The 121,229-nt window shown below is 33.1% G+C and overlaps 3 protein-coding genes and 2 long non-coding RNA genes across 5 annotated transcripts; all 5 read right to left on the bottom strand.

Annotated features, from left to right (window-relative positions):
- Positions 1-9,988: 9,988 nt before the first annotated feature.
- On the bottom strand, positions 9,989-24,459 carry LOC128219969 (uncharacterized). The gene is made up of 10 exons (XM_052928183.1): positions 24,338-24,459; positions 20,331-20,528; positions 19,401-19,504; positions 18,204-18,339; positions 17,749-17,892; positions 15,733-15,930; positions 13,994-14,104; positions 11,761-11,793; positions 10,713-10,803; positions 9,989-10,119 (listed from the first exon to the last, which is right to left on the bottom strand). The coding sequence occupies exons 1-10, from the start codon at positions 24,396-24,398 to the stop codon at positions 10,110-10,112; spliced, it is 1,086 nt and encodes a 361-aa protein (XP_052784143.1). The 5' UTR covers positions 24,399-24,459; the 3' UTR covers positions 9,989-10,109.
- Positions 24,460-33,230: 8,771 nt separating this feature from the next.
- On the bottom strand, positions 33,231-98,571 carry LOC128219458 (uncharacterized). The gene is made up of 10 exons (XM_052927269.1): positions 98,561-98,571; positions 92,609-92,745; positions 92,163-92,306; positions 90,817-90,849; positions 89,942-90,136; positions 80,694-80,807; positions 76,380-76,469; positions 73,919-74,050; positions 34,297-34,381; positions 33,231-33,477 (listed from the first exon to the last, which is right to left on the bottom strand). Exons 1-10 carry the CDS (start codon positions 98,569-98,571, stop codon positions 33,231-33,233), a joined length of 1,188 nt encoding a protein of 395 aa, XP_052783229.1.
- On the bottom strand, positions 39,741-42,345 carry LOC128219975 (uncharacterized). The gene is made up of 3 exons (XR_008258695.1): positions 42,160-42,345; positions 41,342-41,478; positions 39,741-40,994 (listed from the first exon to the last, which is right to left on the bottom strand). It is a non-coding gene; the product is annotated as an uncharacterized LOC128219975 (long non-coding RNA).
- LOC128219974 (uncharacterized) lies at positions 55,877-70,468 on the bottom strand. Its single transcript, XR_008258694.1, has 3 exons — positions 70,158-70,468; positions 59,457-59,563; positions 55,877-58,605 (listed from the first exon to the last, which is right to left on the bottom strand). It is a non-coding gene; the product is annotated as an uncharacterized LOC128219974 (long non-coding RNA).
- An 11,592-nt stretch (positions 98,572-110,163) lies between the features above and the next one.
- LOC128219457 (17-beta-hydroxysteroid dehydrogenase 14-like) lies at positions 110,164-120,415 on the bottom strand. The gene is made up of 6 exons (XM_052927268.1): positions 120,265-120,415; positions 117,951-117,989; positions 111,419-111,510; positions 111,116-111,220; positions 110,693-110,760; positions 110,164-110,278 (listed from the first exon to the last, which is right to left on the bottom strand). The coding sequence occupies exons 1-6, from the start codon at positions 120,413-120,415 to the stop codon at positions 110,164-110,166; spliced, it is 570 nt and encodes a 189-aa protein (XP_052783228.1).
- Between the last annotated feature and the right edge of the window lie 814 nt (positions 120,416-121,229).

The following is a 121,229-nucleotide window of genomic DNA, read 5'->3' as shown; positions in this document are numbered from 1 at the left end:
GTAAACAGCTGCTAAGGAAGTAAATGGTTGCTAAGGAAGTTATATGGCTAAAGAAGTAATTGGTTGCTTTGTTTAAAGGTAGTTGCTAAGAGTAAAAGGTAACAAAATATCTAGTTACTCAAGAGGTCATTGGTTCCTATCAATATTATTATTTGTACGTAAGTCATTGGTTGCCATGACATTGGTTGTTTATAGCTAAGACCAAATCAAGTTGATCAGTTGTTGTAAGGACTTTGCCAGAAAAAAATAAGGGCCAGCAAACGAATATATATATATATATATATAAAATTGAAGGCAATTCAGAGGCGAGCGAAAGCGTAAAACAACAAAAATATGTATATTTCTTGCCAATTTTATTAGGCGATTATGTCAAGAAATGCGTTTTAATTGCAAAAACAATTCTCAGTTATAAATGAAAAAGTTTTGATTGTGTAACATGAACATCTGACTCAATATTAAACAAATAGCCATACGATTCAGTGCCTTACTATTAAGTTTCATTGCCAAAGAAATAACAACACGGATATATTGTAAAGACGGTATTCCTAATTGTAAAGTCAAGTAATTCGAAGACCGAAAAGAACAAGTATTGTATTCATGCCACACTTATCTAACTATATTAATAAGCATTATAAGGATGTTAAGACTAATAAAAGTAATTCATCATTTCAGCTTTTCAAATATTGGGTAGGATCTAAATTTGAACCGCTTAAAGCCCATAACTTTGACTTGACAAAAGATGGAAAATGTTAATAAAAAAGGAGACATGATGGATTCGAGTGTGGGACAATACAACTGAAACAATATTAAACAGATTCGCAAATGTGACACCAGTCATTATATTAAGTGCGGTTGGTGGAACAATGTTGTTTCCGTTTCATCGCCTTGACAAAGAATAACATGACAGCCGCCATTGCTTCAATACCCGTATACAGACCACTTGACTACTAACCGATCAGTGTTTTTTTCTTTTTTTTTTTCAAGTAAGGAAGAAAGTGCAATAAAACCAAAAATTGGGGAAATTAAATACTGTCATTTAACTTATAAAAAGTTTAATTTTCTACCTTTACTGATATTTTAATATATTTTATATCTGTAAATACAGACTTTTTCTAAAACATTTACAATATTGTTCTACTATTTTTTCTATTTATAACACATGAGAATATGAATACTGATTAGATTTAAAAATAAAAACACACGAAAACATGCTTAGAATGGTTGTTACTCGTGTGTCCGTGTATTTTAAGATAAGTTTGGACTCAAGATCTAATTAAGTAATGATTTAGCACTTAATTTTGAGTACAAAACATTGAGATAGTTAAATCACGCATTAATAATGATTTCAATCGACGCTGTGAAACTGCTGTTGTTTACTGAAGGCCATAATACATTGACTACGAGACTAATTTTCACGTAAAACGTGTATTTTAAATTACGAAAAATAAAAGTAAACTGAATAGTAATACTAGAAAAAGAAGAACAATGGTGCGTCTGAAAAAAAGGATATTGTCCGTACACGAGGATTGATATTAAAGTTTGCTCGCAAAGAATGTTCGGAATGGAAATAAGTTCAATAAAAGTACAAAATCGACTTTGCAGATTTAAATTCTATGCGAAAGGGATTAAGGAAATAGGGGACATCTGAGATAAACAAAATAATTTCAGCGGAAACGAACAATATGTGCGGGAGATTTTTTCCGTTTTTCGATTTTTAGGTGCGCGAAATCCGACAAATGATCAATTTGTTGTGGCCTTAGGAAGTCACTGGTTGCTAAGAAAGTCATAGCTTGCTATGGATGTAGGTAGTTGCGGAGGAAGTTAATGGTTGCTAAGGATGTCAATGGGTTTTAATAAGATTGTTGGGTACAAAATAAGTAAGGGGATGCTTAGTAAGTCAATGTATGTCAAGGAGATTATTGAAAACTAACGATGTAAGTGGTTACGAAGGAAGTCATTGGTTGCACAGGGGTTCATTTGTTGCTAAGGAAGAAAAAAGTACGATATTAGTATATAGAAAATCATGGACCCCCGGGGCTTGGGCAGCTTTGACCAAAGGGACATAATTTTGAACCATCTTGTTTACCCACATCATAAAGCAACACACCAAATGTCAAGGGGCTCGGCCATACGGTTTCAGAGAAGAAGACTTAACTATATAATTATGTATATAGAACACCTGGAACATCCGGGGCATGGCCAGCTTTGACCCAAGGGACATAATATAAGCAATATATATCGATGACAACTACATTAGTCTACAAACCAAATAGCAAGGCTTTGTGCCATGCGGTTTCAGACAAGAAGATTTAAAAATCAACTAAAGAGGTATAAAGGAAATCTGGAACACCCTGGGCAAGCAAAATTCTTGGTCTTGCGGGTTCAGACAAGAATATTTCAAATGTGTATCTATAAATATATTGAAAACCATGGACCCCTTGGTCGGGGTCATTTTGGCTGAAGAGATATAATTAGAACAATCTCGGTAAAGAATCACTTTATGTGGCTGGACACAAAATATAAAGGGTCTGAGTCGACCGGTGTCAGAGAAGAAGATCAAGATTTAACTTAAACAAGTCGATAGGAAACTTGTTATCCCTGTGGCAGAACCACTTTTGACCCAAGTGACATAATTTAATCAAAAAGGTGAATGACTACTACATGAGGCTGTATACCTAAGATCAAGGGTCTGGGACTTGTATATTCAGAGGAGAAGATTTTCAAAGATGTTACTTTAAAAGTATATTGAAAACTGGTGATCACCGGTACGGCACAACTATTAACCCTAGAGACATAATTTGATCAAACTTGGTAAAGTAGTACTACATGAGGCTGCATACGAAATATCATTGGACAGGGCCACGCGGTTTTAGTGAATAATATTTTCCACTTTGCTTATATTATTCTATTTATGTCTATAGAAAACCATGGACCCCTGACTCGGGGCAATTTTTTACCCAAGGATATAATTGAAACAATCTTGGCAAAGAACCACTTCAGTTTTTTAAATGTTCACAGCGGACGTCGGACAAAGGGCATTCTAAAGAACTCGCCTTCAGCACTTCGTTAAGATGCATAATTCATGGGCCAAATCTCATTTTGACGGAGTGTTAATATTTTGTTTTTATAAACGGACCCACGGGCAAATATAAAACAAGTACTCGTATGGAACTCTTTTTAAAAGTCATCACACTGTTATTAACTCCCTTGTGAAAACTGTTGTCTGTAGCATCATAGAAACCTTGACTTGTGGCAATATTTAGAATGCTAATTTATTATTTCTCGCTTCAAATGTCATAAAAAAGTTTTACGCATCGTTCAAAAACTATTTCTTCACTCTTCTTATAACTATTTAAAGACATATTTGACTACTAACATAATCTGAATCACTGCGCGCATAGCCAGGACAACCACGAGATATCGCATATTCATACGCATTTATTTTCACTAAGCACAAAAGGTACTTATTGTTGTCACAATAAGTAAACCTCGTTTCCGCAAAACACCCTACGCTCGGATCGGGATGAACCTATCTTACACTCTCGGTCATGGAAAATACTTATAATCTTATCTCATGGTAGACTATCTTTGCCGGAAGTTTGCTTCCGAATGTGAAGAATGTTCGATAAATCTTGCCGATTATGTTTATCAGTCGAAATAGTCTGATTGAATAACTCTGAGCTAAGAGGTATGGAACAATCAATTTTATTTTAACTTTCAGCATTTTGTTGACCTAGCCGGCCAATGCTTATTTAATCTAGACTGCGTCTTTTACCACAGTATTTACAATACCTTTTAACTAATTTCGACGTCAATTTTGTATGAAACTTTAGGACATAACTATTTAATTAATAACATTATTTTGACAAACAACTCATTATCCATGTGTATGATACTCTTCGAGTAATTCCGTTCACATTTAGAAACTCACTAAGCGACATAGTTTGAAATATTACAGACGACTCATATAAATACATGTATGTACCATATTTAGGAATTTTATGTTTCAATGCAGTTCTGTTGTATGCCGTCATATCTAAATATTTGTAGGACATTATAGGCCGTAAGGTCAATCTTGATATAGACTTATAGCTTACGAGGTTCTAACATTGAGAACGAGTTTGTAATTAAGAGACTAAGTCATAATTCGTAAACGGTGTTTACGCTTTATACAATTGTTAAAGTTTAAAAAGTTAAATATGTGAATAAATATATCCTTACAAATTGAACTGTTATTATATTGAAATAGCACAATACCTTTGCAAATTATTCCCAAACAATACAAAGTTGTCACAATAACACAACTCAATGGATGCATTTTGTGTTACTTTATATCACTTAAAACTTCCTTAAGGACAACCTGATAACGCGATCTCAGGTAAAAGCTATATTTTATTATTAAAACTTCCGTGTTGTATAAAAACGTTAAACGCTACAGTAGTCATGTAGTTTACATTGAAGATACCTCGAGGGTTTAAAGCGAGTGTTTATCTGTTTAGTATTTAGTGGGATCTTTGCATTCAATTTCGATATTTCACTGCATTTTTATTTATTATAGCACAGTATTTTAGTGGCAATTTAAGGTCTTTCCAGTTAAAAAGTTAGTTTGAAGGACCAAAACATAACAGTTAATTTTTGTTTTAAATTTCGTCATGAGGTTGAACTTTCACAAGCATTATACTACACCCATTGCAACATGAGCAACTTTTATGAAAAAAAAAGATTCTATCAGTTTTTCAAATCAAAAAAACATTTTGTTTTTTACTAAAATGTCTTTAAACAAAATAAATATGTTTTTCTTGTCGAAATATCGAAGACTACCCGATGCCTTGTGGCTTTATAGTGATCAGCTAATAAAATAAAATGCATTTTTGTAAGCAGGAAATTAATTTAATCCACTTTTTTGCATTAATATAATTGGTATATTTCTTATTGAAACTATATCATCAAGAAATCGGAAGACAGATTACGCTCATTAAAGCAAATGTTTCAGGCGTTGAGCATTTAGTCAGATTAACGTTAAGAAAACAAAAAGATGCTAAAATAGCTCTACCTAAAATTTTGCAGCAAAGCACACATGACAAGGCATATTATGCAGTAAATGTTTTCCGGTGATAAATAAAATTTTCTAATAAAATGAAAATGATATTTCAATTTTTGATGATTTCAGTGTTTCGAACAGTGAAATAACATTTTGTTATTATTCACATGTTTTGACCCTGTTCTCACTTCCAAATTTAAAGTTTGCGCGCACTGAGCTTGGACACAATTTTAACGACGTCATTTCAGAAAATATTTTTCATTCCAACGACGTCATTTAGGAATGATGTTACATTCGCATACAATTTAGCGCGCTTTTCTGAAACTACAAATATCCATCTCTGTGCCAATGGCCTATTTTGGACCTATTTTTGAATACAAGGTTGAGTGCAATGGGGGGTACTGTGGGCCTCTTTAGGTTGGGTCATTAGACGGCAAGAATAACCATGATTTTATATACGTTGTTTATCGTCCGTTACGTTATATCCGACTGCGCTGAACCGCGTTAAGACTCAAAAAAGATTATTGTGACTAGTGTTGTGCCGATGATCGATTACAATCGACAATTGATCGGAAAGGCCTACGTCGGCGACAATCGATAGTGAAATTTGAACAATCGATTACAGAAACAAGGAACGTAACCGTTACCGACTAACTTTCTTTTTCTGGTTAATGCTAGTTTATGTTGAAATGTTAAGGTGTTACTATGTTAAGTTATCTAGTCATATTTTTATCAAGTCAGTATGTCACTACAGTACTTTATTACAATTTTTCTTTGTACTTAAACTGCTAAAGGATTGGTTCTCAACTCTTGGTTGTGGTATTAAAGTGATTTTAAATCAAGTTACCGTTTACTCATTACCATGTAAAAAGTTAGTTTTCTCAGTGGTCTGAAAGAAAATGTTATTGTAAAACATACAAAATATTCACCTGTTTGTTGTACTTGTTACTGACTGATCTTACACATGTATACAATACTAAATGTAAGACAAAAAATAGAGCCTGTGGTCTCATGTTTTGTAATAATAACTTGTGAACACTAAAAGAATGGTGCGTTCTAAATAAATAATGTAATTTATACAAAGAAATGTACAAACAATATTGTAAGGGAACACTGGTGCATATACTGTAATTTCATACCTTAAATATGCTGACCAAAGATAAATAAATCGATTAATAATTGATCATTGATCTGTTTCATAAACCGAATATCGAAAGTAAGTTTTCTGTCCGATTCCCAACACTAATTGTGACATTATGACGTTCACTTATTATCATATTAATAAGGTTTATATAAAAAAAAACTACAGAAACAAGCTCAGAAGCCAAAAGTTGAAACATAATTCAATTAATCAATTATATAGCTTTTGGTTCTCACTCCGGGAAATATATTACGATCTTACACTGAGACAAACAATTATGCTATATAAATTCCTTGTATTGTTTTTGAATGAAAATGCCTATTACAAGGACAAGCCCAAAAGAACAGAAATAACGAAGAGCCAGCCTCAGGGCAAAACATACTTATGCAGGTAGTATGGTTTGACTGGTTTTAATTTAAAGTATTCCTTTGTTTTGTCCGAACTGAAATCAAAATCTTGTAAAATCACTGTGGTAATGGTTTCTGGCTATCTGCCATGACCTCTGTTAAGGACGTTAATAAAGTATTTTGATTTTGAGACATCTGTTGAGATCTTAAAGACCAATGCTTAACAAGTCTATGAGAACAATGTTAAAATAACATCGTTTTACATAGTAACAAAACTCTTTGCAAGTCTCGTTATTATCAAATGATGGAATAGTCGTAGTTTGAATCTTTCCAAGTACTGTCTGAATTATATGAAACATCACAACAAAACGGGGCAAAACATCAAAAGCTGAACAGGCTCACCATTGCGGGAGACTTGCTTTACTCTTCTTTGTATTTCTTTATCTTTTTGTACTTTGTCAGGGGCGTAGGTGCTGGGGCTGCAGGAGCCGCGGCCACGACCCCAATATTCTGGCGAGTAACGACAATGGGGCCGCGAATATTTGATACTGATTTTCTTAATAATCGTATTTTAAATAAACCTACGAGCATATAGATCAATACCAGACTGACATGTTATTGAATATACGGATCACCATGTCATTGGCGTGAAAACAGTCGGCGGATTATTAAAGACGGGTGAGTGGAAAAAGAGGCAATAAGACAATAACTATTTGTATCGTTTTTGATGTTTCAAAAACTGTAGTTGATTGTGATAATTGCAAGTACTCGTTAAAATAGAATTGTCATTAAATAGCCAGCAATATGTATTATTTCAAACTGGTCACATTAAAGTTTGACGTTAAAATGGACGTTCTGTGCATTTTTCGGCAAGTTCTAAATGATAGTGTTTTGATTGTTCGACAAAGTGTGCATATTAATGTTTTAAATGTGTTTGAATTACTGTGATATTTTATAACTGTATTTGGTACAGAAAAAGAAAATATGAAATAAATGCAATAGTGAATAAATGTTACTAAACGATAATATCAACTATTTTAACCGTTAAAGGTTTAGATAAAATCATTAAAAATAAAACCTGAACTCACTGGAAATCGAGTCTTTCAATGCTTAAAATTGAAAAAATATCGACGGGATGGGAAAACCCTTCCCAGCCCACCCCTTCCGCGGCCCCAAATGTCAAATCCCTTCCTACGCGCCTGTTTGTATATGATTTAACATATTTTTCAGATACAATATGCAGATGTGCTGCAACTTCCATAGAGATAGCTTTCAAAATATTCCACTGATTGGCAAAAACAAGACGAATGTTGGCATCCACTAGCGGTGCTCTTTGGGTGTTTAAACATCTTTTCTGCAATTACATTTGTAATATTGCATATTTCTTCATGTTGTGACACAAGTTTCGATTAAATTACATGCATTGGTAGCTACAACTTGAAAATCACATTGCCTTAAAATATGGCTAATAAACAATCTGATCTGACAAGTATGGTTCGTATGTGCATGCATCAGTGACCGCATGTATTTGTACCGTAAACAATTATTTTTGGTTTAAGTATGTTATGATATATGCATGTAGGGCAATCTATACAAATCAGAGTGTGCTTACCACCACTTATATTTAAAGGAAATAATATATGTTCATACAATTACTAAAATGCATTATCATATTTCTAATCTGTGATTAGTACTTATTAATCAAGCAGCAATGTCCGACAAATGATAATTCCCTTTTTGCCATTTTCACAAGAGATTGGTATATCTAATTTATAAATAAACCCTGTTAAGAGGCACAACAAAGAAAGGGCCTAAAAGACAATGAACTAGCCACTCAAACGTATTTATGTACAAACAGCACATACACAAATGCAAACACCACACACGGGGAAAAAACTAGTTTGTATGGCCACAATACCCATGTTACGATATATAGCAACATTTTACAATATAAAAGCGTGCTCACATATTAAGCAAAAGCCCTCAGGCATCTGTTCTTCCCACTGGAGGCATTTTTGAACCAAAAGCCATAATCAACCATGTATAAGTCAATAATTAAAATATATGACTTATACCCTCATCAGAGCCAGCAGCAACTTGAAAATGAATAATGAAGTAAATAATAACAAATACACTGATGACGGATTTTCAATACCCCCCCCCCCGTCTTGCCGCTGTCCATCTATTTATTCCTCACCCCGATACGAATAAGCAAGTTACAATCCTGGACCCCGATTCAATAAAGGTCAAAAGTTTTTAGATGGCAAATCTTCAGACGTAACCCCGTTTTGGGCGTAAACTGCGTTTCAATAAAATATTTATCGGATATATTCTACCCGTATGTTTACAGGTGTCCCAAAGTTATCGTAAGCAGCGTTAGGGTTATGATTAAGGTATCTTATTGAAGCAGAGCCCAGACTCTCGACGTTGAAAATCACCAATTGTAACATTTACGGCCTGTTAATCAACTTTAAACCTCGGCGATTTAACGTATTATTTTACATATAACGTGGAAATTACAGCTGAAGAAGCGGGCTTATAACCACATAAATCACCCATATATGAACAGCTTTCACTTCAGACGAACAGTAAAATCGTAGATTTACATAACGCTGACAAGAACTGAGCAAAAATAAACGAAACTTATTAACGAAACTTACAGACCGAAGCTGCCATTAAGGTGATAAAAATTGACTGTCTCCTTGATAAAAAAACGGCATAACGATTATATATTTTGATTGATGAGCATTTTTGTTTAGTGTTTTACAATGGTAACATATTGGGCTATTTTACAAGAAAAATGTGATTAATTGGAAACATATGTAATGGGTAAGATAACAATAATTGCATGCAACATCGATGTTTTTCATATTTCATGGATTTTGATTAATTTTCATGATAAAATCATGTAAGTAAATATCCTTTAACTGGCACATTATTCTACCATTTCTTTTTTATCACGGCATAATCAGCTTGCTGATCTTTCGCATCCATGTTCCTGCTAGGTTTTAGAGCACTGGAAGTATCATATCAACCATCTCCATCTGTTTCTGCCTTTCCATAAATGTTATCTGTGCCAGAGCTCTTCGATTCATGTATGTTCATATGGTTATATGTATCACTGTCCTTATCGAAATTAGTATTGCGTTTGCCGTCGATGAGGTTTTTCGATATATCGTATTGATTTTCAGTTTGACCGTCCGACTTTTGCGGCCTTCCATTAATATGATCGTACTCATTAGTTTGATGTAAAGTGACTTTGTTATAAGTGTTATTTGGCTTAGACAATTCAGACTTGGCTGAGCTCATTTTGCTATCGGCTGTGTCGTAATCTTTATCAGTATCTTTTTGCGACTTTTCGGTCATATCATAATGGTCAGCATCGGTCGTATCTGGCTCTGCGTAGTGTTCAGTCTCCTCTTTGGTTTCTTCATCAAACGTTTTTTCAAGCACAAAATAAAAATGATTTGTGGCTGTTAAATCATTCATTGTGTTTGTAGTAGATTCAAGTATCGGTGTTGATATGCATGCTATTTCTGTTGCTGTGTCTTCGGTATGGTTGTTTTGTTCACCATTTTGTTCATAGTCCCCTGTAAAGTAAAACAAACGTGGCATTTGTTTATCATTAACCCTAGTATAAAGTAATAGTCGGATACATTAATTCATATGGACCTTTGCAAAACCTCCGAAGACTTTAACTCTTCTTGAGTTATGACGCAGGTTAACGACGAAAACCTGAGCCGCGGACGATGACATCAAAGATACCAGTGTGTGTATGCCACGTGATACATAACGTCATATATGCTACGTCGGAAGGCAACATTTTGATTGAAATGATGACTTAAAACAAAGATATATCATGGTCATATATACACGCTCAACAATGAAATTAAGTTCAACATACAAGTTCATTACGTCATGTTTTAAATTGGTTCATTCATTAATAACTGTGTCCCAACTAAGAGAAAGCTTTTAAAGTTCATTGAAGAGCAACATTTAGAATAATGCAGTGGATGTGGACCTTTTTAACTTATACGCAACAAATAAGGACATGCCGCTTAAACTGAAATTGGCCTTGAAGAGAGAATTGAAGCTATTGTCCGTAGTTTTATCAAAACAACATTTTGAACGTTAGCGTATTTATTCATTTGGACAATTATATATAAAAACAATCTAAACCGACCTTCTTTTTAAGAACACCAGCACAATGATCGTCACAATGATAAGCACTACCAGGGAAACGGACAAACCAGCAGCGAGACCTGCCGTTGATCCTGTGAAATATAAAATAGCATTTGGGTGTTTGTGTAGTCACAATCAAATAAACAAGTTCTATTCAATGTTTTTATAATGTGAACATAAAGCTTGATTTGCGTTTTAGTAAATAAACATTCGATTCAGACCAAAATACGAAGAATGTTTCATATGTAATATTATTAGACTAAAAATATGCGGACTGTTCATATTTAGTATTCCATTTTTTGGTTGTTTCACTCTTCTACATAATTTGTTTTAAATATATTAATATACTCATTCGTGAACTCAGATTTTGATATTCCAAACACTCACTAGAAATGACCAAATTCAATTTTTTTTCTGACGCGCTAAGAGTTTTAGATAAAATAAAATAAAATTTAAAACATTTAAAAAGTTCACACAGGTCGGAGGTCTGTTTTACAAGGGTTTATCGCACCCCTTATTCAATGTTGTAGTCAGTGTTTCTCAAAGGACAATTGTTCGAAACGTTTGAAAGTACCCATGCAAAGCAGACATATGTGTATTGTCTCTCATTGCTGGACACGTTGCTAGGTATTTTCATGACGTGTATTTCGGGTAGATATATTTAAGTACACACTGAACCATTGCTTTTTGAACGGCTGCGGTAAGTAAAGTGATCGAAAGTAAAGCTCAAAAGTGTTTTAAAACTTGGCATTCGGAAACTTTTTAAATAAAAATAAAAATAAATGTTTCGTAAGAATGTGTTATATTTTAATTATTTCTTTTAGTATGTCTACATTGATGATGTTTGTGTAATTGAAATTTCATCTGTAAATTCCTGGGTGTCCAGTATACTCATATAAAATATACATTAACAAATATACTGCATTTTGTTTCAATTAGGTGTAGACGTTTACAAAGTGAAATGGCATCTTTACTTTTGATTTTGTATCAAACTTTCGAAGATCTTGGGTACTTTATGTGTTATACTGTGTAAAATTTAAAGTAATAACCTTTCGTTCTTGCGGATTCTGTCGATGTGCCATCTGAAAATTATAGAAAAAAACCATAAACGTAAAGTCATAAAAACTTGGCTTGGATCCGTGTGCCTTTAAAACACATCTTGGTAAAAGTTAGGATAGGGGCTTGTTCCTGTGGTCTCTATTATATTGTTACCTCTTATCAGCTTTGTAATCACAGATTAGATTAGAAGGGACGTTGTTGTTTTTAAATGTATAACATGGTGTTTCTTGTATGAAACTGTCTCAAACTTCCATAAACATGGGCTACTAGCGATACATCCTAGACAAAATACAACCCTGAAGGATTCCGTCGAGAACTTGATAAGTTAATTAAATGTAAGTGACGATGATATTATAGTTCTGGTTTTACCTGTTTGGGCAAATGAAAGGGAAACCTCGTCGAAAGTTAAAGTAGTGGTTTTGATATAAACATCATAAGTTAAAAGTATGTTCAATGAATAATTTAGCATTCGTATACACTAACCAAACCATGACATGAAACCATATAAAAAATAATCTTCTTCGGAAAAAAATTAAAAGGTGTTAACCAGAAACTCGAACATCAAAATGAAACAAAATTGTTGATCACAGTATTTCCAAAAGTAATTAAAGCTGCACTCTCACAGATTTACCATTTTTACAACTTTTTTATTTTTTGTCATGGAAAGAGCAATTTTTTGCGTAAATCTCTGAGAACCATTGATATAAGATTGCTGACAAAAGATCAGATCGCATATTTTCATATTTCCGTTCGAAAATTAATGTACTAACGGTTTAAGAAAAATGCATAAAACATCAATCTTTGAACTTAAATATAAAAATCTGCGATCTAATACTTGTCAGCAGTCTTATATAACTGTTTGCCATGGATTTAAGCAAAAATTGGCTCGTTCCAAGACAAAAAATAAAAAAAAAGTTGTAAAAACGTCAATCTGTGAGAGTGCAGCTTTAAGTAAGGCGCACGATATAGGTTGATGCCATTTTTTAAAAACATGATCATGTTTTACTCATTTGACTTTAATGATCAAAACAAAAAAAACGTATGATTTAGCTTCAGATAAAAATATAATATAAGCCGTATTTTGGTGTTCTTTTTTGGGGAATTTGTGGCCACGTAGCTTTTGTTTTCTTAAAAAATGCTAACATTTATTTATCTGTACCTAAACCATATGCTTTTCTATCATTAAAGACAAATTAGGTTAACATGATGATATATTAAAATTAGACAAATGCGTTAACCTACTTTTTGCGCCTAAAAAAGATGTATGACGTAGAGTATCATCTGATTCATCATTACGCAGAGTATCAAGCATATACGCACTACTTTAGGCCGATTGTCTGGATTTGATTCCCAGTCTATAAAACTGTATATTATGTATGGAAGGGTATTGAATAAAAACTAGCATCTTGCGTTCTGATATGTTCATTTTGCTGTCTGACATTTACATCGTGCTTTCTGACTTGTTCATCTTGCCTTATTGCATCCTTAATTCGTTATCTTAGCAACAGTATATCATACAAGTTATATTGGTCATCTTGCTTAATGCTATTTTTCATTATGTTCATTTTCAAAGTTAATTCCTTAGTGTAGATAATCTGTGACAAATCTTTAACAAACCGAACAGAACTAGAACCATAACGGTACAAGATAACAAACATAACTATACATATATTGACATTGATAAACATGTTGGGGGTAACCGGCTTTGCATGGTTGGTAAAACAAAGTAAGATACCAATAGGGTTGTTGGTATACACGTTGGTTTAACCGCATTGGCACGGTATCACTGAAAGATCATACTAGGGCGTTGATATATATGTTAGTGTAACCGCCTTGGCACGGTCAGTGAACATCAAGCAAGAACTCACTAGGGCGTAAGTAAGTACACAAAGTAAGATCTCATTGGAGTCGGTAATATACATATTACAGATCTCACTGGGGGCGTTGATATACATGTTGGGGTGACTGCCTTTGCACGGTCAGTAGAAAAAGTAAGTTCTCACTTGGGCGTTAATAAACATGTTGGGGTGACTGCCTTTGCACGGTCAGTAGAAAAAGTAAGTTCTCACTGGGGCGTTGATAAACATGTTGGTGTAACCGCCTTTGCACGATCAGTAGAAAAAAACTAAGATTTCAGGGAATTAAACCGTTTAAGAAAGCTCAGCTTACATTTCCCCAACATTTGTCATTTACAAATGATAATCCTGCTAAATTTGTATTTACCTCCTGCGCACAAACTTTTTCTTAACTCTTTTTTCTGGGCAAACTTGACGTAAAAAATCTGGTTGATCTGCTCCACATACGCATACGTCACTGGCGGATAGATGCTATCATCTGTAAGGTAATAATGGATCATTAAATGTTAAACGACGTATGGTCCAATCTTATAATTTTGCATTATATATATACAATACTTAGACTTTCCTACGTTTCTATATTTCAAAAATTTACATTGTACCAAACATGATGTCCCCCTTTCAACGCGAATAAGTACATTGTTAAAGAATATATTTGAATAGGTAAATATGATAAAATTTCTGCAGAACAAGAACTTTCAACATTTCTTTCAACAAAGCAATACATACAAGTATAAATGATGTCTCTCATTCAACGCATTTGAAACAAATAGTATTTGATTTATAAATATTTGGCAACAAAAACACAAAAATTGTTCGTCTTGCAATTTGCCAAAGTTCACATTCCAATCTATATATTATTCAATTTTCATGGCCCATCCTTTCTATTATAATTGTAACTAGTAATGCAAAATTTATAATGCACTAATAAAGGTAACTAACATGAACGCAACAGTGTCAACGGGTGAAATATACTTGTACTCTCAGACCAAGATTATAAGTTGATAACCCGATATGGGATGTACGGGGCAACGGAAATCATATGGAATATAGTTCTGCGCCCCGTACATTCCACGTCGGGTCACCTACTAACTCGTAATGTATATATCATTTCGACTGACTGTTAAGATTTATCAATACGACAACACCATCTGGGAAATGTTTCGTTTAATAATCGGAAACGGGATATAGACGCCATTTTGGAAAACTGTTTGACCATCGCGTTTCCAATCCTGGACCAATGCTGTTGCGTCATTTATGTTGGAGGCGTGATATATTTATTTATTAATCAACTGTTACGATTTCGTACCGGGACGATAATAATATTTATTCTTGACAACTGACGATAATATATGCCAAAACTCGCCCAATATTGACCAATGTCAGCCAATATGAGTTTCTGCCGTTTTAATTCGCTACTAAACTCGCAAAATACGGGATAAGAGGAATGGACCATTTTAATTGGATGTCGAAACTCGCCCCAATATGAAAATGCTGTAAATGAGTCTAAAAGGCTGCCATTTTTTTCTTTTTTACCGACTGGTTTTAAAAGTGAAGGGCCTTGTTTTAAACATACTTGGAACAACTTACAAATATAGTACTTCAATCACTCTGTACGCTTTAATATTACAGTTGTTTGTAACCTGTTTGGTTGAATTTTGTGATAAATATGATTTTGGAAAACCGACAAAGAGGACGACGAAGGAGAAAACAATCGCGAGAACAATTTTGAACTTTTGGTAACGGTTAACAAACACATATGTTTCCTTAGACTGTACAATGCAATCGGCTTTATCCATAAGTGTATGCAATGTCATTGTAGGGGATGCATGACAAAATCAGCAAAGACCAGTCTAGATAAGATCTGCGGTCTCGATAATAATAATACAACACTCGGGTTGAAATGACCGTGCACGCATTTATTTGTCAAATGTAAAACATATTATGTCGATCTGCCGATGTTAGATTCTGATTTACGGTAATAAAAGTCTGAATACCTAGCGGCCTACTGCCTAAACACAAATAGCTGCATCCGTCCTTAAGTTCAAATCGTCGTAACTGTATGAACCTATTATTGGGTTAACCCAGATAGAATTATGTACATACCAAGCATATCGTTTAAGGATATGATGGACTCTTTTTTAGTTATTCCTGTCCAGTGGTTCTGGTCTTCCTGGTCTGTAAAATTCGCATTTCTTATACTTTGTATCGATGCAGGGAATTTTCCTCCAACGATGCAGTTTTCAACAGCCTGAGCCCAATTCCCATAACTTTGAGTCTGTATTTTCGCCTTCGGTTTACGATCTGTACATAGAATAGTGCATGTATCATGGTAACAAACACGTCAATCTTGAGTAAGCATGGAAATGTTCGATTTGGTAATACGTACCTACCTGAAGACTTGTAAAGGTAGATGACGACAACACATTTACGTTCATCAATTAATGTATTCTTTAACAACAACAATCACATGGGCATACAATGTACATTTTTTCTACTCAAATTCTTCGTGCACACATCATTGGCTAGGCCCTTCCTTGTCTATAGAGATATTGATTTTGCGCAAAGAATGTTTTTCTAAATGTAATAAGTTTTAAATAATATCACGCCATATATAATTGCAATTTTAGATATCTATTACCTTTCAAATACTTTCTTTCAAACTAAAGAATGAATAAAGGCATTATCTCCTAATCGCCTTTTTGCCTCAGTCGTAGCCGTAGATCCACATCTGTTCACAAGAAACGTGACAATATATGTTTGTTGCAGGAGCGTAAAACCATACCATTTGAATATACAATGCTTAAAAAATTCCCAAATTCATCAAGCTAAGGGCCAAGTGCAATAAACGGCTTGTGGAGGCTCTTGAGACCTCGGATGAGTTAAAAAATGTCAAAAGATACAATTTCAAGTCCTACCTTGTTAAATCTGCCAGCTTGTTGCAATACTCATGGGTTGAAAAAATACGCAAGAAAATAGAATAGTTCATTATCTTTATTATGTAACACTTGTTGCTGAATGTCGTGTGGTAAGCAAGTACCAATGTAAAAGTTAATGTATTAAATTAGCATTTCAAAGCCTTTATATGCCTTTCATTTTGCAAACATACCCATCAGTCTGTTTACCTCAATAGCTTGTTTTAAGCCCCAAGTGATTCGATTCTACTTGGTAAACATTACATCATTAAAGTATAAAATTCGGCAACGTTGAGAATATCAGTGCGCATCTGATACTAGAACAGCGGCGGGAAAACATGGGATGCTTGACGATTAACTTTTATTTGTTGTTTATTAATTAGCCATGTGATAACTATATGCAAGTTACAAACGTGAGCACATTACGGATTTCTTTATGCGGAGTGTTGACAGACGAGTATTTGGTCAATTTGGTTAATATTCAGCGTGCATCGTGTACAATCGCACTACGAAAATATTGACGATCAATCATATCAAAAGATAAAATTGATCGGTGTTAAAAAAACGACTAGGAAGTATCAGTGACAACGAAGGAAATGGTAAAAACAAAAACGATAGCGCCACTAACGTTAAACGGCCATTGTCCTCGAAGCAATGATTGAAGAACAACTAAAAGGGACGGGATAAGTACTAAGTAAACGTCGACATAAGTTGTGTCAGCGATAAAAGAGTTAACCCAGGGATATTAACAACGGCAACGGTGAACTTAACAATGAAGCAGACGGGCAATATGCAATTTCAATAGTCTTAGCAAAGGCATTAAAATCATAAGCATCCTTTCATATTCAACATGTATTCTAGTCACAAATATGTTATTCCCTAACTTCATATCAAGGGCCTTTTTAAAGGCAAGCAACTCTAACACGAACTATCCGTTGCTCACAAAAAGTGTTTTTCTCACTTCATAACAACAGTGTTTGCTAACATTCGAAACAATCCTACTAAACAAAGAAGCTGTTTCGCTCAATACATCGTATACCGTTAAAATGTTCATCAAAAGGTAAAGGGTATACAACTCCACGACATTGGTGGATAGTTTACTGATTAAAACCCCAACATTTCTTGAGTGGGCGCTATAATATTGTCAGGCTACGAAACTTGTTTCATCTTGTTGCATATCAGGTGGCATAGAAAAAGAAATAATTACCAAAATAATTTTTGTTGCTGCATAAAAGCTTTGGGTAGGTATCTAAAGTGCATGACTCCCAATGGTAGTCATTTCCAGGTCTGTACTTAAAGGAGAACTGAAGGCAGTTGTTGTGAATGTCTTGTGAATTATTGCTAGGAGGAACTGAAATATAACAGTTGACGTATAAGCGACGTAAAGAGTACATCATGTGCAATCTTTTTTTTTTAAATTAAATATGAAGTTATATTTAAAAGATAACTTTATAAACCCTTTATCGTTTGTGCCTCTGGAAGGAAAAGAACCCGTCTATCAGCATGAATTAACGTTATCAGTAAACTCGCAATCTTTTCCGGCCTGATTTCCGATAAAGATTGTTTTTTCATGTAAGAATACATTTTTTAATCATGTATTCAATATCAATCGTTTGTAAGTTTTACCTTGAGATAAACATAATAAAACAATGTAACTGGTACCATTTTCTACAGTGTAAAATGAGAATATATTGGTGTCGACTGTGTCACCACATGGATATTGATCCGGTTCGTCACATTTTTCTTCGCAAGATTTTTTCTGCTTAGGGACTTTACTGGCACATTTACATCGCAAGCCCTGAAAAAGTGTTCATTCTTAAAGACCTACTTCCGTCGGCATAATGTCATGCAACTAGTGCCCTACCAGTCAGTTACAAAAATAAGACATAAGCGTCAAAAATGCCATTCTTTTTATAAAAAAAAACACTCGTTGAAAAAAAACACATTTTAATTTCATGTTTTGACACTATTTCATAAAAAGCAAATTATACATGCAATTTGGTATTTCAGCAACGGATTTAAACTTGAATGTTAAATATTTAATCTGTTTCAAAGTTGTTCTTTAAAGGTACATGTAAGATTATGTGTATTACTATTGCAACTGATGCTGAACTAAACAGTAAGTAATTATCAAGAATGATACTTTTTAAAACATTTCAGAAAGGTTTTATATGTATTATGTTAATCATATTCATAGAATATGAATTTTCACCTAAAAGGGTAAGACATGAAACAAAGTTATGTCGTCCTAATCCAAAACATATCATACCTAAAAAATAATTGCTGTACTCCTTGCAAGTGATTTAAAAGAAAAGCCGCATTGCAATGACATAGGCACAAGTGTGACATAGTGTTTTCAGGACAAAGACTAACAGTCAAAACGGGCACCCTTAAATCACCTTGATTTAATGAAATCCCTTGAAAAAAGCTAATACAATATCACTGTTTTCACATTCCATACAAAGTATTGTCAGGAAAATTAAATGTTAGCCACATGTGTAAATAATTTGTGTTATAATTCTTTTTTAGACAACATTTTTTTCTCAGCTATTCCGCTGACCAATTTTGTTTGTTACTTTATACAAAAGAAGAAATGACTTGGAAGGTTGTGAGTGTAAACATTCGTTTCGCATGGTTACTCATATGTTCTATTTTAGATATTTAACTGTTATTAGATTTCAATACTTTACATTTTTTGACAATGCGGTAGTCCTTGGATGACTATAAATATCAAAACGCAGAAATTATTATTAACTTATCATTATCCCATCAATGTTCTTAACCGTTTCCGTCACTTTTCCCATTTTCCTGTAAATTTCCCAGTTTGGATACTTGATAACTTGCAACGGAATTACTCACCACTTTTGATTTTTGTATACCGAACTTATGACATCCTGTTGTACGTCTGCATTCGCTCAGAGTTGAAACAAAATAATCGGTTCCATCGTTCAATTGGCCACATCCTTCAAAACAAAGACATTTGATTACGGAAGCAAGTTACTGACAAATCAAACCAACCACGGTGAATATACCATTTAGTATTACTCCTAAGTTAAGAGTTTTATTACCCAAAATATAGCGCACGAAGATGTAAGCTAGAAGGTGATATTTATCTGGTGGTTGAGTATTTTTAGTCAATTTATGAACTGATTTGATGTTTGTGATTTCTAACAATCAATAATTTACAATTACCTATATATTAACCATATGATATAAACCCTTAATATACTCAGGCGAGCTATGTCGAATAGCTGTGTTACCATACCTTTGAATTCATGTCTCTGTTGTCTGTTACTTGTATCAGAAATTACTGTAAGTTTTTAGTCCTGAGTTTAACAAGGCGAGAATGTGTTTGAATGACCTAACGTACATTTCACGAGATATCGCTGTTGTTTCGACTGGATACATTTGTTTGTTTGTGGAATTTGTATCTTATATGTGAAGCAACTGTATCGGTTTTTATTATTTGTTACATTTTATTCTTCAGTGTCATGCTAGTTGACGCTAGCTTTGATTTTGATTATCTTTTTAATTTTGAAAGTAATGGTAAATGTTGAGACTAAATTGAGTTTGCGTTTAAAACTCTCTTTAACCCTTGTGATCTCGTGTTTCAGTGACTGTTCAAAAGCGGTAACTCAAAAATTAAAAATTCATCAAATATATCAATAATAATGTATTGATTTTTCAACCGTATTAAAATAATTTTATTTGTTAAATAAAGATTAACTAATTAGTTCTGACTTGTTTTGATTATTTTAGTATATTCACAAAGAACATGCATTTACCCACCAACATAAGCATAACTAATCCATGTTTTGGCATATCCAATCCAAAATCCATTGTCTTGACCGTCTGCTTTTGTAAAAAAATCCAAACCATTTTCAACAATGCATGAGCCATTATCCTTGCAGGTTACACTTGGTACTGCCAAGGTGCATCTAGACTCGTTCCATTTCGTTTCATGTTGTGAAACAAAAACTCCCTGACCTGAAAATTCCCAAGATTAATCAAATGCTGGTCTATATATTATATAATTAGTGTCTTATTCATTTAAAACATTTTAAATAGCTTAATTAGTTTTTTGCAAGAGAGCACGTTGATATAATACCTTTGTATAGCACGATAGTAACAAATTGACGAAGAAAAAATGTTTATCGATAAGTTTTAACGATGTCTGTGCAAATCCGCTCGACAATTAACCAAACTTCAGTACATTCAACTAAACAATTGAACCTGTTTAATTAAAACAAAAAGGAGTTTGGTTTACTTTACTTACAGAGTAAATAATTGCCGTACTAACTGATTCTGTGGTTTCATACAAAATTAACTTAAACATATAACTAACGTGAAGAAAACAAGAATCAAACTTGTCATCCTAATCTAAGAAATTATCCTATATTGAATTGTTGTACTATGTTCCTTTACAATATTTTAAAACTTAATTTAATGAACAACCACCTTTCCTTCATATTAACGCGTTATGTTTGTGTCTGTAATTTAATTTCACTTTAGATTGTTAGTTGGTTATAAATAGAGATATGAAATGCATTCGATCCGTTTTTGACTCTTATAAATTAAGTTTCCTATAACATGTACAAGATCATAATCCTAAAACACGTTTATTAGGTCACGCATTATACTTTCCTTACTCTGCATTTTATTTGTATACAGTTCAAACTACAAGGACAAACCAAGTTGTTGAACAATCAAGAAACAAGCGTTCACCAGATTTAAATGACCAACAAATAAGTGTTTATTAAGGATGGTACTTCTTGCTAAGAACTTAAGTAGTTGCCGAGGAATTTGATGGCTGATAACGACGTTGGTTAGGGAAGTAAAGACATTTTCAGGTGGTTGTTCAAAACGGCAATGGATGTGATGGCAATAGAAATTCGATTGCTGCTATTGAATTCAATAGTGTCTTAATAATACATTTTTTGATACTGATAAATGTTGTTGCTACGGAAGAGGTGGTTGGTAGGAAAATCATTGGTATAGAAGGAAGTCATTAGTAGTTAAGGTAGGTAGTGGTTGCTAAGGTAGTAATTGGTTGCTAAGTTAGATAATGGCGGCTAAGGAAGTCATTGGTTGAAAAGGAAGTCATTGGTTGCTATGTAATAAAGAAGCTTTTGAGGTAGTCAGTGGTTGCTGAAAAAAATCACTGGTCGCTAAGGAAGTCATTAGCTTAAGATAGTCATAGGTTGCTTAGGAAGTTTGTGGTTGCTAAGAAAGTAAATGTTTGCAAAGAAAGTCAATGGTTGAAAGGGAAGTAATCAGTTGCTTAAGAACTCATGGGTTGCTTTGTATAAAGGTAGTTGCTTAGAAGTGAGTAGTTGCAAAGAAAGTCATTCGTTGCTAAGGAAGTCATTGATTACTAAGGAATAAAGTAAATACTAGAAAATACTTAAGCTACTGAAGTAGGCATTGGTTGCTATCAAAATCATTTGACGCTAAGGAAGTCACTGGTTGTTATGACTTTGGGTAATTGCTAATATTGTCGTCTCTAGCTTAGTCAGTGGTTGCTAAAAATGTCACAGATTGCTATGGATTTAGGTAGTTGCTCAGGAAACTAACGGTTACTAAGGAAGTCATTGGTTGCTAATAAGGTCGTAGGTTACAAACAAGTTGTAAGTGGATACTTAGTAAGGCATTTGATGCAAAGGAAGTAATATATTACTAAGGAAGTCATTAGTTTCTAGAAGGGTAAATTTCTGCTTAGGAAGAAAACTGTACAAGTATATATAAAACGGCGTCAGCTATGACCAAAGGCAAAGGGGCAGAAATTAAAAACACTTTTGTAATCGACCACAACCTGAAGCTGCAAACCAAACATCAATGAACTCGAAAGTGCGGTTTCCGAGAGAAATATATTTCAAAGACTTTACGTATATGTTTAAATAGAAAACCTTGAACCCCCGTGGCATGGCCAGCTTTGGTCTAAGGGACATAGTTTAAACAATCTTTGTAAAGGACCTCTACATATAGCTGCATACCAAATAGTAAGGGTCCGTGCCACCCGGTTTCAGAGAATAATATTTCAAAATAACTGTAAAAGTATATATATAAACCTAGATTGGGGCCATTCTTGACCCCCCAGTGAATCAGAACGATCTTGGCAATGATCATATCATGAGGCTAAATACAAAATATAAATTGGCTGGGCCTACCGGTTTCATTTGACCGTTCCAAGGCGGTACCTAACAATTCTTGATTAACATACCAATTATATATATATATATATATATATAGTATTTATGCACTGTGCTGTTTGTAGAGTTTTGTGCTGTTCTATATTTCTTGTTTGTGATATTTCTGTAGCTTTTTGCATATATATTCATAGGAGAAGAATTTCAAAGATTTTTCTTAAATAAATATATGGGAAACTTGTTTCACATGAGGCAGAGCCACTTTTGACCAAAGTGACATAATTTAAAAAAAGAGAGTTAAGGACAACTACATGATACTCTATATTACATATCAAGGGTCTAGGACTTACATTACATGTTCAGAGGAGAAAAAAATACTATATAGGAATGTAGAAAACTCGTGATCACCAGGATGGGGCAACTTTTGACGACATAGACATAATTGTATCAAACTTGGTAAAGTACCACTCCATGAGGCATACGAAGTATCATTTGTCTGGGCTATGCGGCTTTAGAAAATAATAATTCAAACTTTGTCTATATAAGTCTATATAAGACTATAGACAACCATGGACCCCTGAAGAAAGGCCATTTTAGATCCAAGGTCATGATTAGAACAATCTAGGTCAGGGACCACTTCAATGTTGACGGCGGACCACGGACGCCGTACATATGGCTTAAACAATCGACGACGTTCAGCACTTCGTTCTCTAAAAAACATATTTAGAGGCATCATTTCAGGGCCAAGATTAATGTCGACGGGGAATACTCGTTAATACTATGCTTTTTTTAACAGTACTAATATCATGGATAAAATGATAAACGCTTAAATGTATCTTTGTTCTACTAGTCAATGATGTTACTTTGTACAATAATATGTTTCGTATACTCAACGCACGAAACGTTGTGGGACAAAATGAAATACGAGAATGCGCCATAAAGAATGTTTCAAGGTCATTACACTAGCCAAACTATGCTATAAATCTCCTTGATCTACCTATCTCACCCTTTAATAGACTTTTGTCGAAAGTCTGTTACCGAATTTCAGGAATGTACAATAAATCTTGAAATGAATCAACCTAGAGCGTGTTTTCACAGTATTTACAATACTTTTAACTAAGTTTGAAGTCACTTTTGCATGAAACTTTAGAACACCACTTTTTAATTAATAACATAATTTTGAAAAAGAACTCATTTTTCATGAAAACGATACTTCTCGAGTAATTCCGTTCACATTTAGAAACACATTTAGCGACATAGTTATTTATAATATTACAAGACTAGAGTTACGCTCTCGATATGCGTAATTTGAATATCCCAGGTAGTGGTAGCAATAACTATTCTTTACATTTTAAACATTGCCTTGTGCTTTCATTTGAAACAATTTCCTGTTTCAGTGCTGTGCTTATGAATGCTTTCATATTCTAATACGCATAGCACATTTAAAGCCGTAACGGTAACCTTAATGTAAACGTAAAGCTATTGAGCTTACTACATTGGACATGATTTTTGGTTAACAGACACAATCAGAAAACAATGTTCATCCTAAATTCTATTGTTTATGTTTAAATATTTAAATTACATGAATAGATATATCTTTACAAATTGATATTTTAGATGAACGGTTGTTATATTAAAATATCACAGTACCTTTGCAAATCTCTCCAAACCAATACAAAATGGTCACAATTACACATTTCAATGGATTCATTTTGTGTTACATTTTATCACTTTAAAACTTCCTTAAGGAAAATCTGGTCACGCGATCTTTTATTATTAAAACTTCCGTGTTGTATGAAAATGTTAAACACTAGAGTAGTCATTTAATAAACATTGAAGTGCCTCGAGTTTCCTGCGTTTCTATCTATGATAGCACAGTGTTTTAGCGGCAATTTAAGGTCTTTCCACAATGAAAAAGTTGGTTTGAAGGACCAAAACATAACAATTATTTCTTGTTTCAAGTTTCGTATTGAAGTTGAATTATAGCAAGCATACTATAACACCCATTGCAACATGCATTTTTTTTTTCTAAAATGTCTTTAGACAAAATAGATATTTTTTTTCTTGTCGTAATATTAAAGAATATTCGATGCCTTGTGGCTTTGTAGTGATCAGGTTATAAAATAATATGCATTTTTGTAAGCAGGGAATTAAATTAATCCACTATTTTGCATTATTATAATTGATATCTTTCTTATTTGAAACTATATCATCAAGAAATCGCAAGAATACGTTCATTAAAGCGAATGTTTCAGGAGTTGAGCATTTGGTCAAATTAACGTTAAGAAAACTAATTGATGCTTAAATAGCTTTATCTGAAATTTTGCAGCAAAGCACACATGAGAAACAATATGATGTGGTATAGTTGTTCCGGTGATAAATAAAAAATTCTCAGTGAAATGAAAATGATATTTCAATTTTTGATGATTTCCGTGTTTCAAACAGTGAAATAACATTTTTTTATTATTCACTGTTTTGACCACGTTCTCACTTCCAAATTTAACGTTTGCGCGCACTGAGGTTTAAACACAATTCCTTTGGGTGTTTTAATATCTTTACTGCAATAAAATTTGTAATATTGCATAGTTCTTCCTGTTTGTAACACAAGTTTCGATGTAGTCACATGCATTTGACAAGCACATTGCATTAATATATGGCTAATACACAAGTTGATATCAGTCAAGTATGGTCTGTGTAGAATTGATAAACTTATGAAAGTGTGCTGAGTACAACTTGTATGCATTTAAAGCAGATGATATATGTTTATACAATCACTCAAATGCGTTAAGATATTTCTTATCTGTGATTACCAAACAAGCAATGCCCGACAAATGAACATTACCTTTTTCAAGAGATGTATATATATAATGTGCACTAAACGTCTTAAACTGTATGAATATCATCGCCCATTTAGACAGAATAGACATCTTCAATGCCCTAACATTAAACATATACAGATGAAATATCAGTTTGATGTTGCTTTTTTAGACTTTAAGCAAGTAATTAAACGTATCACTTTGAATTGGGTCATTTTAATAAGTTGATATATTAATACAATATAATACTTTCATGTTAAATGTCACACAGAAACCTTATTTTATTGGCTTCAGTGTTGTTTGCAGACTTATAAATATTTAACGAAAATCATGTATTTCATTTTTAGTATCATGTTTGTTCAAGTTAGACAGGAGATGTTTAAGTCACCTTGGTTACATGACAGACATTAAGAGATCATGTTGTCTGGCTCCTTCGAGGCGTATATCTCGATCAAGGAAAATAAACAGCACAACCAGATCGCAATATTCACTCCAGAGCTACGACCCTTGTATTATCAATGTACGACTTTATTCACAGTTTATACCAAGGGTTTAAATTATTGTTGAAGCTTTATCTTTTAAGAAGGTGAAGCCCAAAGCATGCATCATCTATAATTTGAGCATGTGTAGTCTGATAACTTTTATAGTATTGGTGTATGTGTACACAATAATAGCCAAGAATAACATTTCGTTTTTTTCCATATACCTAACTTCAATCTTGCATAAGTAAGGATATAAAAAGTAGTTATATCGAAGACGAGAGACGATGAACGAACTTATGTTTATGCATATGACAAGATAAATCTGCAGACGGATAACGTATATACAGTCGGAATCTACGGTTAACTAGAGGTGACTGGGCTGATGAAACCAGATTGTAGCGCCGTGGAAAAGACGGGCGCGTATTGGTCTGGACAGGATGTACACCACTACTCCAATTGGTCCTATCCAAGGTATTTTAGTTTGATATCAGAACGACATTATTCAACCTGTATTGAAACGGCACGTTCAATTTGCTTTTGGCATGATTGTGTTGCACGACAATGCGTCTTGTAATGTTGAACGGGGAATCCACACTATGATGTCAACAAACAACATTCGTGTTGTAGATTTCCTTGATTTTCTTTTATCCGATAGAACTTGTGTGGGACTTATTACAGAGGAAAGTTAGGTCTTTGCACAAACAAGAGCATGCTGAAGAACTCGTGCTATTCGTCAGATGTGGGACTTTTTCCAACACAATTACATGCACCGATATGTGGTATCAAAAAGGTCAAGGTGTCATGCAGTCATCGCTGCAAATGGTGGACATACAAGCTACTAAATTTAGTTCTTTTTTGTGTCTTTTAATTTTATGGGTAACCAACTTTAACTTTGTTATTTCAAACTATTCTAATGAAATGAAATTTTATAAAAATGATTGCAATAAAAGGCTTAAAATGTGTGTAATAAACTAGTTTGGGACTTGTTTTAATTCATTCTCAAATTTAAACCAAACACCTAGTGGACGTTTATCTTTTGTTCAGTGTATGTATTAAGTTTATTTCAAGCTGAACACATTGTTTTCTGTATTTTTTCGGAAAATAGCTTAGTGAGCTTAGGTAATTGTTATCATGTACCCATCTCTTAATAGAGAATACTGTGTATTTTAGTTTGTACAGTTTATTTTATCATTTACCTGTAATTGGTGACATGACGTGAGTATGTGGTGTGTATTCGTTGTTCTGTGTCTTTCAGGCCCTCGCCTTGTGCGTCTTAACATATTGTTTCTGAATTTACGACTATGTGGCTTACCTCTGTCGTTGCAATTGTATTATTACAGGTTTTCTTGTGGAACCACCAAAATTATTTAAATCACATTGTAAACCATGGTGTTTGATGTGTTTTCTGTGAGAGGCAAAATTTAGCACCCTTCGCTGGTGTTTTTTGGTGCGAAATGCACTGTTTATGAACTGCGGGCTTTTCATCTTCGATTTTTGTGTGAGACATAAGAATGGCTCATAATTTCCCAAGGGTTAACCTAGTTTGCTTCTATTTATCTGTAACCCGTTTCAATAAAAAATATAAGTTAATTTGCTCTATATTTCAGTGATTGAACTTTAAGTAATACAAATGAACACAAAAGTCAGGAACAGAATCATTGCTTTGCCATACGAGATGTTTATAATATATATTTATTGAAACACCTCCCTGTTGAAATAGACCAATAGATACACTTTTACAATCCACTGTATATGAAGCTGCAGCAGAGCAAGTATCATCCAAATAAACAATTAAGTGTGTCGGTGAATAGAATACTTAATGTTAAGCTTCATAAACCCAAGGTTTCACATTTAAAATTGTCATAATTTCCAGTTTTACAGAGACTGTGATCGGTAGTTTTTGGTTTATATAATCTTAGCCATGTTGAAGACCTTTTTTATACAAAGGTTGTAGTACATTTTTCTAATCACTCAGTTTTTATTTCATTCACGTAATTTATATTACTGAATTATTAATCACTCATGAATTTTAGACCGCATTTAATATGCCAGGATCCTTCACTCGAATTTATCTCTGGTAGTTCTTAATATAGCTTTTTGGCAATGTTCTGCAACGTTTCTATAAACGAGGTGGCTATACTAACAAATAATTATGAATACAGTACCTAAATATATAAACCAAAAACCTTTGACTAGGAGGCAGGCATCGTTATCTTTTAATCAACATCATTTCCCTGAACTGTTTAAAAAGACACCTATAGTAAATATTCCTAGATTGAATTTACATCTAGCTAATACTTGTCAAGTTAGTTTATAACACAGATTCAAATAATAAACTGTTCTCAAATAATTTAAGAGTGGTAGTCTCCCCATTAAAACTTCCAATAGTGCAAAAGTTACGATGGGGCTTGTTTCCTAAAATTTCTTCGTGCAATTCTTGGAAGTGTATCTGTTGTTCTTTTCTTCGAAATAGCTCTAATATTACCTCGTCCATAAATAAAAGGAAGTTTAATTGTTTTCTTAAGGAGAATGTCTCTTGAAATCATCTAATATTCTTTATGTTTTAACTTGAAATGTAGATACTTGTGGAATACAGTATGTAGGACAGACAGGGAGGCCATGAAAGCCCGATTACATAAACATGTTTATAAAATCAAAAAGTATAATAACTCCTTAAATTTTCTATATCAACATTTTTACAAGACCGGACATAGCTTAGATAAATTAACCATTGTATCGTTAATGGATATACTAAACATTATCTTCATCCCAATATTGAAAATGTTGATACTAGCAAAAGATATCGCAATAAACTTTCTTTTAGCAACAAGGGTATAGATCTTCTTAATCTAAATATTTTATTTAAGAATAAAAATGTGGAAAAATGTTTTCCACAATACTTAAAGAATAAAGAAATACCAATAATATGTTACAAATACAAAAAGCCTATTAGAAATTTCATATTTAATTATAATAAAGTAGTATCAGAAGATGACATTTCCGCAAATACACCTTCATGAGATTGTACTGACTCAATGTACCGCTACGACCCTGTTGGGCATATTGTTACAGGAGATATTTCTTTTATTAAAAATAATCCTCTTAGAATACTGCTTAATAAAGGTCCTAAATACCGGATTGCATCTGAAATTAATGTCCATACATGTAAATTAGAATTGACAGACACCTTATCCAAATATAGTAAAAGCTGGTGCAAAAGAGAAGGGGTTGAACCAAATGCCGTATTACCGTGGATGAATAAAATATTGTACCTAATAGATAAGAAAATAGAGTTTTTCAACAATAATCCGTTGGCAAAGTCTATTTCGATAACTCCAAAGTTGATAATGGATATCAAATCCCTACATAAAAAACTTGTATTTGTACCAGCTGATAAAGCAGCTAATAATGTAATCATAGTTTCACGTTTATATTATGTAAATACTATTATTGGAGAGATAAAATCTTCCAGAACTTACAATTCTAGCCAACTCGATGAAGAAAGTGTTATTAAAAATCATATTGATTATAATGCTAAATTTCAAGTTCTTTTGAATGATGATCATAATAGCATTCCTACAATACACTGGTTGCTTAAGATGCATAAAAATCCGTATAAATCACGATTTATTGTTAACTCTATTTCTTGCTCTACTAAACAAGTTTCAATTTTACTTACATCCTGCTTAACTGCTATAAAGTTTCATGTGAAAAAATACTGTAGTAAAGTTTATAAGAATTCTGGAATTAATCTCTTTTGGTCTATCAATAATTCTTTAGATTTAGTTAATGATTTTGAAAATATACGATATAAAGTCTCAGTACTTAATACTTATGACATTTCAACGATCTATACATCTATTCCACAGTCTTTAGTTACAAATAAATTGACTCCTCTTATCGAAAAAACTTTTGCTATGGAGAAAACTACTTACATGGTAGTTAATGTTAAAAAGGCTTTTTTTACTAATGATCGCTCAGATAAATATATCTATTGGTCATGCACAGATGTCATTGAAGTTGTAAATTTTGTACTCAATAATTATTTCTTAAATTTGGTAAATGTTTATATAAGCAAACTATTGGAATTCCAATGGGAGCAAATTATGCACCTTTACTTGCAAACCTCTTTTTATACTGCTATGAAAGTGAATATATATTAAAATTATTTAAGTCTGGAGATCTAGCATTTGTTGATAAATTCAATAGCACGTTTAGATATATTGATGATATTCTATGTTTAGATAATCCTGTGTTTACAGATAACATTCATTCGATATACCCTTCACAATTGCCACTTAATAAATCTAATACATCCGTTTTAAAAACATTCTATTTGGATTTGCAACTAGAAGTAAAGGAAGGTATATTGAGCATCAATCTTTATGATAAACGTGATGATTTTAATTTTAAAATAATTAATTACCCTTCTTTAGATGGTGATGTTCCTATTTCATCATCATGTGGTATTTTATTGCACAGTTAATACGATTTGCTAGAATATGTACAGATGTCAAAAATTTGAGCTCTCGCAGTAAACTTATGACGCAAAAACTTCTAAAACAGGGTTTCCGATATTTTAAATTAAGAAAAACTTTCTCAAAATTTGTAAATGGTCATTATAATCTCATATCAAAGTACAATAGTAGTCTTAAATCACTCATTGCTGAAAGTATTGCTCATCCCGATTTTTATGGTGATGTTTTAAAGAAAATTCGTAAAATTAAAATGTTTCCAGCAGGTAGTTGGGCAGACAGACTTAATGAATTACTTGGATTTTATTTAAACCGTTCATATAAAGGCAATATTTTGAAGAGCACTTGCCTTCTTGATTTTGAAGATGAATACCTGAAACAAAATATTGGGTTGAATATAGCATCCTTTCATAACTAAACTTTCAGTGCTTTGATTTTTATGAAGAATTTGCTAATTCATGTTATCTTTAAAACCGTTTTTGGCGGACACGTGTTGACTGACTCTGAGTGTGTTGGCTGTGTCTTAATTTTTTTCAAATATTTTACGTTTTCAAATCATTTGGAGGGAGAGAATAGCATACAAGTCGCTTTTATTTTTGATAATGTTTTTCTTTTTATTTGTTCCCAGTTTAAGTACAATGATGCTTTTTATTATGAAACTCTATGATCACATAGTTTTAAACCTTTTATTCTATAAGGCAGACTGTGTGTGATGTTTTTGGTTTCTAACGATGACTGCATCGTATCTTTGGAAAGTATTTGCATTAGGTGCTCTGAATTGTTTCCCTCCGTCTGCAGATAGAGTTGGGATCTCTATCATTGAAGTACTTGGGGTTTACCTTTTCGTTTTTTATTATTATTTGTTTTATTGATATGTTTCCTCAAGTTAATGCATACTTTGATAAGATTTACCTTTTGCATATTATCTTTATTAAGAATTGTTGGGATAAGAGTGAGGTTTGTGCACATAAACTGGTTTAAACCCGCAGTAAATTGTAAACCAAACTGATTTTTCAACGTTTGTAACGAAACAAAAGGTGACACAATATCAGAATCTTTAAAAGTTCTGTCACAGTCTTTTTTCTTAACACAACCACCATCAAACAACATCACGATTATAATTATATTTAACCCTCAAAAGTTGACCATAGCTCTGAGATAAATTCAAAACATTTCGGTGCAGAAATCAAAACAAAACGTAAAACTATAAAACAGCACAACAGTTCCTTTACTGAAAATCCAATGAACGTCATAATGATTAGGTAAGTGCCAATATAATGGGCTCATTGACTTTGTTTAACATTGAAAGACAATGATTTCCTTTTAAAATAATCAAAGTCTAATACCAAGTCATTAACCATGAAAGACGATGATTTCCTTTCAAAATAATCAAAGTCTAATATCAATTAATCGAATGAAATTAAATCATATCTATATGTTTACTTTGCGAAAACATAGAATAAGGCGATTCTTGTTTAGTAGATTGACAAGATTGATGTGTTGTCACAATGCTTGTTTGGTAATAATTCATTGACATTCGTTCTCGAAAATAAGAAAATAATGGTGGTTATCGGGTCTGTTGCTCGGCACTAATCTAAAAATGTCCATTCTGTCCACATTTGTCCGTTGCTATTCTATCTGGAAACTAAAAGTGAGCTCGTCCAGCTCGTCCAGCCCCACATTGCATCGGCTACAACCTGTTCACATCGGGTGCCCGTAGACTTCGCAATGGCAAGAGTACATTTGTAAGGATGAAAAACAATGGAAGGTTTAGAAGAGCTAAAAGTTCTTCCGCCTGACAAAGAATTATTTAAGTCTTCAAAATAAGACTAAAACAAAACAATATATTCGTTGACTGCTAACCCGCCCCCGGAGGAATCCAAGGCGAATATTATGGTACTTATGTGCTTAAATGGCAAACTTTAGTTGTCGAAGCACCCTCTGAGATGTCAAATCCATGCATTTTTATGTTTTCCTGCAAATCTGTATTGAAAAGAATTGTATTTTGTAAGACAGTTTCTTTAATTTAATTTTGTTCGATTTGAAGCTGGAACCAAACCATTTTAAAGTATTTTCACTCTGAAATCGACTACGCTCAAAATAATGATATCACACTTATACAGATGAATCCCACGGCAATTTTCCTGTATCATGTGCAGAAACATAATCACCTTCGCATTTATCTGATAATCCATTTACCAAATCTGCCTGTGAAACATGCATCGAATGAAGAATTATTATGCACTGTGGCTTGAATACTAAACGCGAAGATGCACACGGCATAGACCACTGATCAGCAAGTTTGAGTCTAAAATGTGTTCAGACCTTTTATGAACATTTCAGTTGATTTATTCAAATCAGAATAATGAAGAAAAGTTTAATTCACTTGTAATCGCAGAAAATCGCGTCTTTGCTAATCGTAAAAATGTTGCTCTCTGTGACCACTCGGTGAGATTAATTTATATCCGAAATCGAACTTTAACAAATATGATATTTACGTTTATTGATGATACTGTAAAAACAAAAGGAACCAGTTTTGCGTTCTATGTAGTGTGTGTACTGTATTGAACCCGATAAGAACAAATTGAAATTATCTACTACAAATGTATGTATGATAATATGCATGTCGAATCATGAAAAAAAAATAATATTGTACAATTTTATAAAAAACGCACACTATCATTGGAATTGATTAGAAATGCAGTTAAAACGAAGAAAAAACATCAACAAATGCTAATATTCTCTTTGCATTATGTGTGCCTCTTTGCCTTCATGTGTTTTGATAGTCGTGCTCGACCGCGTTTATTTCTTGGAGTGAGATATAGTTGTCAACACCCTTAGTCATGTTAAGTTTTTCGTAAGTATTTCCCTCTGCAGTGTTTCTGTGACCTTCATTATTTGCAGTGTTAACATATTCAACTCGTTGGTGTTTGTCCACAGCAGTAGACACCCCTGTGGATGGCTGTCCTGGAGTATTTGCTGTCGAGGCGTTATTAAAGCAAGCCCTGGCCATGTACCTGAAAAATATCATAAGTACACCGTTTTATTCGCGTGCAACGTAAACTTGAATGTTAATCTGTATATTTAGAATTGTATGTATAGCATCTGCAAAATAGTCCCTTTTCCTGCATTCCGATCAATTTATTTGTTTGTTTCAGTAAATGCACATTGGATTGAATGGAAGTCAGTTTATGTTTCTGTATGTTCTCTTACATGCTCTTGAATTTTATCATTTGACAGCTCAGTATGTTCTTTTTTATTTAATTCAATGGGATTTATTTAAATTTTGACTATGATTTTCTTCGATTGTAATGACAATGCTTTAAATGTATTTATTTTGCATTATTAGTTCCAGTAAATCAAATTCAAGCACTTGCCTGTTTTTTGTATGTAAACATTAATATGAAAATATTTGCAAACGTTTAGAATGGGTAGAAACAAATTGAATATTAAAAGGCATCTGCATTTCGATTATCATTGATTTAATTTGATAAGAAAACTATTGCTTAGATATGCCGAAGATGAGCTGTTTTCACCTTTTGAAAAATACCTAGATTGGTGAAATTAACCAAAACATGTAGAAAAAAACAAGAAAATAACAATCACTACAAATCTTTATCGGGGAGAAAACAGCCAATGATGTTGAGATGTATCTTTCACGTTGTTTCAGCAAAATCGTCAACATATAAATCATTTTATATTAAAATTAGTTTTAATTAAGTCACTGTTTTATATTTATTAGCGAATACATAAAAACGATTATCAAATACTGTAACAAATAAAAGCAGTGCAAAACTATAACGACATTATAATAAAAAATATCATTGATGACTTACCTTCTCTTAATCAAAACTACAAGTACTGCAGCAATAACTAATGTCACAGCAATTACCACACCGACCACTATTGCAGTTGATGAGCCTGTAATTAAAGAAAAACGGCGATTCATTTGCAAATATATTGAAATTCCGTTAGTCTGTCCGGTTAGCACAGTGGATAGCAAACTCGGTTTTCATGTTTGATTCCCGGCCAGGTGTGGTATTCAAAAATGGTCTCAATTGGGTCTAAGAAGGATGTAGTTAATCGGATTGATTGATATAAATAACGGACCTAAATAGTGAATGAGGTTAATACTTTGATTCGATTTACCTTTTGAGTTTTATCTTTATTTAGGATTGTTGGGATAAGAGTGAGGTTTGTGCACTTAAACTGGTTTAAACCCCAGGGCCCCGACTAACGGACTTACGTAAGCGTAACTCCAATATTTCCGTAAGTTTGTGCGTACTCACAAATTTTTAGCGTAACTGCGTTTTACTAAATAGTTCGTACGTACGTATGCCAGTAATTCTCAATTAGCAGGTGCAAATCAATGGGGCAAATAACTAAATTTCAAGTATGTTCTTATAATTTTATTATATCAAGAATTTATAACTTTGAACCTATGTCAACAAAAACACTAACAATAAACACACCAAGACAACATTGTGTTACATCAATTTAAAGATCGGAAACAAGTGACCATGATAATCAATATTTCATTATAGAATGTTCGTTACATGACACTCTCTTTTTTAAAATATGTTTAAATTTGATTTGTTACGGTTAAATACAAGCTAAAACATAGTCTTTAAGCAGATAATGCCTTGAGTGTATGTTTGACATAAAAAGTAATTGAAATAACGCATTATTTTCATAAATTGGAAGCCTCAAACTTGCAGCTAAAAACAACGCCGTTTCTGTTGTAAAATGTGAAAAGGATTTTAATTATCTAAATGTTGAAATTCCAAACTTGAACTCTATATATCTCACTATATTCGCGAGAAAAAAAATACAAATGTAATATAAATGAATGGTTGGCATGTAACGGTGAAACCAATGGTTCAAAGTTTGGTTTATAAAGCTTTTTAACATAAGGCAAAAAGTAACGAACATTTCGTAAAATGTGTTAATTGAACATTGCGGAAAACAATTAAACAACACTTATGCAACGGGAAAACAACATATTTAAATACATTTGGTTAGTTCACAAATCTTTAAAACCATGATTTTGAATTACTTCATTAGTTGATATACTTTGCAATTTCGAACATCCAACATAAATGCTTCTATCTTCTATAACAGTCCCTATTTCTGTATATATTGAAGACTATTCAAACATGAGAGGATATATTAAAACAGCCTACGGTCCCTACCAGAAAAACAACATTAAACTAACTTAGCTGATAACTTATTTAAATCAAATACGTCATATATGACATAATATGGTTCCAACTATACATTGATATGTCCGTTACCGTTTCCATGGTAATATGCAATATGTAATTCATGCAAACCAACACTATATACAGTGTTCCTTAGAGTATTGCTCAAACATTGTACTTGCCTGTAATTGTTATTAAAGGCAAACTGTTCAAGTAAACAATTATAAATGATTTCATAGCACATAGTCACATCGTCGTAACGAACATTTCCGTTCAGTAACACATGTTCAGTTTTACTTTTCACTTTGTTCATTAAAAAGTTGTTCAACATCCATTTTTTCAGTTTTTGTGAAAAAACTACGTTTAAAAAAAGGCATCCGTAAGTTTGTTCCACATAGCGTAAATATGGCCGACGGAAGAAATCTCCGACGTTGCCAGCCGCGTAGATAGAGTTGATTTGTTAAATATTTTGAATGATAATGAAGTAAAATTGAAGTACAGACTATCCAGGCAGCAAAATTGATTTGCACGACCTCATTGAGGACGACATAAAACCAAGAACAATGCGAAGTCATGCCATTCAAGCGATGACAAAGGTAAAAAATGTTTATATTTGACGAGGTAATAGTTGATAGAAAACTTCTCGTTTCTATTGCTCGTTTCAATAGACTACAGTATGTTCTTTCACGATAGCCTCCCTTTCTCAGATCTGACCTTCACCTTGGATGTGTCAACGCTTGAAACTGTTGTTTTACAAACTTTCACATAACTTGCTTTTCCAACTGATTTGAAAACAAAGGCATCGGAGGAGCACATCGTAGATATTAAATCATGGTTTAAACTAGTCCAAATAATTGTACGTTGACGGATTTTTTTTAGATTTTTGATATGGCAAATCCTTCACGTACAAATTGTTTAGTATCAAAAGTGGGTAGTTGTTCCGATCAGGATTCCGGGTTAAAGCATATAGCGTCTATAAAATATCATAAAAACAAGATATATTACCAGATAATGTTATTTTATATTAGTTCCGTATACAATTTTTTTTATCCAACTTATAATTATGAGTTTGGCGGCTTTTCTTCATTTCATTCTGTCAAACATAACGATATATACATGACCGAGTTGTTACGATTGTATAACGAGGTCTATCTCGAAGCTTTGTCGGAGGAGGCCGAGTTATTTCGATTGTATCGAGTTGTTCCCCTCCGCATAATTGTTATCTGTGTCAGTCAACTTTCGTTTTATTGGAAAGGTAAACAACTTGTTTTAATGCATTAAATGCTTGTTTTGTGCAAAATAACATTTCACGTACATGGTAAAATATGAATGTAACTCTTTATGATCAATTTCAACCATAAAATACTTCACTTAAAACAATTTCAATATTTTTAAAACACCCCCGTTTTTTGCACATTCCCGTTTAGACGTTAGGGATTGGAAGAATCCGGTACAACACGTCTATTATTTTAGACTAGGGTTAAACGTGTTTAGAAAGACTGTGGTAGTGTGGATTGTTTGTATCAAAGTAATGTGAAATTAAATTTTTTATCAGAATATTCTCTCTATCCGGATGGAAGGAAACGAGTGTCTGAGATTTAAAAAAGAAGTTGTTTGTAATAGTGTTTGTGCTTTATTTCTTTTGGGTGGTATTTAATCCCCAATATGTGATATTGCATGACATTCATTTATTTGCAACTTCTTATCAACAAACTGAAATGTGCTGTGTACTGGAAATATTGTAGTCTCGGCTCTTGCCGCAATGACACATAGGTAAGCATCATTTCAACGGTAATTGATACAAATGGAGTCACTCGGGTAGGGTTTTCGCTTATTATTGCGCTTTTCTTCCAAAAACTTTGTTGCTACACAACTGTTGTTGCCTTGATTACTTCCAACCTCTTCTGTAATCAACCTCATATTCTCCTTTCATTCCAAAATCAATAAGCATAAAACTTGTTGTTTTTTCAGTGTAAGATTGCAATATAAATCATCTTGTGACAACAAAAAGTAAATATTACTCTTGTAGCAAGCCACTCTTGAAACATTTCTTTTGGTGTTGACTCGGTGGAACTTATTGAATGTCTTTAACTGAAACAAACAATACTGTATGTCTTGTTCAAAATTTTGATTTATACATAAATTATTACCTTCATTTTATATATGTATGTTTCAAAAAGAAGTGCAATATTATATCAAATTCTTTGGTTCTTTGTTGTACCGGTAGATCCTCATAACACTGCAGTTCTTGTCGAAAGGGTAATTCTAAAGTGAGGGTGGACTTGTTCATGGCGTCTCCAGAAGCTCTGTATGTGTATGATACTATCTGTTTGGCAAGTAAGTAAAACTTCATGTTGATCATTTAATGATTTCAATTAATTTATTTGGTGTTGCATGAAAATGAAATTTTAAAGATGTATCAAACCTTTTTTTAACAGACATTTAAAATATATATAAATTAATTTAATATGTGATATGGGATCTTGAAAAATCCTATACTTTTCCCTACTAATTATGTTCTTTCTCATCAAGAACAGATAGGCTCTAAGCATGGGCAGTGTATGTTGTTCATAAATATTTCATAGAAAATAATAATTTAAGTTAATATAAATAGCCTGAATGGGTTTTACTTTGAAGTTGTGGATACTGTTTTGTGAGCAACAATGACAATGTTAATGTGCACATTCCAGTGTCTTCTTTCAGTAATGTATTCAACTTTATGACAGGCTTACTGAAGATTTTTTATACCTATAAAAGCAAAGCCAATTTAGAAAATTAGGAACATTCTTATTCATGAAATGAATTAAATAACTCTTTTCAATTAAGAATTGACATACAGTCTTTCAATGAATTACATTAAAACTTGTGGAATAGTCAAGAAGGCTATTTTTATGTTCAACAGGTTTTTTTTATAAACCATTGCTGTTCAATGTAACTTAATCATAATGGAAAGCTAGTTATCAAGTCTGTTGAATAATACAATTTTACTGCTCCCTTGAAATTTTGTACCAATAGTTTTAATTCTTATGTTATGTAGTGGAATTGTGTTATAAACATCCAGATAGTAAAATATCCTATAAAAATGTATTTCTCTGATAAATTCTTTAGTTCACATGGAAGCATATTATAGAAAGCCATAAGGCATTTCATCTGCTATATGTTATTTTCCAATGAACATTTTTTCTATATTTAAACAACATAATTTATTTTGAAACAGATGCCTTCATAAAACAGGAAGATTTCTGCAGATCACTCCAAAGAAGTTTGCTGCACAACATGATTGTGCATTGATGGAGGGGTGCAGTTTGATTGACAGATTCAAGTTGCACCAGGAAATGCACCACCATACTTGTGGCCAGTTGACCCCAATGCCGAGAGGGAAAGAGCAGCCCTCATTGCCAGATTTCAATATAAATACCCTGGATGTGTTAGTGAGTCATCCAAAACATTTATTGTTATGTTTGTCTTCACAAGTGTCAAAATGCTTACCATTCCATTTTTAATGAACTTTTGGTTATTAAATTTATAACATTGAACTGTTATTTTCTCTTTTATAAATATTTTGAACAATTTCAACTGTTTAATTTGTAATGAATAGACATTTGAGGTACTTTTTTTAACTTAAAAAATACTTTGATTTTGTAATCTGTTGAATGATGTTTCTCTTACGATATTTATGTAATGTGATTTTTGTTCTGATTTCTTGTCCACTTGTGAATTTATTAATTTGATATGTATATATACAGTAAAGTACTTATGGACATAATGTTTATGTTTGGTTTATAAACTGTCTTGTTTCCCAAGTCAACATCACTGAGTGTTAATGTGGAAAATTACAAAATTAGTTTAGGATTGAATCCAAGATCTCATAGTTTGTAGGCAGGTGATGTTCCTTTGTATATGGTAAACACCAAAAACTCAATACTGTCAAGGGTAGTGGTTGCACTTAGTTTCTTTTTGCATTGATGATGGCACCATTTTTGCAGTATGTATTGAAGTAAAAGCAATCAAGAGGAATAAAATGTCATCCTAGGGATTTTATTAACTATTCAATACAAAATAGAAAGTGTACATCTCAATATCTCGATAACATGAAGTGTTTGTGCTAATATTTGAATTCCATAGATGTATCATTATTATCATTTCAACAAAGTGAAAAAGACAAAGGTAAAACATATATCTGTGAAATAAGTGAAAACTTAATTTGTTTGAATTTAAAATTGACATTTTACATAAAGTTCAACTTGAAAAACAACAACACAATAGTAGCAATCATTATCAGAAAGGTACTGTTAATAGATTATTAATTTTCAAATTGTTGAAATTTAATTATTTTACTAACTTTTATGAAGAAAGACCAAAAAGCAACTGCTATAATCATATAAAGAACATTTTAATAGTAAATCTAAGCCTAAAATGATTTAATTTTTAATAGCCTGACTTTGGCAAAATAAAGCATTTTATGCCATATTTTCAAAGCTTATTTGAACTTTTGTAGTGTTTTATCATTGCTACAAGCATTTTGTTCACATTTCATACGAAATAAAAAAATCAATGTCTAACCCTATAAAACATGAACGAGTCCCTTTAAAAATGATTATGAATTAATTTGATGCTGTATCATTTTGATAATCACTGACATTACTTATGGAGAAGATGATTATAACAATAAACAAAACAGTACATGAAGGCTGACACTCATAAATATGTTAAAATAGTGTTGACAGTACAAATAACAATTTAAAAACACATTTACAAAACAAATAAATTAACATATTATCTCTCTAAACAATAATCAATTTACACATTAAGCTATTGGTAAAAAATACCATATCATAAAATGTATGATTATGAGCCCTTTTTTGGTGATTACAATGTTTGATAGATGTCACTTTAAATGAAAGTGCTTTTCCATATGTATTTTAATATTAGATTACTTGAATATGAATAGGTTGACTGGTAAATAAAGATTTATGAAATGCAATAGTGAATAAAATATGCAAAGCTTTAAGTGTCAGCAATATTTAAGTGGATTGTGAGTTTTTTAAGTAGATAAAATAATCAAAGACTTCCAGGCATATGATTCTACTATAAGACTTCAAAGGTTTATGTAAGAATGTTTGTTGATTTAAAACAGTTGCTGAGTCACATTTTATTGAAGTTATCATTTATGAAATAAGTTGTAATAAAGGAGAGTCTGTCTGTCAATTGTCAGTTTTTGTTGATGTAATATTTGCTCATAGAGCTAACTCTGGCATTTAAAAAGTCTTTTGAAGTTGCTTGTAGATGGAATCTTGGAAACTCTTGTCACTTTTGCTGCAGTTGGTGTTGTACTGAAATATAAAAATACACACATTTATATGTACTTTTTAAAAGTCTTACTTAGTCTTTAAAAAGAATTTCAAATGTAAAACTATTTAGACAGAAGGGTACTGTCTGACCTATAATTTTATGCATAAATATCTTAATAGCATGTAGAAAAATATGAGTACTTGCTCCAGTGACCCCTTTGGTGTGGCTTAAAGTTTCATTTTAATACATATTTTTCACAGTTTTGGGGTTTTGATAGTAACTGTTTAACCTTTTGTATCCATTGCATGACTCTTTTGGCATGAAGACACTGCCATAACACAGTCTGTCTCAAGTGTGTATGTTTACTTAGTCATATTTTGTGTTCTACCTTTTTGGAATCATAGCAGCCCCCTTTCATTGCAGGGGACACTATGTTGGAGGTAAATTGACATAACTCCCCTGCAAGCGATGCACATGTAGCTGTTTTGGCAGCATGGTGCTGCACCAAAGATGATTGACTTGTTTCTGCAGTAAAATATATACACATATAATTACATTAGTGTTATTTAAAATAAAAAAGGTACATATAAATTCAAATTTAATAACACCTATAATAAATAAAATATTGACAGATCCATCCATGATATTCATTTGAGGCAGGTAAGAAATCTTACTATTTTAAGCAGCCCCAGAAATTTTTTATGGCTTAATCACTAATCAGCTGAATCATCTGTAAAACAATTTTACCAAATTTACAAAAAAAGCATCTTGTAATGAAATTTTAAAGCCGCACTCTCACAGATTTACCACAGATTTACCATTTTGCAACTTTTTTTTATTTTTTGTCTTGGAAAGGGCATTATTTTTGCATAGATATATGTAAACCAATGCTATAAGATTGCTGACAAAAAAATCAGATCGTAGATTTTCATTTTTCCGACATCAATTTTGGAACTTAATTATAAAAATCTGCGATCTAATATTTTGTCAGCTGTCTTACATAACTGGTTTCTAAGGATTTTCGCAAAAATTGGCTCGTTTCAAGAAAAATAAATAAAAGAGTTGGGTCAAAATGCTCAATCTGTGAGAGCGCAGTTTTAAATATGTATTAACAAAACAATAATTTTAACGAGATTTAAAATATAATTGTACAATTCCTGAAATATTTAAAGATGAAAGATAAGTTGCAAATAAGTAATAATTTACCTTCTCGTCCTGCTCATTGAACTTTGGAGGAGTCACCCCGTAGATATATGCCAGAAGTGGCCCTTCTAAGTATCAGAACAGATACAGAGTCACACCACCTGTCAGCGCTGCCATCTGACTCCTCCTCTTCACGTCCATCTTGATGTTGGTTAATTTCTTATTAAACTCATCAGTTCTAATGCAGACACCCTGGGCATTCAGTCTGAAAGTCAAATATTTTTTTCTTTATATTTTATTACTGAAGCTTCTAAGAGGATATCAGGGTTGGGCGGGGGCTATGATCAAAAGATACTAACAATAAATTGTGAAAGGAAGAGTGTGTGTCCGAACGGCTGACACTACAAATACATGTGTAATTTACAAATTAACATATATGAATACCTTTGTGAAACAAATCGTTACACTATTTGAATAAAACATAAAACAACTATACGTATATCAAAAATCAGAATAAAACTGTAACATCCCAGCAAACATTTTATATCGGCCCGATGTCGGGCCGATATGGAACACTTCATCGGCCCGACATCGGCATTTACATCGGGCCGATGTCGGATGTGCAACACGGCTCGACAGCGGGCCGATGTCGTCATATTGTAAACAGCCGACATTGAGTCAGCATGATGCCGAGATCCTATTTTGTCCCTATTCTCATACAGCTGGATTGTCATGCTGAATGACTACAGAACATGATAGTTAAACACAAGATTTTGTCTTGGTTTGTCTTGAGAGAGAAACATATTAATGCGATGAAAACCTACCATAAACCTACAGGCATATTATATACTCACAAATTCCTACATGAGAAAATAAACTATTTGATCTTACAAATTTTTATTATCATCGCTTTAAATATTTATATAATAGGGTTATCACAGAATGTGGATAAAACCCCTGAACAGTTTTATCGAAATGTACAAGTTATGATACACAGACATGCCATATTAAACATAGACTGTCACTGTATAAATAAACAAACAAAATAAGACTTGAAATAATAGTTATTTCATTGAACAATACTTAAGGTTAAGCTCCTGCATAAGACATTAAGGGTTTTTAACATAAGATCGTTCTTTTCATCCTGGTGTTCCAAAGATGCACTCAGACATCTGCTCCTGCCTCATTTCCCTCTTTATTTCCCTTCCACCATCTCTGTCCGATGCTGTCCTCATTCAGGCGGCATATGTCTCTCATACCTCTCGCGTGAGAAACGACGGAATTTCACGACAGCCTGTGGAATAAGTGCTTGTACTATTAATACGGAGCTAGAGAGTTTTTTCAGGATATGGGTATTTACAAAATGCATTTACAAAGAATTGAATATTCTTCATTTTTAATTGGGTTTTTGTTAAATGTAAATTATTTTTTTCTGTTGTTCGTATAAAATTTGCCTTCATCCCTTCGCATATTTCTTGGCAATCATATACTTGAACTATGCTTGAAAACAAAGGTTAAGAACGGTATATACCTGTAGATATGGTGCAACTGTCGGGGGATCTTGTAGTTACTGTTGTGATGCTTGCAGAACAGTCCTGCCATTGCCACTGTCACATTTAAAGGCCTTGGTGATGTTGTCACTGACATTTATTCATCATCATTTGATTAAAACACTCTTCCTCTGAAAATGCATCACATTTTGTTACAGTAACAAATGCATTAATCGGTTATCCTGATCATTTCTCCCCTTTAGGTAAATTTAAAGGTTGGCATAGTCAACTTGCTTTTTCTTAAGTGTGAAATAGCCTAAATCACCTTCTTTTCCACTCTTAATTCATGAACAGAATGATGTATCATAAATTAATTTGCTTCACAAAAATAACATAAATGCAGACACAACATCCTGACAGACTGAAGTTACTAACAAAGTATGAAAAAGTTCAATATAAATGGTTACATAGCGACGTAAAAACATACCTTCCATATGATCGCCTTTATTCCTCATTTTTTAGAATCTCAATTTGCAGTTGTCCGCTCTCTGCAACTTCGATCTTTCCTCATTAGACGATACTGTAAAATAAAATGTGTGTCAATTATGATTCATAATTGATAACAAAAAGTGTTTTTTTAAATTTGTCTAAAATGGAAGCAGATAAATTAATCGTTCAAACCCAACCCAATCATCAATGTAATACTTTGCTTTTGTTTGCACATGATTTAGAATGCTACCCCAATGTTCATTTTAATCAAACTGATAAAACAACAAAGAGAACTAGTCACGAAAATATATTACACGAATTATTTTTCAACATATTTACTCGAAATAAAAGTATTTATCACTTTCGAGAATATAACTAAATATAAACACAATAGTACTATAATAATGCCTTACATTCACGCGCTCAACAACGATTCAAACAGTACTTACCATTGATAAAAAACAAAAATAACAGCATCCGGTATAAGTTTGCAAATCCGGTTTACTTGCAAACTTAGTTTTTTTATTATCTTAGATATCAACTTCAAAAGCGACACATAGAAAGTTTGCCCATTAAATTAGAAATATTTTAAGTAAAATTAAAAAAAAAGTTTTAAGAAATATGAAAATTTTGATTCCAAAATTGATTTCTCCCGTTGGCCACCAATTGGATTTTAGGTCCCCCGCGGGGTTTTGGCAAACTCCAATTGGAGAATTTTCCATATGAGCCGAAACGGGGGAAAAATCAGCAATTTGAAAAAAATTAAATATTACAATTTGGAACAGAAAATTACATTTCTATTTATGTTTTGAGTACTAGAGTTATTAACTTTATTAAAATCTTAAAAAAAAATCAAAAATTATGATTTTGTAAAAACGGTTCTCCAATTGGAGAAATTTCCAATTGGAGAATTCCACAGTCAATTTCTATTGATAAAATTCACCAATTGGAGAATACAAAAGTTGGAGAACACAGAAGTTGGAGAAATCACCAGTTGGAGATTTCCACAGTATTACAGCTGCTGGGTTAAAAAAAAGTTGAGATATATACATGTCATCATATAATTGCTAATTAATTTAATATTGATAGAATATTCAAGAAAATAACAATGCAAGATGTTAGTTGTTACCTGATTTCGCGCACAGGTGGTTAGCGTGTGGTAAATTGTTTTTATCTATTTTTATATATAATATACTGAAAGGTAAACAACTCAATGTATGGGAAAATGATACCAACATTAATCTGACCGCTGTTTTTCCCTTAATTATGCACCGATTTTAACAAACAAGGTACTGTTACAAAGCTAACACATTTATCTACACAAAAACAATAGGCAATACTCCATTTTTTTCAAACTACATACAAGTTTAAGCCTTCCAAACGTCCGAAATCGTAACTAGGAAAACATCTGATTGCATTTTGGTTCGTGGCTACAAAGGCTTAACATGCCATAGCCCGATGAATTGTAACGAAATTAGGGCGTATGTAGATGCAAAAGATGAAACACAAAAGGTGTCAACCGGTAATAACTCATGATATCAACATACTAACTTTATACGGACCTTTTATTTGCAACGAAGCGATCGACGACAGCTACACCGCCATGTCAGTTTTATGCGCATGCGCAAATTTTTGTAACGAGTAATTTCATTGGCTGTCAACTGTTAGCGTGTTGGGCCCGGCTTCGCTAATACATGTATGTATACAAATGGGAATCATACTACCGGAAATAGAAAACTGAAAGTGAAAGTAGACGATTTGTTTATTGAAGAAATTTATAAACGACCAGTTGTTGCAACGGTATTTGTACAAAATGTGCGTTGTTACATGGTATGTATAAACTCAAATGCATGTGCAATAATATGTGATAAGAACAGTCAACAACCTCCACAATCGTTACAGTAAAATTTAACACCAGATCGATTAAATTTTTGCCACTTAAAATGATTTTGAAGGCCTGCACATTTACGATGTAGCCATCCATCACATCCGTCGCAGCTAATCCATTCAGTTAGATGCGGGGCCTGATACTCTGTCAATTTACATATTTTACAAGATTCAGTACTTTCATTGACATGACTGTGTTCTATTTCATTCACACTCAACACATTTATGTCCTCTTCTGAACTGTCATTCAAGTCCTGTACTTTTCTTTTTGTGATACGGGATGATGCCCCGCCAACAGATCCACTGGAAGTTCCAGGCTTTGGCTCCTCATGCTGTAGTGTAGATGTTGGATGTTTAGATTTTGAGCCTTTTGAGGACACCCTGATCTGCTTTCGATGTGCCATTTTTTTCTCAACATTGAATGACTCCAGCATATCCTTCCTAAATTGATTTAGCATTACCATGAGAAAGAGTTTTATAATTTTTTTGTATATGGTTCCAATTATACTGTCATTTAATTTTCCACTTTGACAAGTTTCATCAAATTCTTCTTTTTGCAAAAAACTTTGTCTGACCACAGTACAAAATTGTTGATTAAGATCATTGTCACTAATAATGTTGTCTGTTAGAACCTGGTACAAATTGCTCCCATATTTATTCAAATGTTCATCAATTAAAAATTCTAAACACTTTTCAGTCAACCTTTGGAATACTGTTAACACCTGATCTGATATATTGGTAAGTGACCTATTTTGGACTTGCCTTCTACTAACATCTAGAAGTGACTCTGTGTTACTTGTGGTTTGTTGAATATAGTATTCTTCTACCTTTAGTGAATCAATAACATTGACTGCTAACACAGCTTCGTGGTATTGGACCTGGCTGCTTTCATCTGTCTTGTACATATAACTAGTTTTCTTTTCCATGTACTTGTGTCTTACCTTTGCAACACAGTAACCTCCAATATATCTAACCCTTGCATCTGAACTATTAGTTACTTTTCTATCAGTTATCTTCCGGGCACTAACTGGAAATAGCTCAGCTTTTTTCCCTAGTATATATTTTCTTATCTGAACTGAGATATTAAAGCATATATGTAAGTGTTCTTCAGTAAAGATCACATTTTCAAAGAAATTTAGACAATTCATTCGAAACTCAGAACTTGTGTGATACTCATGCACTTTAGAGTAGAATTCTGTTTGCTGTTTACTTTGCACAGGTTTTTAAGGATCAATCTTTAAATCTTCAACCATTTTTGAGAGCTTAGTGTATTCTTGCTTACAGAATTGGATGTATTTAGTCTGATTTATTATTTTCAGTATATTGTTAGTGTTTAGCTGTTTAGTTGTTTGAACATTTTTACATTGAAGTGAACTCAACATGTCTTCAACATTTAAATCATTTGGTATATCTGCTAAATCACTTGGAGTTGAATCAATCATACGGATCACATCATCAAACTCCAAGTCAAAATCCTCATCCTCCTGTACCTGCTCATCCAGTTCTGTCACTTCCTCAATAATTTCCTCCACTGTAAGGTTCTGTGCTGTCAGGGAACAGCTGTCTGTTAATCTGTGAAAATAAACTAGTTACTTTTAAAGTCTGCAGCAATTGTTAAAATGAAAACTTATTTAAACAGTTTATAGTGAACAATGGAGTCTGCAAATTTTTGCTCGATGATATGGATTTGCACTGGTGGCACATATAACTTAAATGTGAGGTAAAGGGTATCTCATATTTAATAAGTATAGAGGTTTTAACATTCAGATTTGAGTGCACAAACATGAATGAAATACTTTTAATTAGTATTTTATATAAATTGTAGAGATAAACTGTTGTATGTGTATTTTATTGGAGTTTTTATATATCAAAGACATGGCATAATATTAATGACATTTTTTTGGTGTCACAGACAAGACAATACTACATAAATTACATCTTACTCAATAGAAACATATTTAATGTTCATCAACCAGTGTAGATCAAGATCAGTCTGCACATTCCTCAAAATGATATTTTGTTTCTTTATTGTTGTCAATAAAAACATAACAAATATCAAGCATTCTGATTATAATCAAATACTGCATTTTTTATTACGAATCACATAATATTGTGTTTTCTATTTAAGGTTATTGACACGCATTGTGGAAGACACAAGTGGACGTGTGGAAGTCAATCATCTCTACGATGCATATCATTTTGAGATGCAGGAGTCCGGGTCAAGCCACACAGCATCCAAACGTGTATTTGTGGACCATATCATAAAGGTTTATCCAAATGTAGGAAAGGAAAGGAAACAAAAATCCCGTAATTCCATGACAACCACATATATTGGGTTACGGTTGAAGCCAGTAGATATGAATGAAGTAGAACTATTTGATTTTGTCAAAGTGAAAGGAATACTGGAAACAACAGTGTGTACATCTATCAAAAGTGAATCAACAAGTGTTACTTGTGATATTGACTCAAATACAAAAAGCAATGGCAACTGTATTAAAAAATGTATATTTTTCCAAAGTAATGGTGAATTTCAGCTTAGCATTAGTGGAACACAAATAGATCTAAATGCTGTAAACATTTCTAAAAACTACCAGTCCACTTCAGAATGTTTAAACACTGTTATTAAAGCAGTTCAATTAATTCCTCTGTGTGAAGGTGTGACTGTATCTAAAAATGTGTCTTTGACTAGATTTCATGTTCTGGAAAATATTACAGACAAATATGGTAACTGCAAAAGATCTGTAAGAACAAAACTTTGTAATAGGGTGATATCACTCAATGCTTTTAGCAGCACTTGTATTAAGTGTAAGAAGATGACAATGATAGGTCCAGAAAATGTGAGTGTTAATATGTCAGTGAATCAGGAAAATTGGAACAATAAAGAAAAGTAAGAATCATTAACATCAGCAACACATGACAATGACATGGAAATAAATGAAAATGTGAAAAAGCTTATACCAGGTGCAACAAAGGAAATGATCGAGCTAATTGTTAATCAAGCCAAAAATGCCGACAAAGACCCACGAGGAAGACGCTGGAGTGAAGGCATGATAAAGGTGTGTCTCCAGTGGTACTGCCGCAGCCCCCAGTCATATGAAAGTTTTCGGGAGAGTCAGTACCTGATCATGCCATCAAAATCCACTCTTATTCAATACAAGAACCATGTTAGGCAGCATGTTGGCTTCGACAAGGATATGCTAACATGGATGTTAGACGAAGCGAAACTGCGAAATCTTCTCCCAGAAGAATACTATGGGGACATCATCATAGATGAAATGTCAATTCAAAGTGACATTCAAATGTGCAAGAATGGTGATGTTATTGAATTATCTGGCTTCACTGATTTAGGAGAAGAGGGAAACTTCTCGAACACTATGCGGAAAGGAAAAAATGAAAAGGTACTAGGTACACATGCCATGCAATTTGTATTCCTTGGTATAAATGGCTTTCGCTTTCCATTTGCGCACTTTATTTCGGATGGTGTTCAAGCACATGAGATTTATTCACTGTTCTGGGAAGCTGTTGACATTTTAAATTTGTATGGTTTTACCACATCTTACATTTGCATGGACGGTGCTCAGAGTAACAGAACATTCATGCATATGAATACAAGCTATGAGAAAAAATTCAAAACATGTTCTTCTTGTACATTTGGAGAAGTGGTTTTCATAATGGACTGTAAGCATGTGATAAAAAAGATCAGAAATAATGTGTTAAAAAGTGGTCAGCATAAAACCTCTACCAGATTATTAACTCTTCCCAGCCAGCACACAATTCAGTGGCAGGTGTTCATAGACAGCTACAAATGGGACAAAACTAATGGCATAGCTCTTCACAGAAAACTAAGTGGTGACCATATTTTCCCTACAAACCAGCAAAAAATGCGGAATCATTTAGCAGAGAAAGTTTTGGACAATGATATGCTTCATCTTATGTCACAGTATCAACAAACTCTGGGAGCAAATGGTTCAGTTTTAGATGGAGTAATCGACTTACTGAAACATACTTCAAAACTTATTGACATTTTTAAAGACATGCGTCCTATTAAATCACAGGATGATCAAAGACTACATGAACTTCTTGAAATTGCAAATTGGTTTCATGAATGGCAAGAATGTTCTTTAGGTGCTACAGCATTGTCTGCAAAGGAACGTCAGAAACAATTAATGTCACATCAGTGTCATGAGGACATACAATCATGCATAATTGGATTTTGTGAATTAGCAAAATTACTTCTGAAAAAGCCTTCAAAGGTCTTCATTACCCCAGGACTACTCAACTCGGATGTAATAGAAAATACATTTAACCAACAGAGGGCAACATATCATGGCGCAAATAGTAACCCTAATGCAAACCAGTATCGGCAGGCTCTAAATAGTATAATATTAGGACAAAATACAGTCTCTCAAAAAAGTAATGCTGGCAAAAATAAATATGCTGCTTCTCCATACAACTGTTCAATCAGAAAGACAGATACAGCTCGAAAACGAAAAGTTGAATCTACAGAATATAAGAAAATAAAAGTCATACGAGTGTGATTATTGTAGGAATTGTGTGCCACAAACTAAGTTTTGAGATAACTTTTTCATAAATCATGCCCATCTTGGAAGATTGAGTGACTGAGAAGTGAACTTAAGTGCATATGTACTGAAGTGGATATTATATATACATAGATACATCAAATGTGTTATGCTGCATGGGTAGCAAATTTCATTACATAACATTAAATCATTATGAGAATAATACATATGGATTGATAAAGGTCTATGAGAAGGCCTATGAGAAGGCCTGCAGCACTAAGTGACTACCCATTGTGTGGATACAGCCCCAGCTTAAGCAGCAAGATAAATGGTAAGTACCAGTACTTATATATTTGGTACACAATATTTACCTAGTTTCTTGACCGCAGCAACAACTTCTGTCATCATGTAGCACCCCAGACTCCTCACTCAGGAAGTTAATGACATCTGGTGGTTGAGGGATGACACATTTCTTCATATTAAAGTTTATAACTTGTAAGTTCTGTGAACTTCTGACACGTCCAATAGCTACACCTAGTTGTCCTGGCTTGAAAATCTGGTGACAATCAATCGCCACACTGAAACAGATACATATCATGTTAGAAATGAACAATTGATTTTATATTTTTCTTATTGACAAATTATGGTATATATATGTACAGTCATAATTAGGGGTAAAAGTGTTCTTTGGGGCAACACATCCCTGCCTAGCCAAAACGTGCGCCCCTAGGTGTTTAAGACACTACTTCAGAACTTTCTGATCTTTTCACCAAACCAAACATTAACAAACCTTTCTAGAGTCAGTCCCTGCGACTTATGTATACTAATTGCAAAACTTAGTTTGACTGGGTACTGCACTCTGGTGGCAACATCACAGTTCTTCCTTGGACTGAATACTGAAAGTTAAAAGCATTTATTAGCCATTTTTCAAGAGCAAGTGAATATTGTGTACAAATATAATAATAAACTATGCGGTTCAAAGGCGCTAGGGACGTGTGTAACATAATTACTGATACTGTATTCGTACCCATATATCAGAGCAGCATTAACTTCGAAACTTTTAAGTAATTGAACCGGCTTAAAAATTGAAAATTAATTTATTTCAATAAGGTTCTTTGCGTTTCTGTTGGTAAGAAATTTTCAAGAGTTGTTGTGTAAATTAGCCATTTTCTGAAACAAAGCCATACATATTTATAATTATAGTCAATGACTGATGCTTTATTCTGGTAAATAATTTAAAATTTTGACTTTAAAAATGCTTACCGGAAAATTTCATCTTTTCAATAGGAACTTTAAGCTTGCATGAAGGAAAGTCTATAATTAGTCCATTTTCTGTGATGTCATGAACAGTTCCTTGTAGCCCATTAACAAGTTTACCTGTTAAGTTTCGAATTAGGATAATAGGTGCACCCTTTTTAAGCCACAATGTTTTTGGAGCTAGCGTTTGATTTAAATGTTTTCTATCACCATTATCTTCGGACACAAATTCATACATTGCACCGGGAAAATCTTCAATTTTTTTTCTGTTGTATGTGTCTACTTGGTCGTTTCTAGCAAAAAGCTTGATGGTATCTGTTCTTGCAGGGATACTTCTGTTTAAACTGGTTAGGAACTTTTCTGTTTCATTTGTTATTGTTCCAACTGATACCTCATGGATAGCTTTGATAAGTTGTGGGTCTGATTGTCGATTCATTTGTGTGAGCACAACTCTGTGAGTTAATAATCTGCTAAACAGTTCACTTTTAAAGCAAAATTCCCCAGATTCAGCATATAAGTAGTTTGGCACTGGTGGTAACTGTGTAAAATCACCACAGAGAATCAGCTGAATTCCTCCAAATAAAAGTTCAGGGTTTTTCATTTTACAGACTTCATTGAGAGAGTCAAATAATTTTCTACTTAACATTGAACACTCGTCAATTACAAGTACATCAGTTTCTAATATTCTTTTTCTCACATCTAAGTACTGGGCATTATGCTTCACAATATTGGCAATATCGTTCACCCCATACCTGCCGTCCCCAATACCTGACCACCTGTGTATTGTTGTTGCATTTGCATGCAAACAACATGCTATCCCCGTTGTTGCTGTTACCGACACATTTTTTCCCTTACTTTTTAGAGTTTCGACAATATGTTTAATGACGTGGGTTTTCCCAGTGCCTGCGGCCCCTAAAATTAAAAGATTATGTCCAATGCAGCTTATTTCGATGGCTTTTATTTGTTCTGCATTAAGATTCATTTTTGTTTACAGATTTGACATATCGCGGGAAATATTTGGTACCCCTCTACTCAACTGCACTATCAGCGAAGCCGGGCCCAACACGCTAACAGTTGACAGCCAATGAAATTACTCGTTACAAAAATTTGCGCATGCGCATAAAACTGACATGGCGCTGTAGCTGTCGTCGATCGCTTCGTTGCAAATAAAAGGTCCGTATAAAGTTAGTATGTTGATATCATGAGTTATTACCGGTGGACACTTATTGTGTTCCATCGTTTGCATCTACATACGCCCTAATTTCGTTACAATTCATCGGGCTATGGCATGTTAAGCCTTTGTAGCCACGAACCAAAATGCAATCAGATGTTTTCTAAGTTACGATTTCGGACGTTTGGAAGGCTTAAACTTGTATGTAGTTTGAAAAAATGGAGTATTGCCTATTGTTTTTGTGTAGATAAATGTGTTAGCTTTGTAACAGTACCTTGTTTGTTAAAATCGGTGCATAATTAAGGGAAAAACAGCGGTCAGATTAATGTTGGTATCATTTTCCCATACATTGAGTTGTTTACCTTTCAGTATATTATATATAAAAATAGATAAAAACAATTTACCACACGCTAACCACCTGTGATTTCGCGTATACCATGGGCATTTTCAACTTGTGTGCAATCTAAAGCAGTTTTATTATATACAACTGCGTCAGATGTGTAGTTTTATTATTCCTTTTCAGAAAACTGTTTTATCAAAATGCATATTTCACTAATAAATCTAAAAAATCAAACTGTTTGCTTAATTTTGCATTTTCCAAAGATACTTCCTGGTGGTACTTGGTTATAATATTGAACTTTTAATCGACTTTAAGGTTAGAGAACACTGAATGTATTCCTTAAGACCACTCGGTCAAGGATTACCCGTGAAAGCGCAAGCACTTGCTTCAAACAGGGTCATTTAATTATTTTTCAAAGCACCGATGAAGGGGTACAAATTTCATTGGTTAAATTTAACTAAAATAAACAAGCTCGATTTTGCTAAAGGTGATTAGCTGATAAAATCACTCTCGAGTCCGTTTCCTGGCTAGAAACTGTTACTGTGTCATTTTTGAGAGGCCATCCATGAGATAGTACCCCTGGTGGGGATCGAACCCACATAGTCGTGGGTAAGAAGCAGAAACCTACACCACTAAACCACTTTCATCCTTAAAGTACCGAGAGGCAGGCATCACGCGGCAAAGGGATCGAGCTAAATGTACCATGGAATGAACCCACGACTACGACTTCAATAGGCTACGCCTTAACCAATAGGCTACGGAGACGGTATTAATGCATGTACTCAATTGCAGATTCATGGGGGGGGGGGGGGGGGGGGTCAGTCCCTCCACCCCTTTGAATCGTCAGTTTATACATTCTCAGTCAATATCGGGGAAAATACAATATTAAGATAAAAATGCCCTATTTCGGACTATAAATTAAGAGGAGTACACCTTCCCCGGCCCAACATTTTAAGCCATTCAATTTCTGTTCTGAAGGAGGGGCGGATGTGGAAAGATTGAGCCAATGAGTTTCTGTAATCAGAATTGTTGTTTCATAATGTTATAGTTCCTATAAACAGTTTAAACGTTTTAAGACATCGAAATAAACAGACGCATGTTCAGTTTAAACATACTCTGTATACAACGTTCTCGTACTCCAGTGCGATGATGCTATGCATTATATTTATCATCCGACCTCTGATGAACAGGAATGACAACGTTTAAAAGCTATTATTTATACAATTATGATCATCTGACTGACTGAGTATCTGCCAAAACTTTTCTGTTTAAAGAGACTCTCTCATGTTTTGACACCAGACATATTTTTTTCTCGTAATGCATCTGAATACTTATATTTATTTTACTCCTTGGTATTGAATTTGCAGAAATAATAGTAACCAGGTTGATTTTCTTTTATACTTCAATTGCATTTTTAAAAAAGATGGGAGCAAGCCCATGCCGGTGCAGATAACACATACTCGAAGATTATGTCAATCAACTGATTGTGCAACAGCCTTTTGTTGAATCGTGTTTGTAATGCATTTCAAAATTTTGGACTTCAAAGACTATATATTTTAGCACATATCAACATTTAGCGTTCCAGCCATCAATAGCTTAGCTTTAACACTTAGTTTGATTCACAATACTTTATTTCGTAATAACAATCTATAAAATCTAAGTAAAAGATGCATTTTCAAAACCCTGTACGCTTCGCTTAAATTCACTCAAAAACTCAAGTTCGAAAGATTTAAAAAAGTATGTCATAAACATACCCCCTTTAGCGGCTGAGGAAGCCGGTCCAAACCATTCACACTAAAAAACTGAGTTTCTTAATATATAAATTTGCCAAATAAAATTCAACATGGGTAAACAATTATAAAAAATAACGTATTTTATGTATTGCAACATATTTATAAAAAGATAAAGTCAATTGAATCAAATGAATATTTTCAATGTACTTTCTTTCCCGCGGTAAGTGGACTTTTCATCTTACTCCAACAAGTGAGGAGTATGGTTGATTCTCTTCGTGAGTGAACTCAACTTTTTTAAACACTTGTATTTCAAATCTAGTCCATATAAACATCCCCTTTAGATTCTTTGACGATTGCATTTTCCATGGGAGATCACTGCGTAGGATAAACATACAAGTGTTGTTTAGCCACACTGTGGTTTCAATAATGTCAGGGGCGTAGCTACCCCTCTATTTATGTGGATTCATAAATGTGCTGGGGAGTTCGGGGGCATGCCCTCTCAGAAAATTTTGAAAACCATGGTGCAATCTAGTGTATTCTGTGCGTTTCGATGTGCATTATTTTGTACTGGAAAATAACCAGTTTTTGGATCATGTAGTCAAGTTCGCATACTGCTACTTCGGTTTTTTTTTTCAGAACCATGTTTTTTTCAGCAGCGTATTCACGTATAGGCGGCTACACGCCTGTATGTTGTGCATATGAATGTATAATTTGGTTTATATGATGCATCCTTAATGTAACACCTCCTTGCTGCTGCACCAATAGAAACTTCATTGGATATTAGCAGTAAAAGAACTAGCACTGACGTTCCCAATTTTCGTCTGGGTCATTTAAATAATAGAAAACAAATTACATGATAAACAAATTTGTTTTGACTTCTTTAATGAATTATATAAACACATTGTACAAACATATCATGGCACTTTTAAACAAAAAGTATGGCTGTCAAATTAAACAGTATGCTAGCTTTAAAGATTGAGGCAAACAATTAGAATTTTACAGCGGTCTTAAAAAGGTGTAATTAAAGCTGCAATCTCACTAATTGATCGTTTTGACTACCGGCACTCTTTTATTGTTGGTCTATGAATATGTGCATAGACCCAATTTTAAGTGATATAAGACTACTGAAATAAGATCAGATTGCATTTTGTCATATTTATGGCTAAAATGATGTTTTATGGGTATAGTAGCATTACGACCAATTTAATGTAAATGAACTTTTCGGCAGTCTTACCAAACATTTTTGATTGGTTCTATTGTGAATTATCTAATATAACTGAATTAGAGGAATGATAACCAAATCAGCTTTTGAGACAATTTTTTTAAAGTGTCTAAAATGACAATCTGTGAAAGTGCAGCTTTAAGTTTTGATCTAAAGCTTCATTTACACATTGTTATATTATAAATAACTGTTTAAAAGGTCTCATGTACAAAATAGGATAATAATTTTCAATACAAATATCTAAAATTGATTAAAATAATAAAGTACCATTAACATATTTCTTAATAGTGCTGTTTCTCAACTGACAATACCATTCAAAGCCATCATTTCAACTATGAAGTTAGTTTTAACTTTCAACTTTTTTATAGCACACATGCAACAAAATATACCAAAAATACAAGCCATGAACAATATGATTGTTCAACTTACATTGTCCTTGACCTTTTAAAATGACCATTTTCCTGTTCTGTCTATTTGTAAGTTGTGCCCTGAGGAATGATGTATGACTGTATGAATCACAAAAAGCAATAAAAACACTAAAAAAATCCCCCATTACCCCTGTAATTTCTAATACAGCAGTACAATCAAGCAATTTTCAAGATTGTGCTGCCAAATCAAAAACATGTTTGCCAAAACATTTAGAGCTGCATTCTCACAGATATACCGTTTTAACAACTTTTGGTTTGTCTTGGAATGAGCAAATTTTTGCGTAAATATCAGCAAACCAATGGTAAAAGACTGCTGACAAAACATCAAATCCCAGATTTCATATTTCCTTCGAAGATTAATGTTACTAACGGTTTAAGAAAAGTGCATAAAACATCAATGTTTTAACTTAAATAGAAAAGTCTGCGATTGAATTTTTTGTCAGTAGTCTTATATTACTGGTTTCCATGCATTTTTCGCAAAGATTGGATGGTACCAATCCAAAACAAACAAGAGGCCCAAAAGGGCCTATGCTCTACTGGCTGGGTTTGTGTGGTCAACATCACTGTTTTCGAAAAGAACCAACCCCTTATGGGTATCTGAATACTCAAAACTGAAGACTGTATCATATTCGCAAGCATTTATTACAAAATAGCATTTTTTTATACTATCAAGGCCCATCATCTAATAATTTCAAGGCCAATAATCCAGGAAACATGAGCAGATCAGGTTTTTGAAAGGAACTGAGCTCTAATGGATATACTGGACAAGTTTCATTAAGATACAATCAAAACTGAAGACTGTATCGTGTTACCGAGCAATTGTTTACTGACACACTATTTTTTTATTATCAAGGCCCATAATCTTGGCATTCATGGGCGGATCTGGCTGGTTTTCGAAAGGAACCGAGCTCTAATGGATTTGTAGATACTGTACAGGTTTCATCAAGTTACAATCAAAACTGAAGGCTGTATCGTGTTAACGAGGATTGTTTACAGACGCACATACTACGTACACATTACCATCGCATAAGCTCTTCTGGCCTTTGGCCAGTAGAGCTAAAAATGAAAAAAAATGGTCAAAACATCCAAAGTGTGAGAGTGCATCTTTAACATTTGAAAGTAACTCTGTTTGCCTCATGCCCCTAAACAAGGTTTAATTATATTATATGAGCAGTGGGCTTGTCCCTGTATTTTTGATTGTATGATTGCAGTAATGGATACTGGTCTCATTACCTTCTGACAATTTTTCATCAATTTTAAGGAAACAGAAAACACATATTAAGCTCATATAACGCTGTACAAATTTAATCTATTTCATTACGTTGAAAAATAGTTTCTAAAAATATTAATTGTGGAAACGTATCTTATTTAAATACATACAGGAAATGGCGACATCATTTACCCTTTAGTATGAAAAATGCAGTTTCCTGATATTTGAATAGCGGTTCTTTATTTAAGCATCTCAATTCATTCAACATAAACATAGTATGTATCAAGTTTCAAAGGAAACCAAATCATTGTAACAATTGTTTTCAAAGCAAATATTCACACTCTTGACAAACTTTTTTTCCTAGTTTCAACTTTGAGACTTTGATGAGCCTGCACCTTCCCTCCTCTTATGCAGTGGCTTCAAGCAATAAAGCTAAAAGCTCAAGTTGCGCACTGGTGAACAAGACTGCTGTGTTGATAGTAAGTTGACAAACTGCACATTTGATGCCATAAATCATGTCCATCAACCTCCAGAATGAAGAAATGATGCAGCACAGAATTGATTTCAATTGGACCTCTCTGTACTTTCATCCCCTAAGGCCTTGTTGTAGTCAAAGACTATGTCTTAGTGTGCAGTGCGTGATCTTGAGAAGCCTAAATCTGCTCGTCTGAGGAAGTAAGTCTGGCAGAGTGTGAAACTCCTGTCTACTCATATGGCTAGATGCCTGTGATCTATGTCTTCTTGTGTGTGCCCAACCATCACCTGAAGAAAATTTAGAGGAAGTTAGTGCTTGATTACAAGTTAATGTGACAAAACAAGGTCTTTTATTTATGCCACCAAGATCTAGTATTCCAAGTGTCATATCTTGTATGTTAACTCAAAGCAATTGAGCATAAACTGTTTGGTAATTTACTTTAAGTCACTGCTTCCACTTATACTATCAGTAATATTGAACATGAACCGACTGACCCAAATATTATTCTAAATATTTTTATGTGCAGAAACCTTAATCCTATTAACCCAAAAGTAATCCAATTGTATGTCTTCACAAAACATTTTACAACAATATTTGTCAATTTAACTCAAATATTGATTATTGTTTTTTTGTCATACAAACAAAGAGATGGCCCTATATATATTGCTCACCAGATTTGAGAAAGGATTCTAAATTAGTTATTGTTTTAACATTTACTGGACACTTTTGGTCTGACTTTATAATGGGCTTACAAAAACATAAAAAAATGTATTTGTTTAAAAATTACAAAGGGCCATAATTCTTACAAAATAAGAATAAAAAGGCTTTGCCTAAAATACAACCTCAGAACTATATTTACAAGTAAAACAAAAAAATCTACAACTTGAAATATGTTTGCTATAATTCTGGTTTTGAGAGAGAATGATCAGAAGAAAACATCTCACATTCACAATCATATTAAAAAATAATTTAGTTTTTTTTTTTAATAAATTCTATTTCAAAAACACTGCAAAAGACAAGACACTTACATTTCAATTTTTTGATTTAATACATTGATGATTATCAATTCTCATGAAGCGAGATGGGTCTTACACTCTAACCAGTGCAACTTGCATGTTCTTAGTTGCTCATGTATTACCTTTTTTAAATTTCTCCTCTTGATCTGAGCCACGCCAAAATGATGGGAGATGCTTTTGTTGTCGTTTCCATCAGAATGTATAGTACCTCTGTGTTTCTGTTTATCTCCTGAAACAGTAATAGTTTATTAATAACAATTACAATAATAATAATTAGTGACTTTTATTGGAATTATTTTCACCGCTTGTGCCTTGCACATTGGGGAACAAAATTGACTTTCGGAAAAATACAAATACAGGCCAACATCGATAATGTATTGGTAATATATATATATTTTATTTATAACAGTATGCAGTTTTTTTTTCCAAATACTACATAATTATATTATCAATGATATTTCATAATACAATATAATTTATATAAAAATTGAAATAACACGGCATAGTTGTTGACAGAACATGAACAAATAAATGTGTAAGACTACTACTTTATAGGGTGTAAATAACTCAGGGCTTTCACTTTAGGGACATTTGAACACTTTTGATGAAGATCCACTACCACACCCACTAATCCCCCCCTTCTGAAACCATATTTTTTATGGATCAACATATGGTAAAGGAATTTGACAGATGGTAACCTTAGGAACATTTCTGTGACATTATTTTGAAAACAGGCCAGCAGGATCTGAGGAGAAGATTTTTCCATTTAGACATATAGCGAAAAGTAGCTCCGCACCCTACAGCAAGTTTTTTTATGAATCAATATCCGGTGAAGAAAATTCATAGAGGGTATTGAAACATTTTTTGCTTCCTATGAAGATAACTTAACTAGCTCTTCATCATATTAAATAAAAATTAGCACAGTCTATGCCGCACACACAGAGCCCCGCATTTGATCTTTTATCAAAGTTTGATTGAGAGTTTAGTTTCTTGGCACACTATGACAAGTCTTTACAGGTCTATTAAATCTGCACTCTCACAGATTAATCGTTTTGAAAAAGTTTATTTTTATATCTTGGAATGAGCCAATTTATGCAAAAATGAATGGAAACCAGTGATTTAAGAGTGCTGACAAAAAATCAGATCACCGATTTTAATTTAAAAAATGGATACTTGTGCATTTTTCTTAAACTGTTAGTAATGCTTTATGCCATTAAAATTAGTTTATTTAGATCTTATGTCAGCAGTCTTATATCACTTCTTTGCAGATATTTAGGCAAAAATTGGCTCATTCAAAGACAAAAAATAAAAGATTTGTCAAAATGGTAAATCTGTGAGAGTGCAGCTTTAAAGTGTTTGAGAAAAGTAATCACCTTATAAACACCGGTAAGACAACAAATACAGGGCTCTTTGCAGCTGTATAGTCTGTCCTTTAGTTAATTCAAAATGGTGAAGAAAAATAAAAGTTGTCTTCTGTTTTAACTTTTAAGTCATTCAAAGGAATATTGCCTACTGTTGCAGAATTGGTGACTGCACATATTAATGTGGTATACATGCACACACTGATATATAACAGTGTTTGCCAATTTTGGGCTTTCACTTCTTGAACATGTTTTGAGTTTTAGTGATCTGAATAGGCTAATGTTTTTTATGACAATGATGCAGGTGATCTAAAACATATTTGTTTCATCAAAAGATCCAGGAATGAACAAATATTTTTTGTGTGAAAAAAACAACAGTTCAATTCATTTTTTTATGTAATTTAGTTAAAAACAAAATTTATTTAAGTTAACTATATATATCTCTATATAATTCTATTATTTATTCCACAAAATATATTCCAACAGCAAATTTTAATGATATGCTTTTTTCAACCATTCCAATTTATTTTGTCAATATTAAAATACTGTGTATAATTAAGATCTTAGTTGGTCATTTTCCTACTGATATTTATTAAATATAGTCAACTAAAGGGTGGTTATTGCCTGCTAATACTTTAAATGATCTTTAAAAGACAGTTACCATGACAATACTTGGTGCTTTTAGATGAAGGCAAAGATAACAGTCAGAGAGTTGCTACTGAAAAATTTCTAATCAAAATTTGATCAGGGTCAGTAGCCTTCAATGATATATTATGTCATGGACCTATAAACTAGGTCTGTGATTTATATGTGCTTTTCCTATGTATTGAATGAGTTCGTTCTTTGAAAAAGGCCTTTTCATTGTTTTTATGATCCTTGTGGGAAACAGTGACACCATTCTGTGTATATCATAAACTTGTCAGACACTTTTAAATGTCCCCACAGTAGGACTGCAGGAAAAACCTTGACACTACCTAGTACAGAAAAGATGTTACACTAAATATTAAAAGTTGTAAGTTTCTGGTTCTCAAGCTCTTCAAATTTGTTTAAATTATTACATATAGCTCGATATTTTTAGAATCATTCAATTTTTAAATTATTATCAAAGTGAAAGGTTTGATAAAGATTTAAATTAATACTTTCAATCAATAGCCTTTTTGATACTATAAAATCTTTTACTTTAATTATTTTTCCTCCAGAAACCATTCTCTTATATTATAACAAATTGTTCAATAAGGGTATGATTAAGTAAAATCTCCTATAATAAAGAGTACCATATATTATATTCATAAAAGAAACACAACTTTCACTGTACTACAATTAAAAAGACAAAGCATTTGCAAAGCAAAGCAGAACATTAGGTCTCTGACTAACTGATACATTCACTTAAAATCATATGACTGAAAATTTTCTTTCTAAAATTTCTTTTTCTCAAGTTCTTCAACTTTCTTTAAAAATTCTAAAATGGAAAATATGACATATATATCTCTACTTCAAGAATAAAAAAAATAAATTAAAAAAAATCTTTTTCAGGTAAAGAGTATGATTTAGATTTGAATTTTAACAACTTTTTTATGTAAAATCTATTATTTTTCATTGCCTTCATTCTTAAAGCAAACCCCTTAAATTTCCATTTACAAAATCTCCAATTATAAAGAATTCCATATTCATTACAGAAACACTGTCTGTTTCTATTAACTAGTCTAATAAATAAGCAAAGCAATTATTTAAACATAAAATGATATGATGATGTAATAAAAAATGCTAACAGCAATACAAGATTTTATTTACATTTAGAAATGGGATCAAAGATGAGACTTGACATTCTAATTGAACGAGAATGCTTAGAAAATATACAGAAATATGGATGGTAGTTTTGTTTCTTAATGACACAAATTCAAAATAATGTTCCTTTCTTGATTGGGTGGGACTAATTTAGCTCCACGTAAAAATTGTTTTGTCATCAAATTAGGTATAACAAACGATCTGATTGGATCAAAATCCTGACCAATATAATAAACTCTGAATGGAGGCATCCAATCAAAATCTAGTAATATTTCCATTTGTTTCCAATTGATTGCACCATCAGTGATTTACACAATCAGTGATTTATGGCCTTTTAACTTGTAATGGTCTAGTGGCAAGTGCATATATGACTTATGTTAAATCATGTTTTAAGAGCTAATTAGAATTTTAAAGTCTAAGCTATGTGACAGAAAATTAATACCAAAATCTTTTTTTTGAATTGTAGTAACTGATTCTTTTGCATTTGATGAGGTCAGATATTTTAAGATATATAATATTCAGTGGATATGTGTTGATCAAGCATTTAATAACATGCCACAAAGCAGAATATTTATTAGGTCATTTTTTTTTTTTACTTCAGACCCTGGGGCAAGTTTGGAGAGTTGAACAGAATGCTTAAAGAACTAAAGTGTTGGGAATCAGTTCCTGTTTGCAGTGTGTGTATACCACGTGATAAATTGCATCATAAATGCTACGTCAGAAGGCAATATTTTGATTTGAAAAAAGACTTTAAACAAAGATAACTTTACTATTTCTTCACCATTTTAAATGAAACAAAGCGCAGTCTACGCCACCTATGGAGCCTTGCTTTCGGCCATTTACCAGAGTTTGATTGCGAGTTTAATTTCTTTAAACACTTCGACAAACCTTTTCACAATACAGCCATCTGACAGAGCACTGTCAAAACATGATTTTGAAAACGGGTTTGTCAAAGTGTTTGATGAAACTAATGACTTTATCAAATGTCGGTAATAAAACAAATGCGGGGCTTTTTAAGCGGCATAGACTGCCCTTTGTTTCATTTAAAATGGTGGCAGTGTTCTGCCAAGGATTGAAAAAGATGGGGCCGAATGGCCCAGCAGTCATGAAAATTAGGGGCCATTTTCAAAAGTGAAGGGCCATGACTTTTGCCAGGGGAAAAATGAAAACTTGTAAATGAAAGTGTTTTATTTACCAATTATATACATGGTGTTACATCCACATGACATCAGTATTCTCAAATATTGGACAGAACCACAAATGAGACACAATGTTATATGTGAATAATCAGTTTCACATGTCAATGTGTTGTTATGCTTTATAACCCTCCGCACCCAGGAACATGTTCCTCTGTTTTGCATTCCTCCAATGCACCAAGGCCTCATTGAAATTGAATTTGTTAAAATATCTCCCCCTCTAATTTTATGACAAGCAGGTCATCCACAACCTCTGGTGATAGCCTATTCCTCTGTGAGGTTTTTACTAAGTTTTGGGCACTTAAACCCCTTTCACAGTCTGCTGTGTGTACTGGTGCAGACAAAGATAGTTCAGCAAGGGTCAGTAGGTTTGGGAATGTATCTTTATCATGTTTCTTCAGAAGAAACCATAATAATTTACAATTTAGTAAAACAAATACACTACCCCTCGCGATTGGATAGTTACACGTATCGGACCAATGAAAATTGTTGTTTTATCGAATGAACGCTGTGCTGTAAAACTTCTAAAAAAGATATCGATTAAGTCAAAACGGCTTTTCGAAAATTCTATTAAGTCAAAACAGCTTTTCCAAGAACGGGCGCGCCGATTGGCCCATCTACAGGTATTTCTTTGCGCCATCCCGTATTTTTTTCTGCGCCAATGGCGCAAGGGCGCGTCCTTGGCAGAACACTGTGGTGGTGTAAAAGAAAAGGTATCTTTAATTTAAGTGTTCATTTTAAGCAAAATGTTGCCTTCCGATGTAGCATATATGACGTAATTTATCACGTGGTATACACACACTGGTTTGACTATTGGTAATCGGTTCCACTCACGTTGCTGTTTATTAATAGAAGAAATGTTTTTTGACAATACCTGGTACCGTACTTGTAATTTTATTCTTGTACAAAAACTCATCATCCTTTACTCTACTTATGTTAGGTAAAGGATTGAAAATATCTAGTTAGTGTATTTTATGGAATTATTTTTACCACCTGTACAATACAATTTGGGAAAAAAAGTTGACATTTGGAAAAATACAAAATCAGTCTTAAATATCTAATTTAGATTTTAATGGCAAAATATATCATCGAAATTAGATTTCGGGATGAACAAGCCTGAATTATTACTCTATTGCTTGGCATATTTTTTTTAACAAGCCCTGATATACAGTCTGTACGAAAGTCATTATCACATTGCAGGACACGAGGTCCTGCAATACAGTCTACATTGCAGGACCGGACCAGTTTTTGCAGGACCAAAATTTTTATGTATATCTTAGTGAAAATCAGAGCTTCCAACAGGGTCTAAAATCCAAGTCAATGACTCTTGAGATCTGATTTTCAAGAGTCAATATCAGATCTTCAAGTGTCATTGTTCTTCACTGTTTTTACAAATATTTGGTCTTTCTTCATAAATTATAGTTCTCATCTGTCAGAAGATGGCATTGCAAGGTACATGATTATCCATACGTCCAAAACTGAAATAAAAAACAACAAACAAATCCAGTGTTTTATTAGGATCAGCTGTATTAATCCACTTTTCATTCTAGAAAAATCTCAAGTAAGAGAAAAAAATAATATTATCAATATTACTTACAATAGTATATCCGTGCTCCAGTCAGTATTTGAAAAGGGTAGGGTGCTAGGCTATTAAAGGGCACTTTTGATGCGCATTGAATGAGCCCTAATGGGGTATAACTGCAAGGGTCATTGCTCAATTCTTAATGTGCATGTGTAGTAACTACTTTCAATACTACAGTAATCATAAGTTTGCTATGAACACTTAAGCTGTTATTTTTACTTTAATTAGTGTCAAAATTAGGTATATTTTGTATACTTTAATTTCTGAAATTTTGCTCTGTCAAACAAAAGGGCACAGAAGGGTGGAAAAGTACAGCAGGGTGCCATTTTAATAAATGGCATAACAATAAAACAATAATAAATCTATAATATTACAGAACTTTATTGTACACTGAAAACGTTTTACGCGTTCTTCTTTCACTTTAATTAAGATTGACAGAAGGTAAGCGTGCACCTGTTTCCCGTGCTTTTTAGACCATTTGCAGGGTTGTCAATAAGTTTTTGTTGAAGCGACTGAAACAGAAAAGTAGGTGGCCAGCTAGGGGATCCGTGGGCATCCCCCCCCCCCCACCCGGAAAATTTTGAAATTCAGCGCTTCATTTCCTGCATTCTGGGGCATTTTGGGAGTATTTAATTAATTAACCCTTCACTTCATAGATACGCAATTTTACTTATCTATCCATAGCTTCATACATACCGAGATCCACGATCGATAGCTTCATAGATACTTAATTTTAAGTACTTGTAATGTAGGGTCATTTATTTTCATATCTGTTGCTTGTTTATTTGCTATAAATTTATTTCCATGAAGTATTAACGTCGATAAATACAATGCACTAAAAAAACAACACTATTTTACTATTTTAAGAATTTTGGAAAATCGCGAAATAAGGTCCTTGGTATCAAAGATGTAAAAAAAACGTTGACTGCGCAGGTTTGTGGGCATTCCTGTCTCGTTTTCCTCGTGGAAACAATTCTGCAAGTTATAATTAACTACCAATAATACAACTATATTTAATTGATCACGAGCCTGACGTCACAGGTCATGGTTCAGAATCGTGTAAATGTTGAATAAACAAATATGCCGAATCGTAAGATAATGATTCCGATTATCGGAAAATTTAAAACCAGTCAAGGCGCTGCTCTAAATTTCGAAAAGAGATGTTATAAGCGAAAAGGGCCGTTTGTAGCGGTAAGGAACATTTATTACCAAAGAAACTCGCCAGCATTTTTTTTTCTTCCGGAAAGGTATCCGTTAATTTGCATAATGGGCGGAGTTAACACGTCATTGAGTTTGAGTGCTGCTAATTGACATGGAAACCGTTCAGATTCCAGATCGATAATCAGTTGTCACTTCGGGTGTTAATTGCTCTTGACTTTAATTGATTTAAAAGGCATTTAGATCATGCCTTGCGGCTCCTATTAAATGATTAATAATACACATTTATGATGCATCATTTTCGGGTCATTTACGATTTCTGTGCGTCAAAACCCGGGGAGCTCGGGTCGATAAACGCCCTGATTAAGTTGGTTTGATCAAGTAAACATAGGTTAGTTAATAAAATTCACATGATACACGATTAACACAGTATTTATTTAATCATTTTGCCCCACAAATTATTGCCGGACAAGCGGGCCTGCAAAATAGCTGCGATTGTCGGACCTCGTCATTTATTACCGGCGGGAGCCGAGGTCCGACGAACTTTCGTACAGACTGGATATATTAAATTCAGAATTAGAACAAGCCCGGATGACATAATTTTCACCAGTGCAGGGTTGTGGGCTTGTGCTAATTCGATATACTACATGTTTTAAAGATTTTTATGCATATAATATTTTGTTGATTTATAGTAAGTGTTGTCAAGATTTTTTATTCATTAATGTTATGAAATCTCCACTTATCAAATTTGGAAAACATAAAATATGATGAAAAATGGACAAGTTTTCACTAGGGAAGAAGGCAGTAAGGCAGTAAATTTCACCAAAAAAACACACTATTAATGTTGTTGTTGCTTTAGCCATATTGTTAATGATTACAACTGAACAAAATTGAAAAAAGAAAAACTGATTTCAGGAACATACCAGTTATTTTTTCATTATAATTGATCATCAGAACACCACTAATTAGTATAGTCTATCTATATCATTATTAAAAAAAAACATGGAAATTATATTGATATAGTATATGAAACATATTACTTGAAACTTAATGAAATCTCAAAACACTGAAGTATAAGCAATAGTGTTGTGCCGATGATCAGTTATAATCGACAATTGATCGGAAAGGCGACAATCGATAGTGAAATTTGAACAATCGATTATAGAAACAAGAGACGTAACCACTACCGACTACCAGTTAAAAGATTGTCTTGAAAATATATTTTGTTTCTGGTCAATACATGTTAATGTTGAAATGTTCATGTGGTACTATGTTGTGTTGTCTAATCATATTATCATGTCAGTAGCTCACTACAGTACCTTATTACAAATTTTCTTTGTAATTTAACTTCAAAAGGATTGGTTCTCAACATCACACTTGTGGTTTTAAAATGTTATTGTTTACTTCTTATACCATCTAAGAATTTAGTTTTCTCAGTTTTCTGAAAGAAAATGTTCTTGTAAAACATACAGAATATTCAACTGCTTGTTTTACTTGTTACTGACTGATTATCAAAACGAATTTGATATTTTTCTTTGTGTTTACTTTACACATGTATTCAATACCGTACACAATATTTAGAGCCTGCGGTCTCAATTATAGTTGCGTTCTGAATAAATAATGTAATTTATACAAATAAATGTACAAATAATATTGTAAGGGAACATTTTTTCTTAAACTGGTTCATGTAGTTTATCTATATGCCTTATATATGATGACCAAAGATAGTTAAATAATGATTAAAGCGATTAATAATCGATCATTGATTGTTTTCATAAACCGATTATCTATAGTAATATTTCAGTCCGATTCCCAACACTAATAAGCAATAAAAACAGTCAATTGTATATATAATATATATCAACATCTACAGATACTTAGGCCTAAAAAAAAAAAATACATTTGGTTTGGGTTACCCGACCCTACCTACGGAATAGGCGCCGACCCTATCGTTTTTATAGTCAGTTTGAAAAAAAAAATGAAAAACTAAAAAAAAAAAAAAAAAAAAAAATTTTTTTTCTTTTTTTTTTTGGGTGCTTTTCAATATGTAGTTTAAAACCTTAAATGCTAATATAGACGATGACTTGAACACCATTCTCCATTGATGAAAATGACATTCTTATATAAAGTCTAATAAAAAAATAAAATAAAAAAAAGCCTACCTACCCTACCTATTTTTGAAAAGGATGTAACCCTGTGTATGTGTATTTCTTTAGACCTTGCGATCAAGGATAACCCGTGAAAGTGCAAGCACTTATTTCCAACGGGGTCCTTTGTTTTTGCTGAAGGGACAGCACGCTGAAGAGACAGTGGTGGGATACAAGGAAGTCCGGGTGCGAGACCCTAGCTCTTTTTCGAAGAGACCCCTTGGTTCTTTTACGTGCTCGGTGTAAAGCACCGATACACGGGGTACAACTTTCCTGGGTTAAACCAGTACTGAGTACACCAATTTTCCAAGCACTACCCTTTAAATGCCAAGCGCCAGGCAAGGGAGCTACTTGTACCAACTTTTAACGTCTTTTGGTATGACGCGGCCAGGGATCGAACCCACGACCTCCCGCTCCGTAGGCGGACGCTTATCCACTAGGCCACGGAGACGGTCTTAACAATTGTTTTTTTAGGCCTTAGCCATAAGTTTTCAATTTGGATAATATTAACAAAATTAGCATTGCATACCTTCCTGTGCACATCTGTTTAATAAAATGAATAAATTTCCTTTATCATTAAGTAAAACAGTTTTTAAAATAACAATTGAAGGATTAAAATTTTGAGCTACTAATTGCATTACCATAGATCTACTCAAATTTTGACACTTTTTAAAGAATAACCAATAATAATTTCCAAATCTTCAAATGTAAAAGATCTACAGCATTCTTCCAAAATGGAAATATTTCGTACTTGACTGAGTTCTTATTGAAAAATTGTCCTGAGGTAAAATGGTATTATTAAAACATGTGCTAACAATATCCCCAAATAATTTGGTACAGTATGACAAACAAATAAGCTCATGATTGTGACGAATCACTGTCTCTATGTCTGCATAAGCTCACGATTGTGACGAATCACTGTTTCTATGTCTGCAATCAATTTTTTGAAAAAAAGGTAAAAAAGTGTTATTGTTTAACCTTCAAACTAAATTCAATTGACGCCAAGTCTATTGCTAACTATTGCACCAGTCAATTGTAACCATCGCCTCCCCAGGTCCGGGGAATAGTGGGGATTTTCGGTCTAGCCAACCCCGGCTTTATAAAGCTACAATAATTAGCAATCAGGGATACTTTTTTATTATTTTGACATTTGTTATTAAAGTAAACCTGGGAGGAAAAGTGCGCCCGGTGTGGGGCTCGAACTCACGACTGCCGGAACACTAGCACGGCGCTCTAACCAACTGGGCTACCCAGGCGGCTGGTTCTAACCGACACTAACTACATTATGTATCCCTGTATTGAGTCTGCCATAGTCTAAAAATCTTCAAAAGACTCGTTGAAGGCCATTTAGGTGGACTAACCCCCGCTTAAATTCCTTCCCTGCAGGGATGAACTGATGGTAAAATGTCCTCGCACCAAAGGGAACCTAGATTACGCCCATTCCCGGTGAAATTTTGCGGGGAAAAAGCAGACAAAGCTTTGCGGAGTAATGTCACTATGTGGGGGGGGGGGGCGCATACCTGTGCGTGATCAAAAATAACAAACAATTCTTATCATTTAAACCATCATGAAAACAAACGGCATTTAGACTTACCATACAGTTGTCTTCAATAAGTCCATAGCCCAAAATTTTATGATTGTCCATTTCAATCCATTTTTTACACGAATATTCGTCTGAGGTCACCGGAGTAAGTCCTACTTGATTTGATGCTAAACCGGTTTAAGAAAAGGTTCGTCTCCTACGCAGTAACCTCCCCTATTGTACAGTAGCAAATATAAAATCCATCACAAAATCTTCGCCTAACTCTCATAAATGTGATTTAAAAATATGTTTATATTTAATCAACGTGTTTAACGATCTAGCATTCATCTTTGAAACATTATTACAGTATCTTTATCCTCCATTCACAAACACTTGGACATGATAAGCAAAGTACATGCGTATATTTGATAAACGAACAAAAACATGCAAACAGGTAGCAGGATGAAACAATATGAACAATATCATTCCTAATGCTTAGAACGTATACTTGATCAAAGATAATGACATTCAAGACATGAGTTTTTAAACTATCATGAATTGCGTGAAGGGCTATACACTTTTGCAAAAAAAAACAACTTGCAATAGTATTTGGATATATTTACTTCTTATTTATCAATGTAAAGCTATCATTCAGTTACGGCAGGTGTTCAATGTAACTGAGCACAATTTAAGAGTGTAAATTAATATCGTCACTGCTTTTAGCTACAGCTCCTAAACACTGACAATAAGTGAACCGAGAAAATTGCTCCTTTTCAAAGAATCATTTGAAATGGATGAATTCTGAAACAAAGAATGATTGTTGAGCTTATTTTTTACGAAGTATTATGTAAATACACAAAATTATAGAACATTTATAAATAATATCACTGACTTATAAATAATTGTTTATCCTATAATAGGTTCGTGATAGTGCTATCATACATATATGTAACCATTTCAAATGGCAAGAAAAATAACATACCGTGAGTGATGGAAACGAAATAATAAAAAGAAGCCACTTTTGCATAGGATAAAAGATACACATCGAAAGGTTTTTTTTCTTTAAATTGGAGTGATCAAATTAAGTTTGTCACTAAGTCAACATAGTTTAATGTACCTACTGACAATATAAGATGGTGTTCTCTAACCTATTCGATTAAATGAAAGACACAAATTGAGCCCACCAGGAATTGAAAATTCGTAAGTTATTCTTTTTAAAAGTATTTAATATTTTCGAGCATCTAGGACCACAAGGCTTCAGAAAAGGATAAATAATTCGCAAATCTGACGCAGTTGTATATAAGATCACTGTTTTAGATTGCACACAACGTCACAAGTGAAAACACCGATGTAATACTCGAAATCAGGTAACATCGTGCAATGTTATTTTCTTGAATAATCTACAATATTAAATTATTGAGCAATAAAATCATGACATGTATATATCCCAACTTTATTTCTCCCCAGCAGATGTTATACGGTGGAAGTCTCCAACTGGCGATTCCTCCAACTTTTGTGATCACCAACTTCTTTGATCTCCAATTGGTGGCTTTTATCAATAGAAATTGACTGTGGAATTCTCCAATTGGAATTTTCCCCAATTGGAGAGCCGTTTTTACAAAACCATAATTTTTTATTATTTATTAGATTTTAATTATGTTTTTGAATCTAGTACTACAGACATACATAGAAATGTAATTTTCTGTTCCAAATTGTAATATTTGATTTTTTTCAAATTGCTGATTTTTTCCCCCGTTTCGGCTCATATGGAAATTTCTCCAATTGGAGTTTGCCAAAACCCCGCGGGGGACCTAAAATCCAATTGGTGGCCAGCGGGAGAAATCAATTTTGGATTAAAATTTTCATATTTCTTAAAACTTTTTTTTTTAATTTTACTTAAAATATTTCTTATTTAATGGGCAAACTTTCTATGTGTCACTTTTGAAGTTGATATCTAAGATAATAAAAAAAACTAAGTTTGCAAGTAAACCGGATTTGCAAACTTATACCGGATGCTGTTAAATATGATTTCACTTTTAACTTCTCTTTGAAATGGCACAAATACCGCAGTGAATATTAAAGTGAATAATTCCGTATATAATAATCAAATAAACATGAACTGAATCTTTTAATTACAGAATTAATTAAAAATAACCTTATAAACTTAAATTGGTTTTATTATTTAATGATAATGAATTGAAATATTTATTGATCGCAATGGGAATGAACTGCTAGTGAAAGTTGCAACAAATGCATTGCTCTCCCTTGAAGCAATACTACGTATACATCGGGCCAATATCGGCCCGATATTGGCATATTTATATGACTTTTTTGTCCATAAAAATAAAAGCTATTGTATTTTTTTTTTAAACATTCAAATACTAACCGTATAGAATCATTACGCATACAATGTTCCTGTCAATATGCCCATATCGGCCCGATGTCGGGCCGATAGCGGAAAACACTGGCCGATATGCCGATATTCAGCGACATCGGCCCGATATGGTCATGTTTACTGGGATAGTATCTGATTATTGTCGTCATCCGTCATAGTCAAAATACCAAAACAGTATTTTAAAAAAATTACCCCACTGCTCTTCATTCCTCTTCCACGATTTTTCTTCATCGACATGAGTAGTGGTTGGACTTGCTTTCAATGGCATGGCTTTCATCAAGGAATGAATTCCTCAGCACTTCATGCTCTTCTCTGGACCAATTCTCTTTCCTTTTTAACTTTTGCGGCGTCGCCATTGTTTATCTTTTTGACAGGTGCGCGCCATTAGAGTTTTCTAGCTCCAATCGGAGAGTTACGCATTATTTATTCCTACGCAAATATTTACACTTACGAAATTTTAGTAAAACGCACGTACGCAATTTGTATTATTTACGTAAGTTGAAAATGTACGTAATAACTTACGCACAACATACGAACTGTTAGTAAAACGGGGCCCAGGAAATTTACCTTTTACTGACCGTTCCAAGGCGGTACCTAACAATCCTTGATAAACATACCTATTTTTTTATATATATAGTATGTATGCACTGTGCTGCTTGTGAAGTTTTGTGCTGTTCTTCCATGTTTTTTGTTTGTGATTTCATGTTATATGTCTTTGGCGTTAACCCAGTGCCATTAAATTGGGATTATGTTTTAACTTTTTTGTACTGAGCTTGTTTCTGTAGCTGTTCGCATAAATATTAATTATGCAAGACCAAAAGATTAAGTTAAATATTGAATACCAACCAAGGGCGCATGTTTGGTTTGTGGTCATCAAGCCGGACGAGTGAGTTTCCTCCGGGTACTCTGGTTTTCCCCTAATCTCAATAGCACACTCTTGTGTAAAATCGTTCCAACGAGAGTGATTTATATTATCACAATCTTTGTAAAATATATCAGTTTAATCCAAATTTAACATAACAACATGTTTTCTAACACGGTCTTAGTAATCTTGGCCTTCATCAAGATGTATGCAATAAAAGATACGACGTCATGTCGGTCAATGTATATAACTTACTTTTTGCATACAATATTGATTTTTATTCTCTGAGATATTTATGTTTTGTTTGTCTTCGAGTGCATCTATTGGATTAGATTTAAAGTACTAAAACTATACATTATGTGCATCACCCAGACATAAACAAAATATCAATCTACAGTAGCATGCTGAAGCTTAAATATAGAGAGGGCATCCTGGACTAATCATTGTAATTCGGGATTTAGTTATAACGTACCTTTGAAATCGATAGCCTTTCTCAATACTACTTCAAATCACTACTTTCCAATTAAATTTGAAATATCGAAATTGCTCCATGAATACAGTTGCCAATTAATATACCTCCTTTGTCTCTGTCTAAAGACGCTGGTGTTCCTTCAGGTACCGGATGCGATATTGGCGTTGTATTCAATGTTGACACTCGGGTTGGATGTGTGTATGCTGTATTGCCATAAGTGGTTGACGACAATGGTTCTGTAAATATGCCGCAAATAAAAAAAATCGTTATTTCCAGAATAGTTGTCCCGATATGTGTTGTATAAATACAATATTAGCTTTTGTAAGTAAGCACATTTGAAAAATATATCTGTCTTAAATGCGGCTCGACAGTGTTTTCTACATAATACTTCAAATATATTTACTTTATCGAAAGACAATTAAAGAAATATGATGTTAAGATATTTTCATCAATTAGCCAAAACAAATCGAATCAGTATAAAATATATTAGTATATGATCGGGTTTACACATTGAAGCTGAACACAATTGTATAAGAACACAATTAAGTGTTTTTTAAACAAATCGTTTTGTCTACTAAAGTAAATCGTTGTTAAGTCCCGATATGTATTTGACACACGGCTCTGCTATAATTAAAGCATGTAAATATTGGTTATAAATGGTTTGTTACCATGATTGAAATAATTTTTTATCATTTCAACAACATATATGAATTCATTATGCAATATAAAAGGAATTTATGATACTAGTAGATATAAATCCTACAAGTTAAAGAAACAAGCCATTCAAAGAAGCATAGCTCATTGTTTGAACACTGAATTTTTCGCAAAAACACAATTTATTGGTATTTAAACTTAACCAGAAATATTTTATCTTCATAAAGACACAATAATTATCAACTTATTTTCATTTAAACCGTCAATATAAATAAATCAGTAGTTTCACCATGATCGCGAAAAATAGCACATAAATGAATTCCGCATATTTTTCCGACTGTTTTGGTTGCGTCAATTTGTGAATTATTTAGCGTGTGCCGTGTACCAACGGAATGTATTGTTTACTTACAAGCGGAATATTTGAATATTTGGTACCCGGTGCGCACTGAATAATTTAGCGAATACATGAGTCCATCGGGTTAAGCAGTTGAAAGGCCATAGGGAAGTCATTTCTGTGCTACTTTTCGGAAGATAGTGTCAACAATTATTCGCATATTCACATATTAAATGATAGGAAGGTAATACATTTTGTGCCACCGTAAAGATAAATCATTCCGGACTAGTACGACGACCATTCAAACATTAAGTCAACACTGTTGAATTTTATTTCCTTAGCGTCCGATCTTAGATACAAATACAAACTAGCCACATATTCTTTTGCAGACATCCGTTCAAAATGTTTGTATCTAAGGACGCTATTGTAACCTGCGGGTTGAAAGAAAGGCGAACGTCACCAATATGTCCTTTATTGATTATAGGTAAATTTCAGAGGTAAGTTGTTTTTATACACAATTGTGACGTAGTATGTACGTGCAATTTTGTAGAGTTATTGTTAATCGCAACAGACCATTGGGTTTCCTACGTTAATTTCAAATTAACTTCAAGTAAATTACCGAGCAGCGCACAATGATAATTTACCCCGTCACAATTTAAAAAAACATGCAATAAGAGAAAGCGCTTTCGACCATTTCACCGCTGTTAATCAGAATTTCTAGTAATACAGGGAGAAATTCAGCTGATAAAACATCCAATATAAACCATTTTAGAAAACTTGGCCTGTATCCTTGTTCCTCTAAGCTGTATCTTGGTTAAATGTCAGGCTACTGGGCTCGTTTCCTGCAGTTAACTTATCCCCTCACTACCAAATAGTTTTGTAATCACAGGTAAGATTTTATCTTATGCTGAACCTTGTTTTTGGTCTAATACAACCATCTCTTTTTAAGCATTACAAATATGTTATAAAGCATTGCGCTTTTTCTATTTTCAGAAAATGTATCACTACTTGTACACATTTTTGTTGCTTGAATGCCAATATCCCAGCAACTCATACGCTACATCCTGATATGGAGGATAATAGTTTGTTTCAGAGTAAGATCGCAATATATTTCACCGAATAAGCACAAAAAGTTATATTTCACGAAAATATATTTCTTTCCTTAAATGCTTCAAAAGGATACAAATTGTCATTAAATTTTAGTTTTTCAGAAATCGCGCCAAATTATATGTGGACATTAGCTCATTTCAGAAATGGCATCGTTAAAATTGTGTCCCATCCCAATCTGCGCTTAAATTGATTTGTACGTGAGAATGCTAACATGACAAAACATTAAACAATATCAAATCGATATCTTCACTGTTTGAAACAGTGAACTATCAATTGTATTTCACATGTAAGTTTCTACAACCCACCGGAAAGTAAAATATAACACATAAATTTAATGAAGTATTTCATGTTCCATCTTATTTGAAGAGCTAAACGTGATATTTACTCTTAAATTTGTATCAAACGTTTTGAACATGTTGGTAACTTAATTTGTTCAAACTTAATATTTAAAATCTTAAGGTAATCACCTGTTATAGTTTTGGCAAGTGTCGTGGTTGATTTCGAATAAGTTGGCTGTGTCTCTCGTGGCGTTGTCGGGGGTCCTGCAGATGTGTCATCTGAAAGTTATCAAAAGAAACATTACTGTTAAATCACATACTGTGTAAAAAAATCGTGCGTGGATCCTTATGCTCTTGAACAGGATGTAGGTTAAATATTAGGCTATTGGGCTTCTTCCTGTGGTTTCAATTGTAAAGTTACTACTTATCAATTTTGTTACCACAGATCGGTTTAGAAAGGATGCTTTAAAAATATATCATAGTGTTTATTGTATGTTACTGTCTCAAACTTTCGTAGGCACTAATCCACCTATTTAAACTGTGTCATATTTTTCATATTTTGACATGCTTGTACTTAAATGTAAACTTTGATATAATAAAATAATATTAAGCTGAGTTGAATGGAGGTAACGGTTTCTATTGATCCATCCTGTACAAAATACAAGTTATTTTAGCATACATGGTTAAACAAATGTTAGTCGCTTCTTTTTTCTATCAGGATAGCTGAGGTACCTTTGCAAACATTTAAAGTCTCATTTACAAGTTGAAATGAGAATAAGACATTTCTAGATAAAAACTTTTTTTTTGCACAAAACATATCAATTGTGTTTAATCACTGTTGTGTCGCACATAAGTAATGTTTAGGGAAACCTTTGTAAAATAAGATAACGAGAGTTTGCTTTATACATTTTTACCGTAAATGTAACTTGAGCGTATTCTTAAGGTACCTTAATAATTGGGTAGCTGGTAAATCAACGGAAGTAAAGTTATCGGTTTTAAGTAGGTGCGTTATACACACTATATACATGTTTAACTATAGTTTGACCCGATTATTTAAACGGCAATGAATTGTTTAGTGTTGTGCATGCTCTGGCGGGGTTATTAACGTTGACTTGAATACGACATTAGGCGTACTTTTGCTAAAAAATAAGAAATGAAACTTTAACTTAATTCTAATTAGCTTTAACAAGCACTCTGTCCCAAGCATATCATTGGAAGGCGATTTCAACTATTGTTATAAGCATACATGTAATAATAAGATACAACGGTGGATCAAGAATTACATGAATATTTCATCCGCGTTTCAACATATTTTGAGAACTGTTTGAATAATTGAACTTCAAGATAAGTGTAATCAGAATATTTATCTCAAACATCTGACCATACAATTGCCACACAGCTAGAATTCCAATACACCAATAGTTGTTTTGGATGGCTACGAGCGTTATTATAAAAACACAATTGAAGCGAAGAAAATATTCGTTAAAAAAATCTTTAAAACTACTTTTGCTCTTAGCAGTATTCACCTAAATAAATTGAACAAATAAGAATGTACAAATATAATGCATCAACAAGCACACAATCTGGAATAGACATATAAACAAAAAAGATATAAGACAAATGTGTTATGGTACGTTGATATGTTAGAAAGCTTTAAGCTTATGCAGTACCTCGATTCTGATTCCCAAACAGGATGCATTATTTATTAAGATAGTTTTGCCAAGTCATCATATTGCCCCATAATTGTAGTTTCTGGATGTAAAATGCCGTCTTATTTTTAGTATTATCAACCCATAAAACAGAAAGTTTAAAAAACAACAACAGCCAATCAAAACCTTAATGATTTTTCCAAAACTTACATTTCATCACTGCTGTGGTGAAATTCACAATATTGAAACCACTTTCACAGCAACATTTTAACCCACAAGTTACCCTCAAGTCCTCAACACTTCATAGTTAAAATCATCAAAATAGCGAACATACACATGCAGTCTGTTCATGAGTGCGTTTATTTGAATTCTTCAAAATAATCTTACAATTTCGAAACGTATAGGCATGCTCGTGTAGTTCTAAAGGTGAAACATCGCACAGCATTGTTATATTTTATTTAATTTAAACAACAGGGATACGCTAATGGGTCAAAACTTTAATGCAAATGACCTGTTCAGAGGGGCAATGCTAGTTATCCAAGAGATCCCCCTAAACGTGAAACACACATTGAATCGGCAATAGACAGACTCCACAAGCATCAACATAGCTTTATATTAACATTATATATGTATATGATTCCTTTTTTTAAAGTTAAAGCAACAGACACCAGAGATGTGAAGTAAGCCTTGAAAATAAAATATTGTATGAAAAGTTATGCCTTTAAGCCTCAGCAATCGTTACGTCGTCTATAAACATATACGTTAGTTACTTTTTCAGTTTAAGAATTTACTTCTTAGAGACATATTCTGATAGAAAAAAACACTCTTTTATTTTTCATTCAAATATACCGGATGGATACTTGTAAAAGGCTATAACTTATGATCATTTCAAGACTTTATCAATCATTGAAATATTCAGGTGAAGTTATTAGTTATATATCTACATACATATTACTTGGAAAGTATAGCCTGCTATATTATTTAGTACATGAATTATGGAATGCAGCATTGTTTCACACCCAGCAATTGTGGAAAAATAAAGAGAGAAAGGCAATAAATAAGTAAACTGCTAAGAACTTTAACAGGAATTAAAGTGGTAACAAATATCTTAAAAATGTAAAATCAATGGGAGCGCTTGTCATACTTTTGATTTACTGCTTGGCTACACCGTATAATAAAACTATACAGCTACTTAAGGTCACCAAATCGATATCATGGATTTTTTGGGGGAATTTTATGAGCGAAAAGAGAGAGATATAATAAATAAATGCTTATTTGCTTTGAAATAACATTATTCAATAGCATGCACGGTAAAAATGTGTAAAATGTGCCCCAAGTCATAACATTTGATACCTTTAACAGTTGAAAACATTTCGAGTTTTTCCAAACCAAAACCTGACTTTAGTTTTTAGTAAGTTATAGGGAAGTGTGAATGCTCCAATGCAGTACGAATGCTAAATGTCATACTGTATTTGTTTAATATTTGTTGTGACCCGGCATATAATATTTAAATTATCCAAAAAGCTATTATTTCCTAATAATAACATCCTTACAGTTTTGATCTAGGTTTTGTTTTCGATGCTCGTATCCGTGATCAGTAAATTATGAAACAGCATACATAGATTTAAATCATGCTTTTTGCAATGTAAAACCATGGCACACGTATTGGTCGTTATTTTCTTTGTTGTTGTAGGAATCACATATTCAAACCTTCAAACTAATTGCATATTATTTTATTCACAGCTAAGATACTTAAAATTCTATATTTTATATTTGATCAAATCATATGGTGCGAAAATTTAGTGAATTACAGAAAATATACTTATTGTAGAAATCGATACGTACAGATGCATTTGATTTACATTTCTGCTAAATTACCTTACCTTTCGATGCTTTCACATTTCCACTAATTTGTTTTTAAATTTCAAAATGTTCCTGCAGGTTAAATTTTAATCGAAGTAGAAGGTTATAAACATGAATAACGACGGACGATTTTTAGATACAATATTCTTGAAAAAAACATGACATTGAAAGGAATCGGTACTGTAGATACAATGACACCTATTTGGTTCGGACGTAGATATAGAATGTATTAAGTTAAAGCACACATCTACAAGGTAATATGAAGACATTGTTTTTTTGTACATAAGATTTTGTTTGTTTGAAAGTTGCGTCATTGCACATACGTGTTCTGCATTTATGACAGTATAAACAATACTACGTTTCATTTATTTCCTCAATTTAGAATTTAATGAAGCCCTATATATTTAAAGCAAATAATAGAAACTAGAGCAAGAGACTAGACTAACAGTTATTCAGGATCCTGAATGTATAGGAATAAAAGCCGAACAAGCATAACACAAGAGTAACAAAACTACAAGATAACAAACATACATTATTTGATTTTAACTAAAATTTCTAAAACATAGGGTAGATAGGTAGGCAATACTTATTGTTTAGATTCTGAGATTCTGTACCAAACTTACCTATGATAGGGTAAATCACTATTGTACAATATTATAAATATGAAGTGTTCGAATATTAACATTTTTAATCCGATAAATGCACAGTTTTCTAGGAAACGAAATAAACTCCACTTTACGGCAAAAAGTGTAGGATCGGGAGTAAAATAAAGGGTCGGTCGGGTCAGTGGAAAGAAGCAAATTATTTTTACGCCTTGCACAACGTATCAAAATATTGCCATTTATAAATGTTGGGGGTAAACGACTTGGCACGGACAGTAAACAACAAGTAAGAACTAACTGGGAATTTTAACTGGTTATGAAAGCTCAACCTCACACATCACCCAACATTTAGTATTTAAAAATGAGTTGCATGCTCTATTTGTATTTACCTCCTGCGCACAAGCTTTTCCTCTTTCTTTTCGAATCACCTTCAAATCTGACGTAAACAGTCTGGTTCATCTTCTCCACATATGCATACGTCCAAGGTGGATAGGTGCTATTGCCTGTAAGGTACGATATACCACGAATGATCCAAAATATCATATACTTTTTTATTATTAAATATTCAATATTTCACATCACAATTAATTACATGCACACCTAATTTAAAGCATACGGTGTTTATCATGTAATCCTTGTTTAAGAAGTGAGAGTGGTGCCCATACAGAAAAAAAATGTATTTATAATATCTGTTATGCGTTTTCGTTCCGGATCGAAAAATCCGACCCGAGGGCACCTGCGTTACCAGGTAACGAGGCTTGCCGTCATATCTTGCATTAATATTTATTCACTGCATACGTCAATAAGTTCCTTCAGTATCACGTCTTTCAAGGATTATTTTGTTTTGTTTTGTAGGTGTGTTTTTGTAAAGTTAATAGTTATGGAACTCATCTATTGAAATCTCATAAATATAGTTACATTAAATGTAAAATAAAAGAAATGAAAACTATTGCGTCACAGCGCGTGACTCATCTGGCATGGGGGGATGCAATATTGAGTTTTCCAGCACGGCTGAATTTACAGGAAATGCCTATCCGATGTGCTAGAAAATTTTATATTGTTAAACAAACTAATAAAAAAGAAAGAAAAGACAAAACAATGAGGAGAGATAATTTTTTACTAAAAAAATAATAATAAGTAAATAAACCACTTAAAACTACGAAAAGGTAGAAAGAAAAAACAACTTTATTATATGGTGTTGCTTAAATGTATTTTTTCTTTTAATACATGTCATTTTTGCTCGTTGACTGTCATTTTGTCATTTATAAATGCAATTTCATGTTCGATTTTGTATCGCAAACCTATGTAGATTTTGAAATCTGTAAAAGTTTGAGTAATATTTCTAAGCTTCATAAAATGTATTACATATTTCAACAACATAATCACGAAATTAATGAGACGACTAAAATTCTATTTTTGAAAAATTCCAAAACTTATGGTTTTGATATTTAGACAAAAGGGGATATTTATTGACAATAATAGGCTAATACGATTGTTCCAAAAAAATTGTAATAGTCTACAATCCCAAAAAAGATGCACCATTGCCACTATATATTCTGAACATAATTTGTATAAGAAGGAGGTTTTTATTTGCATTGTATACAGAATTTTATTCGGTTTTAATTTAGTATTTTCAACCATTTGAACAAGTGAGACTATGTCATTATTTACAGCTGATTAAAATTTAAATTTCAGAAAAATATTTCAGTATGTTGATATGTTTAAAATATCAACAGAACAAATAATACTTTTCAACATTTTTTTTAATATAAACCAGAAATAAAATATTTCCTTCAACGCATATCTGAATTATTGAATTATTGATATTCGATACGAAAACCACAAGCACTGTCAACAATGCGTTTCCAAACAATAGATCTGAAAATATCCAAAAATATATCAAAATTGTAAAAATAACCGAGCTGTAAATCCCAAACTTTCTGCATTTGTAATCTAAAAGTCATTTAAAAACCTTCCAAGTTACTTCTATCACCGATGTGGTTAAACATCCTTTAACCGAATATATTTCCGTAGTTGATACAAGGCTTTCTCTAGACAAATACCTGGGTTACATTTCAAGGATGCATTCAAATTTAAAATTTCTTAGTTTTTCCGGGCTATTCTCCGGTCATTAATTGGAAGAATACCTACAAATTCTATTTCTCCAAATGATTAACATAACATTGAAGGGGAGACATTAAAGCAAAAACAAAAGTTTACCATAAACTTTAATCAATCAAAAACAAAAGTAATACGTTCGAATATGGTCAGTTTTCAAATAATAGATAAATCTGATATTTAAAAAGAAAAACGAACCGCAAATCGAGGGTTCGGGCTTTACAAATACATTCATATATTGAAAAACTTATTTATTCCATATTTTTGTCCCCAATTTCTCGAAAATAGTGTGTGTGTCAAGCTTTTCATGTCATTTTAAATAGCCCAATCACCATTTTTAGCTTTGTTCTAACAAACAAATAATAGTTTATCGTACTTTTGATACAGATGATTTTCTTTAAAAGTCTCAGAACAATTAACATTAACGGTTGAGTGGTCAAGTGGTCAAGACGTGTAAACAATAGTGGAAAGTGAAAAATATAAATATTTAATTTAAACAGGATTGTTTTACATAGAAAATGGCTAATTGTGTTAGTGGTGACAGTGATGGTAACGTTTTGAGTGGGGATGAGGAGGAAGGGATCGAAATAGACGAGGAAATACCAGTGATGAATCGTTTTTCAAGTTTGAACAATGGCGGAGATGGCGGGAAATTCACACAGGTGACAAAGGGAAAGAAAAGAAAGAAGGGAAGTAGTAGCAGTAGTGAAAGTTTTGCTAATTTGTCTACTGACGAGAAGCTAAACAGTATATTTGATCAAGTAAATAAGAACTTTGAGAAGATCAGCGACGTAGAAGACGAGCAACATGCATGTAGGGATGATGTACAAAACATATACAAATACTGTAGTGATCTTGAGGTACGGATTGTAGAACTAGAACAGCAGTTTAATAAGCAACTAACATTTACAAAGGCCCTTAGTTACAGATCAATTGACAATGAAGCTAGAAACATGAGGAATAATCTCATTTTCTATGGTATAACCGAAAAACTGTCATATAAGTACGAAGACAAGCGCACCCTGCTTCGTTTTTTAGAAAGTGAGCTAGGGTTAGATGAGGACGATTTCTGTATTGACAGGGCACATAGATTAGGCAGGGGGAAGAGAAACGGGGCTAATGATGATCTGAAACGACCGTTGATAGCGCGATTTAGAGACTATGAGGATACCGAAATCATCATGCGAAAAGCCTACTTACTGAAACAAAGTAATTTCGGCATTGACAGGCAGTACCCAAAGGAAATAGCCAATGCACGATCAGCACTTTACAAATCGGAGCAAGCGGTTGAAGCTAGAGTGAATCGCAGAAAAGTACAAATACGATACCCAGCGAGATTGTTCATTGACGGAGTATGTGTGAGGGACGAATTTCCGGACTGGTTTGGAGTACTAGTCACTAATCGCATACAAATGTACATTGATCAGTCGCAAAACATCGTAGAAAATGCTAATGTAACTAGGCAACGGGTTTATTCCAACGAGACGGTCGTAGAGGGAGCAGAAACTAGCGTTTTCGTGGACGAACCGAGTATCAACAAAGAGGACACCCCTGAGAGACACGCCCCCTCGGATGTACATGTAATCATTCGTCCTGAAACTGGGTCAACATGTACTTCGAGCAAAGAACATGTGATAAGCGATGACTTACCTGTGGCAGCAAAGGCTACGTCGTATCCAAATACATCCATGAACAATCAGACACAACATGTTAAGTCCCCAACACAAGTATTTAAAAGTAATTCCGGGGCGAAGAAAATCACAACACACGAAACACGGGCGTCTTCAACTAGGAGCGTGAAACCCCACATTGGGAAACCAGTTGTGACCGTGTCGAGCGGTAAAAATAAACATAGTGTTAGTGTTAAAAATAGTGTGGGGAGCGAGAAACCGATCGGGGAATCCCAGAAAGAGACTAGTGTGCGTAGTGGCGCGGGGAATTAGAAACAAGACAAGGTGACAGGTGGGCGAAAAGAAGCAGCCAATCAGAGACCAGGAACGAAGAAGTAGGACAGCGATGGGGTCATGACCGAGGTCAAAGTGTGTTTACTAAATGTACAAGGTCTTGTAGGTAAACAATACAATAAACTTGACAGTTCTGAAATGAAATCATTGTTTAAAACATATGACATACTTTTATTTACTGAAACTTGGTCAAATGATTTATTTAATTATGATGTAGCTAATTTTTCTACCTATATTCTAAATAGAAAAGATAAGGTTAAACATTCAAAGAGAAGTAGTGGAGGTGTCATGATTTATGTACATAATAAATTATCAAAATATGTTCAGTTTGTCAAAAATACTAGTGACTGTATTCAGTGGATTAAATTAGATAGACAGTTACTAAATACAGATAATGATGTATTATTGTGTCTGACTTATAATATTCCTAAGGGTAGTTGCAGAGAATATTTAACTGATAATTCAGTGTTTGAGTTGATTTTGGATGATATTTTAGATTTTAATATTATATATGAAAATACTTGTGAATATTTTGTTTGTGGAGACTTTAATGCTAGAGTTGGAGAAAGGCCAGATTTTGTCTTAAATGATAATATTCATACTTGTTTGGAAGATATTTTCCCAGATGACTATGTACAAGATGAATATATGCATAGAAGCAATTTAGATAAAACTTTAAATGAATATGGGAATATGATGTTAGATTTCTGTAAAATGTCAGGTTTGAGAATTTTAAATGGTAGGATTGGATTAGATGCCAATATAGGAAAATATACTTTTGTTAATGCAGCAGGATGCAGTACTATTGACTTAGTTTTATGCTCAAAAAAGATGTTCTGTTGTGTAAAGAGTTTTAATGTGTTAGATCCAAACATTCTGTCTGATCATTGTGTTGTTAGTTTTAGCTTGGGATGTTCACAAATTTGTGGTAATAATAGTCTTTGTAATGAAGATGTGAAAATTGATGATACAGTTGATAATATACCATATAAATACATGTGGAGTGATGACAAAAAGAATGATTATGTTAACACATTAAATAATGAAGAGACTACACATATGCTTGAAACACTGTGTGATGACATTGAAAATTCACATAGTAATGATGATATTGATTCCAATTTGAAATCATTCTGTAATATTATAGAAGATATATGTTCACCTTTGTTTAAAAAATATTGTGATAATAATGTTGCACATGTATGTAGAGCAAATGATGGCTTATATTTTGATGATGGTTGTAAAAATTTAAAACACTGTTATTATAAAAATTTAAACATGTATAGAAATTATCCATGTGATGTAAATAGGAAGAATATGGTAGAATCCAGAAGCTTGTATAAGAGTACTGTGAGAAAAAAGAAATGTATGTATGATAAAATGCAGACTAAGAAACTAGAAAGTGTTAGATTATCAAATGCTAAGATGTATTGGAAAATGTTAAAAGGGTCAGTTGTTAAGGAAGAATGTGGTAATTTGTCAAATGCAGATTTTCTACAATATTTTAAGGCTATTAATGACCCAGATTCAACATTTTATCAACCTGATGAAGATATTTTGTATTTTCATGATAGATATATGAATGAAGAATTGAATATTATGTTTGAAGAATTGAATGTACCATTTTCACATGAGGATATTGTTAAGGCATGTAACCAGTTAAATAATGGTAAGCTGCTGGGCCTGATTATCAGTTAAATGCGTTTTTTCAACATGGTATTAATAGTAATAATTTCTTTATTGTTGTACTTTGTTTAATAAGTTGTTGAGTTGTGGATATTTTCCAGAGGCTTGGTCTGAAGGGTTAATTGTACCTTTGCATAAGAAGGGTGATAAGAATGATACAAATAATTATAGAGGTATTACATTATTAAGTACATTTGGTAAATTGTTTACTAAAGTAATAAATAATAGATTAAATTGTTGGGCTGAAAAATATCATGTATATATTGAGGCACAGGCTGGTTTCAGAAAAAATATGGGCACAGTTGACAATATTTTTGTACTACATGGTGTTATAAATTATTTGTTAGAAAATAATAAGAGACTTTATGCAGTTTTTGTAGACTTTACTAAGGCCTTTGATTTTTTAGTGAGAGATGTCATTTGGTATAAACTTTTGAAGTTAGGAATTAGAGGAAATATGTTTAATGTTATTAAATCTATGTATGCCACTGTTAAGTCTAGAATTAAAATGCATAATACTATTAGTAAAGATGACTTTACATGTATGCTTGGTGTTAGACAAGGAGAAAGCTTATCTCCATTCTTATTTTCTATGTATTTAAATGATATTGAAGAGTATTACATGTTAAATGGTTTTGATGGTATTGATATAGGTATGCTGAAACTGTTTCTGTTATTATATGCAGATGATATTGTTATTATGGCTGACTCTGAAGACCAGTTAAAAAAGGGTTATGATTTTTAAAAAGGGAGGCAGGTTAAGGAAAAATATTGTGTTTTCTTATAAGGGGGTCAATTTAGAAATAGTTAAACATTTTACATATTTAGGTATTATTTTTACCTGTGGTGGTTCCTTCACCACCACCTTTGATACTTTAGCAGGACAGGCATCCAAGCTATTTTCAAGTTAAACTCATATTTAGCTAAGTTTCCATATATGTCTATTAGTAATAAGTTAGATTTGTTTGATAAATTAATCTTACCAATTTTAAATTATGGATCAGAAGTATGGGGATTAAAGGATTCTATTGTTTTAGAAAGAGTACATATAAATTTTTGCAAAAGATTATTAGGTGTTAAAATTCAAACTCAGAATAACTTTATATATGGCGAACTTGGTAGAACTACATTGTACACTAGGAGAGTTGTTAATGTTATAAGATATTGGTTGAAAGTTATAAAATAAGATGCTCATAAATATGTTAAAGGTATGTATTCTCATATGTGTAGTTATATTGAAACAAGACCTAATTGTAAATCTTGGGCAAATGATGTGTGTTCTTTATTGCAATCTCTAGGCTTTCATTATGTATGGTTAAACCAAGGAGTTGGTGATGAAAATATGTTTATATCATTGTTAAAAACAAGACTAAATGATATGTTTATTCAGAATTGGATGTCAGAATTAAATAACTCATCTCGTGCAAGATCGTATACAATGTTTAGTAATTTTATGCTACAACCTTATCTGACAAATGTTAATATGTACAAATTTAGAAAAGACATATGTAGATTGAGAGTTTCTTCACATAGACTGTCAATAGAGTCAGGCAGATGGCACAAACCTGACCCAATACCATATATTGATAGAAAATGTTTGTGTTGTTATGTATTAGAAGATGAATTTCATTTTATTTTAGAATGCTCATTGTATAGTGATTTAAGAAAAACTTATATTAGTAAATATTATTGGACTAGACCAAATGTACCAAAGTTTGTTGAGTTAATGCAATCGGACAATGTTAAAGTGAATATAAATTTAGCTATGTATATACTTAAGGCATTTAATGTTAGAAACCAATACCATTATTACTATGAATAATATGTGTTTTTCATGTACACAATGATCTCTCGCTGTCATATACATGTACATAATGCTATATTGTGTCTCTATTATGACATGAAACATGAATATTTATTTATATGATCATTGGTGATTTATTTGACCATTTGATTACTTACATGCATATAATTCTCTATTTGTAAATGTATACTCATGGACATGATATCTATTATATTTGTTAATAAAACTAAAAACTATAAAATGAGAAGATAGCACAATTGGATATATAAATAAGGATATATCACACGTCTGTTCAAAATTAATGAAAATTAGTATTCTGTTCGAGCATTTGATGTTGTTTTAAAATGGTCACAATGATCAGTTTCAACCCTATTTGATACATAAATTAACCTTTAAAGGCAGTTACAGAAACCTTAGCTCTTTCGCCTTATTGTCATGGAAAAAAAGAATATTTAATTTCAAATCAGTTAACAAAACAGTTTATGATTACTATTACCACTGGTAACGATTTGTATCTCTATCTTAATTATGAATATCCCAAACTATGGCAAACTCCCCCTTCAACAACGCGTTTCGATTTGATTAAGACTTAATCAGATGAAAGGAACTTAGAAAAGTGAAGTGAGGTAATCAAATTCTGGAAAATTTTGACGTCATGACGTCAACAAAATTGATGTACATAGTCTTGCAGGAACTGCATATAACTTTTCAAGGCAGTATTCCGCTCAATTATTGGTAAAGCTGTTTTGATGTGAGAATGGCCTGATTATGGTGTTTGTACAGAACATATTCTAAAATTTGTAATGCCACTATAGAAAACGTTTAAGGAAAAATGAGGTTCATTTATCTTATATATAGTAATATACTATGTATTGCTTATGTTGTTAGTTATACCATGTTTTTCTTAAACATAATTTCAATTCATTTGTTCTTGCAATCCTGATCTTTCCTATTGGTGAGGGCTACATACATTGAAGAGTTGTTTTGTTTTGTTTTGCTATTAGAATTAACCATGTGCTTGTAGGATAAAAAAATGACAATACAGAAAAAGAGAAGTCACCACATGGAAGCGACAGTTTTCATTAAACAGTTTGTTAATATGTGTGATATGTTTTGCCATCAAAAACTCCCACATAATGTTACACGTATGTTTTATAGTTTCGTACATAGTTCATGATAAAACATATCATGTTTGGTACGAAAGTCTTGGTTATGATGTTTTTAAAACAGAGCATGCTTGTCAGTCTAACAGCAATTATTTGACGGTTTAAGCAATGTCACGCCATCAAAAGAACCTCTTTTAGCGAAATAGTTGTTTAAGCATCAAGCTCATTTTTTTTGTTATCCAGTGTGTATGATGCATGTATTGACTGTGTTGCTCGTTGGTTGCTTGCTTTTGGAGGTTTTTATCGTGAATAAGAAATGTCATGATTCTTTTATTCAAGCATATGACTCGAAATATTCGATGTTCTTCCTTAACGAAACTGTCATTTGACGTAACAATCCTTTCATTAAAACACACCTGCACCCTTACGTTATACCTCCAATAGGCACGAACTACATATTGATCAAAGAAAATGTTGCGGAAATATAGTTTAATTTCTTTTATTATTGCAATAATGTGTTTAATCTTTTTTAAATTAATCCGAATTATTTGTTTAATTACCTCTGGATAGTTTACACGATCAGCAATACTTAGCAATTCTTATAGATAATTTCTATCCATTATGAAATGAAATAAACTTTACTTCGGTTGAATGTAGACTACCGGTTTAAAAGATACCGTATTCGTTTTAAATAAAACGTTGTTTTTTCGTTATGTGTTTAGAGGGACAATCTTGATAAACGGTTTTCATTCAAAGGATCTTTCGTAAAAAGGAATTGAATGTTATATGTGTTTACCTATAAAGAACGCTGGTGAACAATAAGGTCGAAATGATACACAAAATCTTAGCCATGGTGGTTATTAACCTTGACAGTCATTTTTAAATCAGCTAATATGTTAAAATCGTTGTAACATTATGAAAATAATAAACGGTTAACCCAGATAGAATGATATACATACCAAGCATATCGTTCAAAGATATAATAGATTCTGTTTTAATAATTCCTGTCCAGTGGTCCTGGGCGTCCTGATCTGTAAAATTCCCATTTTTGATACTTTGTATCGATGCAGGGAATATTCCTTTATCGATGCAGTATTCAACAGCCCGATTCCACCTTGAACGACCTTTATATATTTCCGCCGTCACCTTATTTTCTATAAAAGAAAATAAATTATACATCATGGTTACAAACAATTCAAACTGTTGTATACATCATCACATTCGATGTACCTATACTTTAAGCCGTCAGGCGTAATAAGTGTATAATAGAATACAACCATACCATAACTACTTCAACTGCTACTGCTACTGCTTCTGTTACCGCTTTTTGCTACTGCAGCTGGTGCTGCTGCTGCTATTGCTGCTACTCCTACTTCTACAACAACAACAACAACTACTACTACTACTACCACTACTACTACTACTACTACTACTACTACTACTACTACTACTACTACTACTACTACTACTACTACTACTACTACTACTACTACTACTACTACTACGAACTTATATGTAAAACTGTAATGCGAAAGATGAAGACAAAACATTAAGGTATATCAATAAATGTGGATTCCAACAACGACAATCATATGGGTATACAATGTACATATAAATTGTTGTTTTCTACTGATTTGACATCTGCGTAAATAACATACGTGTGCGTTTTCCTTGTGCATTCATCACCTTGTGCATTGTGAGATTGAATTTGCGTCAAGAATGAGTTTGTTTTGAAATATCATCAGATATGAATAATTTCACACGTCATATAACGTTTGTGATGTCTTGTACTATTAAAAAATCATTTTAGAATCAGGAATATAGGCATTATTACCTAGTCTTGAGTTTGCCTCAGTAGACCTTAAACCTAAAAAAGACCATAAAGTTTAATAAACAATACATAAATAAGGTCAGGTGCAATAAACAGTTTTTCAAGACTCTTGAGGTCTCGGCCGAGTGGAAAACGTGTCATAACTCTCAATTTCAACTCTTACTTTGTTTAATCTGCCTGCGTGTGGAAATGTTTGAGGATGAAAAATACACCACAGAAAATATTCATTTTTATTATCCTTATAAATTGACGCCTGCTGCTATCGGTCGTACTGTAAGCTAGTACCAGTGACCTTAATGTTAAGCTAATACTAGTCCCGATAAGGCTTATGTTTTACATTTTATAATCATTTCCGTAATATGATTTAGTCCCTAGTGAGTCGATTAAACTCCTTAATCATTACATGGTTACTATAAAAGCATAACGTCCGGCAACATTAAGGCATTTTATATTAGTACAGTGGCGGGAAAACATGGGATGGTTGAGGATTTACAGCAATGTGTGTACAGTTTGGAAACATGTCAACTATAACCAAGTTACAAACATAAACACACATCATACGCAATTCCTATGCATATTATTTACGCGCGGGGTTTTAAACATTTCTCGGAGTGTTCAGCGTAGAACATGGACAGTCGCACTACAATCTTATTGCCAAAAAATCATAACTGAAGTCAAATTTGATTGGTGTATGAAAAATACGAATATTTACCAAGATAAAAATGGAATTTGGTACACTGACAGCGTGAGCGCCACGTAGAGAAAAATGCACATTGCCCTCGAAAAAAACCGGATTTCAACTTACAGCGACATGGTTAGTATAGAGTAAACGTCAACATGAGTGGTTACAGCGGCGATGAAATAGTTAGCACAGGAATACGACCAATGGCGGCGAGAGATAACACAACGAAGCCGACAGGCAATATATAATTACACCAAATAAAGCCATGAAATCGATAAGCACCTTTGTAAATTTAACATTTATCCTTGTCACAAAATCGTTGTCAAAGGAATGAAAAATAAATACTGATGTTTTATTTTTCAAACACATTTTTTTTTATATAAATGTTTTGTCACAATAATGTCATAATAATGTGAAATCCTTTCGATATAAAAACAAACGAGTTTCGGTTATTCCATTTCTTCATTCCATGGGCTACGTGACTCTGTGATTAAATATTCGTCGCACACAACAAGTGCTTATCGCACTGCATTGCAAATATGCTTACTAACATTCAAAACAATCTCAATCAAACAAGGGAGTTATTTCGCTTAACATATCCTATACCGATACAAAGTTAAACAATTGTAAAGCATGAACAACTCTTCAATGACTTTAAAATAGTTACCTGAAAAATATCTGTTGCTGCATAACACAACAGTGGGGCTATAAAAAATGCAAGACTCCCAATAATAATCATGTCCAGGTCTGTAATTATAGTAGAATAACAGGCAGTTTCTCTCAATGTCTTGTGAATTACTGCTAGGAGGAACTGAAAAATAAAGGTTGATGTATTAGCGGCGTAAAAAGTACACCATGTGTAATCTCTTTTCTTAAATGAAATATAAAGTCATATCTACCAGATAACTATATAAGCCCCAAATCATTTGTGCCCCTGGAAGGAAAAGGATCCTTCTTCCAAATTGAATTTATCAGCAAACTCCCATTGTTCGTGATGATTTTCGATAAAGATTGTTTTTCATGTAAGCATACATTTAATGATCATGTTTTAACATTATGTTCGTTTGCAAGTTTTTCCTGGAGATAATCATAATTAATAAGTGCAATGAGTACCATTTTCGACAGTGTAAACTGAGAATATATTGGTGTCGTCTGTGTCACCGCACGGATATTGATCAGCTTCAACACATGTTTCTCTGCATGTTTCTTTTCCACGTGGCGATTTTACTGGCACATTTACATCGCAAACCCTGAAATAGTATGCATACTTAAAGACCTACATCTGAGGTACTTTGGCTATCGGCATAATGTCATGCAAGTAATGCCCTATCAGTCAGTTACACCAATAAGACATAAGCGTCAAAAAGAGGCCATTCTTTCAATAGAAAACTTGTTGAAGAACAACACATTCAATTTTATGTTTTGAAAAGGGATTTAAAGCAAGGGAAAATAACTTAATTGAATGTTGATGAAATCTGTTTCAAAATTATACTTTTAAGCTAAATATTAGATAATGTGTATAACCATTTCAACTGATGCTGAAATAAACAGTTAATAAGTATCAAGACTTATCATTTTCAAAACTTTCAAGGTAAGTTTATGTATATTATATTAATCATACGCATAAAATATTAATTTTCATCTATAATGTTAAGACATGAAAACAATTATGGTGTCCTAACCCCAAAAATTACTATTACTGAAATGTTTGCAAGTGATTTACAAGAAGGCACCTCATTGCTTACATATATATAAGTTAAGGAATAACAGTTAAACAGGAGCCTTGAATCAATGAAATCCCTTGCAACAAGCTAATGCAAAAATGTTTTCACATTCCATATAAGGTATTGTCGGGGAATTAAATTTTAGCCACATGTCTAAATAATTTGTGTTACCATAATACTAACATTTCTTCTCAGCTATCGCTCTGACCATTTATGTTTTGAGAAACTTAATATAAAACAAGAAATTACATTGAAGGTTGTCAGTGCAGACATTCGTTTCGCATGGCTACTAATATGTTCATTTTCAGATATACAATCAGAAATGTTGACATATTGTTATCGACAGTGCCTAGATCTGTACACAAACTTTCAACCAATTTACTGTTTGAAGGACAAGCTTAAAGGCCCACACACCCCAAACGAAAGACAGAACGATACAAGCCAAAAAACCTTAATAGAAAAACATTGTGGGGCCGAAATTCCAACTGTTGTAATTGTTGTAGAAGCATTTCAAAAATTGACATTTTTTTATTGTTGCGTAAGTCATTTGATGACCATTAATGTCAAACTAAACAGCAGTTAGTATTCAGCCATTATAATACTATCGGCAAGCTTACCCGTGTCCATTACATTTCCAATTTTCCTGCAAATATCTCAGTTTGAATATATGTTAACTTGTCCCATAATTACTCACCGCTGTTGAGTTTTGTATACCGAACGTTTGGCATCCTGTTATTCGTCTGCATTCACCCAAGGTTGAAACAGAATATTCGGCTTCATCATTCAATTGGCCACATCCTTCAAACAAAGACATTGCTAATGGAAGTAGGTTACTGACAAGTCAAACCAACAACGGTGTATAATACCGTTTAGCAACACTTTAAGTAAATATATTTATAACCCCAAATATAGCGCACGGAAATCCTCAAGTCGAAAGGTAATATTTGTTTAATCATAATGATATAATTACCAAAGAAGTATGTCAAAATCGATTGAAATAAAAGCACGCAGTTCTGTAAATTATTTCACCTTGTTTGCCTTGTTGCTCAAAATATATTCTGCCTAAGACAGTTATGTTTATAGTCCATTCTGTCCACCATGCTAGATTGCTTGAACGAGCATCGGCAAGATGCTTAAGAAAGAATTTGCAACAAAAGTAAGGTACGTTTGCGAATTTAATGTACAAATAAAAACTGAAAAAAAAATGAAACCGTGCTCAATTCGAGTCAAACTGCATTGATTTTATACTTATATATTCAAATTGTTGTTGTTAACGATACAACCTTGCTGGAGGATGAGTATTTATAATCAATAATTATATGATGTGATGTTTGTGATTCATTACAATCTTCCTTTATAAGGAACTGCCAATGCCAAATGATTACCTATATGCTTATCAGAATATGTAAAGTCTTAATTCACTCAGGCGAGCCATGTCAAATGGCTGTGTTATCGTACCTTTGATGACATGCAACTGTTGTCTGTTTCTTGTATGTGAAGTAACTATATCAGTTTATATCATTTGTTTCATTTCATTTTTTATTGTCATGCTACTTGATGCTAGCTTTGATTTTCGTAAATATTGATAAACGTTGGGGCAAGATTGATGTTGTGTTTAAAACTACGGAGCTTTGTTGTATTTCTATATTTACGTCAAAACATTCATTAACCTACCAACATAAGCAAAGCTTATCCATGTTTTGGCATATCCAATCCAAAATGCATTGTCTTGAACGTCTGCATTTGTAAGAAATTCCAAACCATTTTCAACAATGCATGAGCCATCATCCATGCAGATTATAGTTGGTTCTGCCAAGGTGCATCTCGACTATTCCCACTTCGTTTCATCTTGTGAAATAAATGCTCCCTGACCTGAATGATAAAATGCTGATCGATTTATATCTTGAATAAATAGCAACTGATTCATTTAAAACAATCTTAAATAGCCTGACAGGTGCACGTGTGCAACCAAGAGCGTATGTTTATATGAATACACAGTTTTTATATTTTTATAGCACAATATTAACAAGGAAACCTTTATTTATTGATAGATCTCAACAATGTCTGTGCTTATCCGCTCATCATATAACTAAACAAAGCAAACATTTGAAACATAGTGCATACAGCAGTTATGAGAAGTGGCACCTAAAACAATTGTACTTACTTAATGTAAATAAAAGGAGTTTGCTAAGCATGCGTTGAGTAAACCTTACTTACAGAATAAATAATTGCCTTCTTAACTGATGATGTGAGTTCATACAAAGTGTATTTTACAGCAATAACTTAAATGCAGAAAAAAACACATTCTCCCAATCTAAGCCATTAACCTATTTCAATGTCTGTTCCAAGCTTCGATACAACATTTTAGAATCAATTCGATAAGCAACTACATTCCCATCGCATTAACGTTAAAATTATAGAAAAGTACGTTCATCCTTGTAGTTTTCATTGCATCAATGATTGTCAGTTTTCTAGAGAAATGGAATATGAAATGTATTCAATTCGTTGTTGATCCGTATAAAATATAGTTAAACGATAACATGTTAATAACTGTAACACTTAAAGATGTCAATGACGTCATGTATTACTCCTCACTCTGCACTATTTGTCTATGCACTTCCTGCTCATGAGAGTTAAACACAGTAAAGAGGCACAATATAATTATTTGGACAGGGTGCTAATATTAGGTTTTTATTATTAGTACTAGTGTCATTGGCTAGAATACGTCTTTACTTAACATATAATCATAAACAGTATGCCTATTCTTATATGATGTAACTTTTTTCAATAGTATGTTTCATATACTCGACGCGACCGAACGTAGTTGAACAAATTGAAATACGAAAGTGCGCAATATAGCATGACACGAGGTTATTTTCCTCGCCAAACTATGCTACGAATTATTTCCGAATGTTAGGAATATACGGCAAATCTTCCCACTAATGTTAATCAGTCGAAAATACCTGTAGAGTGATTTAAACCCAAATATGTTTATGTAATATGTAAGAGTTCTCAGCACTTTGTTGTTCTGGCCAATGCTTATTCAATCTGGACTGCGTTTTTATCACAGTGATAACAATACCTTTTAACTGATTTTGCCGTCACTTTTATATTAAAGTTAATAACATCGACTTGTAAGCATTTTCCGTGAATGAATTATTCAAAACTCGCGTTTCAAGGTTGTTAAGTTAAATAATTAAGGTAGGGGTAGCAATATTTCTTTCTGTTGTAAATATAAGCTGCATTTTAGTATATTTTACATCATGTTTTGTTTCATTGATGTTCTGGTGTATGTTTATATCTTAATAATCATAGTAAATTATAACCGTAAGGTCCTTTTAAATGTCGACACAAATATATTTTAAGAATTAGTTTTTTAACAGTCATAATCATATTACGATAGTCACGCTAAATATAGACGTTCATATCTGTGAATTTAAGTTATATGAATTATACATAAATCTATACATATGGAGTTTTCAGTTAAACGGGTGTTATAATGAAATAGCACAGTACCTTTCCAAATTATTCCCAGACAATATACGACGGTCACAATAACACAATTTAATGGATTCATTTTGTAATTATTCATATCATACTATAATTTCATTCAGGATGTTTTGCCGATTCAGATAAAACCTTAAAGGAGTTCTCACTGGTTCATTGTACTTCCTCGTTTATGCCCACGTTAAATGCTCGAGTAGTCAGCTATTGAAGGTTGAAAGCGAAAATCCGTTGGTAACAATCTGAATTCATAAGACCTATATACAATGTAGTTGATTTCATGCGTGAACTGAATGGTTTTTACCTGAACCTTTGCGCTCATGTAGGCGAGTGTTTCAGATTTTGAACTTTTTGTCAAACGTGTTGAAGTGCAACAGAGTCCATTTAAATGTATATAAGATACATGTACGCTTTATAATTTTGAATGATATTCAAATTACATTACAAACTTTAAACTAGTAGAAAGAATAAGGTAGATCCTTTTAAGAGGCACTACACATCAATACATGTGGTTTGGTTATAATACATAAGTTTAAAGCATACCTTTTGTCTATTGGATTTGAATTGAAAATAATGTTACATATCTGTATCGATGGGTTTCGGGCTATACACCACTGACTTCGTTTAAATGTGATAGTATATACATAAGTTTCGAGACACTTATTCTAATCATTAAGTGGAATGCTAAAACTATTATACTTCAGCTAATGGGAACCAGCCAAACATAGTAAAATCAGCTCATGAAAGGTGCGTAAAGGCCGGTAAACAAATTGTACATGCTCTGAGCGGGTTATGACCTCCTTAAATCAATGCAAATCAATGCATAAATACCCGACGTTCATGTACATTTTAACATCGTCGCTCTCTATCAAAAGATATGTATGCATAAGCGTCCGAAATGTCCTTTTTAACCTGAAGTTTTATTTCGTTCATCTGTAATAATAAAACAAAAGGAAGTTGTCTGTGTCATTACAACTAACATTTCTACATCACAGCTTAAGAATAACTGTTGTCTTAACAAAATGTGAAATCGAATAATAAAATGTATTGATGCGCATTTCACGACACTTGATATAAACAAAGGGTTGCAACGCCCAACAAGAAGCAAGAACAAAACGAATTATTTCGCGGCATTCATGGTGAATTAATCTGAGATTTAAATCTTTAATTACTGCTATTTGAACTGTTTATGTGGAAGCAAATTTTGATTGATGAGTGATATGCTTTTTTAAAAGAGAATAGTTATCTAAAGTTTTGAAACCTTATATACATGAACATGACAGTGCTAAATTAACACTATTTAGTTACTAAATCTCTATTATGTTTAATAGAAAATCAATTCCAGTCTTCGCAAACCATTAACATATGTAAACATGGACTTATGTATACAATTGTGTTACCACATGTAAACACGGACATAAATGTTTTAAATGTATGTAAGGCTGGACGACAGGCTCATTGTGGAAAATGTAAAAATATAAAGAACACATGTACATTTCCTTTATATATTGATTATCAAAACATTGCAACAAATTGCTTAAGTCTTCTATCTGTATGTCTTCATTTTAAACTGAGCAATATTATAGGTAACGTTCGATACCAACGTCCAAATTTATATGCATTTAAAGACAACCGATTAAAAACATTTAACATTTAAATATTAACTTGTTCATCGGATTTCACGTACCTATTTCTTTAAAAAAGTATATCGCTTGCGCCCGCCCTATCTATAAAAACGAGTTATTTTTTACGAGCGCTAATTTGTTTAGTGGAATGTATCTTTTTCCCTTAAGCATTATAGCGCCGCTGGCTACTGCGACATTTACTGCTCTCTTACCTAAACCGCATTTTTCCAACGTAACAATTATCAAAACATCGGCTAGTCTCAATCATTCAGCTGCTCTGATCAGAGTCAATGACGTCAAAAACGGATAGCATTGAACGGTATAAACCCGGATACAAACGCTTATATGGTCGAGACTAAACACCAACTACATGAAAATAAATTTCACCTTCTGATTCCATTCTTAAAAAACAATACGTGAACAAATGACAATTCTACAACCATTTACAGTTTGATAAAATTTTGGACAATAATGTTCGTTTTAATTTGGCTCCCGCTAAAAGTAAACGTATATATAACACGGCGATGATGCAAAGCGGATTCTTTCCGTCCCCTTTTTACATTTGCGGGTTCTGTCCGGCACCGATACGGAAACTCTCCGTCGTGTTTACATGAAATGTTTGAATGTCGAAGTGTAAATCGGAGAAACAAACAGCAAAGTGTTGCAATTGTGATTTGATACATAAAGAATAATTTCATTAACTATCGACAAACACACACAGAAATGAAAGCCCAATATCTTTTTATTAATCTAATCGAATGAAAATAAAACAGCGATCATGATTCTGAGAGCAAATACCATGCAAAAGAAACTTTAATATTTACTTACTATCAGCTATTTACATTCTGATAATTACGCTTATCTTATCAAAGAAGGTATCGAAGTAGGTATTATTTAATTTATTGCTTTTGTATACAACCTTTGAGATAAAACAACAATATCCCTCCAATAAAATCAGAACAGCGAAGCTCCGGATTCTATCATTATTGAGCAGTTGTATTGAAAATTTGGCACCGGATATAGTTTGTAACTCGCACCAGATTTGATCCATTTTTTTGCTTGTTGGTTTTCAATCGAAAAAAAGATCAGATCAACACATATAACATAGATTTAATTAGGAACTAATTACGAAAATCGTGAAGATTTGAATAGTATATTTTATTATTACAACCTATCCAATGTATGTTCGTCTATTTAGTAGTTAAAGAAAAATAACAAAATTGACATCATTTATTCAATTTTTGGAATACTTTATTTCTAAATATAAATCAAATAATTTCTTTTAATTGCTAAATTGACCAAATGCATAATGCTGACACAATTTTAGTCGGGTGCAGACTTAGGTATTCACTGTTCGTCAAACCGAAATCATTTTTTTTATCACGCCTTATGTAAAATAATGTTTTTAAAGGTTAAAACATCGGCGGCGATAATAACCCATAGTACGATTAAACGCAGGCATCATTGTCGCTTAAGGTATTTAAATAACATGAACAACAAATATACTAATTACTTTTTACTCTCGAGATACGGGATTACACCGTCGTGTATTAATGAATATGAAGCAAAAGCCGTATTCCCCAATTCTAAAATGAACGTTCTAAAGTTGTGTGAAGTTATCTACTACATTCTAGCACACCGGATAGGCATTTCCGGTGAATTCAGCTGTGCTGGAACATTCCATCTGGCACCCGCTGTGACGTTATACTTATTATTTCTTTTATTATACACTTTATGTAACCATTATTATGAGATTTCAAAAGATTAGTTCCATAAACACTAACTCTACAAAAATAGAGCTTCAAGATCAAACAAAATATACCTTAAAGGGGCTGTACTCTATATGATGAAATAGCGAGAAAAAAATAAAATTGTCGAAAACTGATATAAACTTGGTATCGATGTGTTCAATGCATTGAAACTTACTAACTGAAGTATCACATAGTTTACAATAAATTTAGTGGTCGCAGTTTTGTCGTAATTCTCCATTAAAAAATATTACTAGCTATGTCTACCTTGTAGAATTCATTCCTTATACGTGATTGGCTAGTCGATGTTATCACGTGATATTACCAAGTTAGGTAAATAGCTTAAATATTCCAAGCGTATAGGTTGAGCCTTCGTAGCACAGTGGATACAACACTGGACTGCAATTTTGGCGGCACCGGTTCGAACACGGTCTCCGAGGCGATTTTTTGTTTAACATTTTGGTATTTTCTTAACAATTATGATATCAAAGGGCAAAACATTTTATTAAATAATTGTCCCGAGATGCGTTACATAAATACCTTTTTTGGCGCCAATCTGGAGTACAGTCCCTTTAAAAGACGTGATACTGAAGGAACGCAGGTGCCCTCGGGTCGGACTTTTCTATCCGGAACGGAGACACATGCCATATATTATTACTCATGTATGGAAAATCGTCAGCCATTTTATTTTCATGAACATGACGTCATGGTACACGTGCTCGTCTTCCACGGGCAATTATACCATAATCGCTCTGACGTGCAGCGGTAATCTTACGGTTAGAAACCATATAAATTATTGCGGAAACGAATTTCTATTGTAAAGCGTGTTTTATTTGTGTATACAATTTAAAGTGAACTATAATAACTAAATGCTAGAGATCTTAGCTGAATCCTTTCCTCAACATATGATTATTTATTGTTTGGTTTCGATGCGCGATTGGTGCAACAAGGCAGTTATTTTTGGAGCACTGATGCAAAATAACTTAAGTCCTGAAAAGAAACAAATTGTTGAATATTTTTATCACTATTCGTTCAATCATTAATTGGTTTAATTACGTGAATTACTTAGAAGCTCGCGCATGCGCATGGGCACTGGCAAATAAACAGGCATTCACGAGAGATTGACATTATTTTATATTGCAGTTCTCGTGTAAACTAAAATACTTCACCACTAAGTACAATTAAACACTTTTCCTGATTACTTTAATTTCGCATAATTTTGATTTATCTTCCCTTGTTATGATTGTTTTCTATATCAGGAAATAGCAGATTATATAATAACAGTTACTATACATATGACTAACAACTCATAGTTTACCATATTTGAGAAAAATACTTACACCTTAAATACACGTTTAAGTGTCAGACTAAGATCAAATAATTGTTTCTGTGTAAAAGGCAACCTGATATACCTAGCCTCCCAACTCCGAAACAAGGAGTGTATTTTAGGATGTGATAAATAAATGTTCTGCAAACCTTGTATTTTTAGAGAAAATATGTGCAAAAAATCCATACAAACACTGTCACGACCTTTCTTTTAGTTTTGACACCGTTACCATAAACACAGATTTTTTTTGGCCTACTTTAGGTCCAACCCTTTATTCAGTCGAGATACCAGAAAATACAATAACTAAATACACATCAAATCCTCTAGCATCTATTATGCGATATAGATTTAAAAACAATCATGTCAATAGCAATAGAATCCGGTGACCACAATGGCTAGATTCCGTTGCCGTGTTAAAACTAAAGCAAGTCCTTAAAACACGATTAAACAATGAATTTTGATCAACTTGAAGTATATTTCTTAGGAAACAATTGTTATGCGTTTAGATTGTATGTTAAAATAAGTGATATTTAAAAAAAAGATATAAGAAAACACCGTTTCTGCTTGTCACCTACGTTTGTCGTGTGAAATTTCTTCATTTCTTTGGTTAATTTGACACGATCGAAAAACGACATCTCTTAAATACCAATAAATTTACATTCACTAATAATATGATCATTTTTTTTAAATAAAGATATTTTCCTATACCCAAAGAGATAACAATAAACATGCGAGATGTACTCGATGTGTACGCATAGAATCCGCATCGGTGCCGGATAGAACAAGTAAATAAAAATGTGGACGGAAAGAATCGGCTATGCATCATTACCGTGTATAATAGGTAAGAAGTGCTGAATTTCATCGTAAATGACAGTCAGGATTTATCCAAAGTTTGAATTTGATTCGGACATGTCTGACGGGAGTTCGGATGACAGTTACAGTGAAAAGACAGTTTTTAATCAGTCATCTATACCTGCAATACCTGTCCTGGTATAAACTTCAGGTGTGTATTTTTAAATTCTTTGTTGTTTGGTGCTAATACATCAAATTTGATTTATGTTTTGTAGTATTTTTTCTTTCTTAAATATACATTTAATGATTAATGCATGTTTATTTTTATTTTGCTACTGATCAACGTATAGTGTTTATTTAATTCATATGCAATGCATGTACGGCAATAGAAAATTAAAGTTTGGCTCAGACATGAGCACCACTGGTATACCTGTATCTTCAATTTTTTCTTGTGTTATTATCAAACTGTTTCAATAATGCAAACTACATAATACTACAATAAACATTTGTAAATAATATTGCTAATTAAAATTTCAAATTCCTCCAATTCAGCAGATCATGTAATTCCTGTCCCTATGAGGCAATGAGGGTGTGCTCGTGGTGGAGGCATTGTTCGCCGATGAGCCAATGTTCGTGGACAGTCCGATGCCGAAAACCTGACTGACGTTCCTATTTGCTTCATGCTATGCCATGAGTTTTACCATTCATAAAAAAAAAAACATCAAACAAGCCGAAGCTTGAATTGTGTATAACTTGTAAATATTAGTCAAAAAGGAGATAAATGTGTCAAACTGTGTGACTGGAAAAAGTATTAATCACACTTTGTTTTGTACAAATGTTTGTAGATTTTTTATGAAATCATTCAGGATAAGAGTGAGGTTGTGCACACAAACTGGTTTAAACCCCCAGTAAATTTACGTTTTACTGACCGTTCCAAGGCGGTACTTAACAAAACTTGCTAAAAATACCAAGTTGTTTTATATATTTGTTAGAATATAAAGTATGTATATCGGTAGCATGAATGCAGTGGCATGTTTCTTGTTTGTGATTGTTTGTTTTTATGTTCTATGTCTTTGGCCCAGTGCCATTAAACTGGGTTTATGTTTAAACGTTTTGCTACTGAGCTTGTTTCTGTAGTTTTTCGCATAAATATTGTATCAAACACAGAAGTATTAAAAGAATAGGAATAATGTAAGTCTTAAACATGTTTGGTGCTATCCACACAACAAGATCTTGCTTGGTGATTGATTTTAAATTTAAAGAAATATATTTGCATTTCTGTAACCAAGAAATTAGTTGAAGTCACTGGTTCAATACTTTTCTTATTTGGAGAAATGCCATGAAAAAGTTACAATATATTGTTTATTAGATAACCTGAAATATTTTGGCACAACAAACCATATCCGAAGGTATAGGTATCCGAACTGTCGAAAGACGTTGACTATCGGAGGCAAACGAAATTTCAACAAGACTCCTATAGAATATCCTATCGTTAAATTTGCTCTACATCACATCGCACCAAAACATGTAGCAAATGAAAAACTCGGTATATTGCTAAGAAGTTTAACATAAGATCGTAACTAAAGCGTAAATGTTAAAGCAAGTTTAAACTTTCGGACTTCCGTATCCTTATCTGTATTGACGAAGAGCGTCCTCTTTTGTTTTGGTGAGTGAAAAGTGTTGTACCTAACCATGTCCGTCTCTCACCAAAGAGGTTCTTGATTAGACACTATCAGTGGTACTTTCTTATGGTCTCTCAAAACGAACGCCAGTTCGGGTTTCTACTATGAGGACGGACTCATGGGTGATTCCATAAACTATCAACTTTTGTCACTTTCAAACTGAAAGAAATTCGTATAACCAAATGTTCAATTGACGAATATGTTGATAACAATAATATGTAAATAAAACATTGCATGTCATATCAATCCTTCTAACAAGACGACTGTCATATACCATAGATGTAATTTTTCCTCCTTTACTAAGGTTAAGCACCATTCTGAGGGAAAGCACGTGCAAAAGATCGGCGAATCAATTAACTTAATTGACGGACACATAATCAGACAGTTAAAATTAACGTGTTTAATTAAATTGTTCAAGATATCATGTCATTTAGGATATCGATGGTAGGTATTCTAGGGCTTCACTGACCGTTCCAACGCGGTAACCCTAGCGTTTTCTTATACGTATATTCTGATGCATGTGTGGTATATATTTGTATTTTGCGTGTGTTCTGTCTGTGGAGTCGAACGGTGCATGTCTCTCGTTATGTGTTTGTTCTGCTTTGACCGCCTGCCTTAAATATCAATGTCATCAGTTATTTAATTCGGCGTCTTGGCTTGTCCCTGTAGTTTTATTTATTTATTACAGTTGATATTTTATTGATAACAATTAATGAGACAAGTTAACGTTTTATAGCGTCAGACATCAAACACATTATTTTCATGTGTATGCGAACAAAATATTTTAACCAAAACAATGCAATGAGAAATACAGGGACAAGCCCAAAAGTCGGAACTTCAAATATAAACCCTGTTTATGGGCACAAGGCAAGGGCCGAAACGACAATGAATTATGGAGATAAACATATGAACTTCACATACACAAATGCGAACCGCAAAACAAACTTACATCACAAACACAAATTCAAATACCACAAATAAACCATACTGTCATCAACATTACCTTACCGTTACATGATGGGATTACCGCCATGGAACGATCAGTGAAGCATTAATTAGTTCGAACTCGTATCCACTTGGAGCCTAAATGGCTTTTACCTCACACTTGTCCAATCATGCAACAATAATTACTAAATTACAATATATAAACCTCATCAAAGCACGCATCAACTTGAAAACAATAAGGACTAACGCAAAAATAACATCATAACGGATAAATCAATTTCAAGTACTCTACGACCGGATACCAACATTACCTGTAAACGAAAGAAACAAGCAAGCTCTTAAGAAGTTAGAATCATTGGAACTTAACTTTCAGACATAAATCGCCTAAACACGGTTGAAAACTGTGTCTTTATTTAGTCTTATAATGAAGGTATCATTGTTCAAACTAGGCGAAAAAAACGACAACATAGTAAAACAATAAAACAATTTATCACATGCTTACCATTGTTTTCTGTATAATACACCCATTACGAATATTTTTATTTTACACATGTGTAAGATAACATATCAGACAATTCTATTGGCTAGACTATCACACGCGACCTAGATATCACTCCTCATCGTTTGTAAACAAAATGGTTTAAATAAACGCCAAACAACATTACTTGCCTCAATGATTGAGCTGTAGGACTTCCGGGAGACAAATGGATAACGAGTCATGGTGCCATAAAGCATCTCGTTCAACAACTTTCTGATAACAATTTTCACTAGTCACAGAAATATCCAGTTAGTCAACAAATACAGCTAAATTAGTGACAAACAACACGAGAACATTTCAAACATCTCCATCTTGACAAACACAGGCGATATGCAGTCAATGCCATTTGTTTGCAAGTTTAATCAGTTGTCGTTTACACAAAACACAAACACGAATTCCACAGCACAGGCTTTTCATTCCATGACGGCTAGAACATCAGGTTCGCTGGCAACGTTCTTGGTGGAACATTTTCAACATCAACATCCAGGCAGTACATAGTAAGGCTTCGTCGTAATAATTTGTATGTTGTGAAACTCCATGTACACTACGAAAACGCTGCAAAATCATCGTAGAAAGCGACAGCGAATAACTTTTAAATCCGTGCACACAGTGAAACTTGACAGACCGATGTAGGTCACATAAACCGCGTAAATGCATATACTCTTGGTGTGACGTCAGCAAATTTTGAACTTATTGTGTTTCTTTGGTAAAAATTGTTCGTTATTTATGTTGAATATTTTTCTAGACATTTTTATATTTGTGACTTGTTAAGCGTTTTATCAGAATTAAAATTTGATAACTGCTTGCTATTTTTGTCATTTCATTTGGAACTATTTATATGGCGCATCTATGACATTCCACTCTGAGTACTTTGACTGTCAAACAATGGGTTCAGCAATTGGAACTAAATGTATAATAAAAACACCGTTTGATGCATGCGATAAAATGATCTGACACTCGTTGTCATTTTAAACAAGATTTGTATTAACTCGTCCAGAGGCTCGCCTACTAACAAATTTCATGAACTCGTTTAATAAACTCTTGTATGAAATGACAACTCGTGTCAGATCCTATATATACATAACTGCTGTGCAGTATTCAGTAAAACATCATTAAATGTTTAAATAGGAGCTCTTTTGTTTAACACTTATTAAAAATATAACGTTACAAAATATATTGCAAATTTAATGATTTTCGACTTAGATTTACCAAAAAAGGTTAAATAGAGTACATGCAAGTTGCTTGTTGGATTGCCGAGCTCTTCTTAATGACTAAATGTGAATATGTACGGTGATTTCATTGGCAGAGGCATGATCCTGGACAAAAAGTAACAATTTACCTGGTAGTGCCTAAGTTGAAATATTATGAAGAGCATGCAATAATTCATATTAATGACATAATAATACCTTAAACAAGCAACAATGTTAGTATGATTTATATGTTGGGTGAGCGTCAACGAGTGAGGAGGACCTGTAAAAGTTGTGCATAAGACAAACCTACATATAGTGCTTTACATTTTGATGTTTTAATGCATATCTGTCTCATCTAGTTTATCAGAATTGCTGGAGCCTACATACCCAGCAAGGGGCCAAGAGATGACACCCTCATGTTTGTACCTTGTGTGATCGTGTTTACTCAATCATCGTTTAAAAACATTGGAGGAAGTTTATTGTTTGGTAAATGCGTATTGGGTTATTTAGCATATGATTGTAGATGATAAAAATGCCAGCGCTAAAATGTGTAATTAATACCTTGCGTCCAGTTAGTGACTGAAACATGTACGTACGAAATATATTGACTTAGCCGTTTACAAGAGATGTTAGGAAATAACGATATTGGTGCTAAACATGACCATGAAGCAAGAACAAAAACGATATTACATATCTACACATCACACTTAATTGTTATTGTGTATTATTACTAATTTAGGAATTGAGATGTTACATTACAATAAACTATATGTTAATTACCATTGTTAATTTTTCTTTTAAATTTACATTGATCACATATGATACATAAAATATTTTTAAAAGCAGTTGATAAGATGTTTTTTTACAGTGAATATCTTGCAATTCTTTGACCGTTCCTTCGCCATCATACTCTCAGATTCTGTTCTGGAAGGCGGCACCAAGGTTTATCGCATCCTCATTTCCTATACTGGAAAGGGGCACCAAGGCACATTCCACCAGTTTTAGGGCGTGTTTTGAAAATGTTAACCATTTGAAGGAATACAAAATGTATAACCCTTTAATCCTTGATTTGAGTTGATATTGAGTACAATAACCCCTTTATATATTATTGTGATGACTAAAATAATTAAGTTACCACTTTTTAAATATCATGATATAGCGGATGCCCTACTTATTTAAAATGTCATGCAAGGAAACGTATTGCCAGTCTTATGAGTACATGTTGTTTAACATTTATATGACCTGAGTGTTACCAATTTTATCAATGACCTAAGTTAGTATGTAACGTACCAATTGACGTGGCGTTAGTGGCAAGGAACAAGCACACAAGACTACCTCTTCCGGTTCGTCAATACGGCGTAACGCCTTAAATGTAGGGAAATGTGTGGATTAAAACAGCTCCTAATGAAGGAAAATTACATCTTAAGCAAAAGTGTGGATTAAATAAAATTAAAATAGGTCTAAAATGCAGATATATGTGTTGACTACAGTTCACTTCAAAACGTGGGAAAATGTGTTTGAAATTTGAATAAGTCTAAACTTGAGAAACATGTGTGACTGAACATAGGCTTTAAATGTAGGTAAATACAAGGAGGTGATCAAGAATTAACGGGACTGTCCTAATATTTCCTTTATTTTACAAAATATTTTTATAAAAAATTCTGAATACACACTTTTGTCTACGGCAAAGATCTTTATGAAATAAGTTTTATTGCAGATCTATGTTATTCCATATTTTTAATCACTATAGCAACCGAGTGACGTAATACCGGGGACGCTGTCGTTAACTAGCAATTCAAGCGTAACTACCTGTTTAAAATTATGGCGTCAAAAATTCATGGCTGTCATTAGATTTTGCTGTCAGCTTGGTTATTCGCCGACGTAAACCTATGAAATGATACAGAAGACGTCTGCAGGACTAAAGATATATCGGACTCGGGTTTTTGATTGGCATCGGCGATTTCGTGACGGCAGATCGTCTGTGGAAGATGAAAAGGGGCGTGGTCGTAAGAGTTCCGTAGACGCAACGTTAGTGGCATCTGTAAAGAACGTCATCTACAGAGATAGGCGAACAGAACGGATTAATGCCTCCAAGAAGTTTTTATAACGTTATCGACGGGAAGGGGAGGCTTTCTTGAACCGCATTATCACCTGTGACGAGACATGGACTTACGTGTTTGATTCTGAGACTAAGGAGCAGTCTCGTCAGTGGAAGACTCCGGGATCACCGACACCTAAGAAAGCCAAAGTTACCAGAACAACAGGCAAGCAAATGTACATTTTCTTTGCCGACCGCCATGGGATGATTCTACTACACGCAGTGCCGATTGGACAGACGGTTAATGCTGCTTACTATGGAAAGGTTCGTTGACAATTAAGAATATAAAAACTATTTCTTTAATAATGGTATGGTCAATTTTTAAAACAAATCATAACCTAATATTTTAATATTTAAATTATAGGCACTCAATATGAAAGTAGTGAAATAAATAGTAGATTTTATAATTATTTTAAGGCATTGATGTTTTCTGTGTTCAGGTTCTGCGCATAGATTTGCCACGTGCGTTGATGAAGAAGAGGCCCGACGTTACCAAGGATAATATAGTGTTACACCAGGACAATGCCCCGCTCATACGACAGAATCCACCAGGTTGGAGATAAATATACTTGGTTGGGATTCAGTGGAACACCTTCCTTATTCTCCGGACTTAGCTTCGATGGATTTTCGTGTATTCCCAGTGGTAAAGGCTGCCTTAAAGAGTACCAGATTTGATACTTTTGTTGAACTGTCACATGCAGTACATCGTGTTGTTTCGGATTTAGATACTCAGTGGTATAAAGACAAGTTTGACCAATTGATCGCAAGGCATCAAAAATGCATTTCCGTCAAGGGAGATTATATTGAAAAATGATTAATGAAACCACCTAATACACGACGTCGGACGACGTCATTTGTGAACGTTGACCGTCCCCGCATGTTGCTTGCATACATTATGTTTATTAACGTAATATGAATATTTATTGTGATATTGTTTTGAAATTTTCAGATATAATCCAGTAAAGATTGTATATACAACTGTACGAATTTCTTTACCCTCGCACTTATACTAAAGAAGGAATTAACTCAGTCCCGTTAATTCTGGATCACCTCTCGTATGTAGATTATAATATGTCTTAAAGTGAGGAAACGTATGAATTGCATGTTTCCTAAAAATGAAGGTTTAATTAAATATACCCTCATATGCAGTGAAATATGTTAAATAAAACTGGCCTGCATTGTAGGGCAATGCGTATAAGGAAACAGGTCGAACATTTCAGAAAAATGAGGATTACAAAAGGCGTGAAACAGCGGAAAATGTATGGAATGTGTCAATAAAAACAGACCAAAAATGCCGTTGATACTTATTTCCAAAAGCAATGAAAAGCAATTCCATTATCAAACTGCACTACCCAGTCTAGCAATTAGTGTTGTTAATATTAGATGTCGATGTATATCACTTAGATACTTTAAAAAGGCACACTATGTACTTCGGAAATTATTTTTGGATAGACGAAATCATGCAAGGCAGTAAGGCAGTAAGGCAGGCACAGCCTTAATGTTTCATTCTCATCCCTGTACGTACGGCAAAGTCTTCATATTCCTTCAGTTGTTCTGTCTTAGTTGCGAATGTATGTAGCAGTGGCGAATTGATTGTCCCTGAGATCACACTGCAGATATGGAATTATTGAAAGTTAAGAAACAATATGACGACGTATTAAAGCTATGAATTTATAAAATAAATGAGGACCTGTCAATGTTTATTAAGTTCGTGTATCACGGATGATAAAAAGTACTGTTTTTAAGCATTTAAGGCCTTTATTTAACCAAAACAATTCCCTGTGTATACATTGAAAGGATATAATTATATTTTTGAACAGTATGAAAATGACAAGATTTTGCGAGGTTAAAAGTATACACTAAAATTACGGCACCGAATAGTTGCCGTTATGAATGCTCATTGTCGGTAAACCTTAACCAATACTACCAATATGTTTCTGTAATTCACAAACGGTCATGAAATTCCTACTAAGTGAACAGCAAGACGTGGATTAAGCCCTACAGTATGGTCACAGTATACTTACGCATTCACCCTAACTCCTTTTAACGCTTCCTCCAATGCCAGAGCGCGAGTAAACCCAGATACAGCAGCCTTAATATACAGAGAAGAAAGTTGGAAACATTAATGATATTCAACGAAATTGATTTTTCATGAGAGGAATCTATCGCAAACACATAATACGCACATAATAATTATGGTATAATTATTCACCAATGAGACATAAACAGGGAGTAACGGTATACATGTACATGAATATGAGATCATGTTCCTTGTCTCTCATCACCCCTTCTGTCAGTATTGCTATCCCAAATCATATCACGAATCATTTAATTCAAGTTACATGCCTTTGAGGCACTGTAACATGTGGCAAACGTTGGCCGTGTATGTTCCTTTTCACTGAAGTATTTGACAAAATAAATAATCACAATTTATATTAAACACAAACCTGAAAGCCACAGTACGCAGTTGCAAAACGTTGGCCGTGCGTTCCAGCTGTTTTGCCACCGTTGACGATGGACCCTATTGTCTTCCGCAGATGAGGAAGAGTGTGCTGCAATGTAATATTCCATGGCGTAAAGAATGAATGAGACACACATATGTTTTATAACAAATTGACACTTGGGTCCTGACGCTAACATGTTTACTAAACTAATTCCACAAATATTGCAATGCTAACTGTGTTTTGTACACATATACATGTACCATCAAAAAGCGTGCTGCAAATCATGATATGTTGTTCAACATTTACCTTAGCCGCCAGAAAATATCCAGTGAAACAAAGGTCCATATGTTTTCGCAATTCTTCTGCAGAGAATTCGTCTATTGTGTGAAACCCGGGGCCTGAAAATAAAGAAATTGATTTATCACATCACATTATGGAAATTTTAAATACGTTAAGGGCTTAGTAGTCAGCATTCGTGATACATTAATTTCGCTCGGTAAAACGTTTTTGGATTATGAAACTGAAACAGACTATTATCTAAATTACGATAGCTTCGATAAAACGAATCGTCGATGTAAGACATCAACTAAAGTTATACTTAAGCGTTCCAGCGTTGTTTATCAGACAGTGGATGCTGCTATATTTGGACACCGTCTGCTCCACCGCGCTCTTAAAATGTAATTTAACCTGGTTTACCATTTAATTGGACAAAACTATGTACACAAGTATAAATAATAAGTACACAAGTATTTATCAAATGACATATCTATACTTTTATATGTATAATATGTTGTTGCATTATGCTTATTAAAAATACATCTTCAATTAAATCAGTTTGCGCTTGCTGTATGTTAGATGAAAGGTCCTATAGTACAACAATCTTACATCAAATGATTTTGTTGACTACTTTAAGTCCAAATATCATCAAATGACACTGAAATAAATGTCCCTTTTACTGCTGAGCAAGTGAAAAAGGATTGTAACAAAAACTTAACAATGGGCCAGTAGGCTAGAGTTTTACAGGATTGCCGTCATAATGATGTATTTTTTTTATGATCTGTGCGAATTTGCGCATAAATATTGAATAAATTATTTGATTGTGGTTATTTTCCAGATAAATGGTCAAATATATTTATTGTACCACTTCATAAGAAGGGTGCTGTAAAAGGACCAAGTAATTATAGGGGTATTACACTATAAAGCTATCTGAAAATAATGTTTATTTTTTTTAAATATTGGACTTACTTGTTAGGCAGAAGATTTTAATGTGTATCTTAGGACAAAGGCTGGCTTTCGGCAGACGATGGGAACTATTGATTATATATTTGTACTGCATAATATACATGTTTACATGATACCAATAAGAAATTATATGCTGAATTTGCTAACTTTTTCACAGCATTTGATTGTGTTGTCAGAGATAAAATCGGGTATAAAGTAATACATTTTAGATTCCGTGGTAAGATGTTACAAATTAGTTCTATGTATTTAAATGTTAGGTAAAAAGTGAAATGTACTAATGAATAAATTAATAATCTTCATGTTTATTAGAGAAAGAGAATCTTTATCTCCGCTTTTATGTCCTTGAACCTTGACATCGAAGAGTACTAAGAACTATCAAGGTATTGATTTTGCTTTGTTTAAAATAGTTATATTACTATATGCTGATGATATAGTTTTGTTAACGATACAGATTCAGTATTTCAAAAAAGGTTGTTATCACTTGATAAGTGTTGTGAAAGATGGCGTTAAGTTAAATCTAGAAAGGATTAACCTGTCATATTGTTTAGAAAAGGCGGTAAATTAAGTATAATGTAAAGTTTATGTAGAATAGAACGGAACAGAACATTTATTTACCATAAATTCATAGACCCATGTGGCCGAATATCATGCAAAAATGGCGACAAAACATGTGTAAATATTCATAAATATATATGCACTTTCGTGCACTACATACAACATATAACATACCAAAATTTACAAAAATCAAAATTATAACAAAACAGTGAATAGTATATTGGTGACTATATTTTGTATATACATATACATAACCATAAACACATGCATATACACATATAAACACACACGAAAGTTCGAAAACCTTGATTGATTAACGCAATAAATTTATACATACTAGGATATCGATGTTGTCTATAATACCTAGGTATAAATCTCATTCTAAGTTCATTTAGTAATGTGTACCTTAGAAAAATGTGGTATTAATCTTCTAATAAAGAACAAACAGTGCATTTACGATCATTTATGGGCGTCGATTGCTGTCTATTCCATCAGCTATTTTCAATGCTTAATCTATTTGAAGATAACCGCAGTTTGGACACCGACATTCTAAATTTAGTAATATTATTGATGTTGAGATATGATTAAAATCTAAATCCTTTTCACATTTTTGTAAAATCTAGCCCTGCTGGACATGTCTATTCTACTTTGCCAATCTTGAATAAGGGTTGAGAATTAGACATAGTGGATATATTTACTTACCTTTGTATAGTTTTTACTCCTGAAGTTATTTTACAGAAAACGTTTGAGGCATTGTCTGGACAGGCCTTGAATACAGTTTTAAGCTTAAAAGACGTTTTTGATCCAGTCCTAATTTACTGGTCGGAAGTATGGGGTCTCAGAAGTACACCTCGAATTAAATAATACATCTACATTTTTGTAAAGAACTGCTAGCTGTTAGATTACAGACCCATTTTAATTGATATGGTAGCAATAACAACGTAAACAATTGATTTCATGTGGTATAGTTAAGTGATATATCATTTTAAAGGTTACGTCATTACAAACTCAAATATGCACATTTTTTTTTAAATCCATAAATTTTTGACAAAATTATGGCCCTTTTAATTTTACATTTTGATCATTTTTTCTGCCAAAATAGGTCAAATTCAAAACTTCGGAATTTAAATGAAATAAATAATGTAAAACAACACATTTTGTTTAATTTCTATAAATTTAATACACACTCCTAAATATCAGAGTGTAAAAAATGTTTTAAGCAATTTATTTCACGTTTAAAAAATTGATGAAAAAACGTATATTTTTAAGAAATTTTAAAAATGCCCTATATTTTGAAGAATGAGCTAGCAATAAGGTAAAAGACAAATAACATTTACATTCTTCCATTCACTGCTTGGCTGTTGCATTTTTACAATTAATAGTATTATAAATAGGAAGATGAAAGGCAAACAAAACATTAGTTGCCATGGTAACCATTCAATAAAAATACAAAAAATACTAAGAAACATCGCTTTTTGTTAAAAAGGAGAATCATGTATTTCTTTCATTGATTTGCCTGACAATTGTAAAAAAGGTGAACTTAAAATCATCTTGCAATTCTGAATATTTTAATATAAGTATGAGATTGTCAGCAATTTTTAAGGTTAAATTATAAATATAATTGTATACAAAGTATGACCAAATGAATAAAAAATAACAGAAATATTTTATTGACTGAAGCGGACATGCTAAAAAAGTATCACATTGAAAATACTTAGGTTTTTAGACAACAATTACAGTTTCCTAGACTCTAGTTACCATGGCAACTGTTTAAAGTGACACACTTATTGAATATCAATGCATACACATGTGTAACAAACATATACTTTGACTGTTAACCCTTTAACTACTTACTTTATAATTCATTTATGGAAAATATTTAGTACTGATAACAAGATTGTAAATGTCCATGCATGTATTTGTAACCATTCATAACATGTGAAGTATTACACATAATAAGACAACATTTTATATGGAAACATTTTCACTCTATAATCACTCAAAAAATGAAGGAACTTTTTATGCTGTACCGGGGTATTTGGAGGTGCAGATACTTCTTATTGCAAGAAAATTAATCCTCTTTGCACTACACTGTAATCTTGGATATTGCAGGAATTGAGAGAGAATCTGTGAGACACCTTATGGTATGACTGTTGCATGATAGAACTACTGTCAAATACTGTCAAATTACACCAAGCTGATTTTTTCTCAGAAACCATCATGAGCCTGAAAATATAACAAAGGAATGTGTTGATTTCAATACACATGTACACAAAAGAAACTGAATGCATTCAGTTTATATGGCAACAAACATATACAGATGTATATATACATTGTAAAAAGGTTTTATCACAATTAATAAAGGGAATACATTATATTACCAGATATAATCTTAATAAAGTTGACATACATACAGAGAGAAATAAGGATTTTTCTACTTTAAAACTTCATACTGTTCAACATTTTTGTCCATTTTTTTGTACATAGCAAATTTTCTTTATAATAATTTATTTTTCCTTTCAAAATTATTCCTCAAAAAGGTCAACATTATATTTTTAATAGAGCAAAAAAATTCAATTTGACAAAAAAAGTACATACAATTAGGTTACTGAATCTCCATCAGTCAGGTGAGAGTGATGCTTAAAGTAAAAAGAAACATATCAAAGATAATTATGAATTATAAATGTAATGAGGTTTGATGTCTATACACATTTTGGTATTTATCAGAATCAAATTAAGAATCAATTCAACTTTACAGCTCAGAAAAATGTCAAAAGCATTTATTTTACAAATATTAAAATATATCATCATACAAAATGTCACAGCTTATAAAGAGTTCTCAATAACTTAATGTATAATTCCAAAGAAAATTAAGCAAATGACATGTTCATGAGATATTCTCTGGTAAATATGCATTATAGTTCTAAGTTACCTCAGTTTTGCAATCCTTCCCATCATTCTGAGTGGCTGAATATGAGTGGCATGAATGTATTCTATGGCTTTATATCTCACTGAAAGGAAGAAAAGATTAAATAAAAAAGGGAAAAAGACCATAAATGACAAAACTGACCATCCATGAATTGGCAAACTTACAAATGTGTCAAAATACTCACAATATTTCACAATATTTAGTCAAAAAGTAAGAACAGCCATTTATAGAATGTTAAGTTTAAAAGAATTTCAAATGAATAATCACAACATTGAGTTGAAATTTAATGACAGCAATTGAAATCCTCTCATAACAGGAATTCCAATAAATTGAACACTAATAATGTTTGAAAAGTTGAATAATTTTTACAGAGAGTGATTTTATAATTCCAAGTAACTATACAGAACATAAAAATGTAAGAACCTCATTATTATGTAAAAGGTCAGATAATGTCATAATATTTGTTAAAGATCGTTACAATGCACATTGTTAAATATATTGAACTTGTGTATGATTAACATTGTATGCACTTAGAGGCAAACCAAAATTGTAAAAGGTCTTGGGCTTATAAGGTAAGACATTTGATATAAGCATTAGGTTTGAATGATGTATGGTTTATGCAAGGTGTTGGTGACATAAATTCGTTCAATTACATGTTTAAAGAAGATGTTTGTACACACACTTGGTAGTCTATGCTTGATGCGTCTAGTAGAAACAGAACATGTGTACATATATCCTCTTTGAATTACAATCATATTTGTGTAATATAAACATAACAAAATATAGGTATGCATTGTCTAGATTAAGAATATCATCGCATATGATGAACATCGAAACCGGTAGCTGGCATATGCCAACTGCAATTTCTTAACATAAAAGAACATGTCTAATTTGTCAATCCCTTGAAGACGCATTCACTTTTTACTTGAATGCCTATTGTTTGCCGTAATACGAAATTATATTAAGCAATATCATTTTAAATGACCGAATATGTTTCAAAACTACGTTGATGACCTTTAAAAAGATTCTGTCAATAGAAAATTGGCAATGTATGTGAATAAAGCGTTTGAATTACGAAAAACATTGCATATGTATTATGAGTCGAAAACATTATCTTTTCGCTGGTAATCTATCGTGGCTTGTGACCTATGACGTATTTGTATTACAAATTTATTGGGTTTTTTTATTATCTGTATACTCATGGACATATTGTCTAATGTATAATAAAAAAACTTGTGTTGTGTGTTCAAAGCACAAATTGATATCGCGCTTAAATCATCTATTTATTGGTTTCCTATATTTCTTTTATTCCGTCAACAGCCATATAAAACTTGCATTTAAATTTTGGCAATCCTTGCCGGTTAACAATATACCTATACTTTACACACGATATGTACAAGTCATTTTGTAATACCACCCTCTAAAGAGACGGACCGAATATAACATTAACTTTAATAGAGTTCTTTAAAATCATCAAGTCCTAAAACATATACATTTCTACATCTGAATGTAAAATAATCAACAAAACACTTAAGACAGCCCCAGTCTTTCATGGGAGGGAAGATAAGGGTTCGTTTCACCTTAATATCCTTTTCTTTAGTCATGTCACAATGGATGAAAAATTGTTCCTCGCTGGTCATTGTCTTGCCAGTTTCGTCTGCAAAATATTTGACTGTCGTAATTATTTTCAACATTTAGTGAAAGCGATATTGTCAACTGCCACTTTGACTAGTTAATAACAAAGTGCATTTTTATGTAATTCTTCGGTGTCCATAATATTTCAATCTACAGGGACAAGCTCAGAATTTCAAAATAAACGATATTCCTGTTTAAAGACAACCGGTCACAGCTCGCCAAAGGATAATGAATGGAAACAGAACGTTTGTAACAATAGAGACAGACCACATACAAAACAACACAGACATACCACACTAAAACACACATACACACCACACAAAACAGACAGAAAGACCGAACACAAACACACAGACACAGACAGACCACACACAAACATACAGACATACCACACACAAACAGACAGACAGACCACAGAGACAGACCACACACAAACACACTGACAGGCAACACATGTTGGGGTTACCGGCTACTTACCATCAATGTCCCAGATGACAACCTTTCCGCCTTGCTTACCTAAAAATACACAATAAGCTATGTTTTAGATCATCAATTCATTAAACTCGTACGATTTAACACGGGGTATAGCAAAAAAGGATATAGCTAATCCATTGATTTATGACAGTTCGTCTTGTTTGGAGGATATGCCAGGTCATTTTTATAAAAATAAATCACCTTTATCAACGTAAACTGAAATAAAACGGTAGTTTAGTATTGTATAAAGGTCTAAAGTATTTGTACACTTACCTTGCAAATTGAACGCTAACGGAATTTAAATAAGTTATTTGTAAATCATAATAACTCAATTCAAGATGCGGATTTATATAGAATAAGATTGGGTGTTAAAATGGGAATCAAGCAATGACGCTTAAGCTTTTTTGAATCGTTTTGCTAACGCTTTTCACTATCGTGGACTTCATAAATATTCAAATACAATATTTGAGCATATATCATCATTTGTTCAAAGATTCCAGCCGGCAGTATAATAGTTTGAACACACCTTATGAGTTGCCACACTTATTTTTGTAATATAAAAATAATCCACAAAAAGTTTTACAAACCATGAAATAGTTCCTATAAAAATGATTGGGAACGATGTATATGCTTCAGCCAATCATATTTAAAAACAATTTATTATCGAAATTGGTGTGTGTGCGTATTTGTGGGAGTATTGTGATCACGTGACCATAATCTGATCCAGGATTAGGGACCGCTGATTGGCTGCCGGGAAAATCGGGGATCACGTTAATGCACTCAAAGACAAGGACACCAGAACAAACAGACGCACCGTTACCGGTGCCTATCCTAAATCATGGTCAGTCTGTTCACGATGTGTTTTCTTTACTAGTTTATTGTTTTTTAAATACTATATAATCTGCTTCGAAACCCCTAGAAAACTGGCCAGACACAAAAATTCTGGCCTTGCTACGCCCCTACACACATTAAACTTGACTTAAAGGACATTATTTGTTTTATTCCTTTGATTGAATTGTGGCGTTTCCTTAAAACACACATAGCTTTTATCATCGGTAAACTTTTCAAAGTGAAACGGTTGTTAACACAGATCTCGAATCCATTCAGTATGTAAAATGCCTATAACCTTTAAATGATAAATTGTACTTACGAAACACCTTAGCAATTCCACGTCCGATTCCGTTACATCCACCTGTAACGATGACAACCTTATCCTGAAAACTACCAACAGAGGACATGACTTACACTTTTAGAGTGAACGTAAAGCACAACTGAACTAGCGATACACTGAGAGTGCGGAATATGTATGAGCAACGTAATGCAAGACGCGTAAGCGAGGTGCTATTCGAGAGTTGCACGTACGTGACAGCTTGACTTCGGCTGAATAAGCGATAAACCTAGATAAACATCACTCGATCAATTATTTTCAGCTGCGGTAAGAAAAAGTAATAAAACACATATTTTTATTTATATTTAAAGATATATATATATATCTTCAATATGCATTGTAATACCACATAACGCTCATTCTGCAAAAAAACTCACGTTAAAGGTAAAACACAAATAGCTCGTGACAAGGTGAATTATTTGCAAACGAAAGACATGCTTATTCCGCATCTACCTATTGAATGTCTAAATTTTGATTTCGTTATATCCAAGTTACATTGTAGAACTTCAGTAGAACCATAACTTACCAAAATGATTTCTGGGATTAAGAAGGACAGAGTAAAACATAAAAACGTGGCAATACATGTATGACTCGTGAACAGTACATGAACAATTACTATGTGGCCAACTGATTGTCTTATTGTCATAAAGTCTTTAATAATCGCAAGTTCTTTCAATCAGCAGAATACCTATACAGTCATAAAGAAGACGATAATGTTTACTCATTATCATAGATAACTACGAAAATGAAGAAGTCTGAAAGTACGCCATCCTTAAGCGGAAATTTCATTTTGAATAAGTCTTTAACAACACCGACATTGCAAACTTGACAAATCGAAGAGGATGATCAGTGAAAATCATCAGTGATACGTTGGAGCGGTTGCTAGTGGTTAAATTAACGTATTGTAATTGCATAATGCTTAGCAACAGCTCGACGCAGATTTTACTGGATGTTGGTTTTGTCTGAAAGGCATAAACTTATACTTACATACGCAGATAGCTGTTCAGACTAAATAAGGTATTAAACAAACTCTTATATCGTTTTTAAGAATGAGTTCTCGTGCACATACTTTAGCAGAGCACAATAAATAAGTCAAGGATGATTGCATCAGCAAGGATAATTGCAACAGCACGACCTTTATTTAGTCACCTGTTTTCACAATAGTGTGAGTATGATCAAGGGCATACTCAAGGAGAATCATGTTTGCGGGGTAGAAAACCTGAGCATTTGGTGCACTTGGGTTAATCGACTCGCCCAAGTACTTGTACGAGTAGAACCAAATCGAAGAATGTCCAAGCATCGCGAAGCCTTGACAAACACTTGGCATTTGCCACTGTCGTTTACTAACAGATGTTTTAAAAATGCATGTATAAAAATATAGATATGCTCTCGTTCGTCTGAGCGTGCGTAAGTGCGTCTATGTGTGTTTCCGTCCGAGCTTGTGTAGCTGTAAACTCATAACTGTATTATCTGGAGTCATGAACCCTGAGGTGAATGTTAATGGGGTGATGAAGTTGTGTACCTTGGGTTCGTTTTCCGCTGCATGTAAAAAACAGAGTATTGGCCCATGACTTTGCAAAAAAATGACATATTTCCAGATGCTTTGCGACAGTTTATTTTGAGCCAATTTAAGCTTTTCGTGTGACAATTGTATGCATATAAACATGTAGAATTGTAAAATGTACGTATTATAGTAATATTTGCATTCCAAGCTTTAACTCACAAAGGTCGAAATTGTTAAAAACAAGTCGTGCAATATAATGTCATACTCCTCTTGGTCGTAATAGACTGTTCTTAATATTGGTGTGTAGACATATTTCAATAACAAATTTAAGCTATCACTCAAAGTGCACATTGTAATATCAACTAAAAAACCATCATAATGTATGATAATGATAACTTTCAAGTTTAAAAAAACCTAATCTAGTTATTATCTGTGTATATTTATCGGTGAACATGCACGTAAACACGCGTTTATCGGTCAATGGTGGTTTCTTACGCAATATGATCTTGCTTTACTTTTTTTAAACTTGTTTCTATTTTACAACGAGTGTAACACATTTACTTGTGCTAAGTCACTCCAGTTTGTACGTATGCAAGAGAATGTTGAGCTT

The sequence above is a fragment of the Mya arenaria genome, chromosome 15 (assembly GCF_026914265.1).
Source record: "Mya arenaria isolate MELC-2E11 chromosome 15, ASM2691426v1".
NCBI lineage: Eukaryota > Metazoa > Mollusca > Bivalvia > Myida > Myidae > Mya > Mya arenaria.
The sequence above is the reverse complement of the archived record's forward strand: the minus strand, read 5'-3'. Positions and strand labels throughout refer to the sequence as shown.

Bases quoted from the DNA above. Each gene is read 5' to 3' on its own strand.
- LOC128219458 (XM_052927269.1), bottom strand. The intron at 76,470-80,693 runs GTAAATACAAAT...GATAACTTTCAG, and splicing joins GAAAAGCTTGTGCGCAGGAG to ATGACACATCTGCAGGACCC. The intron at 34,382-73,918 runs GTATATTAATTG...CTTTAATTACAG, and splicing joins TTTAGACAGAGACAAAGGAG to GCTCATCAACTGCAATAGTG.
- LOC128219969 (XM_052928183.1), bottom strand. From the start codon at position 24,398: ATGAATCCATTGAAATGTGTAATTGTGACCATTTTGTATTGGTTTGGA. The intron at 14,105-15,732 runs GTATGTACATAA...ATTACCTTACAG, and splicing joins ATCCTTAAACGATATGCTTG to ATGATAGCATCTATCCGCCA. The intron at 11,794-13,993 runs GTAAATACAAAT...TATAATTTTCAG, and splicing joins AAAAAGTTTGTGCGCAGGAG to ATGGCACATCGACAGAATCC.
- LOC128219457 (XM_052927268.1), bottom strand. From the start codon at position 120,415: ATGCTTGGACATTCTTCGATTTGGTTCTACTCGTACAAGTACTTGGGC. The intron at 117,990-120,264 runs GTGACTAAATAA...GTGTATTTTTAG, and splicing joins TCACACTATTGTGAAAACAG to GTAAGCAAGGCGGAAAGGTT. The intron at 111,511-117,950 runs GTAAGTAGCCGG...CTTTATTTTCAG, and splicing joins TGTCATCTGGGACATTGATG to GCCCCGGGTTTCACACAATA.